At 38.2% G+C, this 144,179-nt stretch overlaps 2 long non-coding RNA genes across 2 annotated transcripts; both read left to right on the plus strand.

The window, feature by feature from the left end:
• Nucleotides 1-7,371: 7,371 nt before the first annotated feature.
• LOC307007619 lies at nt 7,372-32,446 on the plus strand. Its single transcript, XR_013799646.1, has 3 exons — nt 7,372-7,792; nt 8,490-8,605; nt 32,079-32,446. It is a non-coding gene; the product is annotated as an uncharacterized lncRNA (long non-coding RNA).
• A 4,845-nt stretch (nt 32,447-37,291) lies between these two features.
• Nucleotides 37,292-119,285, plus strand: LOC307008449. The gene is made up of 3 exons (XR_013799822.1): nt 37,292-37,396; nt 118,353-118,460; nt 119,005-119,285. It is a non-coding gene; the product is annotated as an uncharacterized lncRNA (long non-coding RNA).
• Nucleotides 119,286-144,179: the final 24,894 nt, after the last annotated feature.

The raw sequence follows: 144,179 nt of genomic DNA on the forward strand, positions 1-144,179 counted from the left end.
TGTTACAGTAGCTCCCCCTGCAGTGAGCTCTCAGGAGAGTTGCTTATTAAAGCGAACTGTCAGTCAGGCGCTCAGGGTGCAGGAGGCCCTGATGAAGCCATCCATTATTTACTCAGCCACTCCAGTGGACAAACAATCAATTATTTCAATGGGAATTATCCATAAGCCCCTTTGAATGCAAAATATCTGAATGTATGCGTGCAGGAGCGATAGAAAAGGAAACCTCGTCCAGTGAAATGAGGGTGATTTGGCCCAAACCCGCTCATGCACATACAAACACACTCATTTTTTTTCTTCTTTCAGCAATAAACAACAGCACATTGAGCGTATGGTAATGGCCGACATGCTGAGACATGGCTTGAGGTGCTTTATTATTCATATTTTGGGGCGATGAATAATCAGATCCTGACTGATGAATGGTTTGAATAAATCATGAGACTGTGATTAGTTGGAATGGGACTGGGGGTGGGCACAGTGATGGGGGGCACCATGGGTGGCAAGGGTCACCTGTCTGTCACCCAGGTATACCCATCCACCTCCGCTTTCTGTGTATATGTGAGAGTACTGTATATGCACGTTCATTTGTTTGAGTATGCTTCACTGACACACGCATGAAAGCCTTCGAAAGTGCTTTCATTTCCACTTAAGAAACTGTATTGTTTTGCCTGCAGTTTAAACATGCTGCCTACATTTACACTCCACGTAGCTGAATTCACAGGACATAATTGCCATAATTGAACATTTTCCATGGACTAGGGTTTGAGATATTGAGGGTTTTATTAAAATGGTCAGCTTTTTTAGACTGTTTCCTCACAAGCATCTTAGATCATTAAAAGAAAGGATCTAAACATCTTGAACTTAAATGAAGCACGGTAAAACTAATTATTATGTGTGACTCCATTTCGCCTCTCCAGGCCTGTTTGTCCTGACATTGTGCCACACGTTGTGAAAACCCTCATACATCGTTTGATCTTCACAGCTACCTGACAGCATTGTAAAGTGCTTTTTACCATGTGAGCGTAACCCACATAGACAGTATATAAACTGAAACCCATAGGTTTCAACGGAGAAAAGTGAAGTCAATTAGAAGCACGTAGATGTGAGCAACGTGTGACGTGAGCAACCTGTCTGACAGTTGTAAGTCTTCTAGTAGCTGTGCCGAGAGAAATCTGAATAATTACCTTCTGAATCTCGCAGAGATGGAGAGCATGAGTATTGGCTGTCCATGAGCTAGCAGCAGGATCAACTTTATCACTCTCTATGGGCTTCTTCCTTTGACTTTATCAGACTTTATGCCTCCACGTCCCCCCGATTGCTTACGAGCTTCCCCGCCTTATACGCTAATTTCTCGACTGTGCGACAGAGCGTCGAGTAGTTATGACGCAATTATTAGCCTATTTTTACAAATACTGCTTCTACGGGGCCATAACGTAAGATGCAAGGTAATGGAGCCTTTTACATTGCCGTGTTTCTTTAGAAATAAATAATGGACAAAAGGAGTCTTTAAATGCCTCAGATGTAAAGTTATTCACTGTCAAAGTGACGCCAAAATGAATGGGAGTCAATGGAATGCTAACAGCAGGTGATGGCTTGATAGCCAATGGCGGCCCCCGGGGAAGCTTCGGTTTCCGGTGGATGGATTACCCCCTTGTAACCCACCCAATGAATTTAGGCTGTGTTGTATCAGAGCCTGTCTACGGAGAGCCTGGCCACTCCCTATTAAGTCCTATTGTACCGAATTTTGGTTGTAGTTCCACCAGAGTTCCACTGGGGGGGCGATCGCCCATGAGTGCAAAATGAATGGGAGTCTATGGAGCTAGACCCGATTGCCATTGAGAAATCTCAGATTTGATTTGTTGTTGTTGCCCATAACATGCATTCTGCTAATGAACGCTGATTGGTCAGTGAAGGATTGATTACGGCCAGAGATACCGATTGATGGCATCGTGGCATCCGAAGCGGGACCATAATGTCTTCTAGCAAAAACTTGTATATTTACCTGTGTCAGCTGTGTTGTTGATGCCTCGAAAGAAAATAAAGTGCAGAGCGCGAAAGCACCAAAGTGATTGAAGGATTGCCGTAAAGCAGTATCTCTGGTCGTACGATGTGTATGACGTCATTGACATTTTAAAATACTTTTTTAAAGCAAATAAATGACTCTAAAAAATCTAACACCCAGCAATGTGTAATTTCTTTGCATCTCCTTTCGAATACAACATTAAAATTACAAGACAAAAAATTATATCCTGAGAAAAATGGATTTTGAGGGGTATAGCTCCATAGACCTCCATTCATTCTGCACTCGTCCTGTGAGTGATATAATCCCTGTCGCAGTGATATAATGTTAAGGCAACTAAACAACCAAGAGAAATATATGTCTACTTCAAATGTAACATTTGATCTGTACATCAGCATCGGGGGAATAACATTATAATCTCAGCTGTAAAAACAGCTCTCGTAATAATCACAAATACACTTACATTTCTATAAACGGGTTTTTATGAATGAACTGTTGCTCTCGTCTTCGTCAACAACACGCGCTTGCGCCCCCTGCTGGTGAGGACGAATAACAGCAGGTGGAGATTATGCTCGGTAATCTACTGCTTTTCCTGCAGTTCCTGGATGTCAATGTTGAATTTACTGTCGAATTTTAACCACTGAATTTGAGGAAGCGGATTTTTAAAGCGAAATAAAATGGACTGAAAATTCCCTGTTGAATATTAAAGGTTGTATTTTTAAACCGTTTGAATATTTTGGAATTGAAATATGAAAGGTGAATATGGATTATTGAATTTTTAATAATGAAAAATGTGTTTGAAATGTTTTGAATTGAAATATTCACAGCTTAAATATTCAACCATGTTGAATTTGAGGCAATAAAAAAATGCAAGTCCTAAAATACAATGCATTAAAATGCAAGCATGGTTAATGCAATGCATATTTTTTTCAAGTAGTGCAATTCAACAGGCTTTTTGTTTCAAAAACATTTGTCATTAATTTACTTCCATATGTTCAGAGGACGTATGTTTTATTAGGTGTTCAAGCACGAAGTGCTGAAAACCTATTGTAATTGTACTGATTTTTATTATTATTAGGTGTTCAAGCACGAAGTGCTGAAAACCTATTGTAATTGTACTGATTTTTATTATTATTATTATTATTATTCTTCCGCCGTAAAACGCATCGTGCAGCCCAAACCGTAAGTGCTGGAGCTTTGAAACTTTGCCATATGTTAGTACAAAAATCGAGGAGAGGTTATCAAATTATGACCCCGATTGGCCCATAGGTGGCGCTATAGCAATCAATTGCGCGAAACTGGTCATAACTCCTAGACCGTATGTCGTAGACTCAAGTGTCTTATATCATTGGAAAGCTGACCACCTGACGTAAAAAACGTATATCTCCGATTTCATTTCCGCCATGATAGATTTTCCGCCATTTTGAATTTTGTCAAAAACCTACTTTTGCGTACTAGTCCCTGGTTTTTTGCCCGATCGGAACCAAACCAATGCAGAAATGTTCTCTGGAGTCTGATAATCAATAATTATTGAAAAAACGTTCAATTATCGATTAACGGTCGCTAGGGGGCGTAAAATTAACGTTGTAGGCGGAGCCTATATTACTAAAACGCCTATAACTCAAGTAGTAAATGAGATAACTTCACCAAACTTGGTACACATGTGTAGGAGGTCAATTTGAGGTCACGATAAAAAAACCGCGTCGATTGGCCACATGGTGGCGCTATAAAACAGAAAAAACGTATAAACACCTGACCGTTTGTCCGATTTACTTAAAATTTGGTATGCAGTGTCTTGGCCCAAGGGGCCATCTATGTCTAGAAGGATATTGGCGTATCTAAAAAAAAAATGGCCGCCATTGGCCAATGAAGTTTAAGCACCCATTAGACAAGGTTAACGGAGGCCAATCGAAACGAAACTCGTCGGGCATGTTCAACTCGTGGCCAAAGAAGTCTGTAAGAGTTTTGAAAGAAATCGGCCACTAGTTGGCGCTAACGAGTTTTACGGCTCTGTAATCACGTGGTGTTGCACAAATCCCCAAAATATGCATATCATTTGATAGATCTCCTCATGCTGAACAACTTTGCCTCTAGAACTAATGCTGTCAATCGAATCGTTCATTAAATATACGCAATTACGTTAAAAACCTACTTTTGCGATCTAGTCCCTGGTTTTTCGTCCGATCAGAACCAGACCAGTCTAGGACAATTCTCTGGACTCTCTAGATCAATAATTATTGAAAAAAAGTGTAATTTTTGCATTTGGGTGGCTATAACAGGGTCATTTAGAAAATGGGTGTGGCAAAATCCACTCATAAGCCTATAAATCCTAAAAAAAAACTCAGAACTTCACGAAAATTGGTGGGCATATGTGAAATAACATCATTAACAAGCATGCAAAATGATATGGAGATCGGACTATAGATGGCGCTATAACAGTTAGAAACAGTTAAAAACCATATATTTCCTATGGTAAATTGCCTGTAATGGCTGTAAATGGTGTTTTCCATCTATGATCAAATAATGTTCATATCATAATGTTCAAAACCAGTGCAGAATAATTATCTGGACTCTCTAGATCAATGATTATCAGAAAAAGTTGAACTTCTGTATTTGGATGGCTATAATAGGGTCACTTCAATATGTAGCCTTGACCAAGTGTCCCCGAACGCCTATATCTCTTCAATGAATGCTCAGATCTTCTTAAAAACAGGTCAGAACATGTGAAATAACATGATAAAGAAGCATGACAAATTTCAGATAGATCAGACAAAATTTGCCTCTTTAACAGTTAAAAAAGATGAAAATGATATGAATAACATGGTATATTAAGCCAATAAGTGGTATTATACTGCCCCCTGCTGTCATTTAATCATATTACTCCCTAATATTGTTATATAAGTCATATTTAGACTTTATAAAATAATTATTTTAACATTTACAATCACATTTTGTCAAAATTCATCTATTGGAGTATTACTATTGACAATTGTGTCACATTGAGAAATGGGAATCCTGAAATGCTTATTATACAGCATTAAAATAGATTTTCACAATAACATATCCCAAATGTGTGTGTGTAAACATGCATCATGGAGTTAACATGAAAAAAATGTTTTGCTTTAATGCAGAATACTGGTGAAACCAAGCAGTTCAAAATGAAAGTGAGCCAATAAGTGGTCTTCTACTGCCCTCTGCTGGACATTCTACTTATTAATAGTCTTTTCACATGTGCTTTTGCATTCATTTAGACACTAAAAAATCCCTTATATAACAATTACTATTATAACACAATCATATTTTGTCAGAGTTTATCACTTCATTTGTTCTGATGCTTCACATAATTGCTAGCAACGTGGTAAATCATGGTAAATAACGCTATAAACATGGTAAATCACAGTAAATAAGGTAAATCATGCTAGATTCCTGGTAAATCATTATGGAATGTGGTATATCATGGTAAATCATCTAATAACATGGTAAATCAAGGTAAACTAAGATAAATCATGGTAAACTATGGTAAATCATGCTAGAATCATATTAAATCATACTACAATGTGTTCAATTGTTGTAAACCATAATAGAACAGAGTAAATCATGCTGAATCATACTAGAACTTGGTATATCATGGTAAACTATAGTAAATCATACAAGAACATGGTAAATCATGAAAAATCACACTAAAATATGGTATATCATGCTATTCCATCTATGATGTCAGTGATTAAAAGTTTGCTAAATAAATCTTAATGTCTTAAATGCTTAAATGTGCTCAAAGGCCTTAACTGCTTGAACACCGCCAAATGCTGCTTGCAGCTTTAATTATTATTATTATTATTATTCTTCCGCCGTAAAACGCATCGTGCAGCCCAAACCGTAAGTGCTGGATCTCTGAAACTTTGCCATATGGTAGTACAAAAATCGAGGAGAGGTTATCAAATTATGACCCCGATTGGCCCATAGGTGGCGCTATAGCGATCAATTGCGCGAAACGTGTCATAACTCCTAGACCGTATGTCGTAGACTCAAGTGTCTTATATCATTGGAAAGCTGACCACCTGACGTAAAAAACGTATATCTCCGATTTAATTTCCGCCATGATAGATTTTCCGCCATTTTGAATTTTGTCAAAAACCTACTTTTGCAAACTAGTCCCTGGTTTTTTGCCCGATCGGAACCAAACCAGAGCAGAAATGTTCTCTGGAGGCTGAAGATCAATAATTATCGAAAAAAAGTTGAAATTTCGCCATACTGTCGCTAGGGGGCGCAAAATTAACGTTGTGGGAGGAGCCTATTTTACTAAAAAGGCTATAACTCGAGAAGTAAATTAGATAACTTTACCAAACTTGGTGCACATATGTATGAGTTCAATTTGTGGTCGCAGTAAAAAAATGGCGACGATTGAGCACTAGGTGGCGCTATAACACGATAAAAACATAAAAAGGGGTGTGGACACCTGACCGTTAGTCCGATTGACTTGAAATTTGGTATGCAGTGTCTTGGCCCAAGGCCCCATGTATGTGTAAAAGGATATTGGTGTATCTCAAAAAACATGGCCGCCATTGGCCAATGAAGTGTAAGCACCTATTAGACAAGGTTAACAGAGGCCGATCGGAATGAAACTCGATGGCCATGTTCAACTCATGGCCCTAAAGGTCTGTAAGAGTTTTGAAAGAAATCGGCCACTAGTTGGCGCTAACGAGTTTTACGGCTCTGCAATCACGTGGTGTTACAAATATCGTCACAATATGCATATCATTTGATAGATCTCCTCATGGTGAACATATTTGCCTCAAGAACCAATGCTGTCAATCGAATCGTTCATTAAATATTCGCAATTACGTTAAAAACCTACTTTTGCGAACTAGTCCCTGGTTTTTTGTCCGATCGGAACCAAACCAGTCTAGGACAATTCTCTGGACTCTCTAGATCAATAATTATTAAAAAAAGTTGAACTTTTGCATTTTTCGCATGGTAAAATAGGCTAATTTAGAAAAGGGGCGTGTCAAAATACACTCAAAAGCCTATAAATCCTAAATAAAAACTCAGAAGTGCACAAAAATTGGTGAGCATATGTGCAATATCATCATTAACAAGCATGCAAAATTTTATGGAGATCGGACCATAGGTGGCGCTATAACTGTTAAAAAGCTTTTAAACCCTATATTTCCTATGGTAAATTGCCTGTATTGGCTGTAAATGGTGTTTTTCCATCTATGATGTCAGTGGTTAAATGCTTGCTAAATAAATCTTAATGTATTTTGATGCTAATGTGCTTAAAGGCCTTAAAAGCTTGAACACCGACAAATGCTGCTTGCAGCTTTAATTATTATTTTATTTTGTATTTTGTTTTCGCTGAGGAGGGGTGCTGACGTCACATGCGCGCCAGCTCATTGAAGAGAGAGAGATGTGAGCTATTATACAGTGGCTATCGTTAATCTAAGCGTCGTCAATATTTTTCTAAATGGATGTTTGAACTGTTTTATTGCATTAGTTTGAATTGTTTCCACGTTCTATGATCGTGTTGGAAATCGCGCAGTGAGGGAGAACCAACCGCGCTGGATTCCACTGTGGAGATTGAGAAATTCCCTGGGGACTCTGCCTTCACGCGGGAAAAAAAAGATTCGTATCGTTCATTCCTGCAAAGACTGTAGTAGGCATTCACATTCAAACGAACTGAACTGAGTCACTTTCACACAAATTGAACTGAGTCATAATCACACGAACTGACCTCAATTGCATTGCACTCGGACTTCAGTGTACACATAGCTACAGGTTGATTCTTTATTTATTTGTTCCCTTTGATTGTCATTGATGAATGATATTTTGTTTTCAAGTGGTGGTTTGTAAAGGCCAAAGATAGTCTCATGTGATGTGTGCAAAATGATATGTGCATGTTGAATTGAAGTGAAAGAGAAATTTCAGTGAATACAGTTATACTGTTCAGTGAACTGATTGTTTCATTCATTAATTCATTTTATTTCAAATTTTATTTTATTCATTGGTTTAGTTATTTTATTTTATTTGTCTAGTTAGTACTGTAGGCCTAGACAACCGTTTAAACAAGTGCAGACACGCATTTAAAATTATTAATAATTTTCTTTTAATTAATGCAAGGTTTGACACCCCGAACCCGGGACTCCAGATACTTATAAGTTGTGATTATATGTAGTGAGCTCAGACCCAAGTAGATATTTTTCCTCCTTTTTCTTTTTCCGGTGTTAAATCCTACTACCTAATGGGTTACATAAGCATGAACTGATTCGCTCTTCAGGAGCTCCTGAGGGACCTTTAATGCCACGCGGACATGATTTTCAAAATTATACTTGACATACAGAAACAATAATGTCTGCTTTTGCTGTTTTGAGGCTAGAATTATGTTTTTTTTATTATTATTCTTCACAGACGGCTCTTTATTCGTGTGCATTCATGTGTTTGTAAGCATTTGCATGTGTTTACTTTTATGTTTCAGTGTCCTACTGGTCAAATGGAAGCAGAGGGTCTGGTGTTTGGCTCGGAGTCAGGGACAACAGCTTTAGTTCAATGATCTGATTCATGGGTGCAGTTGGGCTGATTGGAAAGAATAAGGTTTGATCTAATCTCATTTGCTTAGCTTTCCAGCTCAGTTTCTCCATTGGCAAATACCATGAAAAAGCAGAGGGCTGCACATGCTTTCAGTGCCGGCTATGGAGCTCTGGCACTAGAAATATGCAAATAGAGATTTTAGATTATGTAAATATGCAAGCATGCAAATATAGAATGAAAATGTAATCCCTATTTGGGTACAAGTCTAAACATGTAAAACGCTTCAAATATCCATCGAGTCAAAGGCTTGTTTTTAATGCATGAAAAAGTTTTTCATTTATTAAGGGCTTGTTTGTCTGGTCACAGAGCTTAGTATTCTAGCTCCAAGTTTTTGTGCAATAAAACGTTTTTTTTTTCTCTCGCTCTCTCTGCAAAAGTTCAGATAAAAATAAAATGTTTTCTTATCCAACTAAATGTAAACCAGATATAACTAGATGCAAAAAAATATATATAATTGAGCTAAAGCTGCAGCTGTAATATTCACACCACTAGTGGCACAAAACAGAAATGCAAAAATAGACTAATTACCGTCATAGGAAAAATTAAAAAACAAATTAGAACCTCTTACATACATTGTAGCATTCAATTCAAGGTGATATTTCCAATACTTCCAAATAAATTATGGCTGCACACTGCAAAAAAACAGCAAAGGTGGTGTGTCTCTAGTGATCTCTGTACTCCCCTTTTAACTGTCCACTTCTGAAATAACAATCAGGATTCAAGGAGTCACAGCTTCTCTCACAAACCTTAAGGGTCCTTCACTCTGTTTTGACCCCTCTCTCTGACCAATAGCAGAAAAATACCCTGGAGCAATGTTATAGTCAAGAAAATACTTATTAGGCAACACATGTCTGCATGTGAACATACATGGTACAGAGAGAATTTAAATTTCCAGTTCCACAAATTCCCTTAATGATCTGTATAATAACGGGGTGATTTTCTGATATTGATTTTTCTGGGTGGATGAGAAGGCAGCATACAGATTACATGCTACAATCCTTGCCGAAATGTTTCATATGATAGCAGTACTTAGCAATAGAAGGACAGCTTGTGCTGCACATTGTTTGCTGGACTCAGAAGCTCTCTTTATTAGCTCAAACTGAAAACTGAGACTTTGTTGCTTATTAAAGAAGACATTTAACAGATGTGTTAGAGCAGATTTAATATCTTGTCTGAGCCCAAGGCAGGTTAACAATACATATACACCCTTTGGTTATGTAAAGGGGGGAAATTCATAATCGAATTTTATTCAGTTTAATGCCTTCCTTTTCCTTGAGGGTAAAATAAATTGAAATAATCTCGCAAAAAAAATGATTAGCAGTGAGAACCCTTGAGACATGATAATCAAATTAAAGTTCCCCCTTTCCACTAACCTCACTATAATCTTATAGATGACACTAAATTCCCATTAGAAAGCTTAAAGTGAATTGACCAAAACCAAAAAAGAACATGTTTTTGATATTGAGGGAGGGTTTGGCATTTATTAGGGTGAAAGGTCACTTTGTGTGCAATTCTGTGTGATTTAATTGGCCTATATATCACTAAAATGGCTTAGATATGACTCCTCTGCAAAAGCTTTATTTTATGGGATATTTCTTTAATGAAGGACTGTCTTGACCCCTGAAATATACAATATGAATAGAACATTAAGCTGTGTAACTTTTTCATAAATTTGTCATCATGAATAAGTCAACTTTTCCTTATAACTTTTCCCCATGCATCCACAAGACTTGATTGATATGACAGCTTATGTCCTAAACGTGGTTATTTAATAGCATGTCATCAGCATAGAAACATGAGCTCAGTCTCATTATTTTGTATATGAGGGGACAGTGATGTAGTCACACATGATGGATGGACCACTTGGGGACAGTAAAAGATGTCTAGCTGTTTAATAAGCAGCCAAATCAGGTGAAGACGTTACGTTGACCTCCCTGTGAAATCACTGCCATAATATTGGAAACAATAAGATGTATGAATAATCATATCGATTGGCTGAAAGATAAAATACACTCTGACATCACACAAAGGTGTGAATATTTATCATGCAAAGGTCTCATTTAGATGTCAACCACTCATAAAATGCAGTGTTACATTTCCTGTGATATATTGACCCATAGAAACCTCTAGCTATTTTGTATATCATGTCTCAATGTTTCCATAATAGAATTGGCTCACATGATGCATAGTAGAAGTATTTATTTATTTATTTATTTATTTTTAATGTATATACAATCCCTTTTTTCTTTCTTTCAGTGGCAGGCTAATGTGTCTAATACTACATGAATATAATTTGATGTACTGCCTTTTTGGCTGCAGACCTTAAACCCCTTATATTGCCATCCACAGCCATTCCATATTTAAAACAGTAATATCCTATACTAAACCTAAACTAATCTTGACAAACTATATATCATTTGAAAGCTTACAATCTCTAGTTTACATATTTAGTGACTGATTTTCAAAATAAATTACAGAGCCGTAATTTATCAATTTGCAACAAGAATATGTACATTCAATTATTTTAGAAAAAAGGGTCTGAAAATGTTTTAAATATAAAGAAAGAAAAGATACGGATTCACCATTTGTGATTTGGCAGCGAGCTATAATGCACATACGTGTTCTTTTTGTGTTTCTTAGAAGTTGAATTCATTTCAAAATCTGCCAAACTTCCAATACTACTTCTCAATAGGATGTCTACTTCATAAATTGTATAAAAATTAAAAAAATAATGGTTCAGATCACTTAAACAACATATGGAAATGGAGGTGCCCTTATATGGGCAGTAATGTCAACTAGTGAAAAAGTTTGGTACTGCGCCCAAACAAAATCTCACTGAAAGCTTTTTTTTTTTTGAGAAGTCAACCTAAAATTTGAAACACAACTTGTTCAGATTGTTTGGCTTTCATTTTTTTGCATTTTTAGAGTCCACCAGGTTTTGAAAATATATATTTTATATAAAATATGAATAATTAAACTGTTAACATTGTACATTTTCATAAACTCAAACTTCTATACCTTTTTTTCTGTTTAACATTCTTAATTTATTTCACTTCTCAATAAATCTGCCAAATGTCTAAAAACGGGACCAATCTTACATCTATATTCCAAAGCATTCTTGAATTACAACCATTTAAGTTCGGAATGTGCATTTTCATGTCTATTAAAAAAGGGGGTGCCGCTTAAGGGGTTAAAAGACTCTTTTCCGATCTGCAAGCGCAGGCTAAATTATAATTCAACAACCTCCCCTCCTTCTTTTTTTAGTCTGTAAGGCATTATGCTAATTGGTCCAGTGGTTGTGACAGATGTGCTATGTTTTAATTAAAACACTTAATTCACTGATCTGCAAGGTCTCTACCCCACAGCACTCAGCTCTCACAGTCACTTTTGTTGAGGTGCATGTGCTATAGACCTACATTAAGAGTAAAAAAAATGTTACTATTAAAGGGAGTGAGAGGCACAGATCTTCTTAAATAGACTAAAGTAATTTTCCTTGACAATCCCGTCACACAAATACCAGTTACAGCCGATTGTGGTTTAGTATCCATCTATCAAAGTTAGCGAAGGTGTGACACCCCGCAAATATTGGTGTAATGAATCTCCAGTCCATTAATCTGGAAAGAGCATGTCACAGTGGAGTGCGAACTGTGTGTGTTGGTGGGCAGCATGCTAGGGAGATATGTAGTGATTGTCACCTGTATGAGTCATGCTCACGGCTGATTAGAGCTGAGCGTGAGGCGCAGCGTGATGAGGAATCAGCGAGGGGGAAACTGCAGGTGGCTGACCTTTTTTCCACCATCTCCATCTGTCTTCATTTCTCCACAAATGTTCTACTATTCTCCCACTAAATCCCAATTCTTTCACTCTTTTGAACAAACAAGGACTCTCTTGGGCTCAAAATGTGATTTTGTTCGAAGTTATCAGCACTCTAGCTGATATGAACCACTGCAAGCCTTTTCAACATTGAAATACAGAAAGAATATGTTCACAGATGTCTAATAATTACATGTTGGTTAGTGCATAACAGACCGGTTTAGGTTATTTACACAATAGTATTTAGTCATATTTTGAATTAGTATTCATTCTTGTATTTTCAATTTGGATTTAAATTTTAGCTTTAGTAATGTGCTTTTATCATCAGTTTTTTTTTATATTTCGTTTGAACTTTCATTTACTTCTGTCTTAATAATTTTAGTAAACTTAAACTACTTTTTTCACCATTCTCACGATATGATATTATTGCGATACTCCAAGACATATGATAAAAGGTCAACAAAAAATGCACTGTTGATTAAAATGCTGAATTATTTTAGATGAATATGCCTTGCAATCTGTTACTGACTATATATTTAAAATAATGTAGGCCACCTTTTACTAGTAACATAAGACATTTGGTATTACCAGGACCCACAAATATTCCCCCATTGCATTATTATACATTATATTCAACATTATATATAGTAGTGTAGTACTGACACTAAAACTAAAACATTTTATTTTGGGTGAACTATACACAATAAATATTGTCACTATCCACGATAATGTTGCATTTTTGTATTGCAATATATTGTGACACGATATATTGTTATACCCTTTGTACATAATGAATACTTAATGAGTTCAGTGCCGACTCATTTTATGCCAAATCTTTGTTTGTGAATTGGAATGCTTGCAAAGGATTGTGGGTGATTGGAGGATGCCAAGGATACACTTGATGCATTCTTCAAACTATGCAGAGTGAAGGACACAAAACGAAGGCTGTCTTCTAAGGACCCTTCAAATTGAGACAACCTTTAACTGCACTTGATGATGTAGCAGTCGAAGTATGCAGCCATACTAGGACACAACCTTCCGGTTGAGACATGAGTAAACGAATGGTAGAGAAGCCATTCTGCGGTGTCTGGAATGTACGAATCCCTTGTTGATTGTGTCCATTACGGCCACCACGGATCCAGTTACCACACCCACCACGGATAAAGAGCCAGAGCCCACCGCAGACCGTAAGTCCCAGCAAATACCCGCCACAGACCCTATATCTGAGCCAGAGCCTGCAGCCTCATTCGTCCCAGAAACAAAGCCTGAGCCAGTCTGACCAGGTGTGTGAGCCAGTTTTTACATCTGTGCCTGTGAGAGTTTTAGTGGCGCTGGATGATGAAGAGTCGCTGATAGACTGGGATTCGGCAGAGCCACTTCCCACCCTTGTCCCCACCCACAAACCTTTTCCTCTTCTGGTGGTCCAGCCCAATCTTCTTCAATCTTCTTCTTTGTCGCCACTAGTCCTGCCCAGCTCAATGTCTTCTTTGTCACCACTGGTCCTGCCCAACTCTTAAAGGGGGGGTAAAATACTTAGTTTCAGTCAATCTCATGTTAATCTTGAGTACCTATAGAGTAATAGTGCGTCCTTCATATCTCCAAAAAGTCTTTAGTTTCATCATATTTATAAAATAAAAATACAGCTTTCCGATTCTATCCGGAAAAAGCCGAGGTCCTTGATTCTGGGCGTGGGCGGAGCTATAGAGTCAAGCGGGAGCAGCTTGAGCCAGCAGTAACACTGGGTTCTTTGGGAAGCTGAACAAGGTAAACTTTCCCTCACATCCCAAAACACACTTTTTTGGAGACATTCTTGACATCAACCATTCCTATTTAGCGCTGCAGATGATGATTTCCGGTAGTAACGCGTCGATGAGCGTGGTCTTTCTCTCCTCTGGTCGACGTGTGCGTGAACGCGCTTTTCCGAGAGCAATGCTCATATAAGGAGTTCCACTCTGGTCTACGTCATTAGATCTACGATAGAAAAAAACCAGCCGAAACGTGTTGCAACCCGGAAGTATGATTTTCAGCACAGAAATTCTCTGTTATTCGTTCAAAATAACTTTTCAAACTTTGGCCATTATTAGCATGAGAATCCATCTCTTTAACACTGTAAACAACTCTGAATATATGAAACACCATTGTACCCCCCCTTTAAGGCTTGTTCGACTTGAACCGGCGCTGCACAGACCGATCGGTTTATGACATCAAAGTACCGCGAGAACGATTGAAAAGCACAAGAGCCGTCGCGGTATCGTATCGTGCAGCGCCGGTTCAAGTTGAACAAGCCTAAAGTCTTCATCATCGCTGATGGTCCCACCCAGCCTACCATTGCCTTCTCCTCCTAAACAAACTAACATTAATCAGGTTGAAAAGCAGTAGGAAATAATCCATTTCGAGCCAGCGACCCAAGTCCTGCAGATAGCTTGCTCACTGGTTAAATTGCCTCTTTCCTTGGCCAAAACAAATGGGTGCGCTTATGTGTTCAAAAGGAGATGCATTAGATATTCTAGCCTGTGAATTTCCCCTTAAAATAGTGCACAATTTGCAAAAGTCTTTTTCTTCCAGGGGTCTTAATAGCTCAATAGCGAGCAGAGTTAAAAGAAAAATAGTACCATTAGCTCGTCCGGTGTATTAAACTGATTGTGTATTAGCTTGCTACAGTGGCGCAGTGTGCTTTGACATACTGTTCGACAGACTTAAGAAAACAGCAATAATGCACTGCTGTTTGCTTGCTTTTTAATAAGTGCATGCCGACTTTATAGAACACAATAAAACAGACGTGGATTATGTGACGGTGATAATTCTAGCTACCCGGCGCTCGCGTATTAACTCCATATGTCTTAGCGGGCTGCTGATTCTCTCGCTCCCTCCTCCCGCTTCCCTTTCTCTTTTCTCCTTTCCCCCTGAGGCTCATGTCTCAAATGTGATCGTTCTCATCACTCCCTCTGTTTGCAGGCTAATTCTAAGAGTGAAATAAGATGATGAGACTTTTATGTGCTTGTGTCTGTTTGAGTCTGTTTGTGCATGTTTTGGTGGTTTAATATGCCTATTCCTTTTTTTGCTTCTGAAGAGGCTCACTATATACCCATATTACCACTGCTGCAATAAAATGGTGTTGGAAGCAGAACAAAATGCCCTTTTAATGGAATAATTTCTGAAACATTACAACATATGTTCAGCTTTTATTGGATTTGAATTTGGGTGTAGAATACAGTAGACAAAATGAATAACAAATAATGCTTATTTATTATAACGACATTTAATTATTCATTTTTAAAATCCAATTATTATTAATAAATTAAATTATTACATTTGTTATGGAACTTTCCCATGTAATCTTTTTTTTTTTGTCAGTTGGCTCCATCCAAAAACGTTCATGTCACCATTGTAAATCTTTTTCAGTACCATCATGCTTGGTATGCAGGCATGCTTTCTACCATGATTGGTTTGAAATGTATGTGCATTTATTTTTGCATACATCGCTGATGCATATGCCCACATATTGAAGCGCTCTGGAGGAAAGGTATTGGATCTAACCTTAACCCATTAGACAGAAAACTTCAGCATGTCATGACAGATTACTGTCAAAGGGGCAAGCAAGACAGCACTTTTCTTTCAGTGCTAAAGACGGGCTAAATAGCAACAAGGGCAAAAATATAAGAAAATCTGTCGTCCGCTTAGGCCCTAGCCCATCGGCCCTAAACAGACAGCTGTGGTTAAGCCATTTTCCAGCTCTAATCTCTTAATAAGATTATGAAATAGTGAAAATATGTTTACGCATTACTAGTCATAATTACACGTCTTGTCATATTCAAGCTACTGATAAATATGCCCTGAGTCTACAATCTTACATATTAACTTGAATTTGTGCTAAATGTGCATAATGGATTGTATGGCATGGTAAATTGAAAGAAAAAAAAAAAGAAAGAAAGAAAAAACGACAAAGGAGTGAGACTGCATGCAGCATGCCGACAGTCCAAAGTGATGCAGTATAGAATATGTAATGTGTTAGTTTGGAAGTTACTTTCAAATGATATTTTCCACAAATGTATCATCAGTAATTAGTATTATTCTGTAATTAACCCTTCCCTTACACTTTAACCCACCCTTAAACTTTACCTAATGTGAACACCAGTCTAAAAAATAATTAAATCTGTAAAATTTCAATCAGCTCAATAACCCTCTATTGAAAAGACAATGTATCCGAGTAATAATTCACATAAACTCCCTATTTAAAATGGATTCCATAAATTTAGCAAACCATGATGGCTTGAGATATTGTTTTTTACTCTCTTGATGAAGGGCATGTAGCATAGAATGCACACATCAGAAACCCAGGAGCTATTTACAGTCTGGACAAATGATCCACAGAAAAATGTAGTTTTCTTTTGGGCACGGCAGAAAAATGGTTTTGCAAAGACTGAAATGAAAGAATATGAAGAATAGCAACAAAAACAATACAATTGTTGTCTCACTTCGAAGGCTTCTCTGAATAAAATGGCTAGTGAAACAATGAATGGCTGAAACAATGCAATTATTGACAACATTGCTGGGAAAATCACAAGGAAAAGGTTTTTTTTTTTTTTTTTTTTTGCATCACAGGTCATTATATGCTTTCTCTACATGAAAACTCAATGCTTTGTGTGGAAAATTACATAATCGTATAAACGACCTTCTACAGAAAGAAACTTCTTTTGTTACACAAAAAGTGTAGAATATAAAGTAAAAGATGTGCTTCGAACCAAACAAGATATATTTTCTAAGAAACATATAGTTATGGTGCAGGCATTATCAAAAGAATGAAGTATAAAAAGGCTGCTCTGGGTAGTTTCAGTCTTGTCCAAGCAGTGGATTGATCTATTCAACCATTTATATGTTAGAAAACAAAGCTAGTTTTCTGATTGGACACAAGATCCAGGCATCGTTTGGGAGATGCAAGCAATCCATTCATCTGCAAACCTACACACGCAGGGAACTTTACAATATATGTCATGATGGGAGGAATGTCTTGACATTGGCTGTTCTGTGTTTAGCATTTTGGTATATAGTCACATTAAATCGTTAAAAAAATCGCGAAAACGCACGTAATATTATTCCAAATTTCTACAATTCAGCTTTCAATGAATCCTTTAACATAAACAAACAAGCGTTCAGTTTGCGGTGCCGCTGACCCAGAAAAAGCAGTTGTCATCTATAAGCCTATATAGTCTTTTATGCGTCACATTGTTTTTATTTTTGTGTATTAAAAATATTAAAATAATCGCAGAAGAACAATGATGAAAGTACATTATTCAGATCTAAACACTGATGTCTACATTAGAGATTGAAAATTGTAAATCATCTTTTGAAAGCAAAGTTTGTATCATTTCATCATTCAAGTTATGTCAGAAAGACTGTATTTATGAGTTGAATGCACATGAACACAAAAGTTACTAAAAAACTACACAAATTCGTGTTTACAAGTGAGAAACTTGGGATTTTCTTTGAGCTCAGAGTTTCCGACAGGGTTTGTCAGTGAGAAGTAGCATGGTGGAATCGATGGATGCTATGCCTCTATCTAACTGACAGAACTTTTTCATAAATCACAAAAAACAAAACACACCTGATGCACTTCTATTGTTCTTCATTTTTTTTAGAAGTAAACGTAAACAAAACCTTGCTGTATTTTTGCATAGTTAATAAAGTTGATATAACGTGTGTTATTCCATATCTTTGTGTGTTGTATCCATCCCATATTCCATAAGTGATGGAATATTCCACCCAACACTGATATTCCATCCAGTGTTGTATCCATCCCATATTCAGTTAATAAAGTGAAGGTACACCGCATGACATCCCATATTCAGTTAGTAAAGTGAAGGTACACTGCATGACACCATAGAAGCAGTTGATATAACGTGTGTTGTATCCATCCCATATTCAGTTAGTAAAGTGAAGGGACACTGCATGACACCATAGAAGCAGTTGATATAACGTGTGTTGTATCCATCCCATATTCAGTTAATAAAGTGAAGGTACACCGCATGACACCATAGAAGCAGTTGATATAACGTGTGTTGTATCCATCCCATATTCAGTTAGTAAAGTGAAGGGACACTGCATGACACCATAGAAGCAGTTAATATAACGTGTGTTGTATCCATCCCATATTCAGTTAATAAAGTGAAGGTACACCGCATGACATCCCATATTCAGTTAGTAAAGTGAAGGTACAATGCAAGACACCATAGAAGCAGTTGATATAACGTGTGTTGTATCCATCCCATATTCAGTTAGTAAAGTGAAGGTATACTGCATGACACCATAGAAGCAGTTGATATAACGTGTGTTGTATCCATCCCATATTCAGTTAATAAAGTGAAGGTACACCGCATGACACCATAGAAGCAGTTAATATAACGTGTGTTGTATCCATCCCATATTCAGTTAATAAAGTGAAGGTACACCGCATGACACCATAGAAGCAGTTGATATAACGTGTTATATATTCCAAATCTTTGTATGAAGAAAGTATTTATTAACTGAATATGGGATGGATACAACACACTCTACTAGTTGCGATTGGCATAATGGGCGGATACACACTCTATTTGAATTGATGCAAATGTGATAAACATAAATAACGAATAAAAGCCTCTTCATATAATGTCCTCTTTGCTTCTTTTATGCTTTCGCAGGCACTCACACTTTGATTTTCCACTTCATTCTTCTGCTTCTATGGATTCCTCACTCGTGTTTCATTATTTATTGCTATTCAGGGAGATAGGTGGGTGGGTGTCTGTTGGGGGGAGCTTCGGTGCGATCATAAAACATGTCAGGATAAATACGTGAATACATTCACATTGCAAATGAGGGAGTCTGTGCTAATGTTTACTCTGCCACAGTGATTTATGACAAAGACATTCAGAGACTATCATTAGTTTAATATGAGTAAAAAGCCTTGCCTTGTGCGCTTCATATTTTGACCATGGCAACCTTCTGGTAAATAAAGCAAAGCAACAGTGTCACTTCACTGCAGATAACATCACTCAGTATGCAGGAGGGACCAGGAATAATCTCACTCAACTTTATAAGAGTGCTCTCTCCTCCTGCATGGATATTAAGATATGAAGATGTTTGTGTCAATGAGTACAGGCACAGGGAATATCTGCTGGGCATCATCTTTTACTTTATTTTTGTTATGTATGACCACAGTGTTAGAATTTCATCTAAGGTGAGTTAACTGGTATAGACTTACAACATCTTATCAACTGCTGTGATCCAGAGACCACATGTAGCGGTGAAAGTTTAACAGACATGAGCCGATGAACATGCTCTGGATGGAAGATGTTATGTGTGTTGGCTCTGTTCTGAATTATTTTGCTGGTTCATATGCTCATGTTTGTGTGTTCTGTGAGTAACGAATTCCAAGGAGGTCTATAATACTTGGAGAAAGCTGTATCTTTCAGAATACACTTTCATCTCAATTGCGGTCTGTCATAACATCTATAATTCAATATTTTATATTCATATGTCGCTTCCAAAAACATTTATTTTTTGTTAGAAGAACACACAGCTACTTTTGAATGTCTGTCAATTGAGAAAGATGTTTTGTTGCCCCCAGAATGATGTAGTTACAGCTTCTGCCAGCATGGGCTAACTTGACTATTCTAACCAACCAATTGTACATCAATCAGAGTAGCTTTCTATTATTACCAATAAGCAGCAGCTGCAAAGATGAGGATAGAAGGTTTGAAAAGCATTCACATTCACGAAAATGGCTGATGGACTGAGTGGCTGGCATTTTTGATGGCTGCAATTTCCTTTTTCTTTTATTTGTTATCCACATTACAGTGTGAGGGGTATTATAATTGTGTCAAGATATGCATAACACTTGGTTTGCTTGAAGTATCATACCGAATCAAAAGTTTTGTGGTTGGTAAGAATTTTTTATGTTTTTAAAGTCTCTTATGTTCACCAAGACTGCATTTATTTTATTCAAAAAATTATGTAAAATATTATAAATAAAGCAATGTTATGAAATATTATTATAATATAATATTTAAAAAAAAAATCATTTATTCCTGTAAAGGCAAAGCTTAATTGTCTGCATGTATATAAGTAATTGCAATATGTATAGAAGGTATAGTATAATGTCAGCAAGAGGTTGATTGAAAACTTACAGAAGTAGATTATCCCTAAATGGCATTATAAAAATTAGCGAATAGTAAATTTTTTGTGTAATCTTACAATAGAAAGGTGAAGAGGCCCCACCAGGATATTTTTTTTTTCTAATCTGTGCAGTACAGGCTCTATGTCAAGATCAAGTAAAGTGTCAAAAGTCTCAGGGGATCTCAAAGTCTCACAGAAGTGGCTGTGGACATTGAAGACCTGGCCTCTCCTAGTAGCCTGTGAGCAAAATGGGATGTATAATTGACTTTTCATATGGGTTTTGTAGTCTGTCTTTATCTCAGCCCTATTAAAATTATCACACATGAAATGAAAATTTAAGGAATGAAGGGGGAAAGGGAATTAAACATTGCAGAAGTACTGACCGTGAATTAATGGCATTCTTTCTACAAATGTAACTCGCTTAAGTTTTGAAAGGCATTAATAATTGTTTCTCTCCCTTGATGACCTGAATCAAAAGAATGAAATTAATATTTTATAATGATCGGAACATTATGAAAAACTCAAGAGTACAATTAATAAACAAAAATGTGTTTGCAAAAAAAAAAAAAAAATACTACCACATCCAAAACACTACATCAGTTCAAAAATGCTTTATGCTAAAAAGTATGTTAAATACATTTTATTAAATACAGTATTCGCATGTTTTGGTTAATTAAAGAAACATTTAAATATGTTTAAAAAAAATGCTCAGAAAATATAGATTTTTTTAACCACAAAAAGATTGAGGGTAAAGTCTTTTTTTTTTTTTACCTTTTTCACACACAAAAGCAAGCACGCATACACAAATATAGCCACTATCTCTCATTCTCCCATGCACACACTCTGGAACAATTTTAAAAAGACCCGAAAGAAGATGAATTCCCTCATTAAGAGTGTTTTTAATGCATGGAGAAATAATTTATTCATGAAAATTAACAAATGATTCATTCCACTCCAAAGTTCTTCCAGTCATTGAGAACAGAGATATCCTGTTATTATTCTAGGCTGACTTCTCCCCTCCGCACTTACCGAGATGATGTTATTCACACTTGACTGATTACAGGTTTTCTGATCACCTCTGAGAAGCATCATATTAGGTCGTTTTAATGACTGGTACGTGGTTGGTGTTATTTTTAATCATGCAATGTCAAAATTCAAAGTAATTCAAGCTAATTTTTTTCTGCTCAGCCCAAGAAATGAAAAACAGCTCTGGATCTTCCTCTAGTGAACTTTAGCGACTTATTTTTATGCTTAATTTTATACACACAAAAAACATTGTTTGTCATGCATTTGCTGTTTCTGAGGTGCTTTATTCTTTTTGGTAACACTTTATTTTGATGGTCCCTTTTGAAGATTCTGTTGACTATAGTAATATAGTAATTCTGCAACTATGTCAACTAACTCTCATTAGAGTATTAGACTGTCTGCTTCATATCTGCTAACTCTTTGTTACAACAGACATTCTACTGGCTATAAGTAACTTTGCAACTACATGTCAACTTATTCTAACCCTACCAGTCTACTAATACTCTACTAACACTCTAATGAGAGTTAGCAGGCATGTAAATGCAATGTTAGTCAACAGAATGTGTTAAAGGGACCATCAAAATAAAGTGAAACCTTTTTGTTTATTATTATTATTTGTAAATTATGGGTTTTGTAAACGTGAACAATTTCTAACTGAAACTGAAATAAAGTTTGTGAGTTTGTGCTGTCATTGTGGCATCCCATCAAATACAGATATATTACCAAGAAAAAGATCAGCATTAAAAATATTCACTTTTTACTCTAAGAACTTAGTTTTTTGTTGTCTGCAGAGTTCCACAGAACTGTCAAACCTGTTCAGAATCTTTGTTTAAAAAAAAAAGACAATTGTCACAATCACTAAGGGTGTTTAGATTCGAGAAAACAGAGCAGCTTAACACAACATAATTCAAAAGCATAGGGAATGATGGGAAGTCAAACCTGCTTTCTCATGGCTCTGAATGCAGTTAGCTGCATAACGTCTTGGAAAACAATCTGGCAGTTCTTTCTTTTCCACTGGCAAGTTAGAGAGGATGTCAGCCATGTCTTGGCTCAGGAGAATAAAACTGAAAGGACACATATTGATGCAACTCTCTCCTTCCTTCTTTCTCACTCATTCACTCTTTCACCCCATGCCCCCTCCTCCTTCCCTCCCCTCTCTGTCCTCTGTATGTGAATATGTGTGTAGTTGCAAGCAGTGTGTGAAAGGAAGTGAGACCAAGAGAGAAAGGAAGCAAGTGATGATAATGAGCAATGGACTCACACAATAAGCAGGAGGACAGGATGAGTGCACAGGCAGAGAGAGATGAGGCTGGAATAGAGAGTGTACGGCTGCTTAGTAGCCTCGGCCAGGCTGATGGAGTGAGTAGCGGTCGATAGTGTCAGATGCAGTATGGAGAAAGCATCCAGAAAGTTTTCTCTCTCATTTGTGCCCTGTGTCCCTGCTGTGCTGGAAAGAAAACTGAGACCTCATCTTCCACCAGCCAAACCCATGGCAGTACCAGTGTCAAGCTTCGGGAGCCATTTTGTTGAAAACACATCATTGGGTTGTCAAAAAGAGGCTTTTCAGATGAATGGTTAGGATGGTAAAGAAACATTTAATAGATAATATACCCATAGGGGACTGGTCCACTACGATGATGAACTTTCTGCTCAAAGGAAACATAATATTAGGTATGCACACGTTTCTACACCAGTCAGTGTTTCTCTCAGTAGCCCTATAACCTCTGCAAAGCTTGGACTCTGTTGCTGCCATTGCTCATTTGTCAGATGGATCAGGTTATGATAATGCTGAGCTCATGAGATTTGTAAATGAATCTCGCAAATCACATTCTAGCCCTGATTCAGCAGCACTAGCCACTGACTGGAGTTTTTTTTTTTTTGTTTAACCTAGTCTGCCGGAGGCGGCCATGGTGGCTCTATGTATTGTTTGTGGTGAATCTGCTTTGACGGCCTGTTCAAAAGTTTTGTTTGCTGATCATAAGTTTCCTGAAGAAGGAACACCTTTTAATAAAGTTAGAAACTACAGATTGTCTGACCTTTTTTTCTTTCTTTTTTTTTTTTTGCTTGTTTAAGAAATCTATCTATCATAGAGGCCTGGTAAACCTTCAAACTTTTTTTTCAGATCTTTTAAAACAAGTCTTTGTCAAGCCAATATTCAAAATTACAGTTATATGAATTTCATTGAATCTGAATTCATTTTAATTCTGCGAAATTCAAAATGACATTCTAAATCCTGTTTACTACCTTAGTTCTATATAAATTCGGAAATTACAATTTAAAAGCCTTCAATTAATTTCTAATAAGTTGTGCTCTAGTGTATAAGAACACAACTATATATTTACTGTTTGGTCGATTAAAATTTTTATTATTATTAGTTTTAATTATATATTTTTTTGTGAATTGTTTTTTAGCTATGTGGGGCATGACCTGCCATGAACAGTGGAGAAGGGGAAAAATGCAATTAGGCTGTTGAGGGACGATGTGAAAAAAGAGACAGATGAGGGTGTCCAGGTAAGGAGCATGGACTCCAGTTCTTTTGGGACGCCCATTTTTGTTAATTAGCACTCACCAGATGGAAGTGAACACATTCCACATGGGAAGGTCTCCGCAGAGAGGAGATTGTGTTTAATACATTATTTATTTGCAGACTCAGTGGTATCACCAACTCCCAAATGACAGCAAGCCACATGGGGCAAAGAAAGGAATCCCATCCAAAGCAAGAGCGCGTGTTCTCGCACACAAGCATGCTAGTAGCCTACGCCTTTGAATCTATGGAAGAAGCATAGCCATCTCTTCCTGTTTTTTTCTGAGCAGGGCACTCAAGAGTGGCAGGTGGGTACTGGAGCTGCCTCACACTTTTGGAGGATGTTCTCCAAGGAAAATAGTTTACTCAAGCTTCCGTGCAAGCAGCCATCTGTTGGAGTTCTTATCTTTCCTTCTTTCTTAGTCTGAAGAGACGGGACGCCACACCCTGGCCCCTTTATTTACAGAAACCTCAACCGCAACAGCTGCTTATTTGCTTCTGTCCTCATATAAGCTTTTCAACTACAGGCCAAGAAAACATTGCACATCTCCCAAGAATACCTATCGCTTTCTATAATCACCGTCTTAACATCCCAGGGGCTGTTTTTCCGTCTGTTTCCTTCATTTTCCCTGTCCTGACCATAATACCACTTTCAAAGAGTAATATGACTGAAATTATGTACAATTTTTTTCAACTGAGTATGCTTTCACGCTCTACCTCTTGTGTGATAGTGAAGTACACCACAGAAAAAGAGACTTTCGAAATACAATGCATTAAGACAAAGACTCATTTGAAGTCGTGGGTGTCACAACGAATCATGTGCACATTGCTGTTTCAGTAGCATGGGTGAAATCATTTGCATAAGAGGAAGAGTGCCTTATCATGGGATTTATCGAAATAGTCATTTTGCTTGTTTGCGAGGCAGAATTGCAGCATAAGAGGCGACATCTCTTCTATTACAGGAGATGATGGCTGTTCTAATCAGTGTACTCACCACAGTGGGTTGATAAGATTTGATTAACGGACATGCACTGATTACAAAATGAAAGATGAACAAGAGGGCAGGAAGAATGGATGATATGCCATCATCTTACAGAAATCTGAGCCTGTGGCATGACATAAAGTGGTCAGTAGTTTTGCGTCACATTAAAAAAGCACACATAATCACCGATGGCCGTTTTGTCAGAACACGTCGCCCGACTGTCACTGTGTAATTATTATTTTGCATAATTGCCTGAGCAGCCAGGTTCTCCTCTCGTTCTCAGGGGTTTAATTGCCTTAATTGACAGACAAAGAGAGGTTTGAGACGCTCGTGCGTATGTTACTGAGAATAACAGTCGTGTTGGCTGTGAACCCTATTTATGACCTCATCAGCTCTACTCTCCACACGGTCCGCACCCCGCTTAATTACCAAGCAACCAGCCGGAAAAGAGAGGCGGAGAAGGAGGAGAAGGAAGTAAGGGAGGGAGAGCATCTTCAGTAGAGAGCCTTTGGTCCCCTGGGTGTACCAGCACCATATGTTTTCACTTAGTCAATCATGTAGACACTTCTCCCGATCGACTTTAGAAGACCTGAGCTTGGCACACTTGCCACATCACTTTGCTTCTGCTTTTCAGCTGGCCTCTTTAACAAGGTCTCGTTCACCCAAATATCAGAACACACACTGATTATGGCGAGGACGGGGTTTCCGACTAGTTAAAGGGATAGTTCACCCAAAAATGAAAATTCAGTCATCATTTACTCACTCTCATGATGTTACAAACCTGTATGACTTTCTTTTCTTTGTGTGTGTGTGTGTGTGTGTGTGTGTGTGTGTGTGTGTGTGTGTGTGTGTGTGTGTGTGTGTGTGTGTGTGTGTGTGTGTGTGTGTGTGTGTGTGTGTGTGTGTGTGTGTGTGTGTGTGTGTGTGTAATCAAAAAGTTGATTATATGAAAGACTGAAATCTTACAGTTCTCATTCACACACTTTATAGATGTTCTGTAGAGGTACCAAAGTTTGTGCAAGATGAATTATTCAGATACAACTGAAAGACCTAAGGCAATAACTAAGAAAAAGCAAATACATGAGAGGTTGAAGAAAGAAATATCCATATTATTTGCATGTGTTATAAGCTAAGGAGAAAAATTGCGGTGCACAAATATGACATTTGCTTTACAAACATTTTACATTTTATGAATAGTTTCAGGAATGTTTCAATTGTTTTTGTCAATGAGGTTTTTAACCGCCATTGTAAGTACAAAAACCACAAAGGCATTTTTAAAAATATCTTCTTTTACTACAGAAACAGAAAGACATAGGTTTATACTGTACTGTAGGTTTGGAAAGGCATAAATGTAGCCTAAATGTTGACAGGCATTTAATTTTGGTGTAAACTATCCATTTAGGGGAAACCGAACAATTTAATGTTTTGTTTCAAAGAGACTGGCCAAACAAATGTTTTGTTTGATGTGATATCAAACATCAAACGAGGCTAGTAGCTCAGCATGGTCAGTTAGCACTTCAAATGAGAAAAATAATTCTGGTGATCAGCACTCAATAATTAACGAAGACGACTCCACCTATTGAACCTAATCTCTTCACTAAATGTAGTTTTTTGTATCTTTTCTGTATTTATGTTTTTTAAGCAAGTTATGTTGTTTTCTTTTACTCAGTGGACACAGTGGCACTTAATTACAGTCTATTTGCAATTAAGTGGAGTGTACTTGTTTCCTGGAGACTGCAAAAGATGTGTGATGGTTAAATTTGTGACAGAGAACAGAGAAAGAAAAGTACAAGAATCAGATCAGATCTGTAGAGTAAACTGATAATGATCATGCTTTTTGTGAGCTCTGTCCATGATGAAAGGTTTAGCGACCAGTTTGTAAATGCCACAGCTTACGAAAGCTTCTTCTTCCAGAGTAGAATCACTATTAGGTCTATGATGACTAACAGTCACAATCCAGTGGTTCTATACAATAATCGATGTCTCTTGACTTCAATATCTCTTTTTTTATACACACATGCTTAACATTGTGAAATGTCCTTTACTGTAAATCAAAGCACTTTGCAATTCACTTAAGTTTTGTAAGGCACTGCTACCATGACTTAAGGCTGTAATACACTACCCAACTTTTGCACAGATTTTTGCAAAACAGCACCCCAGTTAGTAGTTTCAACAACCCCAGTTTCAACAACACCTAGTTGTTGAAAGTCAGAGCCATGTAAATAGTATTAATTTAATAATATATGTATGTAAATATTCTCTCAATATATTTGATCAATGAATAATACTTTAGTGTGTTTTTTTAGTTTGTCCTATGCAATCTGGATGTTGAAGCAAACCTAATTGATTCCGACTGCTGTAGGATTTGAGGGCGAACCAAACACAAATGAATCTTCCAGGTGATTCTTCAAACATAATTCCACACAGAACTCAACACTCCAGACCTCAAATCACCAATCCAGAACCATTAAACCCAGGCTCCAGTCAGTCTACGCTAGCCAACGAAAACCCCCAGTAAATACTTTATGGCCATTCAAGCTTCAAAGAGATGAGCCCATTAAAGGAAGAACGTTGTCGAATTAGATAGTTCGGAAAAGACTGATTGGTTCAGAGATGTCACAGCTCAGGATGGCAGAGGTTGTTTGATCCCAAGACAAAGGATTTAAAACAGACCTCCTTCTTCGTAAGGACCTTTGAACGACCTCAGGGTTGAGATCTCTCAAAAACCACAGAGACTAAGACTTTACATATAACAATACTTAAAATCATCCCAAAACAATTCTTGATGAACTTATAATCAAACATAATCCAACTACATAATTATATATTGTGTTTACAACCTCTGAGTCTATTGTTTCCTATCAGTGTGATCATATGTTCATAATTCAGAAGATGGTTTGATTGAAATCTGTGTAAAATGTTTTGTCTCTTATAATAGCAATCATGTCTAAACTCTTTACTCTGCTAGAGCTAGAGAGTAAAAACATCACAGATAATGCATGATTTACGATGAGGTGAAGAAAATGCCACCTCTCAAATAAAGACAGTGCCTAATTGGTCAGAACTCATCCAGGAGGCTGGACAAACATTTGAGTTTAAAACCTTAGGACCTGAACAAAGTCTATTTTTATATTCATTTTTCAGTATGGGAGGGAGAAGAAGACCGTTTTTAGCAGAAGAGTAGATTTACACCAGACAGACATTAACCATGTAAACGAGTGGACGAAAGAACCCAAATCAAGATCAGAAGAACATGGGCCTTAGTCAAGCCATCTAACTACTCGTCTCGCTTTTCTTTCTTTGTCTTAGTTTTCTTTTCTTTTCTGTTGAAAGTATAAATTCTAAGTTAAGGTTTGCTGCAAAGTTTCGTTTAAAAGATTCGACTGCAAAGCCCACTTCCAACTTCAAAGACTTTCTATCCATCCTCCAACACACCATGTGATTGGCCACCCAATACATCTATCCAGGCATGAGTAGACCGCCAACCAATCAGCGAACCCGGGAAACCAAGGAATCCCCAAAGAAACGCAAAGACAAGCAAAGCCTCCAGACTCTTAATTGAACTGGTGCATTGATAAATGTAATAACCCGCCTAAGAAACAATAGAAGGGTTAAATTAAGGATTGATGGTTCGTTCAGGTCATTATAAGTGCATATAGAAACTTGGGATTTCATTATCTCATTCTTAAAATTCTTTCCTCGCTCTCTTTCTTTCTGCATCTCGTATGAATGTATGTGTGCGTGTGATTGTGTTAGATATTAGTTTTATGTGTTAGAATAATAAATAAAGTCTTGCTTGTATTTGAAAGATAATTGTCTTGTGTTGTCTTGATAATCTTGTGTTATGTGCTTACTAATTTAATGTCTAAAACTGCTGATACGTTACCTTGCTAATAAATAGTGTTTTCACTATAGTTTGGATATTTATATCCGCTGCAGAACTGTTACGGCCCGTTTAAATGAACACTAATGGAGTCATTTGCTCGGCCGTAAATGATTAATTTAAAGATTCCCAATAAATTAATTAATAATTCCTTTTGAGCTAAATTGACCTGTCTGACCCCTTTCATACATATTATATTATATTACGTCATTACACTGCATAACTCTTAATTACTTTAATTGTTCAAGCAAACATAAAACAATTCATTTAAAGGCCATGTTGCAGGTTAACCACCACTGTCGATTAATGGGTACATAAATCACTCAAGATATGTATATCATTTTTAAAATGTCTCAAAAATTTTTTTACGTTTTTGGTACGGGTTTTTTCACGCAATTCGGCGATGACGTCACGTTGGGGAGAAGTGGAGGAAAGCTAGCCTGATGGCCGTCAAAGCCAGTGAAATGCATAGTCCGAGGAGAATGAGTGGAGAGTTGGTGAAGTGTCCTGGTGAGCTGCTATCATTTAGCAACGCAGCAATGAGATAACGACACATATTTTTTTTACTGTCATTGAATAGCACCAAGTGAAAAATCAACGTTATCTTTATAGTGGCGGTGATCATGACGTTAGTTCAGATAAGTACCGGTAACCTTTGTCATAGTACTGGTAAACTTTGTCTTTGTCATCTAGAAATAGAAGGCATCGCGTTTCTCTTCCTCCGGTGAAAATGTTGTTGCAAACGTAGCCGCCGCGTGTCTGTCGCGGTGTTTGGCAGGTGCTCGCGCGGGCGGTGCCGTCCCGTGGAAACTGCGTTGGAAAGCTTGTGCTGTAGGGCAGTGAGTGCGTTTTGGTCGCTCTGAATGCTGAATGCATGCTGCCTGAATCCGTTTGTTTCCACGCACGATTGTTTGTTTACTTTTTTCACGAAGTCTTATGAACCAACTTAAACAGTTATAGGTGACTATAGATGTGTTGTATAGACCATGATCATGTTCTATAATCTGCGCAAGCTGAATACTCTCGTCTACTACTCGTCTCTCTAGTCACTCTCAACGCTCTCCAGGCGGGCTTTGGTAAACGTCATGGAATGCATTGTGGCGGAAAGGAGAATCGTTGGCGCTGTAAGATAGTAGGCCTACCTACTTTTTCGTATTATATTCCGTTTTGTGATACCCAACAACATAAAATACAATGGATAACAGTTTAAATGTTCATTACCAACAAGCAAATTGCACAAATTCGTTGAAAAATTTAACCTGCAACACGGCCTTTAATATGTCCACACGAGTAAAATTATTTCTTATTTTAAAATATTTTATTTGGAGTTACCTCCTCCCCCTTCCCCATTTGCTAATTTAAAATATATTTTTAATATTTCTTTGCAGCATAACATAAGCAGGGACATTTCAGTTTCATGGAGGAAACTAGAAGTGTCGTCTATAATTTAAATCAATAAATCAATGTATTTATTAAATTAAATGGTATTATATTTATTATGCCAGATAATTGAAGACCTTTTTTGTATGGTACAGTTTGAGTTTACGGAAAAGTGTCAGTATTAATGTTTCAGTCTCATTTAAATGTCACTACCCACTCACCCCCGCCCACTCAAAAGAAAAAAGATAAAGGAAAAGAAAAATAGAAGAGCTCTGAAGCATTTGTATGAAAGATAACAAGCATCAGGCATGGAGGAAAATAATAGAGGATCTCAATCAATGACTGCTGCATGCCTTTAGTAAAGGCTAGTTGGTAAGCTAATGAGTGTCAAATGGTTTGCAGCTGAAAGGTCAACCTTTATAACATGAATGGAATTTATCTCAACCGGCCGGTCCTTAGTCCCCCTGGGGGTCTAATTGGGAGCATTAGACCAAGAAAGCAACCCTAGAGTTTCTGGTTGTGACACCCAAGATCTGAGGTACTATTTATTTTCCTAATAAGGGCTTTAAATTTGCCCTACTACATCTAATGAAAAAGACTGCAGTAGTGCTAATTAGTTCGAGATTCTGTATAACATGGCATAATGATCAAAAGTAGTCAGCCTTTCTAATACATTGCATTTACAGGTTTATAGTGATAGGTTTGTTAAATTCTCAAAGAAAAAAAAAACAGTAAGTTGCTAACTTGGCCTGTGAAGTACATAAAAAGGTAGTACCTTTTTAGTGACTTATCTCTTATTTACCTTCATTTTCATTTAGGATCAAATCATTCACTTCAGTATATTTCTTCAATAAATAATATAAATTTGTTCACACAAAACACAAAAGCAAAGCATACCTTTTATTGGTAATAAAAAAATCAAAATGTCATTTGTAAGAGACAGTCAAGATCCACCACATTTAGTTTTTTCTTATGTTTAGGAATAACATTCGGTCAAAACCAATAAATCTGGTCAAAACTGAGCATGTCATTTAAGTTTTTTTAGGTGTTGACGTCGCCTAATTAAGATCTAAAAAAAATCTCTGAGTCTGACTGTAAAATATATATAAATATTCTTAAATATTTTAATCATATTTAAAATCAACCGAATGAACATTTACCAGTTGAATAGTGCATATTCAATATATTCAAGAGAGACCCTCTGAATCAAGTACTTTTCTGACTGATATTACAATGTGTTTTGGCTGATCTGATGTCAAGTGGCCAGCCAAAACACATTGTTGTTTCTACATGGTATTAGCAATTAAATTAATTGGGCTGGATAATTAAATGATGGACTTTGCAGAAAGATGTCGGAGTTGTGTTTTACACAACAATGAAATGCTTAAAACTGAGTTTTTCCTTTGACTTTTCCGTGTACAGACGACACCATTGTCAAAACGATCCCCATTCTCACGGATCCCCGAATACGACTAAAACCCTTCTACTGCCAGGCCAACAGATGGCAATAGAAACACTATAAATTAAACACTGAATGCACATGTTCATGACGTCATAGTTTTCACAGATTCGCGTTTTTGTTGTTTACACGGAGACTGTTTTAAAAAAAACTTGCACTTTGAAAACTGTTTTCAGAACAGTTTCCCAAAACGCTGTTGTCATGTAAATGAACGGCCAAAATGCATATAAAGTGTCCTTTCCTCTCTTCCTTTCCTAGCGTCTTAGCTCCACCCCCTTAAGATGCGAGGGAGGATCCACCTGTGTATCCTCGCTCAGGACTCCACAGGAAGCTTCCTCGCGGTGCAATTAAAGAAATAAGATGTCCTTCAAGATGGCTGAGTTCGATCAGTTTCCGGGTCACTGGCTGGAGGACGGAGGAGCGAGGAAACAAGGAAGCATCCATTTGAGTTTTGAGAAGCTCCCAATGAGTGTTCCTACGGAAACACTAACCCAGAAACACATAAAATGAAAGACAAGACTTACAAAAAAATTACAGGAAGGCCACTGGACACCCAGAACTGTGACAAATTGTTGTTGTGGTTGCATTTATCAATTATCTTCTTAATAAAACAATCATACAGAGTCATCTTAGCCTCCTTCCTGTCTTCCCCACTAATCAAAAGTCCCCTTGGTTGTGCCCCCAGTCCCCTGGCTAGTATGTAGAGGGTACTGCCACACTCTATTAGTTCTCTCTTCCATAACCCTTTTGATGCAACAGTCTTGCCCGCTGTACCACTGTATGTGGTCTGGCAAACCCCATACCGTTAAATGCCTCAATCCATCTTTGTGATAATCCTTATACTGATGTGCCATCGTTGTAAATGTAGAGTCAGTCAGCCATACATTCATAACAACTGCAAAAGAATATAAAACGGTTGTGTTTTAGGTCAGATCTGTCCTCAAGTTGATGTAATGGACGACTCAGTATCCATTCATATACATCTGGATTTTATGCAGTGAATACATTACAGTGAGGTAAGGGGAGACTGGCACTCTCGTAAAAAAAACTGCAGCGTAGTCCAAGCATAGCCCCCTGTGAATGCCATGATGGGAACTTATCACAGAGCAGCAGCCCAATACCCTCTCCCATGGCAAGCACAGCCAAACTGGGCCTCCTGTCACATTTTAATAAGGAGTCATTTCTCACGCTATCAAAATATCAGTGCCTAAAGGCAACATTGAAAGCTTCAGTGAAATTCACATCCATCTTTAACTCACAAAGGCAATATATCTTCTAACCATTTATGTGTATGCTAATTGTGTGCAATAAAATCTAGGACAACACAGGCCATTTCTATTGAGGTAAATTTCAAACTCCTATTTTGGGACGGTTGGATCAAAAACTGCAGCTTTGTTACTCAAATTGAGTGGTGGGGAACATGTGCCAGCTGGAGGGCAGATTTTGTTGGCCACTATTTTCACTGTTTTTCCTTCCATATGGATCTCTTGGAAAAGCACACTGACTCTGCCACCCAACTGAGTCACAAAAGAAGAGGAAGAGGAAGAGTTATACGGAGAACTGCTGGAATGCTTACCCTCCCTCTGGCTTTCCACAGAATTAAAACTGCCACATTACTAAGCAGTTTTCACAACTCTTTATACACCTTCTTGCTAACTTAGATCCGTGTCCTTTGCACAAGCTCATGTGACACACAGAATCAAAAAGTAGATGGAATGTATTATTAGTGCATTTTTTTGTGCTTTAAGCATTCCTCTAACAAGTGCTGTTGAATGCACATTAGAATCAAATGTGGCAAAACAGTAGTCATCGAATCGGATAATAAAAGACCTTCAGTGAGGAGAATTTTCAAAACTTTGAACAACTATAACCGGAATGATTCAGATAAGGTTGAAAACAAGCTGTTAATCATACAATTTGTTGCTATATGGGAAAAAAGAAAAAAATTTGTGCATGGTTAGGATTGGTTTATATTAATTGTGATTTGCTTTGTTCTGTATAAAACATTTAAAGTCTACAGTACGTCCTCATTTAGTTAAGTAAATGTGTGTGTAGGTGAATGAATGAGCAAAGAAAAACTCCATCTTGGCGTTAAATCAGAAAGGTGAATGAGCGGCTGATACTGTGGTAGTTTGTAAGCAGATTGAATATCAGAGAAAATACCCTGGGAAAGTGGTGGAGCCCAAATTTCCCATTTAGAATTACCATATTTATTACTACCCAGCTAAAGAAACATTCGATTCAGACTCGCTGGGGTTAGATGAGAGTGTCATAGCCTTTCCCGACACCGAATTTTGCTCTTTCAGAAATGAATTACCTGCATCTCAATAGTATAGCAATTGATTTTTGAGTCTATTCATTCCTGTTATAGCTGATAAATATAGATGTTTACGTATTTTCCATGATTTTTGGGGTGTGGTTGATGCAGCATATAGACAGGTTGCATCTTGGTTAAAGAATATTTACAGTAACACAATACAAATAAAAAAACTAAATAACGTGCAAACAATCTGGTTTATACCAGATCCATGTTATCTATCTATCTATCTATCTATCTATCTATCTATCTATCTATCTATCTATCTATCTATCTATCTATCTATCTATCTATCTATCTATCTATCTATCTATCTATCTATCTATCTATCTATCTATCTATCTCTATCTATCTATCTATCTATCTATCTATCTTATCTTAAAAAAATGGCCTTATCCAAAGCATCTTGTGTAGTGTATTAAATATTTAGTGCTTCCTTCATTGTTTTTTGTTTATTTATTTATTTATTTCATATTTTGATTGGTCCTACAAATTTGGCAACATTATCAGTGTCCATGCATAATGCATTTAAAAACACCAGGTGTTGATTGCATCTGCCACAAATGTTTTGTAAGTTTAATGTATAACCATTTCTTTCAGCATTTAGGCCATATTTAGCTGTGAGTCTCAGTGTGTATCTGTCGGCTGGGGGTTTGTGTCCGGGTGTACGTGCTTATTTGCGAGGCGGTGAGTGAGAGCTGCAGAAGGAGATTCAGCTACATTAAGACTGGCCTCATTCATCACCGGCCGCTCTGCATTCAAAGCACATGGCTCCTCTTAAATGCCAGCTAAGCAGAACAGGCCCCAGAACAATGAGAGAAAAGCAAATTAAAAACATTTATTTATAGTTACTATCCCAGGCTAAGTCAGGCTGACTGAGTAATGAAGCTGCTCTCTGCTGTTTGCTGTGCTGCACACATGCTATTTGTCTCTGGTCTTTACTCTAATATGCAGTTTGGGAGGCAACAGCTGTTAATCTTAACCAGCTTTGCTCCAGCCCTGTCTCTCTATCTCACTAACCAGGCTGCATTTGTGTTTCTTCTTTACTGCCATGTCAGAGAAACTTTTGTCAGAACATTTATGCACTGACTTGATAAGATGTCACATTGTGTGTACCGTGTCGACTAAAATAGCCATAGGTATTAGGAGGGATCAGTTATTTATTACTTTTATTATAATTTTCATAAACTGTATATTTTATGTGATATGTGTATATATGTGCATAAGGTAAATTTTTCATTGGATTGGGTTCAATCAATTTCATTATACATACTGTTACATTTTCTGTCATGTGACCAAGTGACTTCCAGTCATGTGACCATTTATACAAACAAACAACTGTAAACATAAAGGAGCATGTCTCCAACACACTATCTGCTCCAACAATATCCTTATCTGAGGAGTTTGGATTATCAAGGGAGTCTTTTTGGGACCTTGAAATATTTCTCTATCTTACCTTTGTATACAGATTACCTTTGTACACAGTTTGAATTATAAATCACTTGGACATAAACAACACTGGAGGGATCAATCCACTGCTTTTGTGAGTGTGTTTATATTTAACCCAGCAAATAGGCATTCATTAAATTTAATTCAAAATAGGGCTGAAACGATTGGTCGATACTATCGACAACGTCAATAATCGTTCTCATTTAACCTGTTCTTCGGTAACAGAAACATTTTCTGTTTACATTTTTTTTTTTTATCACAGCCTCATCGGAATGGTACGAAACTAGGTGACTTTTATGGCATTGGGAATGTGAACAAAACATGAATTAAAACATGAATGCAACACACACACACACACACACACACACACACACACACACACACACACACACACACACACACACACACACACACAATTAATTCAAAAATCACCCATAGGAACAAATTGGGGGAGATTGTTAAAACCTTTGGAAAAATCATTGGTAAACAACAGGTAGACCTGCTGTACCTATATCTGACTAACTATATCTGACTAACTATATCTGACCAGATTGGCACAGAAGGCAGACACAGTTAGCATGGATACAACCCATCCACTTTCAGTGGATTTTAAGTCGCTCCCTTCTGGTCGCAGATATAGATACCCTAAGGTTAGAACCAACCGAGCAAAAAACTCATTCATTCCCATGGCAATAACCCAATCAAATAAGGTGGGGGAGGGGTATGACTGGAGAATTATGTGAAGTATGTATGTGAAGTATTTTTTATTTTATTTTTATTTTTATTTTTTTATGACATTGTGTATGTGGGTAATGTTTGTGTTGTGGATTATGTGTCAATATGCCTGTACAACAAATTGCTTCTCGTGGACATTAAAGTTTTCTAAGTCTATTTTTGTTACATTTCTATTGAATTTCAAAGTTACGTGTAACAAAATGCTTTCTCTGTATTCAGGTTTGACTGTAGTAATAATAATGCAAAAAACGTGTACACTTCAAGTAAAAGAATACAAATAAAATGACTAGAGAATTCACAAGCCTCTCCATTGAGAGCTATACAGGCATCTAGTGGTAACACCATGACATTGCATGTTTTATTTTATTTTCTCTCAACAGATGGTGCAAAAGAAAATCGGAAAATCGGCCTAGTCTCTATATTAATCTGAAATACTGCATTAATTGAAAAAAAAAAAAATTAAATTTGAAAAAATAATAATATATTTTCAATGACAAAAATGGACCATAATTATTTTATTAATATTAGTAAGTATCATCAAATCCTCTCAAAATAAAAAATAAAAAATATATTACATTGATTTTACCAGTGGGGCGCTGTAGCGCAGTACTGTAACGCAGCCCTCCCGGATGAAATCCAGTAGAAGAAGACACGGCGCTGAGGTCTTGAACCGAAGCTGAACCATTAGTGGGAAAGTCAAAGTGTAACATAATAATACAAGAATGAAAAAATGAACAGGCCTGACAACTCTCACGCATTAAGACTCGTGCAATTCGCACGCCACACGTCCATTTTCTCACATTGTGAAAAAATACTTCGCAGAGCAATGAGGACATTGACAACGCGCCGATAGACAAGACAAGGCGGAGCAGGTGACTTTTGATATGAAACTTAAGTCTCGGCTTTTAAATTATTTACATTTTACTAGGAAATTCAAATAATGAATGTGGTTTTGGCGTGTGTGTCATGACAGATCCTGTAGCGCCACAGTTGAAGCGGCACGTGAACCGATCATCGCTTCTTCTTTTCTACTAACGTTAGTTACAGCACAAAAAACACGAATGAACATAAGAAGGTATGTTGAACTATACAATACAATTTTCTGAAATGAATCATGTCTCATGTAATCGCTCAGTCAGTGTTTTAACTGCGAAAATTCGTCAATAAAGCAGCTTGTAAACAATGTCACACAAGGAAAGCCATTCAGTGACTCCATAGTGAGTACGGAAAATAAACTCTAAAGAACATTTCTTAATAAGCACTATATTACACATTCATATATTTACTCTAGGAAGTTATTATAATGTTGTTATTATTATTATTAAAACGGCATTATATGCAATTGTATAATTCAGATGGTTTTAATATTTTGTTGTAATATACCAGCTGACTGGGTTCCCTGTATAGTTGACAATATTTTTAAAGTAAAAAAAAAAAAAAATCTACTACTACAAATTCACTACTCACTACTCCTAATGTCCCCTATTGTCCATTCACTAACTTGAATGGGTTAAATGCAGAGGACAAATGCTGAGTATGGGTTACATACTTGGCCTTCACATGTCACTTTCACTGTACTGAATCAAATCGCAAGCTTATGAATAGGAAATGTATCAATTCCCAGCTTTAATAAAAACACATTGTAGCATTTGGACTATTGGTGGTAGTCCGTCAGCCTTAAGAAGGACAAACAATGTTGTGGACAAAACCGTGTCTCTGACTTCATAAGACCCGGAAAAATCACGTTGAAGTCCAAACAAGTTATTCGTTGTAGTTGAAAAGGAGATTGTGTTAAATAAAATATCTCCCTTTGGAGTGGACTTTGAGCTTTTTGTAACCTTGCAGATCTTTTTTTTTTTATTCTAACAGCAACATTACACACTAACTAAGGTTGAAAAAGTGGAAAAGCATAAAAGGACCCCTTTAATGCTTTTGTGTATTGCAATAATGTATGCCTTTATTTGTATTTTTTTCACTATATATTGATATGCGAGTAATTGCAATCACTTTGATTAATAAATTAGCATATATTAACTAGCACATCATATAACTGATTCCGTTAAAAATATGAATCGATTGACACTGACAGTCTTAATATTGATACATTGATAGATACATTAGAAGTAAATGTTTGCAAGTCTTAGTAATGGTTAAGGTGGATTAATGCCTTGCCATGTTCTTTTCCTCCTTAGCTGGCTGACAACAGTCAGAACCAGTCTGCTTCATGATATTCACTTTATTTTATGTTGCTGACCTGGGCATTCTGCGATCTGGAGGTGGACAGATGAGTTGTATGGTTCTTTGCTCTGATGAGCAATAAGTGCTGAGATGTCGAGTTGGCAAATGTCAGGGGTCAAAATGTATTGTGACAGCACAGTTTGCAGACATCTGGCTCAATTAAGAGAAGGTTGAGCTCATCATTTCACCTGCATATGTTTCTAAAACAGAGATGTGGGAACAACACACTTTTCTTAGGGAAAGGGTGGTAAAATGGAATGAGATGAATAATGAAATGATAATGAAACCAGGGGTGAGGCCACATAAGGCACTAGTCTACCCAATCAAAGCTGCCAGAATATCCCAATAATCTAGAAAAATATGAATATCTGATGTGTTTAGAATTTGTTTTTTGTTTTTTTCGTCACTCAGCTCTCCAGACAGAGACAAAACGAAAGATTTGTTTTTATTTTTTTAGGTTAAGTGCTCACGGAAGAGATTAGTTTTCAGTTGTCTTTTGAATGTTGTCAGGGATTCTGCATTCCGGATGAGGGTGGGGAGGTCATTCCACCAGCATGGAACCGTCCGTGAATCAGAATGTTCTGCAGAGTGATTTTTGTGGCTCTCTGTGATGGTACCACCACGATCCGTCGCTCATTGACTGATCGTAGGCTTCTGTAGGGATGTAGACTCGTAGGAGCGAGTGAAAGTAGGAGGGAGTTGAGCCTGTGGTAGATCTGTAAGCAAGCGTCAGTTTCAAAATTTCAGTTCAAAGCCAGTGCAGAGAGATGAACAGAGGAGTGACTAAGGAGTGATTGTAAATAAATAAAAAAAAGAGACATAAAGTGTCTTATACATATATTAGTTTATGTAAAGTAAGGTGTTTTTGATTTAGATAAATACTACTTATAACAGAGAATTAATTCAGAATGGCATATGGCGAATATGGCAGATATCCACTTGTTAAGTCGTGACTTATCAAATACTGTTTCTGGGTCCAGGTTAGTACTCAATGTTCATTTACAGTACAACTTTAAGTCAAGCTTCTAAAAACTCATGGAGTAGGAGTTTCTATACAGAAACTCATCTTCTAATCTTCATGGAGATTCTATGCAGTCTCCAGGCTCACAGTGTCCCAGACACCAATATTTTAACAATTCATGAATCACCAGTTTGGCCAACTGAGAGCTATAGGGGACAAAGGTTAGTATCATGGTTTTTCGGTAATAGTATAGTACACAGTAAATGTATAGTATATATTAGTATATTTTGGGGATCTGAAAAAAGCTTTTAGACCTGTGAACTGTGATTTCAGACTTAACCATAGTAAGAGTGGCTTGGTTGTATGCTATTTTGAATTCAGCCAGAGAGGACCGTTTAGTATACGAACAGTCTCACTATAATGAAACGGCGAAGTTACCAACGCTACATAAAAAAATGAGAGAGAACACCGTTTCAGTGAGCTTGTTTGAATTCTTTTGCTCCTATATGTTGCATTTTTTTTTTAAAGCTGTAGTTATTTAAGTGTGCTATGTTTATTTGGTTAGTACAAGACTAATGTTAAAATCAATAGCCAGTTAGCTCCAATCAATTTCTGATGGATTACATAATGGCTTACGATTCACACTGATTTTAAGAAAAGTAAAACAAAAGGTTAAATAAATAATAAATAAAGGTTAAAAGAATATAATGTCTATTCATTACCAAGAATGCAGAAACTGTGACTAGTTGGCCTACTTCTTAATATGTTTTTACGACACTCAGCATTGCATTCCTTATCTTCACGGCATGCTCTGTTTATCATTTCCACAAAGGGTTTGATCAAACAAGCTATATTTTTTTCCGTGACTCGTTCTGTGCTGAGGTCAACAAACACAGACCCACATGGCTCTTCATGTTGCCTTTGCAGGCGGCACAGTTAGAGTAGCAGACTACATGTGGATTGTAGGTTCAGCACCATGGTGAGCACCATCAGAGGGTACGCACTAAAGTTCAGCACATGCTCTGTCATTGTGCAACATCTCTCTCGGGTTGTACCCAACGGCACTGGTGCATGTAGAAATGGTAGTTTTGTTTTCACCTGCTCTCAGAGCACTGCGCCCACATGAGTGCACAGCAACCTTCCTCACAGAGGCTGCGTTGTTCTGAAACATGATGAATTATTTAGAGCCACGCTCCTATTAACGGCAGTGTCCCGCAGCTCTATCTGTTCTGCCGGAGCTGGCCGCCGAGCACTGAGCATTGTGGCATGCTGGTAACAGCAGTCCTGCCATCACTAACTGAAATCCATCGACAGGTCATGCAATCTCTTGCTTTGTGTTTTAATTAGTCCAACTCCAACAAAAATAAAATGATGACCTTTTTGATTCTCCCTTTTGATTTTCACTCGAGTCATCATCTGGCCGTGGAATGATACATTATGACTGGTTGACATGGATGTTGTAAAAGCCTTTTAGTGCTTTTATCAGGGGTGACAGTAATACAAATCAAGCTTTTTTTGCTCCTCGTTAACGGCATTTGAGCTCTTTATTTTCTCTGCACTAGTTCTGTAATGAGTTGACACATGCACCACCTACATGCTGCCTGTCTGTGTAAATGACGGCCAGAGAGTGCAATTTTCACTTTAGAAGAGTTGCTGTATCCCCATCAAAGCTGTAGAACTGAAGAATGGGCGGCTATAACTCACCAGCCTGACATTACTTTGTCCTTGCTTTGGATGGAAGAGAAAGAGCCTCTCTCAAAGGCTTGCCCCCCTAATGAGGGCCACCCATGGGACTGGTATGAGGTATATCTGTCTACCTTTCTATTTGTGGGGAGGAGGACGGGGTATGGACTACCCTAATGTGTTCATTAGCATGAAGGGAGTGAGATGTAGAAGTCACACAAAAATTAACATGGATCAGGTAAACATCATTGCGTTTTTGTGTGCTCAGTGTAAGTGTTTGTCTATTGCTCACATGAACAGTGTTTGCCATTCTGTAATTGTGTGCTTTTAATTGGCGTCACAATGTAATGAGAGAAAATTAACAGAGACGGATGTTAAAGGACAATTCGCAATGTCATCTGCTGGAAAAGCGGAAATAATCTTTGCATAAAATTGTAGTCTGATATCAAAAGCTGATTTGGCTGGCGTCGTTCAGGTCTTTTGTGATAGTCACTAACCTTATTTGCCATCCCCAAGATCTGCTTTATCTTCCTTTTTAAAGATCTGTCAGGAATTTATTCATTTAGACACTGATATGAAGAATCGTAATTGTATAAGGTTAAATGCCGAATGCTGAAATGCTCCTCTTGCTGCGTTTGGCAATGAGGTCCTTGATCTGGCTTAGTGTTGTTGTTTTCCTCCTTGCTCAGGATTTTTCTCCATCTTCTGCATAGGGTTGAACAGGAGGCCACTTAATTCCTCTGACATAAAGAGGGGGCTTTTATGTTCCTGTGCCTCCATGTGCTCCTTGGGTGCCTGATTATTCTGAGAGGGAGAAAATGAGGGCTCAAGTTGTCATCTGCATGAACGAACAGATCCCACCTTTAATTCTGTGGCACGGTGATATTTGCATGAAACTTTGGCCAATTATTCTCTTCGGCAACACATGGCGCACAGCGTTACACGTGGCTGGAGAGAGCGGGTGTCAGATTTTGGAGCCCAGTCAGGGGCCTGCTTGTTTACAGTGCTGTCATTTAAGGTTAGAGTTTGAAGGTGAGAACCGAGACTGTTACATTTATAGTTTTTAGTTTAAATAAAACTGTTGTAATGCTTAAATATAATTTAATCAAGCCAGAAATCATTATTAGCTTTTATTTACTTATGGGACTATGGGACATCTATCTATGTCTGTCTGTCTGTCTGTCTTCTAAATAGTGCACAATCCTACAATGTACTCTTGAACATAGGCTGAGTAAATGATACAGGGTTATTGACACAATAGGGTCAAACTTACCATGTACCACATCAATTTTTTTTTGCTTCTATAAGATTGTAATACGATGCATCATTTTCTAGCAGGTGAAGTGTGAAAAAAATGGACAGTTTCAATCTCCTATTTTCTTGGGCTTTTTAAAAGATCTAGAAATGCTCTGATCATTTACCTAAGCTCCCCAATTAAGGCTGAACTGGCATTGAGACTGTCATTTTCCAAGATCTGCACAGAGTCAGAAAAATAATTTACAAAATCCTGTCTCTCTTCCTGACAGTAATTACCAGGTACACTTTAGCTCAACTGCAAAGAACCGTCATATGACTAAAAGTTATGGTGATTGGATATGAATGAACAGGATTAAGAATTTGTTTTAGGCCTGATGCGGTTCTGCTGCTCATAGTATAAAAAAATACGCTGCTATCTTTGCCATCATTTTCTGGCCACAATGTGTCTTTATGCCTGAATTACAACATAATATGTCAGACCTTGTTAGAGAGTGGAGGCGTTGATCATAAAAGCATGAGACATAAAAAAAAAAAACATTCAGTGGGTCACTCAACAATTAGCATCATTACTCAATGTGGTCTGTGCATTGGAAATCTGCCTGTTCATTATTTGTAAATCTAACAACAACCTGCCAGAAGTTGCTTCATCTGCGGTGGTTAATGCTCATTTGAAATTATAGTTCAAGTGTACCTTAATCCTTGCCAAATAGCGAGAGGGGGAAACTGATTTATGTGAATAAATCTCTAACGGTATCCATGTTTTCCACACAAAAGGAGCAGAGTTTGATTTACACCATCCCGACAAAACTATTCACTTTTTTACAATAAGGTGAAGTAATGATTATTACTCTGTATTGGTACTGTACAAAATGCAGTTTGCAAGACATATGTATTGCCATACGGTTCATGCACAATTAGCATTTTCAATTAAATAGAGCCATTTGCTAATATGCTGAGAAGTGTTCTCTATCATTAATCATGTTTTGCCCAGTTTCCTAAAGGACATGATTCTCCATTATTACAATATGAAAGATTTCTAATTGTGCTTCAGCAATTACCTCTAGGACTTTCTCCTGAGGCCCTAACACTGGAAATGACTGGCCTCTAATATTGACCCAAATGCATTTAATCAACTGGCTGAGGTTGCTTAGAAGGGTAATCACACTTGCAATTAAAAATGTATTACCATCCCTGGCATTAGCTCTTTAAATGCTGAAAACAAGGAGTTGTTCACTAGCTTGATTAGCACAGAGGGCTGACTGAGTTGGCCTCGACCGCCCGCCTGCCAGCTTCCACTGTTCACATTGTACTCCACTTCTGTTGAACATGCAAATGTGCAAATCAGCAAATCAAACAATACATTACATTATGCTCCATTCATTTGGCAGGCACTCTCACCCAGGGCAACTGGAAGTGCTGGTAGGTGCGTAGTGCATTATAATGAGGGGGATTTGAATTGGAAAGGACTGCCTAAGATCTCTCCGCAAGAGATATGACTTAAAATTATGAACGGCTAATTTTGACATCCCTTTAGGACAGTTTGACTCGCATACTCAGAAAAGTGTTTTGTTACCTAGGTGAGAGGCAAAAAAGAGGCAGTTCACTAAAGTTTTTCTATTTTTTAGGTTATCTTTAGAGGTTGACTTTCGTTGTATGGACAAAATCAATTTGGACAAAACTGTATAACTGACTGACTTCTGTGGAACACAAAAGAAGAATGTTTAAAATCTTCTTTTTGTTTTTTTGGGGTGAACTGTCCCTTTAATGTTGACTGTAGCCGAGCCATCGAAGTTTATGTTGAGTGTTGAATTACTATGGGACTAAAATAGGAACCCTTTATAAAACTACTGCAGTCATTCCATAAGTGCATATTGTGGACATTCCATGGATTAATTTAATACTAAAGATATGAAATATTACATGCACTTGTGTTAAAAGGTTAGTTCACCCAAAATTGACAATTCTGTCATTTATTACTCACCCTCATATCATTCCACACCCATAAGTCCTTCGCTTATCTCCGAAACACAAATGAAGATATTTTTGATACTGTAAATCTGAGAGCTTTCAGTCCCTCCATTGGAAGCAACACAATTTACACATTCAAGGTCCAGAACAATAAGAAATACATAATTAAAGTATTCCATGTGACTCCAGTGGTTTAACCTCAATTTTATAAAGCAACACTGTTTGCACAACCCCCCCCCCATAAATTGCCACTTTATTTATGAAAATATTGATCTGCATTCCAGTTGGGGGAGCACCAAGACATATGCGTGTTGTGTTGACTTAAGACCGAAAGTTGTTCCGTGAACGAGCTTTGGATAATATTATTTTGTACATATAGAGGTAAATGTACAGTACATGTTTTTCGCGAAGCACATAAAATTGAGGTTAAACCACTGGAGTCATGGATTACTTTAATGATGTCTTTCCTATCATTCTGGACCTTGAATGTGTAAATTGTGTTTCTCCCAATCGAGGGACTAAAAGCTCTCCGATTTCATCAAAAATATCTTCATTTGTGATCCGAAGATGAACAAATGTCTTACGGGTGTGGATTGGAACCCCATGAGGGTGAGTAATTATTGACAGAATTAATTTTTTTGGGTGAACTAACCCTTAAGAATGTGACACCAATTACAGCACTCACTGTAAGCTTTGAATGTTGCTAACAGTTAATAATTATAAAATTCATAGAACATGTCACTGTATAAATCATAATTTATTACCATCTTGCACATATGTAATCGATCTACCTGCTTGAGGGATGCTCACTGTTTTGTAATCGTCACACGGTTGGCACATGAATGCGCGCTGGTGCGAGAGAGCTTTCCTCAACCACATTTAATTCTTTTTCACACAAAACACAGAGATGTGTGAAAGCATTAATTGGCTCTTTAATGTGTTCACTCTTTTTCACAAATGAGCTGTTAATGTTCTTTTTAGAACCCTTTCAGATTCTTGTCTGAACCTAAATTCAGCGCATCAGTGTGAAAGATGGTTAATGGCCTCGTGTGTTCAAATGGTGTCGTTGCTGTATCCAGCCAACACCCAGATCCCTCGCTCCCTCTGCACTCCCTAACTCTGATTGGCAGTTGAGTTCGTCGTGCCTCTGTGAAGCAGAAAATATGGGCCGCATTGTGCCAGGAGCAGACGGCCATCTCCTAATCAGTTGTGATAGTCTCGTAATTAATGGGATTTGTTAATTGGGTCTCTCATCCCCGGGGGTGTCAGCCGTGAATATTCATGGAAGGATCCCGTTAACCTCCTCCCGCAATCAACCAACCTTCTCTGCACTTCAAACATCATTCTATTATTTTTGACTGTTTTTCCCCCACTGTTTTGCTGTTGTCTTCATCGCCATGACAACAAATCTATCAGCGGGCATCTAATATGAACCTGGCAGTCACCACCTTCTACATGTTTAGCACGCCACAATGCCAGTTAATTCCCACAATGCTTTTCACTGACAGGCAGACCTCAGCCAACAATTTCCATTTACCCCTGGATGTCGAGGCATCATAATTGCATTCCGGATTTTAAATGTGCCCGTGAGGTTCCATTTAGGTTACATCGGCTCTTTAATGCACCATGGCAGGGCCAAAATTTCAGTGCTCACATCTGGAGTAGGCCGTAAACAGTCCATTAAAACTGGGCCAGAGAAAAGCATGTTTGCGTGAATCTAAGATCTTCAGCCATTTATCTGTTTTTGATCCTCGCAGTTTGTTATTCTTTTGATTACAATTTGATCAATGGCATATATTTCCTAATTCTATCACTAGCCAACTAGCCATTGTTCTTGTTCTTTCTGTACTGTGCAGTTTTTTTATGATCTATGCATTTGACAGATGATTTTATGCAAAGCCACTTACTGTATAGTAGGCTACATTGGATTCATGCATTGGGAATCAGATAATAGGTCTAAGATAAATATGGCCACGTACACACAGTTCTATGTGTGCAGTCTCACTCCTGAAACTGAATGATTGACTCCGTGGTAACCATTGCAAAGTGCTGGTGTCTCGCGTGTTTGGTATCTGCTATTGTGACTAAAGCAATATTACAACGACCAAAGACTTTTGTTTTAACTGAAGCACAATCGACGGAGGCGTCTTGTTTCACTTATGCTTGGAAAGAATGCTTCACAGAGCTCGCTCTTGCAGTGTTGGCATGTCCTTGCTAATTCATAAATCTCATTAAAGGTGCAGTAAGCGATTTCTGAGCATCATTGTTGAGCACTGTTGGTATTTGAAATCAACCAAAACAAACTCACCCCTCCCTTCATTGCTCCACTCCTAAAATGCATTTACATTTAATGCAAGAGAGGATGTCTCTTTATCATAACCAATGCAACCTCTGCATCCTTTTTTAAACCTTGGGTCTCTTCAGCCCTGGAAAGCTTTTCTAATATTAACGCGGGTCAAAACCCTTCTTTTGTTAGTGATATTCCTCCAAACTTTTCTCTTTTGTAATGTCTCTCAGCCATCTCTCTACAATCTTTCTTCAAATTTCCCTCTTGTTCACTCTCTGTCCTCCCCCATCATGAGTGTACTGTATTTTCCGGACTATAAGTCGCTCCGTAGAATAAGTCGCATCAGTCAAAAAATGCGTCATGAAGAGGAAATAAACATATATAAGTCGCACTGGACTATAAGTCGACTTAGTATTAGTAAGACTATAAGTATTTAGAAATTTATTTCATAAAATCCAAGACCAAGAACAGACATTTAATCTGGAAAGGCAAGTTATTCAACTACACAATAGCTCACAGAACAACAGGCTGAATAGGTTTCCGGCATGTTAAGGGTTTCCCGCAGCACTTTGGAACTAAGGTGGCCGCCTAAGCAACACACGCCTGCCACCTTAACTACGTTGCCAAAAAAATGTATATGAGCGATATCCGCCGTGTTACTCTGTCCTTTTTAGAGCTTAGATTCTCTGCCCGAGCCCGATATTTCCCGCCTTATTATATTTTCCGCGCGGGCGGTAATGCACTCACTCTTTGTGTGTGGGCTGCGGGAGAATAAAATGATCAAAAATAAATATCTATGAATAAAACATATAAAAACGTATAAATTGTTATTCATCTGTTGCAGAAAAGCAACATGAACAACTACTGTAAAACAGGCCAGAGTTTCTATTTGTAACATGTTTGCATCGTTTAGCCAATCACAGACATGTGTTGATTTCTTGAACGCAATGGGCAATCAGAAGCATTTAAGATAGAATCCCCTCACCGCTCAAAACTAACTTTTTGTTCAGTGCTGAATTCTGCATGCTGGCAAATCCTCTGATTATAACAAACAAAGTGTAGATATTATGAAAGATTCATTATGCAGTCAGCTTCATCGATAACAGAGATGTATGAGATCGCGATGAACTGATGTCAGCTTTTTAGGAATTATTAAGGGAGCGCACTTGCCATGGCAAACCATGTCATGGCAAACCATGCACGCAGCCTGCTTGCTTTTATGTTAAATTAATAGTGGTTTGTGAATGTTAATGCTTTAAAGGGGCTATATGGAACTTTTTCCCCAAAATAAACGAAACAGCCTTTTTATTTTACCATTTATGACTCAAACGTCTCCTGATGAGCATACTGACACCTTGTCTGCTCACAGTGGGTGCACCTTTAAGCCTGTATTCTATTTTTCCTATTTTCTGTCGGGTCGGATTTTTCCCGCGCTGTCAAGTGACGCGCTGTCAAGCGCGTTCATGTTAAACGTTTCAGATCACTCAGAACACTTATCTCAAACAATATATGTATTTGACTGTTCTTACCTCTGTAAACATAATGTTGACCTGACCTCCTTGCAGCAGATGACTTGTGAAGTGTGCACGTACGAGCGAGCAGAAAGGAAGAGCAGTTCTGTTTTTGGCCACAGGTGTCAGTCGCGAGTTTAAATTTCAGAAAAACGCATATAGCCTCTTTAATAACAAATAATTTATCAGGAGCATTTATGCTGATGTGTTTGGTGGCGACACGTAGGCTAACTTAAAGTAACACCAAGTAGCTTTTGCTCTCGGGGTCCCCCTACAGTTGGGAAACAGTATTGTCTTCTACTACGTGAAATCTGTCATGGTTACACCAGGGGATATACGTGCATTTGTTTACAAGCCGATACTCCCGAACTCTGCAGAAGGAGTTCTCACGTCTTGGGCAGACTGTCTGCGCTGCGTGTGAAATGTCTTCATCCCAGGTACAGTGGCATATATTTCAGCATGTCATATGAATATAATTTCATGGGTTTTATTTTTTTCAAACGCCAAAAGATCGCGTAGCTCACGTTTACAAGCCAGCGTCATTATAGTAGCATATTGGCTACTTTTTTACATAATGGATATGCTAATTCAATTCAATGTTTGTGTGGTAGGTAATAGCCATATATCGTCAATATTATAATATCAAGCTACCATAGATGAATCTGCAAATTTGAAAAATCGATTTGCATTATAGCCTGAGGCAAGACACTTTCACCAGAAAAATAAATAAACAAACATGACTATCAGCCTGCAGTCATTAGGATAGTTATCCTAAAAGATTATTTTTTCCATCTAATCATGTAGCTATTACTAGTCCGTCAGCATCGGTCGGGCACCCCTCCTCCTCCTTTAGCTCACGCCAGCGAGCGAACGCTGGACCAATATTGATCCTCGTCCGGCCTTTGATTTTATCACTCTCCCTTTTTCTCTTCCTAGTCTCCTCCGACAAAACCTCTGCCTTCTTCGGTTTAGTTGCTGCTTCAGCCATGACAACAACATACAGACGCTATACCAGCCGGCAAACAAACGCTAGTTGGGTTCTCACGTCCATATTTGAGGAAGTGGGGGGTGGTGGGGGAAGTGAGGAATGCCGTAAAGCAGTCGAATTTTGTAGTTCGTTTTGTGCTCGGGTTACTACTCGAACCCCGAAGTTCAGTAGTTCCAGTAAAAGCGATACAGACCCCGTCAGGCTATGACAGACGTGTCATTCATTCTGTTGTAAGTCGATGTACCATCACTAGAGTCTTGGAAATATATTATGAAGGTTGAAAAATTACTTGGTGTTGCTTTAAAGGTTTCTAAAGTTGCTTTAATTTCACGGAGGTACAGGACCCCACCCCACCACCTTAACTAACACATTTTCTGCGGGGAAACCCTGCATTTTATTTATGTATGAATGAATGTATGAGTTCTTGGTTTTCTAATCAATTTTTTTAAAGAATGAATAGATAGGGCAAAACAAATTGCATTATATAAATTACACTAATGCCTGGAAATTAAACCCATGACCTTGCTGTTGCTAGCACCATGCTCTACCGTTTAACAGTCAACATGACCGTTTTTTGCAACATATTAGAATACTTTCTGAAGGGTCATATCATGTGACAATGAAGACAGGAATAATGGCTGTTGGAATTTCAGTTTTGCATCAAAGGAATAAATTACATTTTAAAAATAGAAAAATAAATGCAGCCTTGGTGAGCATAGGAGACCCCAAACTTTAAAACAGTAGAGAAGAAAAAATAGCAGTAGCATAATGCCTCAGACAATTAATTATCCTGACCCTTTAAATTTGAACTTGGCATTTACTAAACGGGATGTTTTTGCAGAGGTAGTTTAAATTCTCCTCATTTGAACTACCCTACGCTGAAGTACTGAGAATGTCAGAGCAATGAAACAGATGCAGAGACTTCCGCTCCAGAGACAGGTAATCAGTCACTCACGTCAGCGGGGGCGGGACACTGGATTGCCTTGACATCTCATTGCTCAAGGGTCCTGTCCATTATGACACAAACTGGCTCGGTGTCAAGCACCAGAGATGCCTGTCCCTGCCCTCTGGGGCCCTCAAGGACAGAGGAGATGTGGCCTTGAGCACAGAGGCCAGTTTTAGACCAGGGACAACCAGGAGTAACCTGGTGGAGAAGGGCACCGCAGGACTAGGACAGCCAGGGGTAACCCAGCGAATTCTTTTAGAGCAGAATAGTGAAGGGTAAACTAATGTTAGGAGCCATTTTTAGCATAGGTTAGAGAAGGACATGGTATACAAACTAGTGTTAGGAGTAGCTTTAGAATAGAGCGAGGGAAAGTTGTACATTGTTAGGGCAGCACAATTAAGGGCAACTTGGAGATGCACTGTAGCAATACATTACATTAATAATACATATAATGATGATGCCAAAAAGGGCAGCCAACCATTTGCTAATGCTCTTTGACAGTCCTGGCAGCTGTGTAGCTTAATTTAATGTGCTGATTTCTGTAAAAACTTCACGATTCATTAATGAGGAATAACGAACCAAACGTTCTACTTATTTAGCATATTTTTAGGTATCTATGACGCATGGCATCCTTTGTTACTGAGTTCTCAAACAGTAAAAAACCTGACGGTAAGGTATTGTCTTAACTTTTTTTTTTTTTTTTATGAGGATATGAGTTTTTTTTTTTTTTTATAGGCTAAATTATTTAAATATGTCAGAGAAGCTGAAACCAGTTCTCTCTATAGGACAGCTGGACATATCAAACCTAATTTGGGGTAAATCTTTGTCATTTACTTTGTATTCACACTCCTATGGACCCATATGTTGTGTTCTGTCTGCAGTGCATGTTGGTTGATATGGTTGAAAAATCGTGTCTTGCTCCATGTGCTTTTGGGGATTAAAGTTTGGGGTCTCTCCAAGGCTGCATTTGTTTTTCTATTTTAATATATTTTTAAAATTGAATGTATTCCTTTGTTGCAAAACTGAATTTCAGCATTGATTATTCCTGTCTTCATAATATCATCCTTTAGAAATTATTATAATATGCCGAGTTAGTGCTCTATACACATTTCTTATTATTAATTTTGAAAATAGTTTTGCTTCTCGAAATGTTTGTGGAAACAGTGATTTCCTTTCAGGGTTTCTTGGTGGATAGAAAGTTCAAAAGAACAGCATTTCTTTTTTTTAGCATTATACATGTCTTTAATCTCACTTTTGATATGTTTAATGCATCCTTCCTGAATAAAAGTTTCTTTTAAAAACATCTTACTGACCCAAAACCTAATGGAAGTGTTTAAATCCACTTTACAGACACAGGGACCCACTCACAGGGACACAGGGACCCCTATATATATATATATCCAAGAACAACTAGCTGTTTTATTCTGGGGTCTATGGGTTGAATGAGAGTCTGGGTGAGTGGGTCCCTGTGTCTGTAAAGTGGATTTGGCTGATTCAGGGTCGATGCAGAAGCAAAAAATGATGTGTCCTAGTGGCAGCTGACTATTTTTGTGTTAGCTGTAACCACCTTTAAGTAGCTCATTGAAAAGAGATGGGTCATCGAGGTCTGGACACAAGCATAGACTCTGGATTGAAGTGGGGCACTGTTCTTACTGAGAGGAGTAAAAGTAGGTAATTATGTCATGCTGCGCCATAATTGGCACTGTCAAAATTGTCAAAAGCTTGATAGAAAAAGCCTAAAACTGTAGACCGGTCAGGCGGGAAAGGATTTGACACTTTAAGTAAGTTCCATCTGAAATTATATGTTTATATCTTTATAAATGTTTTATTAAAGGGAATTTAATATCAGCAGAGGCAAATATATACTTAGTATACTACATTGCAGCTGACATTCTCATCCAGAGTTAAGAGGTTTAGTTGTCATGTGGGTAATTCACATGGACATACTGAAGTTAAAGCTGTGATTTTTTTTTTTTTTGTTCAATAGACAAAAACATTACTTCATCTCAATTGTGTCTCATTCAACTCCCTTGTATATCGTGGACCTGAATGTGTGCAACTGCAAGGGTGTTGATCCACTAAATATTGGGGCACTGATGATTCAGTTTCCTGCAACATGATTACAGTCACACATATTAAAACAATATATGTATTAATGAACAACAGAAATTATAGCCTTTTGTTCTGATAGAATGGATTATTATGCACTTCTGTTGTAACTGTCAAAATGTACAGTGCTGTCATAAAACATGCTCATCCTCCATTTCTGTTGGCTTGAGATGATGAAAAGGTTACAGTTTTTCCAGTAAATTAACATAGTAAAGATCTCACCAGATCTCACTGGTCTTACAATGCATTGTAGGAATTTTTAGGGAGTGAACGTTTCAGTGCTCGTAGTTTTAAAAATGTCAGTTTCCCTGTGCAGTGCTCTACTGAACTAAGGAGATAATTAAGATGCATCCAAGATTTGTCTTGCAGTTCTTGGCTTAGGTCCCAAGTTTAAATTCAGTATGTTTGCCAGAAAAATTGCCTGTCGGAAAATCAGCCTGTAAATTAAGAAGCAATTTTAAAGGACAACTTCACATATTTTCAACCAGCTTTGTATTGTTACAATGTCGGTATTAATGTGAATGGACAATGTGTACACTTTCTCCATATTACCTGTACCCAGATCTCCCTGTTGTGTCATCTGTGGACATCTGCCAGCTCCAGGACTTTTGCTGACTTTTGCAACTAAATGGGGAGATCTGGCTGCTATTAACATTAGCTATGTTTCCATTCAAATTTGCTAATTTAACTTATGCACAAAATTGGAATATTACATAAAACACTTCAACCGTCATCTTTTGTGTCAGTGGGGAATGTCAGGTTACATTTCAAAGCTGCATTCCTTTTGCCATTAATTGTAATAATCCAGTGAGATTTTTGCATGGGATTTTTTCCTGAATAAATTACTTGCGTCTCAGAGCGCGCAGACTAAATGCAATAAATGTCATGCGTTCAGATGCCTGGTGTTTGGGAACGCAATTGTGAGACCGTTATTGGAGGGAGTTAAACCAAATCATTCTGATCACAGACTTTGGCTCAGGAATTTCAGAATGATCAAACAAACATTTGATCAAACGCACAATGAAACTGGCCCTCTGGTTAGTCCAGTTATCCAATCTCGTCAACTGTTGAGGCAAAGTTACGTGAGTTTTTAGTTGTGCATCAAGGAATTTGGTAAATGTGTTTCCATCGTTTAGGGGTCGTGCATAGGGTTTAGGTTTTTTTTTCTATAAATCATATTTAGACAAGTATGAATATAAATTATTTTGTTAACTGATCATTGTGGACATGCTAGGTAAGGCTGTATTTCTATTTTTCCCCTCAAAATTGCATGATGAAATTCAGACATGTTATTACATTTATGATTTTTATTTACTTTATATTTTCATATATGTTCATGAAGACCTAGAAAACATGTCGTGTCAACTGCTTGTGTGAAGCCATAGGCCACTGAACATTTGTTAGTTGGACATATAGAGTACTGTGCACAATTGGTGAAGAACCCAGGATTTACTTAAAGGGATTTGCCTAGAATATTTAGGATTTATTCCCTTAGTCAAATCCTAAAGGATTTTCCTTATAAAGTGCTGATAAAAATGCTAATTTGGTTTGTGATTGACCTCACACATTTTCCATACCTGCTAAGAAATATAGATAATCCATTTCAATTAAAATCAGAAAATTATTTTGCAAAGCTGCTGCTGTTTAAATAAAGATACATATTCATATTTATGGACATAAGTCCTGCTGTGGATCGTGACATATGGTAGAGGATTGCATATGAAAATGGGGGTACCTTGTTACTGCATTTTTTGCTGTTATTTATTTATAGCTTTAGGAGAGCAGAGATGCACCTTTGTTTTGAAAACCGCCATGGGGATTCATCGTCTGACTAGAAAAATTGAATTATTCAGAAAACCAGGCAAATAATAAAATTGAGTTTTGCAGAGTATGGCGCAGTTCGAGAGTTAAAATCAAATATTTAAAGCCAGTGCTTTTTGAACATGTTCCTGTTACATTCCTGTTTACTTTGCTTTGTTTCAAGAGCCCATGCATCATAAATGGAAGGGACCCGTGTGACACACTTGTAATTATGGGATATTGCTGTCAGCTCCATTATTTAAATTTAAAAAAAGAAGAGAAAGACTACATCCTGAAAACATATGAAACGTATTATTTTAAGCAACTAAGTCCTCGAGAAAAACTCAAAAACAACAAACTTAGCGAGCAGATGCATTGGTATTCAGTTAGGACCAAGTGCCAGATACAACAGCGAGACTGCTAATGAAGTGTGCCCATCAGGGATGACTCAAACTGGCACCTTTGAAGGTTTGATTGCCTGCTGGACAGGAACTGGTAGGGCACTACATGCGTAGTACTGGTGCCAAAATCTGTTTGTAGTGTGGAGGGATGACCATAAGCATCAACATATGGAGGATAGGGAGTTAGAAACACCACTGGCAGGAAAACCTGTTGGACAACCACTTCAAGACCAACATATAGCCAAAAACGCCACATGTCTGTCTCTCCTGAGACAGAGCGTTGGAGCGTGTGTGTTCTCTCTGAGATGGGACTGAAAGTATCTGTTGTTTTGAAACTCCTGTCCTTGATTATTCAGCAAAAGGTTTGACAGATGTGCGATTATGTTGAGTGTATTCTTGTCACGGTTGTTTTAAAATGCAAAATCAACATTCGAGAATGCTCTCGTGTCATTTGAATGATCAAGAGATGCTACAAGAAATCTAGTAAGTCTGAAAATGTTTGATTGTATATATGTATGTATGTATGTATGTATGTATGTATGTATGTATGTATGCATGCGTTTGAATCAGGGCTGTATCCCCCATGAGTTCCTGTGATAGCTGTGTCTCCTGGTAGGTCTTGCCAGCACATTTGCTCCAGGATTGAGCTAATTAAGGCTGGACTATTACAGGACAGGCTCACAAGATCAATACAACCGGAGCTCCTGTGACATTCTCTCTCTCTCTCTCTCTCTCTTTCTCTCTTTACCTTGCTATTGAATTCCCCACTTTACATCATAGAGCTTGACTCCGATGCACACACCTGCAGCCACTGTCAACATATGCACAGGGCCCCCTACAGAAACACAGGAACTTCCAATTAGTCATCTCTAGCTTGGAAATGTGGAAAGAATATGACAGCTCTGGCCTCTACCCCTCTCGTTATTTGAACAGATCTCACTAAAATGGCTTGTTAAAGAAGGGTACAACTGCCCTTTTAAAGGTCTGCTGTATTTTTGCCCTGGCTCAACAATGTGTTAAATTCAAAGACTGCCAAATATTGTCATAATACTATATGTATCGCATAATAGTTTATTGATTACGTTTTTTTCCAGCAACATCTAACAACAACAACAACAGATCAGAAGTGTGTGGTTCAGTCAGATTTAAAAAAACAAAATGAAAATCAATTGCTTTATTCAGCAAGGGCACGTTAAATTGATCAATTATTAAACAACACAACTGTTTTCAACATTGATCATAATTATAAATATTTCTTGAGCCCTAAATAAGCATATTAGAATGATTTATGAAGAATCATGTGTCACTCATTCCTGTTATGGCCAAGCTGAATTTTCTGTATCCGTTACTATTCAAATAGAAAACATTTTAATATTATTTTAAACTGTAACAATATTTAACATAATTACCTTTTACTGTATTTTTACTGTATTTTTGATCAAATAAAGGCAGCTTTGGTGAGCTTAAAAGACCTTTCAAAAACATTTTCCGTCCGTCCGTAACCTACATACATACATACATACATACATGCATAGTATACATATACATACAAGTAACTACAACATTTGGAGCCACAATATAGCTAACACTGCTGAAGTTATTTAACAACTAACCAAGTAGTTAAAAACTAATTTATAAAAAACGTTTTATTATTATATCATTAACAACTTGGTTATTTACAAATTAGGTCACCACAAGTAGGATACAAAATAGTTCTCATATTTAGTCCATTTAATTTTGATGTTTATTTCTAGAAATCTAAATAGGCTAAATAAAAACGCACAAATCAGGGTATTAAATAGTTTAAACGTGTCTTGCAAAAGTTGAATAGGGAAAAGAGAGAGAGAGAGAGAGAGAGAGAGAGAGAGAGAGAGAGAGAGAGAGAGAGAGAGAGAGAGAGAGAGAGAGAGAGAGAGAGAGAGAGAGAGAGATTTTTTTTTAATCCATTTGTTGGAAAGTGCCTACCATTAGACCTCTCTGTATATTGCAGAAGTTGTTTAGCAAACATGCAGATGGTTAAATACAAAACATTACAATCTGAAGTGCAGGGGTACTGGCAGTACTTTGTTTAAAGATGTGAAAAGAAATATGACATATAAAACCGTACTGCAGTTCATGCTATTGAACATACTACAAAACATCAGCAAAAATCACTCCCATCACTGGCTGCATTTTCTGGCTGTGGTACAAGAAACGCTTCAACTGTACCTCAAGCCAGTAAAGATCTGGACCCTTAAGATATCCTTGCCGGTTAACAGCAGGAACAAAAAGATGTGTTTAGCTGTGATATGGCAACATGAGTGGGTTGACACAATGCCGCCTGAGTCAGAGGCAACCAGCGGATGGGTTGCCAGCCCCTACGTATATGAGTGTGGATGACAGCGAGCGGCAAGATGACACGTTATTCCGCTGGTTCGGAATCGGCAGAAATAATTCCCACACTGACCTGCCTGTCGTGCACCGACGCCAGCCGGTCCCCGCATGTTTTATTTATGAGCGTCTTATGAATAGATATCCTCTGCGCTCTGTGACACCCGTAAATTGGCCAGGGGTGCCTGTGAGCGCCTCCCCACACAAGAGTCAGCTGCACAACTCCGACAGGAAACCTGAGGTTCATGCTGTTGGGAAGAATTTGGTAGAGCAGCTCTAAGATGCTGCATTAGACCAAATAAAAGATGGATCTGAAGATGTTGAGTAAATGGAGGGTGCAAGCATAGAACCATAGTGTCCTGAATAAGATGTTCATATTGAAAAGTATTATGATTAATGGAGGACATTAGCCCCAGCTGTGATACCATCTTGCACAAAGATACCATAATATCAGCCTTATCTTAGTGCATCTGCCCATATTTATTGAACAAACACAACTTTATTGTGGTTATCATATATTTTCTTTTCTTGTGTCTTTCAGTGTCTTGGTGTTTTGCTTCTTGTTTACATCTGAATTTTCCAGAGTGGATTTCCATTCCACTGAAGACCAATTTGGAGTTGTTTGTTCAGTCATGCTTATGAATCATTCATGGTCTTGTCAATAAATTATACAAGTAAATGATTCATTTTAGTACTAAATGCAAGCAAACCCTGTTCTTTCCCATCCACTCATGAACTGAATCTTTTGTTTATAGCAAGATTGGTTTGGTTTGGTTTGGTTCGGTTTCATTTTGTTATTTTAAACAAAAAAGTAATATGTTTGAATGCTTCCATGGACAGCAATCCTATTTGTCCACGCTAAACAACTTTTATCTTTTTTTTTTTTTTTTTGGTGTTTGCCCTAAAGCCATTTCACATTAAGTTCACCTGACAATGTCAGTGTGCCATGAAATAAAAGCAGAAAAACAAATTACTTAAGTAATGTTTTCGAATAGATTAGCATTAGAGCACATCACAGTTTTTTCAGGTTAGACGGATGAGATGTGTTTCTTGAATTGTATTTGCTTTTTTAACATAAGCATTGAGCACTACATAAGCATTTTGCTACTAAAGCTTTATTCCACTAATATACTGTATGCATCTAATAATGAAGCTACACATGAATGAAATAAGTGGAAACTTGAAAAACTGTTTGTGTTCTCTTTTAGGCCATCTCCATACTAACATGTTTCTGGTCACTGGTTTACATCCAAAACGTTACTCCACATCGGAGATGAAACAAGATGTGTTCGACATCGGCTACGGCTGGATGTAACCGATTGACGAGAGTTGCCGCTTGCAGGCGGGGAGGAGCTGAAAACGGACACGTGAAGTCGGACACCAGTAGTACTTTATCACAGCTGAAGTGAAATAAATACACAGACGTTACAGACACGTTTCCATTTAATACCAATATGCTGCTTAATACAGTGCCTGTTTGTACAAGAATAAAGTTCAACATAAGCCTATACTATTTAAAAACCAATGTGGGGTCAACGTTTTTTATTCCGTTTTATTTTGATAAACATGGCACAATATAACGTCTCGACTACATGAAAATATATTTTAATTTTATAAAAAAACATATTTGTGAGCATAAGTAGAACTGAAGGTGTGAGAATAAACCATAGATTGTAAAAAAATAAATAAACATGAAACACAGGTTAACTCTGTCATGCGGTGAATCCGGCCAATCGTGGAACAGCTGTGTCGCATCAGAGCTTATGCAGCCGCTCTGGAGAAGCTGCGCAGAATGAATCACCCGGCTGTTATCGAATCAGCCTCGCGGTACTTTGATGCCATACATCACAGTCACGTGCCATCAGCGTTGTCTCAAGTCGGACACAATTTCTAACCGGCATGCACTGCTTCAAGTCAGCCGCCGATCGGTCTGTGCAGAGCTGCATGAAGTCGAACAGGCCTAAGAACTTATGAGAACCTGACTTTTGAAACAAGGAAACCAATCAGAACATGACACATGAAAAGGGAAAGCACATGACAGGATTACATGAGGGGAACAGGGAATCACATGACATGACCAGGAAGTAAGACTAGGCTTGTTCGACTTAAAGTAGTGCATGCTGTTTAGAAATGTTTTCCAACTTGAGACAGCGCCGACACCACTTCACTGTGACGCATGCATCAAATTACCTTGAGAGTGATTTGAGAACAGACGGTTGACTCTGCCGGCTCAAGAGCGGCTGCAAGAGCTCTGATGACAAAAAATACACAGCTGTTCCACGATTGGCCGGATTCACTGCATGACAACTACCACGTGTGTTTCGTGTTTATTCTGACACCTTCAGTTCCACGAATGCTCACAAATTTGTATTTTTAGAACAGTAAAAGCTATTTTTATGTTGTTACGATGTTATATTGTGTCATGTTTATCAAAATTAAACTGAAAAAAATATATAGACCCCACTACATTGGTATTTATATAGTGTATTTGCTTATGTAGAACTTTATTTTGTACAAACAGACGCTGTATTAAGGACTACGTAAAGTATTGAATGAAAATGTCCCTGACACATCTGTGTGTTTTACAAATATTGCATTTCTCTTAAGCTGTGATAAAGTATGTAAATACAGCGCTATCGTCACTACTCTCATTAATCGGTTTTTATTTATTTATTTATTGTGTTTACAGGGGCAATGCACATTAATAAACATAAATGTAAATGTGCCAGAAATTTTTTTGCCAGAAGGTTACATCCAGCTGCACCCGAAGTCTAACATGCAGGTGAAACTCGAAAAAATTTAATATTGTGCAAAAGTTAATTTATTTCAGTAATTCAACTTAAAAGGTGACATATTATAGACTCATTACATGCAAAGTGAGATATTTCAAGCCTTTATGTGTTATAATTTTGATGATTATGGCTTACAGCTATGAAAACCTTTTCACAATATTTAAATTTTCTAATGGCGCTCTTTCATGTACTTTATTAGACAGGTGAGCAATGTACATAAAACTAATCAATGTTGTTATATAGCTCAACATGATGAAATGTTAGAAAATGATCGGTATGTTATTTTAATGTTGATCTAGCTTACTGCTAGTCTCACATAGCAGTAACAAACTAACACATAGAATAACATTATAACTTTCAACACACTCAAATGCAGTTTTGTGTGATAGTGTAGACCAAGTGAAAAAGCGCTGCATTACCTCACAAGTTTCATTTGTCTAATAAACTGACCTGTGTAAGTATTAATTCAGCACTTGTGGGTAGTTCGGTAGAATGAAATGTCCTTATTCCTTTATATCCGCGGGACTCGCGTGTGGTGTGTCGCTGATATCTGTCTCTTATTAGCAATCGTGCCATGCTTCATACCACAGTCATGTTAAAAACATCAATCTATTCACTCATCCATAAACATTATTAGATCCATCAGCATGACGACAAGTTCCATAATTCCGCTCATGTGTCATACGCCTTTGTTATTGTAAGAGTAATTTACATATTGTAGCTTTAATACTTTTGTGGAAACAATATTTTTTTTCATGATTCTCAGATGAATATGAAGTCATTTGAGAGCAACTTGTGTGGCATAGTTCTATTTTGAGAATTGGAAGTACATGATGGCAACGTATATTACTGCACTTGAATTGAGGCAAACAAAAAGCCCTCTATGCACAAGTCTGAAAATTCAAAGAGGTTCCTCTTGCTATAATGAATCCTCTCAAATCAAACACAGAAAAATATGGCTTTTGGGTAAATCGTTAGTGGATCCCTCATGGGCAAGGACAGCAAAGTACAAGGTGCATGCTGGGAAACGTGGTCTTGTGCTGCTCATCAACAGTAGCAGATTGTAAAGTGTCAGCCACCTGGTGAGCTCAGTCAAGGAGGCAGCATCAAAGGCATATGCAGGACCAGCGTGAAATACACAACACTCATGCCCTGTCAGCAAAAGGCAAGCTATGTTAACATCTGGCAAGGAGATTACAAATGAAACAAACAATCATTTATTCTCAGTGCAGCAGTAAAGCAGATGCCACACGTATTATGTATGATGAGTTTGTGTGAACAAGTGGAAATTACACAAGCCAATTCATCTTTAGTGGCTCATAAAGAAAACAAATCCACTTGATTTCTGTTTAGTGATCCACATAAAGAGAGAAAACAAAAGAAGAATGCAGTCGTCATGGTGTTCAGAACAAGTTTGTGCAGTTGTAATATTCCAAGTGGAAAGCTCAGCAGCAAATGTAGACAGCAGGGAGAATAATACAGCAAATACGAGAAATTAGGTGAAATTTTCTAAATTGGCAAGAGAATGGCTGAATTATAATGTTTGTCCAAGTGTGATATGTATTTTCCAATTACGCTGCAATGTGGAGATTCCAGCGTGTAAAGCCAAAGACTTCTGTCCACCCACGTGTACTTATATTATATCAAGAAAACAATTCTTGATTGTATATTAAGACACCAGAATAATCAGCAGCTTCATGCCAAGCTCATTTTGACTAGAGGACAAATGTGGGCCGCATGAGAGCCAGTTTCTTTCCAAGAGAGGTGCTTAACGCTAATTCCTTCATTTATTTCATGTCGGAGGGAGGCTCCAATAAGCATTGCCTCCACCTGAAGCCATGAGCCAGGAACTAATAAGACATTAAACATTTTGATCTATCATCTGTGTTCAAACGAGAAGCTCATTAGCGGAAGTGTGGCCCAGGCATGTCAGGCCTTTGGCACTCTGAATAACCAATGAGGTCTGGGTCATTCTTTTAAACTTGTCAAATCGCACATTATTTCTCCTCTTAATGGATTTAAATATTTAGTATTCACCTATGTTTCTGTGATAATGGGTGGGAAATTTCACTATGTTAACTATAAGTTTACTAGGTCATCATAACAAAGCTGTTTTTATGTGTAAAGCCATTTGTCTCTGACATTTGTGGACTATTGTCGCATTTCGCCCCCTAGTAACAGTTGAGCGTAACTTTCAAATTGGCTGTGAAGTAGCCGTCTGCTTATTCAGCATAATAAAATTAATGATTAATAGTGGTGGAACGGATCACAAAATACACGGTTCGGATCATTTACGGTTTTTGAGCCAAGGATCAGATAATTTCATCAGCAAAAAAATAAATAATAATAATATGTGTTAGTGTGTGTATATATATATATATATATATATATATATATATATATAATCAACTGCGATCCGTTCCACCCCTAATGATTAATGAATGTTTGAATAGGGTTGGGAATTGAACATTCCAATTCTGGAATTGAATACTTAAGTGTTCTTTTGTAAGTGTGCCTGTTGATTTTTGTTCATGGTGTTCAGCTACTTAGAATAAATGTGAATGATATCTTAAATTTTGGTAATTCTCACCTTGCTCTCATAGTTTTAATTTGAATACATTGTATCCCATCGGGTGGTTGCAAAAGTTCTCCTCTACATTGGAAATGAATTACTTCTGGTCTGTCGTTTTTTCAGAGATGGTGAAAAGTCAAGAATGGTGAATCCGCAGACTCTGAAGAACTAAAATAAATTGTAATTCATCATGAAACATGACTAAATATTTTCGTTAATACACTCAGGGTTTGTGAAAGTGGTGTGTCTCATGTTTTTGTGATTAAGTAATGTAAAAGTAAAAACACACACACACAAATAATCCCATTTTCTAGAAGAGAGGGATATGTAGACAAAGGAGACGTGAAAGTAAAGATTAAAGGCTTATTAGTGTATCTGTGTATCCTCAGGGTAATGGGGATTATACTGATAATGCACATGAACATCTTTCTCACAGCAAGGATCAGCCTACAGCCTGTCATAGTAAAAGCACTGTTTGATTGTCTGTTTATGGGTTTATTAATTTTTTTCTTGACATCATTTTTCAGTATTCACATCCTTGTATGGTTATTTTCGAAGCCATTAGTTATTTTTCAGAAGAGCCTAGATTGTAGGATTTCTCAAAGATTTAAAGATTCTCAGTTCAAGGTTAGCAACATAATGACTTATGTAATACTTAGATTCTTATTTAAAAGAAATAAGCTTAAACTCACTAAGACTGCCTTCTTTCACCTCTCGTCTTCCCGTCTTTAAAGCACATCTTAAGACCTTTTTGTTTACTGAACATTTCTCCACACCAAACTCATAGCTTCATCCAGATAACCTGTCTTTGTAGTATTGTTTTGGTTGTTTGTTGTTGTGTTTCCTTGCCTTCCAACTATGTAAAGCGACCTTGGGTTTGAGAAAGGCGCTATATAAAATAAACGTATTATTATATTATTATTAAAAGCTTCAGACATTTTCAAAATATCTTTTTTACTTTCTCTGCTAAACCTATTAGTTTCTCAAGGTTTTTTTGTCCATAGACATGATGTAGGATAATAAGTTTGCTTCAGCACAATTCTTTTGAGTCTGACCTGGCGGCGACTGCTACATTTACGGTCACCATGATACGTTAACCTCCGGAGCCAGTTTCAGTTTTTTGTTTTGTTTTGGTCTCTACTCTTTCCCTCTGTTTGTTGCAGAGGCATATTGCCCTTGAATGCCTCGGGTAGCTCTTTCACAGACTAGACAAAAGACCACATAATCAAAACACTGCATTAAACGATTGCCACGGTCAAAGAATCCCTCACCAGCAAACGCATAAAAAGTTATGCTGATACGCTGAGGAGTAAATGGCAGAAAAGGAAAGTGGTGAGAATTATAAGGAAGCCAGGAGGAGCTGGAGGCTTGCAGAAGAATAGTCAGCCTCTAATTGTTTTCTGTGGGACTCTGTGTTACCTGCTGCAGATCCTTCTCGCTGGCTTCTCAGCCCCGTCTTCATTATTTCAACATCTTTGAACAGTGGCTCTTGTTGACATGAGTGTGACAACACATCCTCTATGATTTCTTTTGTCCATCTCAGCCCTATTTCTCTCTGTACTCTGTTTTGGCATGCCTGGAACAGATGGGCAGAGTCAACAGATGTTGTTGTTCGTTCTCTCTCTCTCTCTCTCTCTCTCTCTCTCTCTCTCTCTCTCTCTCTCTCTCTCTCTCTCTCTCTCTCTCTCCTATTCTATTCAATTCAATTCAAGTGAGCTTTATTGGCATGACTAGCATTAGACATATAAAAACATATACGTAGATAAATAAAAGTGAGATTTTTTTTGTTTCATATTATACATAAATATATCACAATACAATCTGTGCTATTTGTGTGAAAAAAGTGTCTCTGATGTTTTTATACTTGCTGCACTCGGCGAGGAAGCGCAGCTCGTCCTCTACGACTCCATCAGTGCAGTGTGAACACAGTCTCTGGCTCTCCAGCTCTCTCTGCTTGTGTCGGCCCGTCTCCACACACAGACTGTGGTCACTAATGCTTTATCTGACCATAATTATTAATATTGGTCAGGTATGGTGCCAATTTATAATCCAACTTTATTTTGTGGAATTATTTTTATTTATTTATTTGTGTGACCTTTATCTGCCAATCGTGAATGTATCTTCTTTGGTTATTTTCCCTATTTATTTTACTTTTGAGTGTCTGAACTGAATTGTTTTTCCAATTACGCTGAATATTGCTTGGGCTCTCTGTGTGTCCTGCCCTGTATCGGAGAGTGCAGTGATGGTAGCTCTCTGTCTGATAGATGGAACCAGAACTTCACTAATCTGACTAATTCTGCCCGGCAACCCAGACTTGGAGCATTTCTGTGAGTTCCCAGGATGTTCTTGTAGAACTCAAGGTGGAAAATTTCGACAGAGGTTTTGTCCCAGGATTCATAATTTAGTTTAAATCTGGGGCCCTGGATTTCACAGCCGTATAGGTTTGAATTGGTTTGATGATACAAAGATTTTCAGCCACAGTTTAATGGGTGGGTTAAATTTGAACAGGGGTTTTCTTATACTATAATAAGCCCTATGACGTTCTCTCTCTCTACCCCTTTTCTGGTCCATTTTTTATTTCCTTCCTAATGTTGTACTCTTTACAAGAAGATTAGATTTGGGCTACAATATTATTTGAATAGACTGTTAGTAGTGCTGTCTGATATTTTGACTCAAATCTAACTTTTACTGGTAAAATTTTTAGGATTGTCAGCACCATTTATAGAAACATTCAAACCACCGTTCAAAATTTTGGGGTCGGTAAGTGTGTTTTTTTTTTTTAAGTTCTTGAAAGAAGTCTCTTATGCCAAGTACAGCAAAAACAGAAATGTTATGACAATTTAAAATAACTATTTTCTATTGGAATATATTTTAAAATGTCATTTATTTCTGAGATGGCGAAGCTGAATTTTCAGCATCATTACTCCAGTCTTTAGTGTCACATGCTGCTTCAGAAATCATTCTAATATGTTGATTTACTTCTCAAGAAATATGTATTATTATCAATGTTGTGCTGCTTAATTTTGTGGAAACAGCTATCTATATATCTATCTATTTATTTATATATAGGCTATATATTCATAATTATTTTATGAATGTAAAATTATACATTTCTTTACTCTTTCTTTTAATAATTTTAATTTATTTAAAATCAAATAAATAAATGAATAAGAGTCAAAATAGACATTGGCTGATATATAATATAATATATATATAATATTTTTTATTTTATTTATTTTTATAGTTTTGTACCTGGTACTTTTGACATCCCTCAGATTGAGAAGCCAGTAATCAGATTGATGCAGCTGCTATACTGAATGCTTCAAACAAAGGCTGAACCCAGATAAGAAATGTCTGTGTCCCCAGAATTACTTGCTTTTGTGCAAGTCCACTCTGTCTAGACATTAAATTAAACAGCCATCATTTATGCTGATTTCCACAGAAACTTTTGTCTAAATCTCTGTGAGAATTGCTTTAAATGTGTGTAAGGCGTCTCTTGTCAGCCAGCGCTTAAGATACTCATCCTGTTCCCCTTTGAATGTGTGCTGACTCCTTCATTGCCAGGTCTCTCCCCTCTACCTCCAGCAGATGCAATGCATAATCAGGTTAGGCCACAATCAGATTATCAATTTCTAGGCTAAGTTGAAATGTACAGATTGCAGGCAGAAAGAGGGGTGACAGGCTGAGGACTTTGCCATGGGGCCAGATTGATGGAATGCCTGATTTGGACTGATGGAGGGGCCATTTATACAGCTGTAATTGCTCCTGTGATATCGACACTCCTCTAACACGTCCATAACCTTCCCCTCTCTTGTGCTCTCTGGTCTGGTAACCTTCAGTGGTGGTTTGTGTATGATAACTATAAATAGACTCAGAGCACACCTGGATCCATAAGATTCCGATAAGTTTGATTCAGAAGAAACAGTACTTTATCTAAATTGTGAGAGGCTGATACACAGTTTTTGGACTTTCCAAACTTTTATGGGTATTTGAACTGATGTTTGACCCGATTTATGTTAAATCATGTATTTGGTCAAGCGAAAAAAGAAAAAAAGTGAAATGTATCCTACAAATATAGAATGACAGATGCGGTTTTGGTTCTTCATGGGTCGTGAACAGGGGCATTTGTGAGTGTCCACAAGCTTGGTCCCCTCAATGGCTGTGCTAAATTGAGAGTCCTTTTAAATGGTTCAGGCAAAATATTTAAGTATAAATATTTCTATTTCTATCAGTCAGTTCAAAGAAGCTCTTTATATATTTCCATAAGGTACACAATTTCAGTTTTAACCAAACATGGCTGGAGAGGAGAGAAAGAAGAACAAAAAAGGGAGATCTCTCTTATATATTCCCAATCCTATCCATTTGGTATTCAGATTCCATGCTGGCTGAACTCTGATGTGATATCACACCAAGGTGAGCAGGAGATAGGATCTTAAATTAGACTTGCAGAGGAAACGAGATGAGCCAACATTAGAAGGCAATCTAAAATAACAAGAAGAATTATTTTCCCTAACCCGTTTATATAACTGATTTTTTTCTTACCTCTTTTAAAAGGTGAAAGGGTGTGGAATGAGCAAAAACCCTCCTTTTTTTCTTTCCTCTTCTTATCATTTTTCCCGATTTGCTGCCAGTTTTCATTGTTTTTCATTATTCCCCTCCATTATTTCCTAATTTCCGTTCTGTTGGTCTTTGGACACCTCTTTCGCAAGGCAATCAGATTGTCTGTAATGGCTTTGAATGTCCTTTCCTCTGGAGAGCCTCTCTAACCCACTCTTCTATCCCTGTATTGTGAGAGCTGAAGTTTACAGACTATAATCTTGCTTATTGATTGTGTTGCCGCACTGTTATATCTATTTGTATGGGTATAGAATTCATATCCACATTTCTTTTCGTACCATGTCGTTCTGTTGATAAAATGAGTTTAAACGTGGGGATTGCAACCCAAGCATTTCTACAACCCAGGGCTGCGAGACTGGCTCATAAGCTGGCTCATAAGCTGTAGCAATCCATGTTGGCGAAAGTTCTGTACTGTATGGGTCTGTCAGATCCACAGGCAATGATAAAGAGGGGTTCTGGTCATAGCATTATCCTGTCACCACTCCCCAGTGATTACACCCTGCTGCTCGACTCGCTCGCTCACCAACGTCGTTAATAAGACTCCAGAGGTGGAGTAATTGGCTCTTAATTACCGCCGTCTTCCGACCAACTGGCGTCCACAGCAGCTGCACGGAGAAAGGAGAAAGAATAAACCAGTGAAAACTAAAGAAGATAAAACATTCAAATGGTTTTGTAGCGTAATTGTCAGAGGAAACGGGAGGAGGGCAAATGTTCCAAACACAGATCCTCGCAGGGACGAATTGTAAAAGACCTGAATAATAGATTCTCTCTCTCTCTCTCTCTCTCTCTCTCTCTCTCTCTCTCTCTCTCTCTCTCTCTCTCTCTCTCTCTCTCTCTCTCTCTCTCTCTCTCTCTCTCTCTCTCTCTCTCTCTCTCTCTCTCTCTCTCTCCCCCTCTCCCTCTCCCTCTCTCTCTCCCTCCCTCTGTCTTTCTGTGTAAAAACTGGTGTGTCTGTAGAAGCAGAACAGCTCATAAAATGTTAAGAGGACAGATGGCGGGAAAAGTGTGGCGCATGGCGCACAACAGCCAAAGAAACATGGGGTGAGGATTCTGCTTTGGGCATCACTGGTTGAAAATTGAGTCGACTATAATTGCTTCTATGAGCTGTCCATGAGACCTGAGGCGAAGGGGTGCTTTTGAGAAAGTTGTTGAAAAATAAGAGGATGACAAAAATGCAATATTCAATTGGAGACATTCATTGAAAAATATAGGCAGCTCGAAGGCATTTGAAATTGTGTCTGCAATCATGAAATCCTGTAAAGCCTCTGAATGGACCAAGAGAGGACATACAAATTATATGTTATGAGCTCAATATCTGAAATGAACCCATACAAAACAGCAACGAATCTACTAGTCACACATTTCAAATGTATCAAAATGTATCATAATTTACAAAAAATAAATAGAAGAATTATCAGTCACAACAGGTGCTGTCATGCTGTTTTATATATTTATTTTTTACTCTGAGTGGACTGCTGGCCACACAAATTGCATGACTTCCTGAAGTGATTACACAGCCATGAAGTGCTGCTTTTTTCACCCCATGTCCTCTTACCCTTCTGAGGGAATAACAGGTAGTGGATGACAGGCTGATCTGAAACCCTGTGCGATAATGGCAGGGCAGCAGTTTACATTTGATGAAGCCACATAGTGCAGATTTGTGTCTGGCCTCGGCATTAACCGAATCCCCCAGTGCTATTGAAATTAAATGTCCATAGATGACAAGTAGCCTTCTCTGTAATTTCACGGTCATGCTTTGACCTGTTGGTTTAACTCACTGGGGCATACAGTATTTACTAAACGGAGATATGCTTAGACTATTGTCTAACCACCCGCAATCCTGTTTAACCAGATCCTATGTGAGCTGAAATAGCTGTGTGACCAAGTCAAAATGATGATTATTCATATTTTATGTTGATCATTGCAGTAACAATGTATCATTCAATAAGCGCATTTTCACATTGTGAAGAGCTGATTCAGAAGCCTGGACCACAGTGGTAGAGCTTTTGTGACAGACGCTGGAAACTGTCTATGGGTGGTTTTTATTGGCAGTACGGAAGATGTTTTTTTCTCGCTTTGTCCTTTAGCATTAGTTCACTTGTCTCATAATGCCTCATCTGAAACTAATCCTCCTTGTGCTAAACCATATTAGTGTCACAGCTTAATTAGTTGTTCTCTTTTGCTTCCTTACTTTATTTTTCCCTTGAATCTATTCTTCTCCTCCCCTTCCCATTTTCCCAAAACACAAGCTTTTATCATGTGACAAAAGAAAACAGCTTGGTCATGGAGGTTTTTATGATGCTTAAAACATTTTTTCTTTATTTATTTAAAAGGGACAATGCACATTAATCAACATTAGTACAAAGACCAACATGTAAATGTGCCAGATTTAGCCATACAGATTTTTATCTGGTATCAGAACTTTGTAAATAATAATAATAATCAAGGATCGGTATTGGGGCCATAAGCATTTTTTACATTTTTTATTTGATACATCGGTATCAGCTATCCTAAACCTGATCCGTTATTTTACGTCAGCTGTCATGCAGGTGTTGTGCAGTAGGTGGCGGTATGCACCTTCAAGCGAGTTTGCCAACCGTCATGAAAAGGAAAAGAAGCTCAAATGCATGATATTACTGTAACGATTCTGAACTGTGAAAAACCTTCACATGCTTGTAGAACTTGTAAATACAACATGTAAACACTTAATTTTGAAGACCTCTCTTGTACTACGTGGCCGCTGTCCTACCTGATCACTGCAGATCTAAGGTGTGTTCGACTCAAACCGGCTCTGTGCAGACCAATCGGTGTATAACATTAAAATACAGCAAAAATGTTTCGAAAGCATACAGAGCTTTATTTATGTTAATTACAACGTGAAGGCAGCATCTGTTCCGTTCAAGCTTCCGTGTTTAGCATATTTGATGTTCACTGTAAAGAATCATTCAAAAGTAATTTACAGTATTTATGCTGCATCTCAGTTCTTCTACTTATACTATGCCCTAAAAGTACTGTTTTTGTAAAGAAAAGGTATATACTATTGAGTGTGTCGCAGACTAAGCTCTGGGACTTGCTACTTTGTCATAATTGTGTCTAACGGACCACACTGTCGCTCACTTACGTACATCCTGTCACCGTTTAAACTGGCCTGTCAATCATCTCGTCACAGTTAAAATCCTCCACATTAAATTCAATTTAATTGCCTACCGTATCGGAGAGAAACGTAGTAGCACGTATGTCTTCCAGTCGTGGGTCTTTTATGCAGAGAACTCAAGTGATTGCGTAATGATGCATTTAAACGTTAATGACCAAACATATCTTTATAAAAGTTCACAGTATTGTTGCAGATGAAATGTAAAAAACATTGAAACAATATAACATTGAATTTTTTTTTTTTTTTTTTTTCAGGTTACATACTGATAATTAATCACTCAAACCCCTTCATCTAAACCTGTCGCACAACTGCCATGTTTGTAGTTTAACACATTTTATTTCTTTGTAGTTCTAATCGAATTCTCGTCCAATGCACAATGGTTTGTGGGCAATATTAGCCGTTAGAGTGTGCATGGATGTGCACTTCTGATTCTAACCAGAAAAGGTATCTTTGGAATACTCATTTCAACATACTAATATAATTTTGGGACACGACAATAATTCTAATTTCGAATACTATTTAGGACGGATGTGTGAATTGGGATGCAGCATTACTGTTTATTAGGGCTTGGACAATACACCTTCCCGATTCGATACTATCACGATACTTGGGTGTCAATACGATATGTATTGTGATTTTTTTTAAGAATTGCGATTCTACAAGTATTACAATTTGATATTGCAATATATTGCGATTTCTTTTTTTAACACTAGACCATGGAGAAAAAAGCTAAATGTTAAACTTATACAGACAGTACATGATGCATAAGATGTCATATTTACAAAAACAATTCATCACACCTTTCTGACTTTTATTTCAGAAGCATCATACTACATTCTCTTGAATAAATGCTTCAATCACTCGCCACCTAGTGGTGAAACAGTGAAATCGATAAATGTGTTGTTTTAAACGCCAAGTTTCTACCAAAAGCTGGTTTACTCTATTTTGATCGATATCGTAGACATCACCAGTGTTTATATTTTGAACCTTAAACTTTTATCCAAGTACTTCTATGATAATTTGAACTATTGTATCACATAAATAATGATACTATGAGGTTAAAAAGACTGCCTTTTCATGACTACTCTCTCTGGGTCAGCGGCAGCGCCAACACAGATTTGAATGTGGTTGCGATATGATTTTGTCAAAGGTTTAATAGACAGACGAATTGGAAGAAGATCGTGTGGGTGTTTGAATCAAGATCACAGTCTTTTAAAGATTAATCGTGCAGCTCTATTGTCTTATCTCTCTCTCAGCATATGAGTAGCGCTGCACACGGGCTTTTCAGTGCATGCATTCAGTCTCACGTCGCGTCCACTGACTCCACTTGGAAGGGATGTAGGTCACTTAACACTCATAGATAACGACACATTTCATCCTCTGTTGGAAAAAAAAGTGGCTAACTTCGGTCAACCTCGTCTGTAAGCAAAGACAAAAATAAAGTTATTTAAAGGAGAACTGCGGTCAATTTTAACATTGAGCTCAACTTTTAGTAAATTTGGAGTGCTGTCAATACAGAGAACAACGACAAAAATCGGTGTTGCCTACACCGTGTTATCCTCTTTTTAAAATGTGCACCCTATTGACTTGAATGGGGTCTAATTTTAAACCTGCTTTTATTTCTCTTATCATCCTTGATGTGTCATACAAGTGCCCAGCCATGTTGAGTGATTCCTTCAGAGTGAACACGAGTGAATCTGACTGCAGTAGATGTGAAAGATATGAATAAAAATGATGTTATATCAGCCAGCGCACATACCTGTATTTAGTTCCTGTTTTCGGTCGAAGTCCAAAGTAGTCGATTGTCGAGTTCACGCGCATAAGTTTAGTTACCTATGATCACGCGCGTGACTTCGACCGAAAACAGGAACTAAATACAGGTATGTGCGCTGGCTGATATAACATCATATTTATTCATATCTTTCACATCTACTGCAGTCAGATTCACTCGTGTTCACTCTGAAGGAATCACTCAACATGGCTGGGCACTTGTATGACACATCAAGGATGATAAGAGAAATAAAAGCAGGTTTAAAATTAGACCCCATTCAAGTCAATAGGGTGCACATTTTAAAAAGAGGATAACACGGTGTAGGCAACACCGATTTTTGTCGTTGTTCTCTGTATTGACAGCACTCCAAATTTACTAAAAATTGAGCTCAATGTTAAAATTGACCGGAGTTCTCCTTTAATGGTAATTAATATTTATTCTGGAATAAATAAATAAATCCATTTTAAAATCGTACAAAACAAATCGCGATTCTTTTTTTCTGCCAGCCCTACTGTTTATTTGTATTTGCCGTCAGACTGTCTGAGATATCCTAGGTGACATAACGTGTTACTATGGGTTGCGCCTTGCTTCAGATTTGACTGACAGATTGGCATTCTGACACCTAAAGCTTTATGCTTTCGAAACTTTGTTATACCAAAAAAAAAATTGGTATATTATTTGATACATTCAGGATTTTAACAAAATGAGAGTTGAGTAAATGATTACAGAACTTGAATTTTTGACCGAACTATCTCTATTTAATGTGTTATCATTAAGTTGTGGTCAGTGAGGTTGGATTCTTGAGTGTCTTCTGTGTCCAGGACTTCTCAAAACCTTTGCCCCATTCCGTGAGCATCTCAGATCAACTCCACAGCACTTAGAGGAATTAAAACCATTAGCACGATTTATATCAAACATCTACCATCAAGTTAGTCATCCATCTCCCCCCGTTTGTTCCATCTTACTTTCAGAAAGACATTTGCAGAGAATTTAATTGAGGCTATAGCTTTAGGCCAAGAATAATTATTGGATGGAATACATCTGAATACGGGGGCAAATCATTGACTCATTAAAATATGCATGATGGACACAGCTCCTGTTTGAGAAAATAAATAAAGTGATAAAGTGACCAGAGGGCCAGGCATTCTGCAATGTGGAGAGAATGAGATGTGATCGGTGGGGGTATTCTGCTCGAGGCGGTCATCACAAGATGAGGGTACAATTTGACTGTAAGTCAATCACATACCCTTTAGGGGGAGGAGTCACCTCTTCTTCAGAACACTCAGGCGCTTGATGGAGAGAGACCATGTTCTCATTTGTGGATCTGTGAGCATTGAGAATGGAGAAAAAATAGTTGAGAAAAAGATTATTATCTGAGACCCAGCATCTGAACAGAAAGTGCTCATTAAAATTAAAGCTCATTAAAACTAATTGGCAATTTAGGAATACCATCTATCCACCTTCATATTCATTGGCATGCCATGCACCAGTGAATGGGCTATCTGCCTCCGGTCAGTGCCTGACCAATACTACATAACCAGGTCGATGGAGAAACCTAAAGAATCTCTGAGTATTAATGCCAGAGTGTGTAAATGAGAGACTGTGTGCCTCCTTTGTGTTTACAGACGTCAAAGGTCTGTCGGACATCAGGTACAAGACTGAAGACCTCTAATGAAGTTTCCATTTGCATTCATTTCTAATCTATTTTTTTTCATTAGGAATTATGTCTTCAGCATAAACATTTGAGTGAAAAGCTGAATTAAAATGAACATAAATTACAGTATGACTTTGTATATGGTGTTCCCTGTTTTAAGGACAGCACCATTTGAGCTGCATTATACACAAGTTAATCTAATGATGATGTTCCCCAGCATGATTTATGAATTATCAAAAGAGCATTTAATGCTTTATGCTACCTTTGAATACTGCATGATCTCAAATGTTTAATTGATTCTAGGTTCTTTCAAAAAAAATCCCAGATTTTCTTAAGAAATTCTATTTAAATGTTAAAAACATTTGTGCTGCTTACAATTTTTCTGAACCCATTGTAGATTTTTGTAGGACTTTTTATTGAATAGAAAATGTAAAACAACAACATTTATTTAAAATAGATTTTTTAAATGATAAATATAGTGTAGATTATGACTTAAAATTGTCCATCATTGGACACACATCCTCTAGCCTTTTCACTGAGTTAAAAGAGAAGCGGGTTTCTTTTAAGTCTGTACTTACCTCTGTGTTCTTAAGAACTGTGTTCATGTTTAATCAACTGAAAATCCTCCTTTCCCACCACCCAGAGGCTTTGTAGGATATTTAAAAAAAACCTGACATCTGAGAAACCTTGTGATTAAAAAAAGCACACCCTAAAGTGTCTCTTTCCGCTTCGCAAATCTTCCATCTAACTGTTTTTGCCTAAATAAGTCAGTTCTCGTTGGTCTGATTATTTAAGTGCCTTTTTTTCAGTTTGGCTAGATAAAGTGTGTTTATGTTTTGGGGAGGCCGGGCTGTGCTGATCTCCTCTCATCATTCACAACCATCGCTGGCCCAGCACTCTCCAGGCATCCCACTGACAGGAGCAACAGCAGCTAATGAGCTACAGGCGTTATTAACATGTGTGTTTTGGTCTCTTAATTACTCCAGCTCTAACGTCTGTACACAATTTATAACGAGCCCGGCGCAGGCCCCTGTAGGCACTTACCTTGGTGAGATTTCTACTAAATTGGCCGATTATTCAAGCAGGCGGGCAAACATGACACACAATAATTGCCGCTTGCAGATTTTACTTATTAGTGTGATGTATTGATCCAGGGAGCCGAAGAGAGTATGAGAGAGGTATTCGGGGGGAGGTTTGGACTGGATCTTTCGAGTTGGCTCTAAATCCACCTGTACTGCTCTTGCTTTGGTAATCTTGCTCTGTAAAGGTCACGTTCCTGCCATGAGCCATCTCCACTGCTTTCATCACATCACACACATAGAGGACTATTTACACGCCTCCTTTTGATGATCAAAACATTGAGGATAAGATCTGAGAGCAGGAAGAGGATAAAGAGAGAATTTAGGAAGTCTGACAGAGAGTGAGATTGATTGATACTAGCATAAGACAGTGAGCCTTCCACACCTTGGAAGTACATTTGCCATGACAAGAGACTGTATATTTTACGACAGTATTATTATTATTTTGCATACCAGTAATAATTAAATTCAATTAAAATACTTGAATATTTATAATAAAGATTATATGTGCACTACCCTTCAAAAGTATTACAGTATGTGGAAACAAAGACCAAATTCCCTTAATCTTCCATCACAATGAGTAAAACCAAAGAATATAGGTTGAACTTCACAAAAAAGAAAGTGGCTGTAAGAAAATAGATAAAACATTGAAAATTCCCATTTCTACTATCAGGGCAAGAGTTTGACCATTTTTTTGCTGGAGGTCCTGGACATTTTGTTCAGATACATGGTATCATGGATTCTAGCAAATTCCAACAGATATAAATGTAAAACCTGACTGCTTCTGCTAGAAATCTTATAATGGGCCGTGGTTGGATCTTCCATCAGGACAACGATCCAAAAAAAACATCAAAGTCAACACAGAAATGTGTCACTGAGCACAAAATGAAGCTTCTGCCATGACCGTCCCAGTTCCCTGACCTGAACCCTACAGAAAAAAGTAGGGTGAACTGAAGAGAAGCACCAACATGGAGCTGGGAATCTGAAGGATCTGGAGAGATTCTGTATGGAGGAAAGGTCTCTGATCTCTTGTCAGGTGTTTCTCAAACTCATCAGGCATTATAGGAGGAAACTCAGAGCTGTTATCTTGGCAAAAGGAGGTTGCAAAAAGTATTTAATAAAAGGGGGCAAATAATTGTGGCCAATGTGATTTGGAGAAAAGCATTTACTTCATAATGTGATTTACCCCCCACTTTCAATTCTTTTACTTCAATGAAAGGTTAGATTTGTATGCATTTTTTGACCACAACTATACAAAGCTACACTCAAAATCAACTTGGCTCAAATATGTGAGAGGGCATGATGCTTTAGCTGTCGTCTCGTCAGTATACAGCCTCTTGTCACATATGCTCCAGGTTAACAGGGGCCAGTACATTTTGTCCATGAACCTGCCTGAACGGGGTGCAAGGAGCACCTGTGCAGGTTGTGACGGATTATGCAGGGGAGGCAGCTGCCTGCGCGTCAACGACAGCAGTTTTGATTAAGTGTTAAATGATGAAGTGTCCATACTGGCGTGAGAGAGACAGGTTACCTGTCATCAACCAGCCAGCCCACCACCCCTCCTTTCTCTCTTCCTGTCGCCCCTACAGTCATTTTCTCAAGCCCTCTTCCTCAGCAGTGCTGGCAGAAGGCCCTCTGACAAGCTGATTCATGTTCTCTCTGGCACAGGCCTCTCAAAACAATTTAAGAATGAAATATTGTCTTCCCTCTCTCTAATGTATGACACTTCCACTTCTGTTCCCCGCTGCCTCTTCCATCTCATCTGACCTGTAGGGTTTGTTCAGACTGAAGGGTCCTGTGAGGTGACCTGAGGCCCGGAGGAGCATTTGTGTAAGCTATTAAAAGTGAAGTGAGACACAGAGGGAGCTGAACCAGAACCTCTGACCTCACAACTGGGACATGGGGGAATCTCTCCTGATATCTACTTTCATAACTCATGAAACCACTGACAAGCACTGTTTCTTAGCAAAAGTTTGTACAATAAGCAAGAGTAGCATTTAAATGGAAATGCTTTTTACTTTAATTCAATTAAGAGCATTTGAATTAAAATAAATAATACAACTGAGACTTTCATAAGCTGTCGTTGTTGTTTTTAATGCACCCTGTTCTGATAAATTAAAGATATAGTTACTAAGACTGGTTATACTGTATAATATATATATATATATATATATATATATATATATATATATATATATATATATATATATATATATATATATATATATATGAGTCGCAATGAGCAAAAAAAATAAATAAATCTAAATGATGTATAATTTGCTGAAATCAGACAAAAATAACTGAGCTACACCTGTTTGAAGTCGATAGAGTCAGCAACGTCAATTTTGAGAAAAAAAAAGTTTTCTGAAACAAAATCACCTAGCAACCATACCATACAATCCCTGGTAATAACACTAAATTTAGCATTTCAAAACCAAATATCTATAGGAAAAAATAAATATTCAACTTTTTTCCCCCATAATACCACACTTTTATTTAATTATTTTAACATTTTATTACCAGACATACAGTACTATTCAGATCTACTGTACCGCACGGATGAAATGTTACTCATCAGTTGATTTTCCCCAACAGTTAACCATTTATTTAGTCATAACAGATGATGTTTGCATGAATACTCACCAAGACATATATTAAAAAAAATTAAAAAAAGCAATTATGTGAATGTGTACTATATTGGGATTGCGCGCTGTCTGAGGCGTCTTTGTTCACACGCTTCACATCAGCTCTGTCAGTCAGTATGAGTAAGATCGTTTTGTTTGCATACATCAGCATGAGTTTGAAAATCACATTTCATTGGTTCAGACTCATGCCGTTGATAATTCGTTATGAATATTCTCACAAAGTTGGAATACTCAGCTTTACAACGATACCAAACTTGTGTTGAAAGGAAGCGCCAGTCGAGAAGCGAGCAGAGAAAAACTGCATTATCGCATACAATTATTATTATTTTTTGTTTAACGTGTTAAATATATTTAATACAATTAACGCAGCATCCGTTTGATTATTTTAACATTATATGATCATGCTCTTATACATGCAAATGCTTTTAAACCATTCATATTTCATTGAGACATCAGTAGCTGTATCAGTATCATTGGTACTGGCCTTCATTCATAAAAAGATGCCATTAAACAAGTATTTAAAATATACTGTCTTTGTGTTGTTTTTACATTAATGTGTAGATTAACTGAAATTATTGCATTATAAAATCTATAAAAATGTTTAATAACGATTAATCACAAAAAAAATTGATTAATCTAGTTAATTATTTTATTATGCACTCTTTTTAATCAAAAATATATTTTCTTGCCCTACGTTAGATAAATGCATCTCGACATAAATAATCCAGATGACTATTTCTATAGCAGTGGTATGATCTGATTTAATGTACACAGTTCTATCTTTATTCTGCCCATTGTATAATTTTCTGTCAATTCACATTAATTTTTTTTTAAAGCATATAACATTTATTTTGCAGTATCTTCTTGGTAAATGGGGGATCAAAGTCTGTTTCGGCGCACGACTCGTGTGCCTTGATTTATTTCATGCTGGGTGTGTGTTTGTGCCTGTAAAAGATTCTGTGACATTTGAAATAGAAAATAATCTGGCCTTCTTTATTACAATTTCCCTTTACTTATTTTCATTACTCTCACTCTGTGATCTGAGCATCTCTTCATTAATTTGAAGAGAAAAACAGTGTAAAATGAGAACATTGTGATGACTTCTTGCTCACCCCAATAATACAAGCCCTAAGGCCCAGGAACTGTGGTGTGAACACATCTCAAATCTGTAGATTGCATTACCATTAAAGAATGCGATGACCTTTGCTACAAAGTTTAAAACCCAATTTATTCTCTGTGCTATTATAGCTGTCTCATCTCTGCCCTTACAATGTGGAGTGTCATTTCACAAGGCGCTGAGGACCATTTCAGAATTGTTTGTTCAGAAATCCTTTGAAGACACGCTCATGCTCAAGGTTAAAACCAATATAAAGAACAGGTGTTGCATGATGAGCAATACCTCTGTCAGGGTCTGGAACTAACAGGACTAGATCATGACTACAGCCTCCAGGAGGAGCTGCCGGTCTCTATGGTAGAGCTGAAAAATCAAGCAATGTGGTGAGCGAGCTGGACTCTTTGAAGCTGGATTAGCTTAGGTGAATCAAAGGCAAATGTGCCTCACTTTCGCCCACTTGAGCTCTAGTCACTGGTAATTCTTCTTTATTTTTTGACATTTGGCACCCCAAAAGTTTGGGTCAGGAGGGGTAGAGGCACGGTTTACATATACAGAGTTGGTTATGTCTAAAGTGAAAGCAAAGATTTGAGAAAATCTAGTGCTTGTGTTATATGCGTGTATATTAAATGCGTTGTGTGCTGGTCTTATAGCAACAGTAGCCTAATAGTAAACATGCTGCCTCTTGTCCTTAAAGGGATAGTTCACCAGAAAAGGAAAATTCTGTAATTATTTACACTCTAATGTTGTTTTAAGCCTGTATTCATTTATTTCTTGTTATCTCTAAGAGATTTTGAAGAATGTGTAACCAAATAGTAACCAAACAGTTGCTGGTCCCCATTGACTTCCAAAGGAGAAAAAACTATACACTGGGGACCAGCATCTGTTTGGTTACCCGCATTCTCCAAAATAACTTTTTCGGGTTTAAAACAACTTGACATAGTATATTATGACAATTTTCATTTTTGGGGGGAACTATCCCTTTAATGTTAATAAAACAACGAAACAGAGAAAATCTCTCACTAACAAAGAAAATAATGACAAAGATTTTTTATCTTCGCCACTTTGTTGAAGAATGTCTGCCATTCTTTTTACATTTTTTTTATTTTCTTCCTGAATTAGACTTAATTAGATCAGAAGAATATCTTGTACCTGATTATTTTAGTATGATTGTCATTACATAGGCTATATAAAAAAAAATTAAATAGCTAATAAAAATAGCATTTCTCTAGGGAAATGTTATATCACAAGAAATATTGTTATCGCAATATTCAACAACAATTTTGCATATTTTCCCAATATCGTGCAGCCCTACTGGTCATATATAAACACTCAATGACCACTTTATTAGGTATACCTGTTCAACTGCTTGTTAACACAAATATCTAATCAGCCAATCCTATGGCAGCAACTCGATGCATTTAGGCATGTAGACAATGCCAAGACGATCTGCTGAAGTTCAAACTGAGCATCAGAATGTGAAGAAAGGTGATTTTAGTGATTTTGAACTGGACATTGTTCTTGCTGCCAGACGGGCTGGGCTGACTATTTCAGAAACTGCTGATCAACTGTGATTTTCACATACAACCATCTCTAGGGGTTGCAGAGAATGCTCCGAAAAAGAGAAAATATCACGATGGGCTTGTCTTCCATCATGCGCAACTAAACCTCTACAAATGATCCAGAATGTTGCAGCCCGTCTTGTCTTCAACGAGCCCAAAAGGGCCCACGTCACTCCTCTGTTTATCTCTCTGCACTGGCTACCACTCGCTGCTCGCATCAAGTTCAAGGCATTGACGCTTGCTTACAGATCGACCACAGGCTCAGCTCCCTCCTACTTTCAGTCGCTCCTTCGAGTCTACATCCCTACCAGAAGCCTACAATCGGTCAATGAGCGATTGCATGCTGGTGGAATGATCTCCCCACCCTCATCCGGAATGCAGAATCCCTGACAACATTCAAAAGACAGCTGAAAACTCGCTTGCTTTAGTCCTCAGTTGTAAGTCGCTTTGGATAAAAGTGTCTGCTAAATGACTAAATGTAAATGTAAATATCATGTGAGTGGCAGTTTTGTGGGCAAACAATGCCTTGTTGAGGGCAGAGGTCAGAGGAAATTGGACAGACTGGTTCGAACTGATATAAAGGCAACAGTAACTCAAATAACCACTCGTTACAACCGAGCTTTGCAGAAGAGCATCTCTGAATGCACAACACATTAAACCTTGAAGCACATGGACTACGGCAGCAGAAGACCCCACTGGATGGCTCTCCTGTCAGCTAAGAACAGGAAACTGAGGCAACAATTCGCACAGGTTCACCAATATTAGACAAAAGAAATTTGAAGAAAATGTTGCCCAGTCTCGATTTCTGATAGTAGGGTCAGAATTTGGCGTAAACAATATGGAAGCATGGATCCATCCTGCCATTTATCAACGGTTCAGGCTGGTGGTTGTAGTGTAATGGTGTGAGGGATATTTTCTAGGCACACTTTGTGCCCCTTAGTATCAATTGAGCATCGTTTAAATGCCACAGCCTAACTGAGTATGTTTGACCATGACCATCCCTTTATGACCACAGTGTGCCCATCTTTTGATGGCTACTTCCAGCAGGATAATGTGCCATGTCACAAAGCTCAAATCGTCAAAACTGGATTATTGAGTTCACTATACTTAAATGGCCTCCACAGTCACCAGATCACAAGAGAGCACAATAAGAGTATATGGTGGAACAGGAGATTTACATCATGGATGTGCAGCCGACAACTCTGCAAAAACTGTGATGTTATCATGTCAGTATAGACCATAATATCTGAGGAAAGTTTCCAGTACCTTGTTGAATCTATTCCATGAAGAATTAAAGCGGTTTTGAAGGCTAGGAAGGCTTCTGTTGATCTAAAAATAGCTGGAATCATGTAACATTGCACATATAGGGACAGAGTGTAAAACAACAACAAAAAATATTCTATACATTTTTTGATTAATTAAAAACTAAAGCTAAAGTAACAACAATTGCTAAAACTAAAAGTTAAATTGAAGAGTAAATACTGAAATTAAATGAAAGACAAAAGACTGTGATCATACATACCATAGCTTGAGAACCACTAACCAATAGCTTCATGTGAATTATCAATCATTTTGGATGTGAGCATGTTTGGTTTCAACACATCAACATAATCGCGACTTCAGGGCATGTTCTGTTTTTACAGAGCTTTGCGTTTGAATGCAATTGGAATCAGGGCCCCGGGGACTGACAGTCACTTGATAATGCATATTTGTGTTGAGCATGACATTTTTCATGCACATGTTAAAAGCATCTTAGACATTCACAAAGTGTGATGGACTGGTAATGGAATGAAAAGGTGTGACGGTTCTTCATGGTGCTCGTCAGCAAGCGTAGGTTGTGTTCTCACCTCCAGTGGAAGGTGGTGAATTTTCATTAGATGAGATCACAGATGAAAAGGCTCTCAAACGCATAGTTCATTTACACAGGCATCAGACATTATTCTCTAATGGAGTCCTGCGGTGTCAGGCAGTTTGCACACCCACAGACTGACACACATATATATGCTCACACTATGAGCTTTCTAAACTGCATAAAACATTCAAATGCAAGTTATACGCCATACAACATTTCAAACATTCTAATATACAAGCTCTAATACTGAGGGCTTATTAAGCAGCACAAGCCTAAACATACAAGTACATTCAACTACAGTCTGAGATTGAATCCCAATTCTCTGTCTTACCCCTTCCACTTAGTTTTGCATGTTCACATGAGAGTAAGTATCCCAATTCTCGTTTTGATCGAGGGGTAGGGCTAAGGGGAAGTGGTAGATACCCCTTAAAACCAAGCATTTTCGCGAGCTTACTTGAAACCAAGCCCTGCCCCTTGATCAAAAATGAGAATTGGGATAGCCCTTACTCATGTGGATGTGCAAAACTAACGGGGATGGGTAAGGAGAAGGAGTAAGACAGAGAATTGGAATTCACCCTTAGTAACACATTTCAGCACCAAGGACAGCTCCCCATAGGCATCTTTGCTACTTCGCAGATATAGCTTATAAGCAGTTTGAATTTAAATAAAATACATACATGTATACAAGAGAAACTGGCTGCTTACACACACCAGTGATGCACCGAGCAGTACATCGATTACAAGCAATACCGTGAGCTGCAAATTTGTTTTACAGCCCTTTTTTTTAGTTGATTTGACAAAATGAGTATCAGATGAAGCCATTTTCCTGGGTTCTGTTTACATTATAGCTTTGCGTAATGGCAAACCAATTATAATGTGTAATCACTCTACGATAGTTTCCTGTATTGTGAAACTTTGCTCGCCCATTACCTTTTTACTGAACCATTCAGAATTGGTTTGATTTTCAATTTCAGATTGATTGCATTTTTCACACAGCAAATTGTACTCTGTCATTATCCTAATAATGGCTAATTGCATTTTAAATATGCGATAGATTATAAATTCATATAATGAGGTCTGGCAGTTCATTTGCGCCATAAATCTTTGTCAAGGTAATTTGTGTTTGTAATAATACTTGAGCTTGTGGGCTACTAAATTAATTAAAATCGATTGGGCCAAAAACATAAATCAAACTAATATATTTTCTAATTACAGGTTGTCACCTTTTGTGTTTCAGGTAGCTATTTGTCAAGTGGTTGTTAAAGTGGTTTGTGTGTTTGTGTGCACTCGAATACCCAACAGGCTTTGAAAATTAATCAAAGGTAGTGACGGTCCCGCACTTTGCAGGCCGATTAGTGCTTCGAGTGTGTCGTTGCGAGCGTGCACACAAACAGGTACGTTGTGCACTCTGTGAACAAATGGATATGACTATAAATTGATTTCCTACTGTTAATTGGTCAAATATCTAGCAGGGATGAGATGCACTTCCTCTAAAGATTGTGAGATCACTCATCCATTTACAGTTCGGGCTGCTCCACTGACCTGCTGTAATGTACAGGATGTGCGTTCATCTGAGAGCACTAGGACTCCGCTTGCTCCACCTAATCTGATTTGTGTAGCAGGATTGATTACAATGTAATGTCTGTTTCTCTGGGTTAATGTATTAATGTAGCCAGCTCTTTGACTGCCTCAGTGCCAGACAGACACTAGGGTATCGATTTATGCCTTTTCTTGTCTAATTACTAGGACGGAGAGCTGTACGACAGGCTGTTGGGAAACCTTACCAAACTGCACTCAGCCAAGCTTGAAAATTACATCCATAAATGCAACTCTTCTTACTCTGTTGTTTTCAGTGCACAAGCCATAATGGCTTTGCAATAATGAGGTTTAGCAACACTAGGAGAAATTAAGAGCGATTTGTCTTCGGTAGGTTTCCACCTCTAATTGAGCTGTGGAGCGATCTGTACGAAGGTTGCAGTATTGAAACGATTATGCAACAAAGACTGTAACCATCTCTGCATCTCCTTCCATGACAATGCAAAACGGATTTCATTTAATTATTTACCTTTTTTCCCCCTCGTACAGCGTAATAGCAGGAGACGGGACACAAACGGGGTTTCAAATGAAGAGCTTATGTTTAGCAGGCGGAAGCTGAGGTAGCAGAGATAATATTTCCAAATATTGATCTTTCATGCTCTCATTCCAAACTCAGAAACGGACCTGAGGGATCAGAACACAAAGTTAACAGAGTCATTAAACAGCAGCGAGATTGCATAGGTCAAGCCTGTGTGTTCGTTCCTCTGCTCAAATGGCCATGTATCACGGCTGATAATCCTCATAAAGTACCTATCCAAACTTCAGATTGCCCTTCACATCTGAAGGCTTCTGTTCAGTTCAGCAACTGTGTAGAGAAAAAAGTAGCATAAGAGAGAGCAAGTAAGAGGAAATGGAGAGAGAGAGAGAGAACTGAAACAGACAGACACTTACCATGGAGAGAGAGAGACAGAGAGACCAGAGATTAAGACCCTGTCTGCAGTGCCATCTAGTGGCCATGTGAATATTAAAACTGGGATATTGTGCTCCACAGAGCAGTATGATTCTCTTTCTTCACTGCTATTCTTCCTTCCTTGCTTTTCCTCCAGCTGCATTGTTGAGACTTGTTGTGCAACTTGTCAAACTTCTACTCATTTTCTACCCAATTTCCCCAATGCCACACTGAGGGACGGATGGGGCAAATCACAACAGACATGAAAGCCTCTCTCTCCCCTGTCCCCAGCCTTCTCCTCGGCAGGATTCCTGTGATTTCATCATCTACATGTTTCCACCAACCCTCCTGCGTTCGGATTATGCCTCTTCCCATCAGGGAACACCTGGGAACCGAGAACACGAGTTGGGAGATAAAGAAGGAAATAGAGCGAGAACAGACAGGGAGAGGCATGATTGCCACGGGAACAACAGGGAAAAAAAACAGACGGTAGCACGGTGAGGAGGTGATAATGTCCGATGGCCTCTTGGTTCTCCTCAGATGCTGATAGACCCCGGAGCCTGTGGCAAGGCGCGTGATGCGTATCCCCTGGCACCGACTCACGGTGGCCCTCACTCGCTCTCTCCTTGGCAGCACCCAGAATCCTCCAGGATTAATCACACCCTGGTTGCATGGCATCTGTCGCCCCTAGCTTGGCCAACTGCACAGCATGACATGATTAAACGTCCCCAGGCATGGAGCTCGCGCGGCGGAGAGCGACTCTCCAGCCCCACCAGCCTCACATTGCTCACTGAGGGCAGGGAAGGAGATACAGAGCAGCATAAGTCTCCATACTCCCCGATATCCACCTAGAGAACTTATAAAGGAATAAGGAAAGGAGTGAGATCATTTCAGAGCACTGCCGCTTGTGTTTGAACGCTATACTATTTCCCTTTTTTATCTCTTGCCTTTTTTCTTTTATTATCTGGATTTTGCTCTTTGCTTTTCCCCTCGTCTTTGTCTTGTTTAATTAAATCATACAGTGGAATTCACGACTCCTCTTTTGACCATAACACTTTTGATTTAGACCTTTAGTTGCTGTCAGCACAGCCTACTAGAGAAGCATACAATATTTGTGCTCTTCTTTTATGGCTGCCTTTTAGTCTCCGTCTGCACTTCAAAAAGGGAATCAAAGCCGAACAGCAGAGCAAGGTCATCTGCTACCATCTCGCCTGACCCTCACACCGACAGTGGCATGAAAAGAATATTTGAAGCAACAAATTGAATAGTTAGTTCAAATATCTAAGCGATGCAATTATTTTGAATACAATGCTCAAATGGCTTCAATAAACTCTAATAATTAAGTTTTAGCTCTAAACTTTTTCCTGTTTTTTCTATAGAAGCACAGTGACTGGAAGCATTTCTTCATTCTCCTGCTTATGGCTGCAGAACCAGAGCACATATTAATAATTCAGCAAGTTTAAGTTCAGTTAAAATATGCATTCTAATTGGGCCTAAGTGTAAGCACTCGACACTAAGTAGGTCTGCTGCCATTTTTCCCTACCCTGACACATTTGATAAACTTGATCCAGAAAAATGTATCTTAACTGTACTGGTGATAAAAATAATAATAATAAAAAAACCTGCTATCAACAGGATTGTTTAATGACACATTTAAGTCATGCATGGTGCCAGGGGATAGAACTAAGATGGTTTATGAGTAATTCAGACTTGAGGCTCCTATGGAGATTTTGCTGTTCGGCTTCCAGACAGCAAGAATTACCTCATTAATTGTATGTGTTTTGTTTTTTTTGCTGGCTGTTTAGTATGATTTGTGCTCATTTACTTCAGACTGAATTAACTTCAGTTCAAACCCTAGCTTGAAGTCTTACCTGAAGTAGAAGGCAACAGTTGAACTTTACACTACTGTACCTTTTAAAATTTTGAGGAGAGTAAGATTTTTCTTAATGTGTTTGAAAGAAGTCCCTTTTATTTGATCAAAAACTGTAATTTTGTGAATTATTGATACAATTAAAAAATAACTTTTCTGTTTATATATATATATATATATATATATATATATATATATATATATATATATATATATATGTAATTCATTGGATGCTAAAGCTGAATTTTGAGCTACCACTTATTGTGACATGATTTTTCAGAAATCATTCTAATATGCTGATTTGCTGCTCAAGAAACAGTTCTTATTATTATAATTGTAGAAAGTAGAAAACAGTTGTTATGCTTAATATCTTTGTTAAAACTATGATGTTTGTCATTATTGAATAGAAAGAACAAAAGAACAACATTTATTTGAAATAGATTTTCTTTGTAAAAATGTATGTCTTTACTGTCATTTTTTCCTGTTTTGATAAATTCAATGTATCTTTGTTCTAAAAGTATCAATTTCTTATAACTCTTAAACATTAGTGTATATATAATATATTTTTTAAAGAAATTGAATAACCTATATCACATGTAGTTTGTAGTGTAGGTCTTACGTCTGAGATGTTCATTGTGTTTGAACTGATTTGGCACAATTGATTTACTCAAAGATCTTGGTGTAAATGCTCTCAAGCAAGAGTATATCTTTTGAGAGCTTATATTTGCAGAAAGTAACCAATGAGAGTACAGGAGAGGATGTGCAGAAGTCCTTATATGGAGGTGGTTTGGGCATGTATTATGTTCATTATTAACTGTGTTCTTTTCACATGTAGCAACAGAAGTAAGCTATTTTTTTGTGATTGTGTGGGCACTTCTGGTTCATTAGCCGCAAATAACTGTAAGATTATCAAAATCCAGTAAATGGTCAAATAATTTGTGCTATACAAACCAGTGTTTATGATTATGATAATTAAAATATGTATAACAAATAACAATTTTCAATATCAAGCAGCATAACGGAGAGTTTTTGTACAGCTAAAGTAACTGGAAGGATGAGACTGAAATTCTTGACACAATCAGGTGACTGACCCACTCTTACATTGAGAATAAGGTGAATTGCCTAATTTTGAATCATCTAGATTCATCAACATTAGAAGGAGGGTAAAGAACAAATGAATGTTCATACATCTGTAATGAATCTGGTTTCATACTTTTCCATGCACAACTTGAATTCCAAATAGAACAAGAGATAATAGATTGAGAAACGTACTCGGTTACTAACGTAACCTCGGTTCTCTCTAGGAGAGGGAACGAGTACTGCGTCGAAGAACGCTACGGGAAAGATATTTCTTTGTCGAGATTGAAGCCAAAAATTAATCCTTAATTTTGTAATATTGTAAAACGCTTTTCTGAAGCATACAACCTAGGCGGAGCAATACAGCTCACCCATTGGCTGCTCTGCCAGAAAAGCACAGCCTATGCGAGGCCAGGACGCTGACCAATGAGGACGCTTCGCGCCCTTCTGCGTCACCTCCCGCCCAAACAGGCGTGGCCTAGGCCTATAAATACGAGCATAGCTGTCTAACACGCCGATTTTCGTCAATGAAGCGACGCAGCGTGGACACGCACGGCATGAGACGCAGTACTCGTTCCCTCTCCTAGAGAGAACCGAGGTTACGTTAGTAACCGAGTACGTTCTCTTACGTAGAGTTCTCTCGTACTGCGTCGAAGAACGCTACGGGAACCCTATGCAAACCGCCGTGCGTGTTCTTGGATCGACACAGACACCTAAGGGCGCGCGCGCCCTGGTATACAAGCGCCTACCCCAAGAAGTATAGGGAGAGCGGCTAAATAGCATCATCCCTTATAGTAGTGCCTCTTAAGGCATAATAGCATATATATGTAAATATAGATATATATGAAGGGTAATAGCATGCTCATGGGACACATTGTCAGTGAGTGATGCTTAAACATTGAAGTGACCTGGGCCGCAGCGCGGGGCAGGAACACTTATACATATTAGGCATTGAAGTGACCTGGGCCGCAGCGCGGGGCAGGAGCACTTGTACATATTACCATTGAAGTGACCTGGGCCGCAGCGCGGGGCAGGAACACTTATACATAGTCTTCTAGACCGAGAGCAGTTTAGCCTGCAACGCAGGAACCTCTAGGTTACAGAACCTAATAAATGTAGACGGGGAGGCCCAGCCTGCCGCCATACAGATATCATGTAACGAGATTCCGCTATACCAAGCCCATGAAGAGGCCATGCCTCTCGTGGAATGTGCTCTGATGCCCAAAGGGCATTCCAAGCCTCTAGATGCGTAGGCTAGCGCAATGGCGTCCACTACCCATCGAGATAGACTCTGTTTCGTTGCGGCTCCTTGGAGCGCCCGCTGAACGAAACAAAGAGCTGCTCCGTCTGTCGAAAAACAGCGGAGCGGGACACGTAAGCTCTTAATGCCCTGACCGGGCAAAGGGAGCTATTTCCGTCCTCTGAGGCCGGCATGGCCGACAGGGAGATGACCTGAGCCCTGAACGGTGTGTTGAGGGACTTAGGCACGTACCCATGCTTCGGTTTCAATACGACTATAGAGTCGTTTGGCCCGAACTCCATACAAGAAGCTCTCACTGAGAGCGCTTGCAAGTCTCCCACACGCTTCACTGAAGCGAGAGCCAAAAGAAACACGGTCTTGAGAGACAGGTGTTTCATGTCAACTGAGTGAATAGGCTCGAAAGGGGCCCCTTTCATAGCGTTCAACACTGTAGAAAGGTCCCAAACGGGGACTGAAGGAGGCCTTGGAGGGTTTAACCTCCTGGCGCCTCTCAGGAAGCGGACCACCAGGTCGTTCCTGCCTAGTGAACGGCCAAGCGTTGGATTAACGAACGCTGATATGGCAGCCACATAGACTTTGAGCGTGGATGGGGTTCTTCCCTTATCCAATAGCTCTTGCAAGAAGGAGAGAATCTCCGGTTCTCCACACTGAAGTGGTGACAGACCTTGATCTGAACACCATCCAGAGAACACCGACCATTTGGAAGCGTAGAGCCGTCTAGTAGACGGAGCCCTAGCTTGTTCGATCGTGTCTAACGCTCCTCTTGGGAGGTTAGCGGGTACCCGTTTATGGCCCATACGTGTAGGGACCAAAGCTCGGGGTGAGGATGCAGAATCGAGCCCTTGGCCTGTGAGAGGAGGTCTCTCCTCACTGGAATCGGCCACGGGGCAGTACTTTTCAGTCGCATCAAAGCTGGGAACCAGGTCTGATTCGTCCAGAATGGAGCAACTAGCAGTACTGAGCATCCGCTCTCCTTGATACGCTCCAGCACTTGAGGCAGGAGTGAGACAGGAGGAAAAGCATAGAGCGGGCGGCGGGGCCAGACTCTGGCCAGCGCGTTCGCGCTCTTCGAAAAGAATTCTGGGCAATGAGCGTTTTCCTGGTTTGCAAACAGGTCTATTTCCGCTCTGCCGAACGTTTTCCACAGCAGACGCACTGTCTGTGTGTGTAGGGACCACTCTCCCGTAGGAACGTTGTTCCGTGAGAGTCTGTCCGGGCCTACGTTCAAGTGACCTGGCACGTGCATTGCTCTTAACGAGCGCAGGTTGTGCTGGGCCCACACCAGTATGCGTTCCGCTAACCTGAATAGGTTCCGGGATCTCACGCCACCCTGGCGGTTTATGTAGGCTACTACCGACATGTTGTCCGAGCGGACCAGGACGTGGTGTCCTTATATCCGGGGACAGAAGCGCCTCAGCGCAAAGTCCACTGCCATCATTTCCAGGCAGTTTATGTGCGGTAGTTCGGCTCGCTCTGACCACTGGCCAAAGAGCGGACTGCCGTCGAGCAGTGCTCCCCAGCCTGAAGTGGACGCGTCCATGGACACCACCTTCAGGCTCGAGGAAGTCCCCAGGCTTACACCTGACCGGTACCAGTCTGACGCTCTCCATGGTGTCAGGGCTGAAATGCATTCCTGAGTGACCTTGAGGCGATAACGACCGTGTAACCATGCTCGGCGCGGTACGCGCGCTCTCAACCAGAACTGTAGTGGGCGCATGCGCAGCAGGCCCAACTGCAGCACTGTTGAGGCTGAGGCCATGAGGCCCAGCATTTTCTGAAATCTCCTGAGTGGCACTATGTGGCCGCTGAGGAAGGATTTCGCCATTGCAGGGTATTTTGCCTGCGCTGTGATGACAGCTGTGCTGTCATAGACAGTGAGTTCAGATCCAGTCCTAAAAAGGAGATCCTTTGACTGGGAAACAGTGAACTTTTCTCCCAATTGACTCTCAGACCTAAGCACTCGAGGTGATCGAAAATTAGGGTCTTGCGGCGGATGCGTTCTGAAGGTGATTGAGCTAGAATCAGCCAATCGTCCAAATAATTCAGAATTCGAATGCCGCGGAGTCTCAGGGGTGCCAGCGCCGCGTCCATGCACACTGTAAATGTACGAGGTGCTAGAGACAGGCCGAATGGCAGGACTGTGTACTGATATGCCTGGCCCCCGAAGGCGAATCTCAAAAATCGCCTGTGACGTGACGCAATTTGTATGAAAATACGCGTCTTTCAGATCTATTGCCATAAACCAGTCTCCTCGGCGAATCTGCGCGAGGATAGCTCTGGTCGTGAGCATTCTGAACTTTCGCTTTGTCAGCGCTTTGTTCAGATGCCTGAGATCTAAAATGGGTCTGAGACCCCCGTCTTTTTTCGGTTCCAGAAAATATCTGCTGTACAGACCCCCTTCGCTCTGAGCTTGAGATAAAGGCTCTATGGCCCCTTTGCTCAATAGCTTCGCTATTTCGGCTCGAAGTAGATGTGCTACTTCTGTTTTCACCGTAGTTTCGACTTTCTCCGTGAAACGGGGAGGGCGTCGATGAAACTGTAGCGAATAGCCTCTTTTTATAGTCTCTAGCACCCATTCTGAGACCCCGGGAAGTCATTCCCATGCATCTGCACGTGTGACTAGGGGTTGAATGTAATCTGGGCCCTGGTCGCGAAATGGCGGCGACACGAGAGCAACCGTGTGCTGTGACATGGACGCCGTGGCGTGTGAGGCGGGGGGCATGTTTAACACAGTATGCATCCCGCGCGCGCTCAGCTCTCTGTGTCGAGAGAGAGCGCGCGGGACGAGTCCCGTAGGGCTCGTGATGTTTGTGAATAAACGTGGGCGCTTGGTGGCGGGCACATTTATAACACCGGGAACACTGTTTTTGTGTACTGACTGACCGTTCGTTAGTTTCGTTTTTACAGAAACCCGCGGAACGTGCAGTGTGTAGTGGTTGTGGGCACTTGGCAGTGGGTCACGCTCACTACATGTAAAACACAATCGGCATGAGCCGATTTTATGTGTGCAGACCCTGTGTTGTTCAGGGCTGTGCTTGCACGGGTTGAAAAACCGGGCTCTGGTCGCGAAATGGCGGCGACACGAGAGCAGTCGTGTGCTGTAACATGGGCGCCATTGCAGCGTGATGCGGGGGCGCGCTTAATCGAGCGGGCAGCCCGCGCGCGCTCTCAGCTCTCTCAGCTGAAAGAGGGAGCGCGCGGTGCGAGCCCCGTACGGCTCGGCATGTTTGAGAATAAATGTGGGTGCGTGAACGCGGGTACATTTATAGCACTGGGAAGTACTGTCTATTAGAACTGACTGACCGTGCATAGGTTTCGTTTCATAGAAACCGTGTGACATGTAGCTTGTAGTGATTGTGGGCGCTTGAAAACGGGCACGCTCACTACATATAATGCACAATCGAAATGAGTCGATTTATGTGTGCAAGCCCTGTATTGTGCGGGGCTGTGCTTGTGTGTACAGATGGGCACTGGGTCGTGGGCATACAGTTACACACATTACATCATCGGCCATGGCCGGGACACCGTGTAGCACAGAGAGTACTGTCTATCAGAACCGACTGACCGTACATTCGTTTCGTTTTTACAGAAACCACGGGACATGCAGTGTGTAGTGATTGTGGGCACTGAAAAGCGGGCACGTTCACTAACTTACATGTGAAGCACAACCGACAGGAGTCGATTTTATGTGTGCAAGCCCTGTATTGTGCAGGGCTGTGCTTGTGTGTATGAATGGGCACTGAGTCGTGGGCATTACGGATACACACATTACACCATCGGCCGTGGCCGGTACACCAGAAAATACATTTTCAGATTTACCTGGGGCGTCGTGAAAACGGCGTCTGTGTGCAGGCAAACGGGCATTGATGCCGATTTGGTGACTGCAAAATACACTGGCACGGTCGCGAATGTTGGGACTGTGCGAGCGAGACATTTTAGTGAAATCCGGCCGCGGCGGGATTTTAACACTGTAGCTTTCCTCGAAGCAGAAATGCGCATCCTGGCTGAAAACGGGGCTTTCCGGGACTCCGCGATTTCTTCGTGAATTCAGGAAGAAAAAGGCGCGGGTCGTGAGGACGGTAACGTACGTTCCTCTGCAGAAAAGCAGCCATCCAGCCGGTAAGCGCATCGATGCTGGTCTTTCTCCGTCGACGCTCACGAGCGGCGGGGGAGGGGAGATCCTCGGAGCTCGCCCATCCCTCGCTACCCGAAGCGAGGAGAGAACAGCAGTCGTCCTTCACAGACACGGCTTCATCTTCCTCATCCATGACGGACGCGGCGGCACACAGCGGCCCTTGTCCGTCGGTCAGAGAGTCCAGCGAAGCGGGCGGAGGAGCTAGCGGCAGCAGCGGCGAGCACCTCGTGGTGAAGGGAGGTTCCGGGCTCCGCTGAGCACGGCGCTTTTCACGGCGCGGCACTACAGCGGGCGGAAAAGATGCAGCTTCAGTAAATGAACGCCAGGCGAGTCCGCAGAGTCACCGTAGGCATCAAATTACAGCGATGGCAGCCGCCATCGACGAGAGCTGAAGCTGCGTGATACTCACAGGCAGGAAACACAGCACGTGGTCCCTGTCGCTGAGCGGGGCTCTACACGAGCCACAGGAGGTGCGAGACATCTTGAAAAAGACGCTCGGCTCTTTTAGTGTGGAAAAACTGTGTGACGCGACGGCGAACACACACACAAAACACACACACATAATGTAAAGGATATTCCACGCCGGAGAAGCGCAGCAGGGAACGGCGGCTGAAGGCGGCGATGACCAGCGGCTTCAGGTAAGAGGCGCGTCCTGCTGAGGTGCTTGTATCCAAACGGCTGTGGTGGCTCGAATCCAATCCAACGATGCGTGCAGCTTCGTGAATTTAAGAAAATCGGCGTGTTAGACAGCTATGCTCGTATTTATAGGCCTAGGCCACGCCTGTTTGGGCGGGAGGTGACGCAGAAGGGCGCGAAGCGTCCTCATTGGTCAGCGTCCTGGCCTCGCATAGGCTGTGCTTTTCTGGCAGAGCAGCCAATGGGTGAGCTGTATTGCTCCGCCTAGGTTGTATGCTTCAGAAAAGCGTTTTACAATATTACAAAATTAAGGATTAATTTTTGGCTTCAATCTCGACAAAGAAATATCTTTCCCGTAGCGTTCTTCGACGCAGTACGAGAGAACTCTACGTAAGAGAACTTGTGGACATGCATGTTTAATGGAAAAGGATTAGTATGAGACTCCACTGTCATGTCAGTGTGTAATGCATCCTCTTGCAGTGAGTGTCTGACTATTGGACATGTTATTGATCAAAGAGCAGAGGGTCATAGGAATAAATAATATAGATCATTATACTTTCTGTCTCCCTCTCTTCTTGCCTATCTCTAGTCTGACTGTAGAAGCAGAGAAGCAGAACGCACACACTTAAATACATGAACGGATGTGCTCAAGGGTGGAAACGGAAGTCCACAATTATACTGTGATGAATGACACGCTATTGAATGGTAACTTGCGCATTCAAGCACACACACACACACACACACACACACACACATTTACGTTGGCATGGTAGGTGTGGAGTGATGGTTGGTCTTTCTGGAGTGGTCTAAGCTTTGATCCCTCTGTCATCAGTACATTTTTCTTCTCACGGCTCGCTGAAATAATACATAGCAGGCAGAACACCACAGCAACTGTGCTTTGTTGCCATGGCAATCGCAAAGAAACTAATTATTACCTGGCAGGGTGGAGATAAGGCTTAGGAACAGAGAGAGAGAGTGTGTGTGTGCATGTGTTTGAGAGGCACAGAGAAGTGATAGAATGTAAGCGAAAGAAAATGAGCAGATATAGAGGCGGCCAAGCAGAGGATGAGAACAGTATACAAAGAATCACTCATATCCGAGTGGAAAGGCTTCCTTGAAAGATTAAGGCAGCCCACTGCCTGCAGGGCACAATGCCTCTGGCCTTGCCTCACCTGCTGAGAGAACACACCAGCAGATCAAGAGGAGCTGTAGACTCATGCTAAAGAGTTAAACGGAAATGTGAGAGTAGGGGGAACTGAGAGAGAGGCTACACTTAAGATTTAATCTATGGGCTCATAAAAAAAAACCCACCAGTCTATCAAGAGAAGAACATGGTCAATCTTTTGTTATAGTAGTTGACACTGAAGTTCATTTATTAAGTACACTGAAGTTTTTGCTCCGCCAACTAAAGACATCAGTGAATTGCATGTGTCAACTGTCTGGAACATGCAAACACAGACACAGCGCTGTTATACTGCAGTAAATATTAGCAGTCTTGTAATGCACATGTCTAATCAAATTAAAGGACCCAAACTATCTAATGTGTAATTGACTAAGGACACACTTGATATGTTTCTGTTCTTGTAATGACTGTCTTTTGCATATGTACATTAAGTTCTTGAGAATAGGCTGCCTTATTTGTCATCGAAGGTCCTAACAAACACCTCATTTGCTTCATGTACCTCATATGTGCCTTTAACCTTTTTAAACCATTTTTTTAGCTTCAATTTCAATAACTTTTTTCATTATTGAACCGGTTGTAAGATGTACATTTTTGTATTTGTAATACATCTTCAGAAATAGTTACATTTTCATCTTTTAACGTGAATGTTTTAATTTCCTGTTTGTATTTCAAACCTTATGCAACTTTTGAAAGAGTGAAAGTAAAAATGACGGCCAAGTGTGGTAACACATACTCAGAATTCGTCCTCTGCATTTAACCCATCCAAGTTTTGTTTTATTTTTTATTTAATTTTATATTTTAACAATAAAAAGAAATAGTCGAACTGCTCATAGTGGTATACATTTATCTTCCTTAAATAACCATATGACTCATCCAGAGTAGCAGAAAAGGCTCAGTTTTGTACAAATGTTTAATGTTAACTGACTCCATGCTACCCAGTATTCTGGTGCCAATAAACATATATAAATCAGTTTAAAATATTATAATTAAACCGTTTCATTTGTCAAACTGCAGTGGAAAAACACAAGAGCAGATATGTTGCCCTGCCTTTATATTCTGACTGTGCCAATCATATGGCAGCCATTTTGTAGACGGCAGGCAGTGTGAAGAGTGGCAGCGTAGGGCAGACAGGCCTTAAAAGTCTCGACCTGTAATAGAGCGGACCACAGAGCGTGGCAGAAGGAGACTGGCGTCCATTTTGGGGGGAATTGGGGAGTAATCCGCAGGCACTCAGAACAATAAGCGCCCATGACCAGCATGATGGAGTCGATATCCAGTCTTCTGAGCTCATAAGCCCACAGACGCCAGTCCACTGTGCACCGGAGCACAGAGCGAAACTCCCAAAGCATACAGGCTGCTCTCCTACTCTGTCTCATACTGATACAGACACATACACAGATACACAACATGGTCAGTGAAGGGAAAATATTTTTACACATTCTGAAACTTATTTGAACAGCCCACACACAAACAAAATCAAGATATAAGAATACAAAATAAATGTATTCAAGGTTTTTCAAGTTTTCACTATGTAGGCTAGTGTGATTCATTTTGCACTTGAAAATCAAAAGGCATAATAATTCACCTCAACCTTTAATGAGCTGCCTTTATCCCAGATCTATATCCCAAAATATCAAAATGGAGTGTGTACTGTTATAACCAATACATGGAAAGAATCTAGTGGTATTTGCAAGAAATCAATCTAAAGGCATTGGTGGGGCTTTAAAAAATCAGCTTTACCATCACATGAATAAATTACATTTTAATTAATTATATGTAATTAAATTCAAATGAATTAATATTAATATTTTTGATCAAATAAATGCAGCCTTGGTTGAGCATAAGAGACTTTCAAAAAATAACAAATCTTGCCGACTTTCGAATGGTACATACAGTATGAAAGCTTGGCATATCCACCCTAACTCTCCATTAGAGAAGTTAATGTCAAATTTGCAAACAGATTGAGCGTTTGAGATCCAATTCACAAAATGAGTCTGAATGATTCATTCATAAATCACACTGAATCAGTTCTCTAGTTACATACACATTTGGAACAAAATGAGGGTGAGTAAATGATGACAGAGTTTTCGTTTGCAGGTGAAAATGCCATCACAATTCTATCTAAAATGCTTACATGATCTTAGATGAGGATCAGTTGTTGAAGGATCCATTAAGCAGAATCTGTGCTCGTCTGTGTGCATATTTCTTCCGTAAAGAGAGGGCAATCAGCTCTAAGTTTGCACAGCTATTAAACTTTTAAAAAGACTGTCGTTGAGGATGTTTTATACATGAAGCATTTACAGCTGTAAGCCTCGACCTAGGTATGGCACTTATCAGAGAGCATAAATCACTCATTTCAGATTAAGTAATGTGGCACCTGATACTGATGAGCCAGACAGGCCAGCATGACAGCTGCTCTTCCTCACCACAGGGCAGCTACTTCCCTTCAAATGTGTAAAGCTGCCTGTAATGACAGGAAAGAAGTGCACTTATTCTGGTAATGTGTCCGAGAAGTGCACTGATGAAAAGATTTCTCTGCTCAGGGTCTGAAGCCGCACAAAGGAACAAGAGACGGCGAGAGTAAAATGGGTGCTTTCGCCGGCGCTATTTGCCCACCGTATCAAACGGCACCAGACAGGTTTTACACTCTCTGTATAAATTAACCTCCATTGAAAATGAGTTTGCTACTTATGCATGTAGCTATCCAAATTCAATTTTCTGTGGATAATTCTAATGTGGTGCACGCGTAGTGAGAATATATTTGCATGCATACACAAGGAGAGGAGAAAGACCTGAATTGAGAACTCCAGTCGAGCTTATTACCCTCATGCCAAGAATGTGCCGGCTAGCAATTAATCATATTTTCGCTTCGGGTTAGAATACTGATTTTGATCTTTTGAGTGGGGTGGGGGGGCGGGGGGGACTTTTATTCTCAGAACACAAAATTCCCACTGTCAAGATAATGGCAGAAAATGTAGTATCTACCTGCACCTGTACACATGTCCACATGGTCTCACGACTTTGGTGAGATAAAGGCTAATTGGCTTGTCGTGAACACTCCCTCATTGGCTCCGTGTGACATAGGAGTCAATGGTGGAGGGAAATCAGTGAGAAACAAGGATCCTGCCCTGTTTCTTAGACTGTGTTAATATTAGACCCATGCCAAGTCCGCGAGTTGTATGCGAATTTGGGCTTGTTTTTTTTTTCAAGAAGTTGCTTATGTATTTGTGCAGTCGCTGTTTTTTTTTTTTTTTTGTATTTCCAGAATACAGCTTGCGTATTGGGATTGTTAGTGGTTGGCACTCACTGGACAAAATATATGACTGCTTTATCATTATTTAGAGTGTGATGATGTTTCGCTGTCTTTCACTGCCACTGCAATCGCTGCTCTATCTGTTTGAATGTGCACTGTGAGTGAGGTGTGTGTGAGCAAGTGAGTGCTCTCCTCTTTCACATCAAAATGGTTCTTTGTGCCAGAGCTGCCTGCATTTTAAGACTACGTTACTGAACTTTTTTTAACAGTCTTTCAAAAAGATTTTTTCATCTGAAATAAGTAGATTCACCATCTTTATGTCATTACAAGCGGCTTTTGATGCAACATAAATGCAAGAAATTACGTAAATAATAATATTATTATTCATATCCATCAATGTACATGTATTATATTTGTAAATAGAAAGCTAGGGGAAATAAAGTTTATGTGTCTAATGAGTTTTGAGGACCATAAAATCCCAATTTTTTTCCCCATTTGTTTTTTGTTATTTGGTCCTTGAATAATGTGCTGGAGTTGGAGGACTTTTTGACAGGGATAAGAAACGGTTCACAGAACGAAACCGAACAACTTTTTGGAAAAACATAATAGAAAACTGGAACAAAAATCCTTTCAATCATTCCAGAGTGAATAAGTAGGCCCTAATTAATAAAGTTATTATTTTGTTCTGATAAAGTGTCAATGACATTGATATCAAAGAAGCCAACAAATATTTGTACTGTAAACATTCCACTTCTGTTTGTAGATTGCTTTTATTGCCCACTTGAATGCATAAGAGAAAGCGTTAATCTGTTGTTGTGTGTATCCTTCAATTGAAGGCACACCGGTCGACACTCGCTGCAGACCCCAACCCACAAAAACAGGAGTCGCTTATTTTGGGATTGCTTTTCCAGATTGGGTTGCAGAGTTTGGGTTTGTTTTGTCCGACCAGTTCGCTTATTTCTCTAGTGAAACCTGGAAACAATGATTAGACCTTGTATGAAGTCGGTGCATGTGCGAGTGTGTTCGATTCTGGTGTATCCTTCAATGAATAGACTGTGATAATCACTGTGTCAAGCAGATGGGCTTAGCTGTAATTAAAATGTTCAATTTCAAATGCGATAAGCATTGTGTTTTAATGGAAACTCTGAGGATCTCAGCATTTATAAATGATTCTCTCGGGGAGGATCTAATGTGTTCACATTAGGTCATTATTACAATTACAGTTTTATGTCTAGCATGTTCTTTGCACTCGTTAGTTGGTTGGAAGTCTACTGTACCTACTGTAATTTTCTAAATATGGCTCTTATTTCCACTAACTATTTCTAGCAGTATAATTATGGGGAGGAAGTTCAACTAATTTATTTGGCATACAATAATGGTAGCATTAGCTGGTATGCATGTAGTTATGGATTTTTATTATTGTTCTATTCTATACTGATGTGTTAAAAATCAACTTAATTGTTTGTCAAAAGAATGGGATGCACTAATATTACATTTCCGGCCAATGAGACAATCATTATTTAATGTCCCGGCTGATTGGTAATAAATGGTTGACATTCAAATTCTATACTGAAAAATTACAAAATGAACTGCTAAAAACTGAAATAAAGCACTTAAATATCTAATATCAGTAAATACTGTATACTCATTTTGTCCAGTAATCACTATTGCATGGATATATCATGCATTTCTAAACACAATATCTGCTTCATTATTATTCAACGTGCTAATCAATAATTGACATTTGAGCGTGTTATCTATTTTTGTCCTCTATTTTGATTCTTGTGTATGCATGTTTATGCTAAATCTGTGTAGCAAAGTTCTGCGAAACACAAAAAACACAACAAAGCAGCAAATAAATACATAGTAAAGCTCTTGACCAACAGCACCCATCTTGTATTTGAAAATGTCCAACTATATCTCAGAGTGACCCTTTCAAAACATCACAGGAAACAAATTCGGTAGGAGGTAGAACAAACCACGTTCAATATGCGCTTTTTTCTTTCTTTTCTTCTCTATTTTCACCTCCTCCATCACTGCATACCGAAATCCCTCTCCACATTTCCACAAACCCTGTACATTTGATCACAACAGAGGTCAGATTGATCTAAACTTTAGATTTCCCTTTGAAGCCTGCTGATTTGCACTCTCTACGAGTTCTGGATGAATTATACATGTCTCTATGCTGTCATAATTAAGATTTAACACACCTTTCATTTTATCCTTTTCAGTTGAAAAGTTTCACTTGGTTTCTCTTTGTCTCTGTCTCTTTATATACAACCTAATTTCAAATCCTCATTTTCGGTTCACTTCTGACTTTTTGTTTGTTGTTGTGCCTCCCAGCCAAAAAAGTTCTTCATTTTCTCTATGCTCATTAATAAACCAAGTATAATTTTAGAATTATATTCTAGTGAAATAAAATCAACTAAAACCAATCTCCCACTGCTTATCCTTTACATCAGAAGGAGTTAATGAGCGAAACCTTCGTGTGGAGACCAGGACTTGATATATACATTGTAAACCAGCCCCACAGTCTTGAATCTATTGCTTAAAGTTGTGAAACCAGGGCGAGTCAAATATCAAATCGAGGAGTCACCCTCTATGAAATTAGCTTGGAATGAAAGTGTTATTGTCCATGACAGGCAATCATGTTTAGCTCTGTGGGAGACTTAGACGGGGATGACTTCAGCTTTGATCGTTTATTTTTTTTTTCCTCTGTTCTTTTTCTTCTTCTTCTTCCTCTTCTTCTCTGACTGTGTTCAGCATAAAAGGCATGCTCTTGTGAGATGGTGTAGGTGGACAGCTTTGCTTTTTTGAAGGTCTCTGAGAAAAGGTTTCTCACTTTGGTGCTACAACTTAAAAACTTGCCATACTGCTCAAGCTCAATGGAGTTCTTGGAAAATCTGAAATAAGTGAAATTACAGATTTCAAACTAACGCTCAGTTTACTCACATCTGGGTTATTTTAGTTCCCCATGGGGGGAAAGCTGGTTTATATAAGCACTTCATTCATATTGAGCTTTTAAAATCTTAAAGAACCTTGTTTTCCAGAAGATTATGTAAGATTAGAACATTTAAAACTTGTTCACACTAGTATCGCAGAATCTATTGCAATGGCTGTAATTTCCTTGAGTGATTTGGAACAACATATTTGGCCTACTGTAATTTCGACATATGATCTAATTTGAATATACATATAAAATAATATAAATAAGATCCAATAAAACAAGACAAACTATACCCTAGCTCGCCAACACCTCCACGTAAACTGGCTGTTTGTGGAAATATATTCAATATTTCAGTACTATATCAATAAAATATGTATTTACATTTATTTTGAATGTAGTAATTATGAACTCAATTATGAACATTTCCAAAAACAGACATAAGCTAGGTGGAAAAAATGGAAAATATTTGATCAGCTATTACTGAGTGCAGGAAGGACAAAATGGAAAAGACTCTTCATTGTGTTTATCACACCATAATTGAGTCTAATTATAAATCCATTTATCTTTCTTTCCATCTCTTTTATTGGATGACATTCAATCAGTGAGTTGCAAGCAAGACCTCCATACCTCTCGTCAGCTGAAGAAATGGAGGACTAGAATTAGGGTTGGATTAGGGTGGTGACTCCTCTGCCAGGGCCGCAAGTGCTTTGATGACACCACGCAATCGTAATGGGCTTTTCACGGTACGCACACCTAATCATCCATATCAAAACCCTTTCAGAAAGGCAAAATGGAGAGCCAGAGCCTCCCTTATTTATTTGATTTCTTTCACATTAAATTATATGGGATTTAGAAAAGGGATTAAATTTTTACACTTGTAAGAAGCCTTAGCCACTTAATTAAGGCAGAAAATAATACTGCAATTATTTTGTCCCTCTACTTCTTGCATTGTGAGGGCAAATCCATACAGCCATTGAGCGTTTAGCTAATTAGAACAGAGCAAACTTGCACTTTGAATGACAATGGACTCTGAAATGTCTTTAAGAGCATAAACTAAGTTAAAGTATTTATTTGTGGATTCTATCCTTCATTTCTCATTAAACCCAGAAGCTGTAAATGGCTTTATCAAGTAGAGTTTAAATTCTCTATTCAGGGACTTTTCAGTAACTTGTTTTCAGTCACTTCAGAAAATTTTAAAAGTGGCTGGAATGTTGTCTTAAGGGTCATTTAAACAAGCTGTCTGGAGGAATCTGCAAGCAGATGTTCTTGTGGCTGGGGTGCAGTCATGATGCAAATGTAGGAGTGCAGCAGCCAATGGGAGAGCAGTTGCTGACACAACTTCCTTCTTCTTTTGCTGTACAGAGCTTCATTATCCAGATGGACTTGTAAGAACTTTATTTTCTAAGAAAACTCTATTTTCAGTCAGGCCTTTTTTTACTTTTACTGACAGCTGTGAGAAGAAAGACCAAACAAAACAACTTCCTCCAATTTACACCTCAGTTACTTTGCTCTTCTGAATACCGATAATGACGTCAAATAAAATTATGTTTGTCTCCTGTTTCCCAAAGAAAGTATAATGTGAGAAAGTAAAAAAAAAAAATTGTGGAACAGATCTTTTTTTCTTGTACAAACTTCTATAGTTGTAAAAAGGTGCAAAAAGGCCTGAGAGTAATTGATTGGGAGCCAAGTCATACTTTATTTTGTTAATGACATTTAAGGGAAAAATAATCAGAGACAAAAAGATGTATCACTTTGTATCTCATATGGTCCATGGTGCAGTCTACAAGGCTTTTTTTTAGTAGTTACCCACTCCTTCACCTTCACCTATGCCTTCACCCGCTGTAACCAACATACTATGAAATTATCTCACTTATATTATGTTGTTTTAGTAGCCATACTAAGGTTGTATTCAGTCAGGAAGCCGTAGGGGTACTTCACACTTGGTGTACAGTCAGCCTGTCATAAAAGCTACAGAAAAGAGAGCGGACATTAAAGGAGGAGGGGAACCATGTTCTCCTTAAGGGAATATGAAATGCAAAAGGAAAAGGTCAGGCGTCTCAGCCTTGGCAGCTGGTATTTGCAGCTAAGTCTTCACCCATGACTTCAGTGGCAGCTCAGTGTACAACCAGGTGAGCTGAAATGCTCAAACGATTGCCGAAACCTTTCCGCGAGCCTAAATACAATGCAAATAACAGAAAAGTTAGAGGGGACTATGTCAGTATCAAAAAGTTTTTCAATATCCAAGAGGGATTTTCAGTTTCCTCCAGAATTGAGATGATGATTAAAGTCTGATTGGCCAGGAATCACATTTGATGTGGAGGTTAGGTTGTTTTATTTATTTATTTTCTTTCTTTCTTTCATGCATTTTTAAGAACACGATGTTAGGTTGGATGCATTTTAGTATATTTTCAATCAATTATAATACCAAGTATTTGATTTAAAGCTACACTATTTTTTTGTTCAAAATTAACTACATTTAAATGAGTCAATACACCATCAGTCCCTCAATTTTCGACCTGACTTGACGGTTTTCACAGGACATTTGCGTATATACGTCACTGGCACAGAAAGTCGCGTCTCTAAGCATGAATTTAATTATCTTTCATGTCTTATTGCGCTTGAATGGTCGAATACAAACACTATTATGTCAAAATGTCCATGTGTGGAGTATTCATGTTAACACAGCCAGTAATGTCTTAAGTGAAAGTAAGCAGTTGGGTGTGAACCAGATGTGCATCAGTATAATGGATCAGTGTGTTTGGTCTTAAAGTGACAGCAGCCTAAAATAAAACAAAATGTCCCATATCGTGAAATAAGAATTTAGTAAATTCGCCCCTATAAACAGGATAACCATATTCATCCACAGTCACGCAGAGCCAAAGCACAACCAAAACAATGTTCTTTTGTAAAATGCAGTTTTGTTTTTTAAACACTAGAAGGTTAAAAATTACATGATGTACCTTTAAGGCATAATTCAGTTATTTATTTAAAAGTGTCAATACTGGAACATTAAAGGTAATGTGTGCCTTGAGAAAACAAGTGATTGGTTTACTGTATGCAGTCATGATATATTTCATAATTTTGCTATAGTCTCTTATGACAGTCATTTAATGTGAGCTCATGAACATTAAAACATTATATTCCTAATTTCACATGTTTATGCATCACACACTTCTCATTTGCACTTCTCTAGAATAGGTATTATCCAATGCATTTTTGATACAGATAAAAAAAGGGAGAATCATGCAGAAGCATGCTTGCAATAAAGGTTTGGGTTTGAGTGCACTGCATGCATCTTCACAAGGGTTTAATTTTACTGAGCTGAGCTGGTCTGATCTAGCTTCCCTGTGACATTTGAAAAACCACAGCATATTCAAATTTCTTGTGAACAGAGTCTTCGTTTGAGTCCAATAAACATTTTAAATGGGCATCGCTGTGATTTGTGGTTTTTCCATTATGAGAACCCATTTCATTCATTAGAGGAAGGTGGTTGTGCATAGAAAAAGGCATGCATATTTGTTTTGGCAGGACTCAAGTTAAGTGCAGATCTATTTGTGAGTCAATCTGTCTACTTTCATCTCTTCCCAGGCTTACTGTGGGATAACCGATAACTGGCTAGCTCAGGTAAACAAGACCAAGAGACAAGGCAATTGCTGACCAGGCTTGTGTTTCAGGTCTATCGTTCTCGCTCTCGCTCTCTCTCTGACTGTGTGGTCTGTTTAATGGGTATTTGCTTTACACAGCCTGACCTAATATAAAGCAGTGAGGCGTGGAGGTGTGGACTGTGCAGCTGTAGAGCTGAGCTCAGGGAATGGCAGGGATTACTGGCCCACTCTGTGTACACCAGCAGCCTTTAGAGGATTAAAATAAAAGCTTCAGTCAAGTTTTCACCAACTCACCCGTGATCAAACAGTTACATGGGTCAATTTGAGTGCCAGCATACAAAATGATGTGAACAGATTCTATTCCAGAGATGAAAACAAACAAATCCACTGTATCTAATTCAATCTAATGTCCTAAAGCCAGCATTGCAATGTTTATGTTAGTGATTGTCTTTGCTATGGGCTATAACATCCCAGTAAGCTTTTTGAATGCTTATGCTCATCATGCCCTGTTCTTTTGAACAACAAGTAAATGCAAGCCAAAGATTAGCATGAAACCAGCATAAACCAGTATGGACTAACATGTAAATTAATGTAACAGTACATATACACTACCCTATAAAAGTTTGGGGTCGATAAAATGATTAAAAGTTTTTTTTTTTATACCAAAAGTAAAACCACTAATATTGTGAAATATTGTTATAATTTAACTGTTTCTTTGTTGTTTTATGTAAATTATTCCTGTGATGGCAAAGCTGAATTTTCAGCATAATTACTTCTGTCTTCAGTGTCACATTATCCTTCAGAAATATTCATTTTTATTATCAATGTTGAAAACAATTGTGCTGTTAGTTTTGTGGAAACCAGGATTATTTGATAAACAGAAGGTTCAAAAGAACAGTATTTATTTAAAATATAAATATTTAGTAAAAAATGTATGTCTTTACTCTCACTTTTGATCAATTTAATGGATCATTGCTTAATAAAAGTATTAATTCCTTTAAAAAAAAACTTTCCTCAAAGTTTTGAATAGTAGTAGTATATATATATATATGAATACTTCAGATATAAAAGCCTCTAAGTGCCATCTGAAATTTTCTTCTAGAATTATCATTTTTATCAAGCTTGTATATTTATGTTCAGTTATTTCACTTTAATGACAATTACAATTAGGCTACCTATTAATTGTCATTAAAGTGAAATTACTGAACTTAAATATACAAGCATAATAACAAATTAAAATGTTTAGAAGAACATTTCAGATGGCACTATGAAGTCTTCATTTGTTCTTTTTCAAATATATTTCTTTATATTTTTAAATAGATTTCACTTTTTTTGCTATGTTCTTCCTACTTCCCTCGATGATAGCGTGTATCATCGTTTTGCTGAAATGCCATTGAAGCGTCCATTATGATGTGTCATTGCAGGGCTGTGGTATAGCTGTTAGCGTTCTCAGACTTATAGAGACTGAATGACTGTTCTTATACTCTGTATGCAGTTGCAAAAACCCATTTAACAGTGATGATACCTTTATACAAAACGAAAGCTCTCTAATGGATGCTTAATGGAAAAACATTACAAAAATGGCATTTAATGCAACACAAAATCTTCCTTTTCATGCTACATCACATATAATCATGCCTCTTCAGGATTAAAGCCTATTCCTATGCTTCCATTTAAATCTTTTAAAATTAAATGTGACATTTGTATCGAGATTAGTTTTCATTATCACTTAAACAGCGAGAACTTGTACATACACAAATATTCAGGCCACAGGGGCAGATGAAGAGGGCATGAGCTTCCTGGTAATGACAAGAACACAACAAAGTCCCAGAGTTCTCATGAAAAACCTCTGCCATGGGCAGTTAAGGGCTTCTGTGTGCTGTGGACTCATTAGAGCTAGTTATTGTTCATTTTCCCCGTTCTCAACAGACATAAAAGAGCCCCGAAAGTGAGAGGTTCAAGCATCAACAGTATAATTTAATTTAATCAGATAGATTCTTGGGTATTCACAATTACCTTTGACACTATCTCTTCAGGCACAATATATATGCTCCTTTCAATTTTCTAGTATTTTAATAAATAAGATCAGCCAATTGAAACTTTGCAGATACCCTTGTACTAATTTCCTGGCCCCTTGTGAAAAACCGCAGCCTCTTTAATTGCAGATGCAAGTAATAAAATCTTCATATGTGCATTTGATTAAAAATTAATTGCAATTTAAAACATAAACTGACAAGCTGATTGAACCTGAACTTGAAATGCAATTTCTCATGTCCCCTATTGTATTTTCTCAGTGGCCCATTCCAAACTAATTATGAGCTCTTTTAAGGCACATTTCGCTCCTATCCCTCAGGATCGGTGCAGAAAACTAAAATGGCTTTGCTTTACTTAATCCTGCAGAATGGAAGGTATTCTCAAATCAGATCAAGACTTAACTTACTGTTACGAAGGTTTGCAGATTAATGAGGCAACGTGCACAGACATTACTGATTGTCAAATCTCTGGAGTACCAATGGAATTTATCTGATGTTATCACAGATTGGCAACAAAGCAAGCTGATGTTCTCAGAAAAGTTTGAGGTAAGCTTGTCTGAAGTTATTGTTTATTAACTCAATTTCCAAGACACTGCTGATCATGTGATCTCTATTACAGCCAGCATGAGGGGGCGCCATGCCTCATGTAGAATAAAATAGCCATGGGTATATTTTCATTTCATGTTATTGTACGTAACTTTAAACAAAGTTGGTTAAGGTAGTATTATTTATTTTAGGCTGAAACTTTTAAAAGTTGAGCAGATTACTTTGGAGCAGATTGGGGAAGCTTTAGTTCATAAGGGACAGGATCAGACCCAGTGGGATTTTGTGATACTGAGACCTTCAGCTCAAGTCCTATCAAACAAACACAAGACAGAAGGACAACAATGTTTGTTTATCTACTGCATGACCCCAGCCAAGTGAAAATCTGCAAACATCTGCTGTCAGACCAACTCTGTGTAGTGATTCGGTGGGAACAAAATAGGGAAACTGTTCAAGTGAACTTTCTCCCCTTTTTTCTGTTTCCCAAACTATAATTGGCAGAGTTCTGCATCTCAAGGGACATTGATATCCCCAGCATCACCACGCTTATTCATTCAGGATTGGCTCTGTTTTCCATGCACATTATGACACTTTTTCTTGACCTGAGTGAAGGATGCTGGGAAATGTGTTTGTGACATGTCTTTCCCACACTGTATGGTATATCTGGCTTAATATTCCCTACAGAGCACCTCTTTGTGGAGCTCTGGGGATTTTTGTCTGGATTTTTTTCTCTCTCTCTCTTTCCCAACATGTTAGCCTTGGCAGAGATAACATTTCATTTCTAAGGAAGGCTTCATAAATGTAAATGTTCAATATACTAAATGGGCAGAATGACTTTGAATGCCTGCTGTGTTTTGTTGTCAAATGATAAAATTTGGTACTGGAGGTTGGGTGTTCATTTTATAGCACATTTTTCTGCTGCTTGCTTCTAGTAGTCTGTATGGGCATTAAGCCAAACCTGGATTGTAAACGAGACCTGAACCAACTGACCTGACCAGACTGAACCCAACCCATCTTCTCTTTTTATTTCCTCTAAGAGTGAGTTCACCTATAGAGATGGACTCACCATGCCAGAGTCTAGCTCTAGCTCAAAGAGTAAATGTAAAACCATTTGCATTGGAATTTTAACATAAAATACTTACAATAATATTTTTTTTTCATTAAATGCAAACCGGAACACAACATAAATCTGTAGTTTGTGAAGAAAAATTAATTATAACCAGCCAGAAATCGATTGTCTTGTTGACCCTGGGTCAAGTCAGGTTTTTTGCCATGCCAGTTTATTCTTGTCATACATTATATTTCATATAAACCCCTTAATAGCGCATAAAAGTACAAGTAAACGTCTATTCCTCTCTGTGTTTTTTCCCTAAACAATGTGCAGATTAGATTTATGCCAAAGTCAGAAGTCTAGATAAAGAAACCTGAAAGAAAAATACTCAAATCTTTATCCCAAATAAGGGTTTTTAAAGATAGCGTATAGGCCACTAAGTGAATTTATATCCTGGTTGTGTAATGTAATGTGTACAGATCATGTTTTGAAATGTGTGTGTAATTTTAAGCTAAGTATGTTTGTGCGTGCGTGCGTGCGCGTGTGTGCAAAGTGTGTAAAGCTCACTGCAATGGGAACCATTGCTGATTGATACTCTGACCCTCAGGCCAGCCTCCACACCGCCAACAGTGTGTTCAGCTGTTAAATGAGAACATGCCTGCCAACCTGATAAGCTGTGAAAAGCATACTCCTCCACCACACGTGCACACACACTCTCTCAAAGTCATCTGTTCTTAGTTTTTTTTTTCTCTCTCTCTTATAGATATGCATATTCGCGATTCCAAAATATATTTTTTTACCATTTCATTTTTAAAGCACTGGCAAGCCATTAACACAAACAGTGACTGAAACACAGAAGGTTTCATTAAAATTTTGGGATCATATGATTGGGAACACACCAATACACACATGCTACAAGTCACACTCCCGTCCCATTTTTCAGTCACTGAAGCGACAGTTTCTTCCGCTCTCCGTCTCGCATTTAAAAAGCACTGATATTAGCGGAATCGCATTAATGACTCCCCCTTAATGGCGTGCTAATGATAAATATCTAAATGCTTAATGCCACATGATCGCCTGTAACATTAGCAAAGCCGCAGCTAAAAAGATTTCAGCTCTAATGGAGGATCATTGCCCAGCATGGGACAGTTTCACTATAGCACGCTCACTCACTCATACACACACACTTCGTTAGACACACTCATGCGAAAGAGCATCACTCACATCTACTCACATCACCGTTAATGCGAAGAGAAGATTACAGACGAATAAAACAGCACGTTGGCCTCATCAAGAAGATTCATTCTTACTGCTGCTTTGATGTTCTGATGCCATGGCAGATAAGTTGTCTTTTGCTTACAGTAGGCGTCGAATTTAATGTTTTTGCAGACAAAGTAAAGGGGATTCAGGTTCTTGGGAAGAGAATTACGGGGGTGAACCAAACTAGGTGAGTCATGTCTGGTCATTTTGAAAGGCAAGTGTTAAACATATCTCAGATGGTGGCAAAACAGCCATTCTGTGTCTCATTATGAACAAAAACTTGCCTCTCCGAGGCATCCGTTTATACATTTGTCAATTTTCTCTCGCTAATTACAAGAGAACAGACAGAGAGATTGAACGTCGCCGAAAGACACAGAACACAAACCCATTTCCTGCCGCCTTTGGCTGCAAGGCCTGTGTGCCTCCCATGTTTAGATGAAACCCAAACGGCTGGGAACTTTGCCCTCCGTGTGTGCAGTCTGCGAACAAATGAGAAACCGAGAGATGTTCTCCGTCTAATAGGAAAAACACTTTGTTTTTCACTGTCGGGAGTGAATCACCACCAAACAGCAGAATACAGCATTTTCATCTGTGCATGTCATAAAGTTCACACTGTGAGGTGTTTATGAGTAATTTTCGGAGTCAGACGCGCAGACGTACACTCGTACACACGTGTTCAAACTCCCCCGTAGCCTCTGATCGATGCTGTCATTAACCCCACACATTGAGACGAGGACTCTTTCGCTAAAGGCAGTTTGCTAAGCAGCATGTTGTCTTAAGGGAAGGGAAATCATGAAACCGCCTTGGAGACGATGGTGCCAACAGCATGTTTGTTGAGAGAACTCTGCAGCGAGAGAATTCCCAAAGGAGTGATGGATCATTAGAGAATGTTTTCGGGCCATCTTTTTGCTCTCCTATTCTTTCTAAGTCACTTCTTTTCTTAGTTTTTTTTTTTTTTTTTGCTCATGAGTAGTTAGCATCTCTGCGGATGGCTACATTCTTTGTTGGAAGTCAAGCGAAAACATGTTGGCTTAATGTTTAAAATTAATATGAATAAAACAGATTATGACTTGTAGGACATGCAAGGAACAAATAATTGAATTAATAAAAGCAAAAACAGCTACTTCAACTGCTAATGCTAGCTAGAAACGGTTTAATTTGGTGGATTTAAACCAGGCCCCCATCACTGACACCGGTACCTAGAGATCTTTACAGCATTTCCCCTGGAGAAATTAACAGCCGTGGTAAAGGGAATCGTGGCTGTCTTTGAGCAGATATGCTGCTGGTACTGGGACATCTAGCAACTAAGCTACATGATATAATGTTTAAGAGAAAGTATACTTTTTAATGAGCACATCATCAAACCAATCTTCTATAATTTGCCTTCTCTCACAATTCTTCTCCATACCCAAAACATCATCTTTATGAACGGCCCAAGGGATGGAGGAATATTGCTTTTTATTTACTGGAGGAGCATACCATGTCATGTATAATATATTATATTATCTAATGTGCCGGCATGGAAACAGACGTTTGCTTACATGATGTGAATAACTTAATACTTTAAAAAGTATTAATTATTCAAATTGATCTTTTTTTTTTTTTTGCACAAGTGACAGTGCAGTTCTTTACATCATTACAAAATATTTTGGTTTCAAATAAATGTATTCTTTTTATTTGTATTTATTCACCAAAGAATCCTGAAAAAAAAGTTTCTTGAGCACCAAATAACCATATTAGAATGATTTCATGTGACACCGAAGACTGAAGTAATGAATGCTGATTATCAGAATTATAAATTTTGCCAAATGACATTTCCAAATAGTTGTGTAAAACATAATGATGTATAATATAAACATAATACATAATAAGGGCTGCTAAAAAAAAAAAAAAAAAACGCTGGAGTACCGAAATAGTTGAAGTATAGTTTTCTAATCATTTGTGTTATTATATCCAGGATTGGTTACATAGAAAATGTTGCTCAAATCTAGGCCACCTTGCCCATGTGTCACTTATAAGAAGCAGAATGAAGTTTTCAAAATCTTTGACCCCTCCTTCTGTCTGTGCACTGACCTCTGATTGGCTGACGTGCAAGCTTACCTGCTCATGTCTACAGGGCCACCTGTACGCACAGACGAGTCCATCATCACCACCTGCTCAAGACTTGGACCCAGCTGCCTCATCGCATTAAATCCAGTCACAGAGCTCCATCAGTGGACAGCCTGTGAGGGCAACCCCAAACATGACAGGCCCTTTCTTGACCTCAGTATGGCCCAGCTAAGCATTCATGCTAAAATCCATTCTCCAATTTGTCCTAATTGGTTTTTGACCCCATGGGAGGCATCGCGTCATGTGATTTAAATAGGTCCCACCATTTAATAATATATATAAAAAATGCTGATATGAGATTTGCATTGCACTAGCTCAAAAACGTTTGAATATTACATTGTCTCTGGATCACTGCTGGCATCTAAAGAAAGAATTTCCAATCTATGACATTTCTGTTGTAGAAAACCAAATAGTCACTAGAATAATGTCCTTTTTTTCACATGCCCAGAGGCAGAAACTTGGTACAGGGTATGCTTATTTTGCAAATATAACGCATTTAGATTTATAAAAATGCTTTCATTTATGTCTCTGCAAAAAAAAAAAAAAAAAGCAGCCATCAGAAAAGACTACGGCATCTTTGCAATCCTCTCTGCATCAACAGCCCAGTGATTACTAGAAAGGTCTCGTATGATTCCCCATTTACCAATGGCAGGGTGAATGTGCAAAGATTTATCTGAGTTTACCAAGTCCCAGCAAAAGGTCAGTGAAAGTAAAGTCAGGCATCTTCATTTATGTATTTTATGATGATTTTTTTAACCTATCTCCATCTTTCTCACTCAGAAAGAGGAACTGAGAATGGAGACACTTTACAGTAAGGTTCAATTTGTTAACATTATTAATGCATGAGGTACCATGAAGTAGCAACGATATTTAGAGCATTTGTTAATCTGTTTATGTTCGTTTATAATTTTAAATGTATATTTAGAAATATAATCAATATAAAAATTGTTATTGTGTGTCTGTTCATAGTACATTAATGTTAATTTATACAGCTTGAAAGGTTACAAAAATTATTAGTATATGTACAGATTATGATTAAACTAGATTAATGAATGTTGTGAAAGTGTCATTATTAGTTCATGATACATAATGCATTGACTAATGTTAACAAATTAAAGTGTTACTCTGAGAATACATTTTAACCTTACAATTTAAGTCCATGCGTTCAAAAGCAACACTTTTCCTGCGGAAGTAAATAAATGAAAAAATAAATAAATAAGACAAGCAGTGCAAAGACATTAACTCCTGAACTTTGATTAAAGAAGTTGGAGAGACAAAAATCTAATATCTAGAAGATGGTCGTATTTTCGGCCCTTTGGGTGTTTCTGGCTGTGCTTGCAGTGATAGCTTCAATATTATACACTGTAATTCAGGCGAGGGGGAATAATTGACCTGTCAAATCTGAGATAGAAGGAGTCCCATCACTCAGAGGTGACAGCACAGAACCTGGCTAATAACAACCAGCCTCTAGCAAAAGGAATCTTGTTGTCTTTGAAATTGCTACATTTTCCCTGAAGAACTATTAAAATGTACGGTATGATATATTTTATCTTTTTTTTTTTTTTTTTTACTTCTTCTTTTTTACCTCAGATTGTGGCAAATACAATGCACATTTTATTAAGAGAAAAAGCCTACCTTTTTCCCGTAAGTGTCAAATTTTAGATACTCTTTGCTTGTCTAAGGAGGAAAACATATTTATTAGACCAGGAAATATATATTTAAGTACATTTATTCAATGCATTGAAAGAGACTGAATAGTGCACATGAATAACACCTATGCATAGACTTACATTTATAAGCTATTTATTGTAATAAAGTAAATGTATGAATCTAAAAGCTTATAAAGAGGCTTGAAGCAAGAATTTAATGACTCTTTCTCTCTGTGCCTCTCTTACGCTGTCTTTCTCTCTCTCTCAAATGCTTTTTCTTTGACTGTGCATTAGGCCTGTGACACATGTACTATTGTACAGTGCAGTTATTGCAAGAGAGGAGGGTGGCGTTCCCACAGCACTGCATTCCCTAATCATCCCATGCTGAGTGATGGAGCGTACGGTCTGCTCCGGGCTCAATAAAAGCAGCTGAAATGTATTTCAGTCTCAAGGCCAGAATAATGATCTTGCTTTTGCTTTTGTATGGAAGGGTGCATGAGCAGCGTATGTCATTTTCATCAGGCTCATTGTAAATCTGCTGAGGGAAAGGGAAAAGAAGAATAGGCAAGCGAATGAAGAAATGGTGGCAACGACAGGTGACCAACTTGACATTAAGATTATTACTTAGGTTCTCTTTTCAGGTTAGAGAAGAACATTTCTTTCTTGGACTTACGGCTTTTCCGAGAAATTGATTTTCAGAGGCTTTTTTGTTGAATGTAAGATTATTTTAAAATCGATGGCAGAGAACACATTGTGCCATGCACTTCATGGAATGGTGGAGGCACGGCACCCGCAGGCTATTGTTGTGCTTTGTTTTGTTTCTTTGTTGTGGTTTGCTTTGGTCTTAAGTCTCTTGTGGGTCTGTTCTTCAGTCAGTCAAATCGCGTTGCCGATTGAGTTGGGTTATCAAACATGCATCATCAAAGTTTGCTAGCCCACACAAAAATCTTGCTGGGATATCCCGGAAATTATGTTTTTTGGCCTGTAATATTATCAACCGGACCATTCGAATTTAATAATAAGTCTTAAAGGCTTAAATAAATCAAAATGAGTGATTATTTACTCCTTATGTTATTTCAATCCTGCATTGTTTCTTTATTATTCTACATTTTATATGTAGTTTGTTGTTCTCTTCCATAGAAATACAATGAATACTGGAGTTTGCAAGCTTCCGAAAGCACCATGAAAGTATATTATGTCAACATTACAAATGCTTTTTATGATTAATAGATTAAAATTTGTTATTCAGTGATACCAAAAACACTGACTGCTGCTTTCATATCATTCAATCCAGATTCCAGCAGAGCTAATACTCTTTGCTAACAATCTCAAATTTACCTCTGCAAAATCCAACTGAAAGCTTATTGTTTTGTTATTATGGTTGTTTGGTGACCCAGAGTTCAAGCTGTGAATCCCTTTAAAAATCACATCGCCAATTTCAGTAAAACACTAGGAGAAGACCGGTGTTGACAGAGCTCTTATTTTCTTATAATCCCTGTTTTCCTTTAGCTTTTGAAATGAACCAATTTCAAGTTCCTTTACAAAATACTGACTCTCACATACAAGTATGTGCCGTATAGAAAAAGATAAAGAGAGAGCCTGCCATTGAAATGCACCCTTAAAGCAGTCATTTCCTTTATGAATCGCCCAGTCACATTTATTAATAGACTCCAGGGCTCTGTACATACATGTCTGCGGGTGTATTACTGTGTTCAATACTTCAAACTCTCTTGCACGCGTATTGCTCCGTGCGCATTTTCCATGCCTCTTAAGTAAACAGTATGTGTATCACAACATGTCATAGACTTTATGCACCAGAGAAACAAGCATGCAGTCATCTTTAAAATATTGTGTTTGAACTTCTGTTTTTGCGATTGCTCTGTATATTTGGCAATGCTGTCAAAGAGTAATTAGCTAGTGAAGTGGATTTACTAATTGTAGAGTTAACGAAAGTGATCATGGGCATTGTAATGGTTGAATCGGATGTCATAACAGATGTAGGTAGACCAGGAAGATTATAAAAATGAGCACCTCATTCATAAATCCATAAGATCTTACCTTCATGCTGTCTAAATAAAAACTGGAAGACAGCGAACACAACGAGCGTTGCGCTGAAAAAGGAGCGGGGCTACACAAGGTCTAATATTTTTTTAATTTTCTTTTGCTTAAAGATTTGACAGTGGCATAAGAAAATAAACATAATTCTAGACATATTTTCTGAAAACAAATGTTAATATTTCATGCAATTTTGCCTCAAGTAAACGTGTCTTTTTAAAGTGATTTAGTTTAGCAGGAAAACAAGATAAAAATGGTGATTAAGAAAGTGATTTTGTGCAGTGTGTGTGTGTGTGTGTTACTTTGGCCTAGATAAAAATGGTGATTAAGAAAGTGATTTTGTGCAGTTTGTATCTTACACTGGCCTTCTTGCCTAGCACACCAAATGCATATTAAAGCAATTGTCATGTTGCAATAGCTTGAAATGACTGGTCATTGCAAGCGATCACATCACAACCCACAACGAGCGATCAATCATTGACTAACCAGCAGAGAACAGGCAGCCACCCTCTCATCCGCCCACTCTGAGTGTAAAGGTCAGCCGTGCTCAGTAGAGGAATAGTTAGGCACTGTCAAACACTTCCACTTTGCTGTGATAAGCACTAGAATTAGCATGCTTGTGTTTGTGTGTAGGTGTATGCATTTCTAATTCAGTGCATGTGTGAAAGTGTGTGTGCGTGTGACTGGTGAGGGGGCAGCTGTCTAAAGTTATTGATGCTGGCAGAAACTGATCAAACTCTTCTTCTCTTGCTCCTGTTCCTTTGCTTTGGCCTGCCACTTTTGATTAGCAGCCGAAGACGCCTTCATCAGGACCTCACACACACACACACAAATGCACACATGCGCATTTGTCCTCGGCAATAACTGTGAGTGACACGTGTTGATGAATTATTTTGTGTTGAGAGAGCTTCATGGACAAACATGCATGACTAATGCAGTTCCACTGTCAGCTGTAAATGACAAATACATGGAGCAGCAATATTTGTTTAGAGCGTTCAGTAATTTGACAGAACTATCATGTACACTTTTATTAATATGTTAACAGCAGCGCAACACAGATAACACTGCGCTACGGATTGTGTATTTCAGCATTCCCTAATAAGGGTCATTACATGATAAAGTATTTCCACGGCTGCACAAACCAATTTTCTCAAGTAAAATACTCTCAAGTAATCAGACTTTTGCCTGTCTGGGCCTGTTTGGCCTGCTTATTCTCTCCAAGAACTGCCCATTTGAACAGAAAACTTCAACACACTCTCATGGCAACTCATTTTGGCAAATTGGTGGTGAATTCATATTAATCCATGAATCCACTGATCCTAATGTGTGTGCACTAACTGGTATTGGTTAAATGCAGAGGACAAAAACCGATTATGGGTTGCCATACTTGGCCTTCTCGTAACTTCACTTCATTTCACATTTGTACAATCTTATTAATGCATTTTCGTATGAGTGAGGGGTGGACCTTCATGTTTTTTTTATTTTCTAAAAATGACTATTTGTTTCACTTGTAGGTGCCATTCAAGCTGTATTTTCACTGTATATGTAATTCATCCCTCTAGTGGAAGTTGTAATGAACTTTCAATGTGTTTGTCCGTTTACATTCAAGAGCAAAAGTATTTAGCTCCTACTTTAATGACCACAGATGTATTAATAATAAATGAATGGCTACCCATGGAAATGACTCCCATTTCTTTTGGAGGGAACTTATTGGACAATTTAAGTTATTTTTATCTAATTTCTTTAATTATAATTTGTTTTCGAGGGAGGATAAAGTTATAAAAACACATAAACACGTATTTTTTAAAGTAAGTTAAAGTTGAAATGTTATATAAATATATTTTAAAAAGATATATAAATCTTCTACTGCATCTGCCAATCATGCATCTGCCCTCAAAATCTCTCACTGCATAAATCCAGCATCTTGTAAATATTACTTTGTTTCCAGACAGACTGTTGCAACTTTCTATCAGATTGAAAATGACAATTTCAGCCAGTTCCTGTCATTTTGCACAATATGAATCAGATGGCCCGTGGGTTTGCTGTCTGAGTCTGACACTACATTTGACTGTTCACCTGAAAGAAGATTCAGACAGAAACTCAGCACATTTTCATGCCACAAGATACATTTTTGTCCAGCTGTCCTTTTTTAACCCAAAAATATGCCTGAGCATTGACATCGCTTGAAGCAGCTTGGTTCTTGTCACCATAGAAGCCAGACAGGGCCACTATCCGCCTAGACAGAGGGGTGGACTGGACACTGATGAACATGGTGGAGGGTATTGCTGGTATGCCCCATTGAATTGGACCAGAAGGAGCTGATTGTGAGCCAGGTTGGCAGGCTTCTATGGCAGGGTCTGGTGTCTAGTCGTCTTTGCCCAGGTGTCATGAGTGCTTGGTCTGCACTCAGTCATGTTTAAGGAGAAGTTTTGAAGGCATATGGAGAGTCAGTTTGGACCACAGACCAGCATCCCACCTATCAGACTAATTAGATTAAGACAGCAGGAGAAAGACTTTCCTGTCCTACACACATTCACATAAATGCTTGTTTGGCTAGAAAACGCATCATAAACATTATGTTTAATGACAGTTCGCTAGTATGCAGCTCCCTGAACTAAGTTTGTAACATTAAGTTTAAAATGGCAGGGTAATAATTCAATACCTCGAATCACATTTTACTTTAGATGACACATTTACAGCCAAACTATACAATCTTGCATTTTAAGGTTTTATGATTGTTACATTAGTGAAATGCCTCAAATCACAAGAGACGCATGATTTACGTGAGGCTATTCAGATCAGTCTAACACTGACTGGTTTAGTGAGTAAACCATTCATGGGCAACAGTATCTTGACATTTTCAGCACTTCATATGGAGCAATCGTGAATCTCAAGGAAATAGAAGCATTTTGCCAAGTAAAAAAACTGACTTCAACATTTTGGACATCATGTGTTCCTCTTTCTCTTAATGCAGGGAGGATTGTTTCATATTGTGCAGACAGCATGAGTTACTGAGAGCCTCACACCCATTAAACATAATGAATTATCTTTGAAGTTTTGGCAGGTTTGTTCACGTAGTATTTCATTGTCATTTTAAACGGGTAGAAATGTTCAACATGTTCGATATGTTAACATTAGTTAATGAAATATTGACTATATTGAAATAACTTTTATATATACATATAGAATGTATTACTGTTGGCCAATGTTAATTTTTATGTATGAATTTGAACATTTCAAGTTGTATATTATAACATTTAATGTTTTATAAGCAAACGTGAATTAACAACAATATTTATAAATTAATATTAACTTAAATGAATAAATGCTGTACAAGTATTGTTAATTGCTAGTTCATGAAACCAAATGCATTAACTAATGTTTAAAAAATGTATAGTTTTATACATTTTGCTCCATTGAAAAAAAAACTCTTGATCTTCCTATTTTCCTTCCTGGATCTAAAAGTCCAGGTTATTTCCGAAGCCTTTGCACTTGTGCAGTGGACGGCAACCTCTTTATTTCCATTAGAGCTGTTATTGTTATTATTTCAGACACCACTGAAAATGGAAAGTGAGGAGAGAAGCAAGCAATCTGCCATGATGGTGGGGGGCCTCAAATCAAATCTAATGGAGTGCAAGTTTACGGATATATGTTCCACGGTACATTTTCAATACATGTTTTAAATGTATTTTTAGATTTCTTTTACAGTAAATCAAAAAATGTAAATGTGGAAATCTGATTTCTACTATACAATTTGTGTCGTAAAAATGTAGACAAAAAAAAAAACACCTGAATCATTGGCAAAAATGACCTGGTCATATCTGAGCAAAAGCCAGCATATTCTCTGTACAGCGTACATTTGGGCTTTCTTCTTGCCCTCCTCAAAGAACAAGCATTAAGGCTGTAATTGGATCAGTAAAAGCTGGAAAAAAGTTTTCTCCCGCAGCACGCGCAAAGCCCAGCCCTCCTGTAACCTAAATTGTTAATGGAGACAAATGTTCTAGTGCATCCTGGGAGATTTCACTAATGGGGGAAATAACAAGGGGTAAACCAGGAAGGCTTTTCAGAAGAGGCTGCGCTTTTGGGGCCCAGAGACTGCTGGGTACTCAGTGCTGATGCCCGAACTCCCCACGTCCCAGCTCCTTTAATACAGTGAGTTAATCTAACTGACAGAACATCATCAAACTCTCTCTCTCTTCCTAGCTTTTCCTCCCTGTCTACTTTTCAAGAGAGCTAAATCAACAGCAAAAAGACACCCTCAAACCCCACACCGTTCTTAAGAAGGAGAATTCTGCAAACCTGCACTTTCGTCACAAAATATATATCTCAGCACAACACTGCATCATCTCAGCATGGAATTTAGGAAGTTCTGGAAAGTTCAAACGGGAGACTTCAGCAAATCTTTTCTAACTTTGAAATGATCTCGTCAACAAAACATGAGCAATGGCCTAAAAAGGCCCCCAAAAAAACAGGTTAAGCCCTGTTTTATCTTTCCTGGAAAGAAATGTGATGAATTTGAGCTCAAGGAAATCCTTGGTTAAATAAAACTTGCTTTGCTAATATGAAGTTACTTCGTTTGATTTAATTTGCTGGTTTCTTATCACATAGAAAACATGCTGCTGCACACACAACAGTCTGAAAAAGACCTTGTGTTATACCTTCCACTCTGTCTGCAAGCACAATCAATGAACTGTTGTATAAAGCAGATAAAACTGACCATGGATAATTTATTGCACAGAATCAAATATGAATCAAATGTATTATTTCTACTGTGTCCGAATCAACGATTGTCCAAACTGTAAAATTGGGAATTTATTTTGTGAAGTATTTTATTGTAATTTAAAATCAATAAGAAAGAAAGAAAGAAAGAAAGAAAGAAAGAAAGAAAGAAAGAAAGAAGATAAGGGTTTTGGGTTACTTTAAAGGTGCATTAAGCAACTTTTCATGTTAAAAATACCGGTTTTCTAACCCATACATGCTTAAACAATTGCCTGATGGGCTGAATGAGCCCTTTTCTGATCACTGAGATTGTCTCTATAATCCTGTAAAGTAAAATAAATAAGAGGGATTCGGGCCGGAATTTTAGACTGGGCGTGACGTCATGCGCGTGCACGGCACGCTCACATAGCTATGTCTGGCAGGTTTGTGTATTCGCCGGCATTCTCCGTAGAAGATGGATTGTAAGAGACCTGCTTGTAGTTCATTTCAAACACCAACGCAAACTCCACGTAAGATAAAAAAAAGAAAACTTTTGTCTAGTGCGTGCACATCTCTGGCTGCAGTTTCGCTTGCCGCCAGAGGTGGCATAGTTCTGCAAAAACTCAGAATCTTGCTCTATGCACCTTTAAGCTAAAAAGTAAATCAGTGAAGAATACAAACAACCTTTTTTTGCTTCATCTTAAAGGTATAGCGGAGGATCTTTCCTAATTTTAGAAAAGACCCGCCCTCTCCAATTTTTTTTAAAAATGCACATGCGCAACACTCTATTTGCTCCCGAGAGGAAACGCCTACTAGCAGTGATTTTAAATGGATTTCTCCAAATAGCATGACAAACTTTACCTGTCTAGTAGAATCTTCGCGACTGCGGCATCAGTGGGAAGCCCAACCTGTGCTTTTAGCGCACGCCAGCGTGTGAACGGCCTTACGTAAACATATCACCAAAATGATTGACACTTACTGTAGGTGGACCAATAGTATAGGCTACCCACCCGGAAAAAGAAAATCCTCCGCTATACCTTTAACTTTAGTCTCTTAATACTTTATCACCCCAATTTCTTAAGCACAAACTGTAACCTCTCTCTCTCTCTCTCTCTCTCTCTCTCTCTCTCTCTCTCTATCTCTATCTCTATCTCTATCTCTATCTCTATCTCTCTCTCTCTCTCTCTCTCTCTCTCTCTATCTCTCTCTCTCTCTCTCTCTCTCTCTCTCTCTCTCTCTCTCTTTTTATTCATTTTAATTTTTTGGTTTGATTTCCATATCTGGATTTCAACTCACCCCGGGATAACTGTTAACCTATAATGAAAAAATTAGTCTACCCGAAAATTAGATTTCTCCAGAAAACAGCAGTTCTCTTGTTGACATCAGTGTGACTGTTTGACTCCAGGAGGCACTGATTACAGGCAAACTCAACTCATCTTTGATTCTCTCTCTCTCTCTTTCACACTTTAAATTGAGAAATGCATGTTGTATTGTTTTTGTACGCTCAGATGAGATTTACCTTTTTAAAGTTCCTTCAATATGTGCACTTCAGAAAAAGGAACCAGGTTTATATGAATGCGTTGGTAAGAAAAGCAAGCTGACGTGCATTTAAACTGAACGTGAAAGTTACCTATTTTACATGTTTCCGCGTCATGTTTTGCTTTGATTTCTCACTCTCGGGAGAGTTGCTAAAACGTTTTTGATCTCCACAGCATGAGATGTCTTAATTTCACATCGCCCTCGTGACATCATCTCTCCCCGCTTCTGCCGCGTTGTAATCTCTGAGCATCAGCGAGAAGAGAAGAGCAGGTATTTTATAATCTTCTCAGCGTATGAATGACACGCCGTCAGATATATTTAAAGCCCACAGGGATAAAACTAGCACCTCACCTTGAATGGATAATGCTCTGCATATTGATATTCTCTTTCTTTTTCTCCTTTGCTCCCTCATTTTCTTTTTCAAGCTCCATTTCTTTTGTCGGCACTCAACTGGCATTATGGGAAATCTGCAATACAAAGTCAGAAACAATTCAGGGATACTAAGACACAGAGCAGTCCCACAGTTAATTTATTTCAAATCCAGCTTTGCTCTACCTATAGACTGTGGCCCTTATTCGCAAACCATCTGCACTCCTCACCCGTCCCCGTGCCTCTCTTCTCATCCATATTAGACAGCTTGGAGTGAAAGCATTATTAGAGCTAACTTTTGAAAAGACTCCACTCAAGAGAGCTTCTGTACAACAGCTCTGATTTGAATACATTTTGAATGTCAATGTCAGAGAATTTAGGTATGATTTGGAAACACGATTAGACAAAGTTTTGAAAAGTTTTTCTTCAAGGTGCTTCATTATTTTCAGAATAGAAAACCTGGAGGATAAATTATTCATTCTTTTTTTTGGAAGACCGCAGATATGTGCCTGTAGAGTTAGACAATCATTCCAGCATTGAACATATGAGTCAATGCTTCAATGGAGAACGCTCATCAAAACGGCGACTTGAAGGCTCGCGTTCTGCTTTGTTTGTAACGTGATGTCATGTTGTTCGGACTGCAGGAGAACAAGCGTGACGCGCCAATGCCACACTGTTTGAGCATTGTCACGGCGTCATCAGGATATTGTTGGAACAATGTCAGGATATCGCTGATTGAGTGGTTGAAGTCCAAAAAGATCTATAATTGAAAACGAGAAAAGAGAAGATTGTAGCCTGTCAGGCATTCTGATATCTTTTTAATTACATTTCTTTTTCCCAGTGTCTAACGGGGAAGTGATGGTTATGATGATAGGCACAGCTCAGCTGCAGAAAGCTGCCTTCATTAAAAAGCAGGATCTTCAAGAATGTACTGTAAGACTAATTAAAATGGGAAAGGGGAAAGCTAGAGAGGGTGAGAATAAGATGGAGGGAAAATCTGCTATGTCTACATAATTACTTTTGCCCTTCATTTGAAGTTTTATTTTGCTAGGAAATTCAACCTTGAAATGAAAGGAAATACCCATAAAGGCTGGAAAATGTTGCTGAGGAACATATCATGATAATAGACTGTGAACGGATTGTGTACCTGACCACGGTTCAATCTCCCTCTCCCTCTCTCTTTTTCAAAGAGCTTTAGTGACATCTCCAATGCTAAATTGGCCAAAGTTATGTTTTCAAATGGCACCATATAAGGCAAAGCAGGAGTGTGGTTCACCCCGAATCGAATGCATTAATTGTTATGCTTCAAAATGTTTGAAAACAGAATAAGGGCATGAGAAATAATTAGGAACCTAAAGCATGAGCAAGATGATATTTTAAAATGTAGATTTCTTGTTTTTAACATCATTATCAGGACATTTCTTCCCTCTCCCAGGGCAAATCTGATAACAACAAATGCCAAACAAATTTTGTTTCAACATTTTTACTGGAATGTTTTTTTATTTGTTTATTTTCTAATAATTTATCTTTTATTCATTAGAGTTGATGTTGCTTCCTATAATGAGTGTCAAAGTCTGGCTGTAGTAGACTTTACTGTATCTCAAATGCGAGGACTTCATAAGAAGGTAGTTTTATTCTTTTGAAAATCCTCTGGCCCTTAGGAAGTGCAGCTCATCTGACACAATTAGGCCAGCTTTGATGATGACGTTGTCATTTGATGTAAGGTTGAGTGCACGTTTTGATTTGTCACTGGTAGTGTTGAGAGCTCACCTCCCCTTCAGTTGCCCACAGCTTGCCTTTAAGCTGAAGTTCCATTAGTAGCTTTGATTATCACCATATGGTCACAACGCAGACAATATAGAAAATGACAGTATAATGTATTTCTGAGACTAGTGGACCTGTTTATAAACTATATGATGTTTATTTATATATATACAGTGTATATATGTGTGTATATATGTATATATATATATAGACTAAAAGGACCATTACAGACATTAAAATTATACTAGACCTTAATGGAATAAATCTATGAGCTACGCATCTGACATAAGGAGGCTCTGCGGTGTCCAGTATTAGCGAGGCGCATGATTAAGGCGTACACCGCGGCGCTAGCAGAGCTAAGCTTTGGGTATCCTGCAGGGTGTGAGAGGATCTCCTCTAGTGCTGAGGTCAGCGTTGGTTCAGCCTGAATGAACGCCAGCTCAATGAACAAACTAGTTCTGTACAATCATGTAACCCATCAATGGTGGAGGGGTTGATAGTCATGGCTCGGCCCAGATGGTATATGAGCAGGCTTTTTTTTTTTGTATTTCTATTGCACTGATTTTGGTGGAAATTCAGCAGAACTGATGTAGGTAAAATTAATTACATGGAGCTGAGAGTACAGCACTCTTTTTGGTAGCAGAAAGCAAATTATTAATGGATTAATGTACAGTCAGCCAGTCATTGTCACAAATGAAATACAATTTCAAGTTTAAAGTATACTATTACTTTACTTGGAGATAAAATAGTCACTTGTTATTATGGGCGATTTGCACTTAGTGTAAATAAATAGACACTCCTAATACAATCAGCTACCAGAAAAACAAAAAAAATATATACATTTTTAAATTATATAAAATTATATAAATATATATATATATAAAATATTTTTTTTTAAATGAATTTAAAAATAATTAATAAATACAAATAATTATTAACTGATATATTATAATTCTAAATCCAAGTACAATCCAACAATTTCTATAGATTAGTTGGCTAACATATTTAGCTACATTAACACATTGTCTTTTTAAGTAGTTTTAACAAGTACTTTTTTAAAGTTGTTCCCTCAGTGAGCTTTGTGTCCTGAGCTTCAAGTCATTTTTCAAACATTGTATCTTACATATATAATACAATTAATATTAATTTTCATTTTTGTATTTATTCTTTTATTTGTATTACTTTATTCATTGTATTATAAGTCTAGCTATTACAGTATACCATAATTTCTGAGCCAAAACATTTTTTTAATTTGTAAAAAAAAAAAATCTGTAAATTGTCTTGTAATTATATTAATTATTTTGGCATTTAATATTTTGGATGTTTTCTTATTAAAGAACATGCAAAGGAGATGACAACTACAGAAATATTCTTGCATCTTCCGTATTCCAGTGTTTCTGGATGTGCACTGCACCTGCACAGAGGAAAATGATGCATACACACACACACACATACTCCTGCACACAATTTTTTTTTTTTCTTTCCTACAAATGGATGAGATGGTGTCATTGCCTTCCCAAAACTCAGCAAGCCAGATGGATCCGATATCATCCCCCACCCCCCACACTTGTCAGAAGAGTGCTTACAGTCTTCACAGACCAGTAATCTTGTGAAAGCGAGGCAGGTTACTGCTGGCATCATATGTCACTTTGGGTAAAGTTGCTGTTGATTTTCACCCATTTTTTTTCTTTCCTCCGTCTGAGAAAGGCGTGTTACTGTCATTGCCAGCTGTGGTGGCTCAAAACTCTCAGCTGGGTGTGAGAGACATCTCGTCTAATGGCTGAGGATGTTGCTCTCTGAAGCCTGTTATTGTAGTCACAAAAGTGCTTAATAACTGAGATTTCATTTCGGACTCTTGTTTCCTTTCAGGCGATACGCTGGCATCCCAGAGGAAATACACCCTGATTACTGCAGTCATAAATTACATGTATTGAATTATAAAAATGCCCATATTTTTCTCTCTGGATGGGACTTTTTAGATTATTACTATAATGACTTTGAAATAGTGAGTAGTCAGAGATATTTTTTTCTCCCGCTGATGTTGCGGCCCCAATATTTCACTTTTCTCTCTTTAGCTCTGTGAAGAAAGCTGTGACCAGGCACTTGCAACTGCGAAATGTATAATGACATGTGGGACATATGAAATATGATTCCCAGTCACACAAAGAATTAAATGAGGGGCAAGGAGTTCACGGTTTCTTAATTAGTTTGCAGTATATGCGTAATTATGGCTGAATTTTAAAATGCACTTAAGGCATTCCTCTCTCTATTCAGATCTAGTTCAAGGATGTCCTGCAGTTACACTGTAGAATCAATCCAATGTTAATCGACTGCCATAATGTAATTACTCCTTGTATCCACACACAATGAATAGCCGTTTACAAGGCTTAGAGGTGCAGGCAGTGTATATGTAAAGGGTGACGCAACTTGTTTGAAAATGAGTACATGTGACGTTACAAAGGAATGATCAATATATGCATTGTGTGTAGTCTCTAGTGGTACTATAGAGGCTTTAACTAAAAATCCTGTAAAGCAAAGAATGGTTCCTCCCAATCCACCTTCCCCTGTGCCACTGGCTTTGAATGTCAAGCATCTATGAGCAAGTCCTTCTAAGTTTTTTTTCCCTGGAATGTTATAACAAATAACCAACTTAGAAATATACTCAATAATAGGATTCAATCCAATTTAATGCTTGTGCAGTTCGCTCGCAGCCTGATGATGTAATCTCTTGCCCATTCTATTGCTAAATCTGGCAATAAATAAATAACCTGCCAGGGAGAATTTGGGAATTGTTGTTAGTTAGGCTCGGGTGATTCAGGTGGTTATTGGATGTACACGAGCGGATCAGTGCGTATTTCTCATCTGGTGAGGAATAAACGCCTTTTCTTGGATACAGAAAAGGCAAGGGATGGAATGGAGAAGTTATTAAATCAATGTTTTACTTCTTGTTTTAAAGGGATAGTTCACCAAAAATGTCATAATTTAATCACCCTCAAGTAATTTTCACGGTTTCCACAAAAATATTTTTATTTTATTTGTATTTATTTATTTTAAATTGATAATAATAAGAAATATTTCCAGGTTGCATTATATTTGTATTCTCCTGAAAAATTCTCCTGAGCATTTTGGTTGTGGATTAAAGAATATGTGTCTTATTCTGAGTCGTTTGTGTTGGATTGCACCAGAACATGACAAAATTATAATAATAATAATAATTCATTACATTTATATAGCGCTTTTTCTCGACACTCAAAGCGCTTTACATAGAAGGGGGAATCTCCTCAACCACCACCAATGTGCAGCATCCACCTGGATGATGCGACGGCAGCCATATTGCGCCAGAACGCCCACCACACACCAGCTTACTGGTGGAGAGGAGACAGAATGATGAAGCCAATCAGTATATATAGGAGCATGATTAGGAGGCCATGATGGACAGAGGCCACTGGGCATTTGAAAACAATACATTTGAAAATATATTAAAATGCAAAGCCATTATTTTTAAATTGTAATATTTCCCAATAGCACTGTTTATACAGTAGTTTTGATCAAATAAATGCAGCTTTGGTGAGCATGAGTCTTCTTTCAAAAGCATTACTGGCCTCTGTCTTTTGACCTGTAGTGAATATTCTGAGTCGTCCAAATTTGATAACTGTTCAGAATAGATTTTAAGTTGTTGTTCAGTGAAAAGTTTGGTTGCCAATCCTAGTTTTTATTTGTATTTAATTTTTCATGCATGTAATTTTATAACACATCCCTTCAAGATATAGTGAAACATTAGTTCAGAATGAGTGAGTGAAACATCAATCCAGAGTAGTTCAGTTCAGAATTGTTCAGTTCTATACTTTATGTATTCATTCTTTATTTATTTTATTTTTTATTTCATTTTTTTGCTTTTTTTATCTACATGCAATTTTATAACACATCCCCTCAAGGTATAAAAGTGAAACATCATTCATGTAATAATACAAGAGCCTGTACTCTCAGCTGTCATTGGTATTCCTCAGACAGAGATGATGATGGAACATGTCTATCGCATATTAGACATGTGCCAGTCATATTGGACACAATCCAATTTGGAATCCACCATTTTTTGGAGTCTCAAAATTCACAACAATCACACAGTCAGAGTCTGGCTTCCATGAGGTGAAGGTAGCACTTCTGTTTACTGTGTGGCAGTGGATGATCTATAATAGCAATGAAAAAGGAAAATGTAACTGCCCCAGTGCCACAGAAATTTCAGATCCTTTGTAAAGTGTTACCTTCTACCAAATTATCATTGCCAAGTGTGCAAGTAATCAGCAGTTTGGGAATTGTCACGTCTCTTTGGGCATAATTGAAACGCAGGTCATAATTATGGCCCACTACTTACACACTGTGACATTGTGCCAGGCGCCGCCACCATCTCACAGTTACACAAACATACGCTTGTCTGCTTCTGTTATTATCACTCATTACCTAAGACTCAAATGTCTGAGTTAATTACAGACTGTCATCACGCAGAGCCCAGCCTTGCTGCTACACTGTGTCCATCACTCCAGCCCTTGGGGTCTATATCCGCATAATCCATGCTAAGACAGGAGCGTGTCCGTGGGCGTCTATCTAGGTTGTCAGAGCTTAAATGACAGCTGCATGCCTGTAAGATCCAGTGGGATCTAAACGGCTGACAGTTTAGAGTCCACTAAGAGCCATGACCGTGCCATTCATTTCTCCAACAGGGGGTTCCCTTTGCAGAAGGTTTGGTTATAGATTATTTAAACGCACATTCGGGTGCACATGCAAACTTTGGATGATGAGGAAAAATAATACTTTAAACATAATGCACATTTTGTTCAGCAGGGTTGATGGATATAGTCTCATAATGAGGAATTGATTGTGTTATTTATGGATTTTGTATTTTGCTAGCCTATTAAGTATGATAGGCAGGCACAAAACAGTGAGACATACTGCTGTTTATCAGTAAATAATGGTGAAAGAGTTTCTTGAAGGCTCATTGATTTATAAATCCAGAAGGGATGTTTAACAAAAGTTATATACAGCTCTGCCTGGTGCAGTATATCCATCCATCCATTCTCCAAAAGCTTGTGGGGGTGCTGGTGCCTATATCAGTATCTCAGGACATACTCTGGATGGATGACTAGTCCATCACAGTGGTACAGTTTACAGTAAGATATATTTTTTAAGAAATTAATACTTTCATTTAGCAAGGATGCATTAAAAAAAAGATAATCAAAAGTGACAGTAAAGAGTTTCAAAGTGTTACAAAAACATATTTCAAATAAATAGCTATTTTGAACTTTCTATTCCTCAAAGAATCGATCATAAATCTATCTATCATTTTCCACAAATATAATAAACAACTGTTTTCAGTATTGATAGTAATGATATGTTCCTTAAGCACCAAATTGGCATATTAAAATGTTTTTTTTCTAATAAATAGGCAGTTTTGATTTATGTGCCGTTTAATGTTCATCAGGTTATTTTACATATGCTTGACTACATATGAGATTGTTTGGTTCTGCATCATCTTCACATGTGTTTTGATCAGGAGATTCAGTACTCTTTCAGAAGATGTGTAATTGCGCCTCCTAGCATATAACAGTAAAAAAAACCGGAAAATTGATTTTGGCATAAAACAGCGTCTTTTCAGTTTTGAGTCAACTAGTAGCCTAGTTGTATAATTTCTTCCGATACTCCCCTCTGTAACCGGTAGGCGTGGCTTGGGAGTGGCCTCGTAGGGCAGCGAAGTGCATTCTGGGAGTTGTTGTCTTTCATCCACATGAGCCAAAATACATTTTCTGTCTTTACCAACTTCTAAAATAATTTCACATTTCTACTACATAAATGACCCAATTTCAATACACATTCATCTTTCCAGCGGTGAAACATCCCTTTAAGAGAAGCAATAAACATTGTTAGTCTGCACACAATGTACACCTGTCTGCATTTAACCAGACCTTACACACTGGAAGTTTTAGGGCAAGGAGAATGTGGCAGTGTTGGTTTCTCCGATGTGCCATATTTGTTTTCCTGGAATGACTTTTATCTCTTGGGTTATTGAAGATGAGTGGCCATATGTTGGGGGCAGGAGCACAAGGGCAGGCCTAAAGTGTGCAATACAGTCTCTTCACACTGTGGACAGTTTGCCACTAAATCACTTGATAGCTGTACCTCTAATAGGGTTCATGAATCTGAGGTCTCAGAAGTGTTCACTTAAGAGGAGGAACACTAGAAGTGGTAGATGGAGAGGAAGGAGAAATCCAACGCAATGCCTTCAGCACTTTGTCCCATCTCCACATCGCTTACCTTGACAAATAATGTTCCTACCACAGTCATATCAGCGACGGGGAGAAAATCCCATGAACAGAGGGAGGAAAAGAGAACAGCAATGTTTTTTATGTTTCGTTTTCCTCTGCACTCTCATGCTCTTTTTCATTTCCACTATTGATAGAGGAGCATAAAAATACAAACCACTTTAGCCTGTGCCGCTGGGGCTGGGATAGCGTGTTATAATCAAATCATTACATTTATTAATGTTCAGATGGCTTTTTAATAGATTTACTTTATTATGTCATTCCTTTCTCTCATCAGTTCTCGGTGGCCGTTTTTTGTTTGTCATTTCTTTTTCATATTTTCTGTGCTGTAAGCCCATAGGATATCTGTCCTAAGGAGAAAAACATAGAGCACATGGGAAACATTGGTGATATTTCTGCCACCCCCTCCCCACATCCCTCTTCATAATTTGTTTTCAAGACCAATGTTCTGCCCTGCCATACAATCTTGGTGATGTGGTTTTCTTGCTACTCTTTCTGTTCTCTCATTTTTCACAATTCAGTTTTTCTATGTGCTTCTTTCAACAGCCAAAGGTAAAGCAGCTCTAACAGTGCATACATTTGAAGTAGTTCATGTTTGCAGACGGCATCAACAGAAATCGAATAATTCAACAAAGCCTCAAGTCGCAAATTGCAAAGTATTATATTGCCCACTAAGAGATGGTTATGCTTTTTCAGTACAGGTCAACAAAGACTCTAGCAGTTAAAGCCTGGATTATGGGTGACATTTTCAAAGTTTTAAAGACCCGATGAAATCAAAATGAGAGTTTTGCGGCTTTTATTTGCCATTTATATATGCTAGTGTGCTTCTAAAGATTTCCAGATTCACAGTCTTTGCTACATTATAAAAAATGTTCATGTCAGCACAGGAAGGAAAACTTTAATGTAGCAATTAGCATGCTTTGAAATTTGGAGATAAGTGTATTTGCTTGCTTACTATTTTTTTATTACAAAAATATTAGCAATATCTAAAGGACAAGGAATAACACGTGCAAGGACATTACATAAAATACAGCTTTCCTTGTAAACATTTGAAGAAATGTATCCACCTCCCACCTAGAAAGTCGGTGGATTTATATCTTTAGCCAAAAAGTTAGTTCACACTTTAGTTAATTTCATGGATATATTATTCTCATTATCTGCCAATCCATACGCCTTTTGTCCCACAAAAATATGAAAATTATAATTGGACACAGGGATGATTGTTGTAAACCCAACTCCTGTTAAAACCTTAAGAACCTTAAGTGAAGTGGTTTCAGAAAGCAGCTGAAATGGCAGGTGGCAAAATACCAATTATATCATAAAAACGTGTTTTCCTTTAAAAGTGTGTGTCACATTAGTGGAGAGAGGGGGTGACAAAGAAACAAAGTAATTAGTTTCTTTTTCTCCTCTCCCTCGCATCACACTTGTGTTTAAAGAGCTCTTTTAACCAACTGCCTATTTTCCATTCTAAGGATAAAATACATTGTACAATTACATATCAAGCATGTAGGCTAAGTTTTTAGAGATAGTACACGGCTTGACTTTATATTTTAAACTAATCAGTGTTATTTTTGTATTTATTTACTATAGTATTTATTCATATTTACTAATAAATATCACCTATTATTATTACAATATTTTTTTTAAATAATTATTTAATAATTGTAAGTTATGTCAGTGCAAGTTGCTTTCAGTTAAAACAGCTCAAACATGCATTTTAGTCTGGGACTAGGTTTAAGCTTTGTCTATGAATCCGGGGGTTATTGTGATATTTTCAGTTGTCATGAAAATTAAATTATCAGTAATTTTTGCAATGTAATTTTTATTCGTTTTTGAAATATTTCTATTTAGCTTTATTTTATTACCGTTTTAGTTTTATTCATTTTTAGTACTTCACATACTCACATTCAAAAAAAATTTTATTTCAGTTAGTGGCCAAGACAACATTTTTGATTTTCCAAATTTTTATTTCAACTAGGTAATGTTTTAATCGTTTTAGTTAACAATAACAACACTAGAACTAGTCAGTCAGCCAACTACTGTTGTCATACAATTTGCTACCATTACAGTGAATGCTGTACGTCTATCTTTTCATAGGATTAACAGTGGGCCTTACCTCTTCTTTTTCTTCTTCCTGATGTTGTTTTGTTCTTTATTATCATATTTTCTTGTTATTGATGATGATGCCATTTTATTTGCTGTGCGCTGTTTTTGTTATACACCAAACCTATCCTTTTTTGATACAGCACATTTCTAAGAGCTCCCACCATCACATTTGAAACGTGCCCTTAGAGAGCCACTCACTCTGACCTTCTCACAACTAACATCATTTTGAAGCAGCTGACAGAATGTGACATAAAATGGCAGTCTGACCTCTCAAGCCTATTAGAATTGTTTCTGTTTTTCATTCACTGAGCAAAATGGAGAGACCCAATGTGAAATTTGATATCTGCTGAACATAAGAGGAAAGGTTGCATTTGAGTAGGTCGGCAAGTGAAATTTTCCACAGTCTCATAGCGGAGCTCTTAGTTCGGCTGTCTGTAAGACTGCATGCCAAGACATAATGATTCAAAACTAAGTGGGGTGTCCCCGCACAATGTGACAATCGTAGCAGGAATGGGACATAATGAGATGTAATACTGTACGTTTCAAACCGCCGGGTTTGTTGATTCAAGACAAGCAACCTGTTTCTTATGCTGAGAGGATCGAGAGTCCGTGTCAAGTGTTTCAGAATTGCCTTCTTTCTCCGACCTTATTTTAGAGTGCCATTAATGACCTGTGCGGCAGAAAGGGTGACCTGTCTCACTCTGTGACGCGTTTTCAAATGGCTGTATAATGAGCTCTGTCAACCGTCTGCTTTTGGGATCTGAAGATGACTGCTTTTGGCTCTTTCTCACTTCAAACCGTGGTGAAATAAGCCACCTCACTGCATAATGAGAGGACTGATTATCTTGGCATTATTGTTCGCGTCGTAGCACTGTCTTTGAAGAGGAACGTCTGCTCCCAACACCTTAAGATGTCGCCTATGGTGATTAAAACTGGGCTGAGACAGCAGGGTTTGGGATTTTGTCTGCATGATAAAAAGCACATATGACTTCTGCAGCACCTCACTGGCACCTTTAGTCTGTTTTCCCCAAAGTCGCAGGCAGGGGATCGTATCTTTGAACTTTCTGAACGCCTTTTGAAAAGCTCTGAAAATTGCTTCCCAAATGCTTTTGGACCATTGGTTATTCAGCTGGCTGCTGCATTTCTAACTATTCACATTCATATTGGAAGGAAGAATAGAACATATGCAGTATCACAATCTCCCGATGCTGAGATCCGTAGCAATGCTGAAAACCCCCAATGACAATCCAGGTTCTCAAACTAATTTCTATGTATAGCAACAGACATAACTCTGTATCTATCGACCTTTCTTTCCGTTCGGCAGCTTACAAGCAAGCCAGAGCTTAAAATGTATTCTTAAGTGCTTGTATCATAACATCCTGCTCGTGTAGACATACATCATCACAAATATCCTATTCAAGAAAAAAATCTGACACACAGACAAATACAAATACCAGGCTTGTGGAGAAGGTAATAACCAACCTGTCATGTCACATACACTGTTCACTAGATTATGAAGTAATTGAATCACAGTTGGAACGGCAGGGACCATTATACCTGTGAGAGATGTGCAATGTGGTTAAGTCATCATATTTATTGCCCTCACTTAATCTCTTTTGCTCTCTTCCCTTCAATAACGGTAACCTCCATGCCCCCTCCTTAACAAGCTTAACCAAAGGCTGGGCAGCATCCTCTGTGCAACCAAACATCTTCAGTTCCAGCCAAGGCTTCAAATGATTAGCAACCAAGCAACCACCCCTCAAGGCTCAGATCTGTAGCAATAATACCCAGGCAAACCTAATTACCTAAAGAGATCAACCTTCCCCCTCTACACACTCCACGCTCCCATATCAGGTAAATCTAATAGCAAGGTGCAATATCAGAGAACAATGGCACCATTATTTTTCATCAGTGTTTCTCTGAAACCAACACCTTCGAGCAGCATTTAGCTGAGAGCCTCCTTCTGTGCCACATTTAATCGTGGGTGCCTGCTCCAGATTTCCTTTTGGTCATGTTGCGGCAAGGGGATTGAATTATTGCCTCAAATTCATGAATATGAATTATTACATGGTTTTCACTATCAGTGCTGTGTAAACGCCAAAACAGATGGCTCTTCACTTTATCACAAGTGTTCAATGACTCTTTAAAACTTCTAAGAATCTTCATTGTGGTACACAGGTGTAGTTTTTTTCCCCACAGAAGAAATGCTAAGAGGACCTTTACATCTATTTTATTGGCCCTTTTCTCGCTATCAAGCAGTATCACACGAGCAAGAGGGTCGTTGTTTCTTAATATCTGCTTGTGACTTACCATGTGCTTTCAGTACTATTGCGACTGTGATATTGCTTTTACAACAGTATAATAAACAAGAAGTTAAAAATGATTATGCAACTCCTCGTGACTGTGTTTGCAGATTCCAGAATGTCAGTTTTATAGTTATGGGGATTTCATTCAGTAACAAAAGAAGTGACAGTCTACATGAGTGAGGCACCGAATTCAACCGATTAATTCAAAAATGCTGATTCATTCAGGTACGGCACAAGTGACTGGCTGCGTCCGAAATCACATACTCTCTTGAGGTACTTACTTTGAATAAGTAATTACTTTAAACGTATATTCTATGCATGTGTGTAGTATGGATGTCATTCGGACATACTGCATTCGTCCATTATCATGTGACCTAGAAGCATCATTTGTGTCGCTTCACTACCATTCACATCGTATGCACATCTCAGAATCTTGCAGGAAGTAAGTCATCCGGGTCCTTTTTGCACACTCTTTTATGAGTACAGTGAATTCAGACATACTGTACTTCTTTTGTCACATACTGTTTTTCACCTACTATATAGTATATAAGGATGCAAAGGATGCAGCCACTGTGTTTATGAGTGAGTCATTAAATCATTCACTTAAATAATTCATTCAAATTCATCCAGGATCAAAATGCTACTATTGTGTTTAGGAGATGCACAATGATTGTAATTTTGTTGACAAAGTAATTGGTGATATTGTGTCTAAATTGTAAGTTGTAAGTATAAACTCTTGTCACACTTGCAATGCTGTTGTCTTATTTTACACGACAAAGATATGCTTAAAACAGAGAAGTTTTTCCTTTGAGTTTTCCGTGCACACCATTATCAAAACGATCCCCATTCACATGGATTTGGAAAAACGACTAAAAACTTTGTAGTCTGCTGCCAGGCTGTTAGATGGCGATGAAACACTATAGACTGAACACGTAATACGCATATGCATGATGTCATCGTCTTCAGAGATTCGCGTTTTGGCAGTTAACACGGAAACCTGTTTCAAAAAACGTGCACTTTTGAAACACGTTTTCAATCGTCCGTTTCCCAAAACGCAGTTGTCGTGTAAATGAACAGCCAAAACGCATAAAAAGTTTTACGTTTTGACGACTTGAACAGAGGTCACTCTGGAACTACTGTGGGAACAGGTGAGATAACAATATGATTTTCACCTGACAGTAATGACAGTACGCTTTGTCTTCACAGAACAGACAACTATGTTTTTGTGTTCAGTGATATTGTGGTTATGATGTAGCCTATCATTATTGTATATCAAAAAAACATGTGAAACCACCTGACTCAAACTGCCAAACCATATCTGAGCAGGAAGTGTTTGTTATTTCTATATAAATATTAATATTTACAACTTTAAATCTGGAAATGAATCCTAAATGAGTAAACACTGATGCACAGACTGATCAGTATATAAACATAAAGCAAGAATGTGCTTAAAATTACCCATTATCTCTCTTTTATTCTAAGAAAAAGTGGCATTGAAAAAAGAGACCTGCCACTTCCTATGCCCACCAGGGCTCCAAACTGCGACTAAAATGGTCGCATTTGCGACCAAATATATTTATTTGCGAGTGAAATTTCTGCCAAGGTCGCCATTGGCGACAATACAAATTTACTCCCTTTGATTGTAAAATCTGCATCATACATGCATGTTTTATAGCCAGTAGCCTATCGCTTCATTTGTTTTGTTAACGTCATGAAATGAGACGCTTTGTGTGAACTGAGTGAAAGCGCCAAAATATGAACGGGTAAAGCGAATGTCACCTTTCGCGTCAGAAAAAAAAATGTCAAAGCGAAAAATATTGGACTTCTTCAAGCAATCCTCATCTCTGTCAATCACCAGCACGCATGACACACCTCTGCTAACAAAAAATATGCGATATTTTAAATGCGTCATTCTGTTCATAGAACGCTCCATATGAAAGTTTTTTTTTTTTTTGCAATGCCAATCTAGCGCTGACTCCATGACGAGCCAATAATCAGAGTTGTTCCCTGCACCGCACAGCTTAGTTTCTAGATGTAGAAACTAGAATGTTTTGCCGGACTGGACAAAAGCGAAGCGAACTGGGCGAGATGAGACAGCGTGTGTCTGTGCGCGAGCAATAGTGCGCGAGAGAGACCGATGTCTGTGCGCGAGCAATAGTGCGCGAGAGAGACCGATGTCTGTGCGCGAGCAATAGTGCGCGAGAGAGACCGATAAGGGTGTCTGCGCGCGAGAGACTTCAAATAACAAGAGACCTTTCAAATAACAACTACAGAATTTTATTAACTGACATCGGGATCCCTCTTACATGGCTACCTTCCAAATAAATCAATAATTTGACAGAAAATATTGATTTAAAAACGATTGTATTGCTTCCGTGTCCATGACAACGCTCTGTTTTTCATGGCAACTGTGTCTTATCAAGAAATAACATACTGCATTCTACATCAGAATTTAACCAAGCCATGTAATAATAGGTAATAATAATAATAACAGAAGATAATATCTCTAGTCTATCCTAATAATTATTATAAATACAATGTATATAAAATATAAATACAATTTAAAATATTAATAAATTATTTATTTTTATTTATTCTGGAGAAGCACTGAATTTTGGTGAATAAGAGGACCCATTTTATTTTGATACACATTAGCAGGAGATGTAGCACAATATGAATGTAAAAAAGCAGTTATAATTAGCCTATGTGACAAATCAACAAATAATTTTGGCCAAAATCGTGCAGCCCTACTGAGGTATGATCACGAGACACAAATTGTTTTTTGTGACTTTTGTTCAAGAGCGGGCAAAGAAATAGCGGGGAAAACGGAGTTAATTACAGGAACTAACCATTTCAAAAAAGAGACTGTGAGAAAACACGGGGACAGTAACTAAGCAAAGTAACATTTTTGGACTATTTTGGATTATTATAGTTCATAAGTCGGAAGTGACATTCAGTTCCCAAATAAGCTTCAGTTCCCAGAACATTCACAAGATGAAAATGCTGAAACTGTAAGAAGAGGAGAGACATGCACACAACAGGGTGACTAAAAGTAAATGCATTGTTATGTGGCTCTTAAAAAAATTATTTGGCGCCTGTTTTTTCCCCCTATAGGAGCCAATGGCTCCTTACTTGATTTTTTTGTTTGGAGCCCTGATGCCCACCATAATTGGCAGTAATGCTTGTTTGGCAACTAGTCCGTGGTTGCCCAGCAACTATGTTTAAGCTTTCAATTTACAAGCTAACCAGAAAATAGAATTTTTGTCATAGATTTTTACAGCAGATGAAAAACAGCCAACAGTGTGTTAACTTGTGTTTTAATTTTCATTTATTTTGCTGACATTAGTCTGACCAAGCCAATTGTGGGGCTGAAGAAAACCGTCCCTCTGTTCCTTTACCTCTTGTCCATTACTGATCTGGTCCAGTGCTACCAATACAAACTGTTACAGCATAGGGTCCAAAGATAAGTTCACCTGACTTGTGACTCTTTTTGGCAATTCTTCTACATTTTAAAAATATCGAGAAGGAAAAAATGAAGGTTGGTGTTGACCGATACACCTTTTTTTTTTATGGACAAAAAAAAGTTACAACGTACTCTGGACTTTGTAAAGCTTGTACAACTTTTCAGATACAATGTCTTGCTTTTGTGCATCCTTGGAACAATGGAAATATTATAAAAAAAATGCACTTTTTGCCAGGTGTGTGCCTGAATATGTGTATTTATGTGCTTGAATATGAAAAAAACTCATCATGCATTATTCATCAACCTAATATGGGGTAGTCATCAGAATGAGAGGCACACTGTTGAATTATGAATATGGAACACATCACTGCATGATTATCATTCAAATGTGACTTTAAGAGGTTAAGTATTTTAGTCTCCACCACTGAGGTGAATTGAATGTGATTGCATTGGTTTCCTGAAATGTGTGCTTTTTCTTGGGTTTACTAGTCAAAGAAGTTTTAACTTGGCCAACTCCAAATCCAGGTAAAACAAGACAGGTCATAGTCCCAACGCTGTACAGTAACTTCAGCCGCAACGGTTTTAATATTAATAGTGCAACTCTTGCAGAAGGAAAAGCCAACAGGAAAAAGTTTGACTTTGCAGGTAAAGTTTGAGGTTTTGTTTTAAGAGCAGATTTTTTGAATAAAAGGAGAGTGTTGCGCACTGAGATGTCATCTAGATTTTTAAATACAATTTCTTAACTACTTTGATGTGTATACTCAAGTGAAAGAACTCTTTGATAAAAAGATATTTAGCAACTGAAGACACAGATTTGTTTCAAAGATTTTGTTCCGCCATCAGATCTATTCTTCTTAAATGTATAATACAAAAGGGATCAGTTTGGTTGCGTAGCTTGGCTCTGTTAGACCATGCGGGGGGATGCCATAACTGTGCCATTCCATATACTGTGTATGTATGTATATGTATGCATTTGTATGAATAGGAACTCATGCAGTGAGACACATACAACTTTCCAGCACTTTGCTGCATATACTTATGTTTTTGTGTCCACAATTCCCTGGACTGTTCAAAGTTCACAGCGAGCCCGCAGGCAAGTCACCGGAGCTCACACCATTCAATAAGTTATTAATACTTGATGCCAGCGGCCCCTGTGCATTATTTAACAATAAATGATAACGGCTGCTCCATTATAGATTAAAGGAGAAGGGCTGCTTTTTTTAATCACACTTTTCGAAAGGCCACAGGAAAAGAACTCCATCAGAGACAAAGAAGAGCAGGAAATGCTGTTCATGTCGTTCAGTCGAAAGGCTGTCAGTTGAATGTACATGTAAGGATCAGTGACCTTTCACCTTTATGCAAGTGACCATTGAGCTGATTAGCAACGCTAAGTGAATGGAATATATGCGTTTTCTATGTCTTCCTGCAAAGACTGAAATGAATACAGGTCTCACAGTCATCCAGGAAGATCTTACATCCAAACAACACAGGGAATAGATGTAAGATCAAACAGATCAGAGGCCTCTCTGATCATATGGTATGTTCAGAGTGTTCAGAAAGCAAGAGTGTATTCAATGTAATATTTACAGGTGCTGATCTAGTCAAGCAGACAATGCTCCTGGATTATTGTGGTCCTTGGTGATCGTGATCCATTCATTAAGGGGTTGCTGTTCTTATTCACATGAGACAGCATCACCTGACATTTATACAGCAGTCACAGCAAGTATTTGGATGCTTACACCAAACATAAACATGCCTAAATGGCGTTGTATTTAAATAACGGTATGAGGAGATCGACTGTGTGCTATAATTCACTGTAGCCACAGGAGACTGATAAGATACATAGATGAAACATCAATTACACAGCTAATATGCATAATTTGCTACATTATTTTGCACAGCACTAAAAAAGTTTTTGTCGGGAGGTCAAAAAGAGAGAGAAACATGAAATTGTACCAAAATCACAACCAAAATCACAAACACACATTGTAAATACAATTTATTTTCACAATTAATTATTAAGTTCCCTGTGAGTTTACACAGCTGTAGTTCATCACATTAACTATGGGAATGTTCAACTAATGTTTGACAACCTGGAAGTTTTCCAATAATTTGTCTTAAATTTAAACAGTGTATAATTATAAAAATTAATCTTTCTTTCAAATAAATACCACTTGGTTTGGTATTTTGCTATCTAATGCAATGGCATCAGTGTGACTTCTGAGTCCAAGTACTTTCTGTGGACCACTGTAACTGCGGAGGTAATTATTTTACACATTCAGCAACTGATCATTTCCATTAAACAGCAAAATATGAAAGATTCCGTGAAAAGATAAATGATGACATTGATAGCTACCTCCAGGTTAGGTGTAAAGTTGAAGGTAAACTAAGCATCTTCAAAGCTAATGATCTCTTTACAGGAGCCACTGACGCACAGAGCCTGGGTTTGCATTCAGAGTATTCAACTCTGGCCTGCTGCATTTTAAGTGTGAGACCAAAGACGCATTAGCATTGAAGGGTTGAAGGACTTGTATTAGTCTTGCACGCTTGTTCTCAGAGAAAGATCCAGATACAGTAAGTCTGCATTCTCCTACTTTTAAAGTAAGTCCTTTCTTTGTTTGCTGAAAAGTCTGTCATTCCCCTTCTGCATGGCCCAGAAGTAATGCCAAGGTAGTCTTTGCTCGAGAGTGTGTAATTGCTCTTCATGGGAGTGTGGTGCTGTTGTAACTGGAGGCTAATGCCGAACTGACCTGTTCCGTTTGCCATTTCGGAGTCGGCTTCAAGCCGTGTTTGAGCTGAGAGGCGTGACACATTCACAGGCCTCTTTGAGGGCTGCTGCATTGCTCATTCAGGAGTGCTTGTCTGGGGGGCTGTGCTGACTCGTGAACTACCCGCTGCCAGCTTACATTTCAAAAAAATTCCAGAGGCTCTGAGAATATTAACCAAACTACACATGAGTGGTCAGATGACAAAAAGTACTGCATTTTTGAGTAAATCTAAAATCATCATGGTCATCATTTAATCCTCATTTAATGATGCTCTGACCCTGTATTCTTTTCTTTCTTGTTTGGAAAGTTAAATTAATATGTCAGACAGAATGTCCAAGCTGCTTTTCCCTTTTGTAATGATTTATATTTATATTGCTAAAAAAATATTGCTATATTGCATGAAATGGACCAAACATTGAGTTATTCACTAATCATCCTGGCAATCTTATTTGTGCTTGTTTATATAAAAATAACTGGCATGCACTTAAAAATATTGGGGTCAGTAAGACTTTTTGAAAGAGTTTTTTAAGAAGTTTTCTATTCCCACCAAGGGCCTTGGTCCAAGGCTGCATTTATTTAATAAAAAAAAAAAACAGTACAAAAAAAAAAAAAAACTCTTTTATATTTTAATATACGGTATGTCAAAATACATTAATTTATAACATTTATTCATTTAATTTATTCCTGTGATGACAAAGCTAAATTTTCAGCGATCATTACTCAAGTCTTCAGTTTCAGTAATCTGTAGTGTAAATGTCATGGATTCAAAACATTTTTAAAGAAATGTAAACAATAAAAAAAAACATTTAATACTTTTTTGATTCGTAATAAATTACCATTCACCTTCCGACCCGAAGCTCATTAAATGATTACAAAATGCAGACCTGTCTTATTTGAACTGTATGTTCTCATTAACCAATGTGTATAGGCCTACATATTATCTATGCTGTGTTTACAAAAAAATAAACTTCTCTGAAGACAGAAGGAAACAATGTTACAACTCAATGCTTTGTTTACTTGTGTACATTTACTATACTATTTATCTGACAGATTAATGTCATGAATATTTTTAGAGCTCCTGTTTCCCTCTGTTTGCTGTATCAGATCTAATTTATATTGTCTCACTGGTTAGCAGCAAGATGCAAGCAAAGTAAGTATCTTGTGAATGGGTTCGCTATATTTTCATGGCAGTGTCACACATTTTCTACTGTTTTAAAGAGGTTAGTTTCAGCATACAATAAAAATACACGATTTAAAGCGAATCACTGATGACCATATACATCATGGCCTAATAATTCTGCTTTACTACAATAAGTTCTCACAGTTAACACAAACTATCAATGAACTATACTTGTCATTTATTAATCTTAGTTCATCTTTATTCAACATTTACTAAAACATTTCTAAAATCAAATGTTGTATTAACTTAAATGAACTAACATAAATAACTGTGTTTTTCAAGAAAGCCCTGAAGCTGTCAAAAATGACTTTTGCTGACAGATAAACATTAATTTCTCTGTCCAGATAATACAAAGAATGAGTAAATAATATTTATTGTTCATTTACATATACTATCGACATCATAACAATACAAAGGGGATGGAATATCGGCAAAGTTGACTTTAATGCATTAACTAATGTAAAGAAATGAGAACGTATTGTAAAGTGTTATATAAATAGAAATACAACTGCATGTGACATTCAACATTTACTACAAACTAATAGATAGATACTACAATAACAAATGCCCAAATGCAATCAGTGTCTGTGCTACTTTGATTTTTGTAAAGGCCTGTAACAGAGTGACTTGGGGAAAACACAAGACGGATCTCACAGTAATTAGAATAGAGGAGATCCCACTGTCCCCTAAGTGCATTTGAAGAAGTGTTAGCAAACCACCATCCTCCTGTTTTCACCCACATCCTCATGCCCTCTTGTGAGCTCTAACAGAAATGTATTTTAAAGGAAATTAGTTTTCAGCTTTAAACGACTTCCCAAACTCTGAGAAAAAAACAGTAAGACATCTGGGTCAATGGCATAACATGCATATGTTTGTGTCCAAGTGCACCGTTTCATTTTAAAATAATTGAATTACGGTAATGACATGTATGACTTTATTCTTTAAAACCTATTTAGTTTGAATTAAGTTTTAGAACATTCAAATAGTAAATGTTATGGTATCTTAATAGCATTCTGCTCCCAATAAGTGACAAAATAACGCCAACATTTTCCTATTTACATGCATGTTTTGATTTGTTTAGTCACAGCGTCACAAGTAGCAGTGCTTCGCCTGCTAAGAATATAGTTCCCAGTATGTAAAGTGGGATCCCAAGATGGCTGTGTCTCATGTGACCTTGTTATTTGTACACGCTGTGACTGTACAAATCACAACATGTAAATAGGAAAATGTTGCCGTTATTTTGTCACTTATTGGGAGCAGTATGCTAGCTGGAGCCGTTTACCTGCAGTCTTTGTGCTAAGCTAGGCTAGCGGTGGGTGCACTCACGGAGATGAGAAGGGTATGTATGGACTTATCTAACTCTGGGGGATACGGTGAATAAGCTAAAGTTCCAAAAAGTCGGCATGTTCCTTTAAGTTATTATTTTAAATTTAAATGAATAATATTCATTAAAATTACTACAGTTTTATCCTTTTAAAGTTTATAAATTAAACTATGGAAACTTTATTTCATTTTGCATGTGTATTATTTATGTATATGTGGCTTCAATATAATTTAGATGAAAATAAAAAAAGCTTACAGCTTTTATGCATGTCTGTTCTCCAAATTACAAAAGATGTTGATTGATATATTTTTTTAAACTACTTAACACTGCAGAGATTGTCTTTCAGTTAAAATAAGATCATTAAGATGGTTCAGTGTCCCAGTAAGTCATTGGATATGTAGATGTCATTGCAATAGCAATACAATGTGTGGTAATTGTATTGTACTGTATTTTTTAATGATTATCCGATCAAATTTATATGGTGTATATCATCCCACCACAGATGGTGGCTTACCATTCTTTAGAGATGTTGATTGAAGTGTCACAGCTCAGTATGTCAATCCATGTTGAGTTTGAATGTTGTGCCTCAGGAGGACATTAGACAATACTGCAGCTTTAGCTCATTGAGATCTTCAGGGCACCCCATCACCACTGAGTCTTTGTCTCTGTGAAATTGAGATTATTTGATACAATTATCGCACAAAACAACAAGATTATCATCACAGTGGTAATAAAAGGTCTATTGCGCTGAAACAGTTGGACAGATGTGGTGGTTGAGACACCAGCGTGTGAACAGGGCCCGCATTACGCCAAGAGACAAACAGTGCCTTCAGATAATGGACTCTCATTTGATCCAGTTCAATTCAATACTGATTGAATCAGGCAAAACATTGCCCTTTCATTCTCTCTGAAATTGCATTCCTCAAAATACTGCGGGGTGGGGGGTGAGGGGAACTGTGGAGGCAAATAAACAAAATAGAGGGAATAATTTGTTGTGAAAGATTAAATGGCACTGGCTGGCCCATCGGCCTTGATTGTTGGAATCAGTGCACTTCATCCACTTCAACTCAGAAGAAAAACACATGCGGGTACACAACATTAATGGAAATGGCAAACATATGACTAATCTCCACTGTGTAATGCACAACTAGGAGGTTATTACTACCTTAGCTTATCTTGACATTATCTAGAATTAGGTGTGTAGGCTTCACTTCGACTGGATTTGTTTGTTCGTTTAGGAGCTGCAGAGATAATGTAGTTTTTGTTGGTCAAGGACATCTCCTCGTTCGTTTTAAGTGTGTTAAACCTATGAAGGTCGCTTGCATATTTTGTAGGCACATAAATCAAAAGATTCTATTGTGACCCTGCTGAAAAATATAGCATTGCTGGTCACCAGCATAAGGTATGGGTTTGTTTCCAAGCAGGCTGGGGAGGAAAGGGAAGTAAATATTGTAATGTTTTTCATGTGCAGAAAATTCAGTAGATACAGTATGATTAAACAGCATAATTCAGTTTTTTTGGGGATGTGAACCTTTTTTAACAGATTC

This window comes from Phoxinus phoxinus (assembly GCF_949152265.1).
Source record: "Phoxinus phoxinus genome assembly, chromosome: 12".
NCBI classification, from domain to species: Eukaryota; Metazoa; Chordata; class Actinopteri; order Cypriniformes; family Leuciscidae; genus Phoxinus; species Phoxinus phoxinus.